General features: G+C 40.3%; 2 protein-coding genes across 4 annotated transcripts; one reads left to right on the top strand and one right to left on the bottom strand.

Moving 5' to 3' along the window:
• Positions 1 to 25,060: 25,060 nt before the first annotated feature.
• Positions 25,061 to 67,522, top strand: SUZ12 (SUZ12 polycomb repressive complex 2 subunit). Of its 3 annotated transcripts, XM_048224028.2 has the most exons (17): positions 25,061 to 25,217; positions 25,478 to 25,564; positions 27,823 to 27,869; positions 27,957 to 28,021; positions 32,459 to 32,527; positions 41,830 to 41,879; positions 45,493 to 45,578; positions 47,427 to 47,658; positions 48,593 to 48,686; positions 53,976 to 54,081; positions 57,785 to 57,962; positions 60,161 to 60,252; positions 60,462 to 60,605; positions 61,251 to 61,408; positions 61,806 to 62,004; positions 62,267 to 62,346; positions 65,170 to 67,522. In XM_048224028.2, exons 2-17 carry the CDS (start codon positions 25,516 to 25,518, stop codon positions 65,513 to 65,515), a joined length of 1,995 nt encoding a protein of 664 aa, XP_048079985.1. In that variant the 5' UTR covers positions 25,061 to 25,217; positions 25,478 to 25,515; the 3' UTR covers positions 65,516 to 67,522. The 3 variants fall into 3 exon arrangements, with proteins under 3 accessions (XP_048079985.1, XP_026373442.1, XP_026373443.1); XM_026517657.4 differs by having other exon boundaries at positions 25,061 to 25,564; XM_026517658.4 differs by lacking the exon at positions 32,459 to 32,527 and having other exon boundaries at positions 25,061 to 25,564.
• Positions 67,523 to 78,614: 11,092 nt separating this feature from the next.
• Positions 78,615 to 111,224, bottom strand: CRLF3 (cytokine receptor like factor 3). Its single transcript, XM_026517656.4, has 8 exons — positions 111,018 to 111,224; positions 98,946 to 99,153; positions 96,128 to 96,215; positions 95,460 to 95,637; positions 92,523 to 92,745; positions 91,706 to 91,838; positions 81,158 to 81,270; positions 78,615 to 80,088 (listed from the first exon to the last, which is right to left on the bottom strand). Exons 1-8 carry the CDS (start codon positions 111,132 to 111,134, stop codon positions 79,832 to 79,834), a joined length of 1,317 nt encoding a protein of 438 aa, XP_026373441.1. The 5' UTR covers positions 111,135 to 111,224; the 3' UTR covers positions 78,615 to 79,831.
• Between the last annotated feature and the right edge of the window lie 7,983 nt (positions 111,225 to 119,207).

The raw sequence follows: 119,207 nt of genomic DNA, 5'->3' as shown, positions 1-119,207 counted from the left end.
GATCACAAATATTTTAAAATATCAACTCAAGGAGCTCTTGAAGAGGTAAAACACACACACACACACACACACACACACACACACACACACACCCCTGCTAGAGAAAGCCCCATAAAGCAGAAGATTGTATTTGAGTAATGCCCACTGAGTCTCAGGATCCTTAGATGAGCACACCTAGTTAAGGAACTGTAGGGCCAGAGAAAAAGTGCTCTTGAGTCTGGAGCTCTAAGATGCACCTAAGAAAACTTGATATTTCTTTTAGTCTTTTTTTTTTTAAGATTTTATTTATTTATTTGACAGTGAGAGACAGTGAGAGAAGAAACACAAGCAGGGGGAGTTGGAGAGGGAGAAGCAGGCTCCCTGCCGAGCAGGAAGCCCAATGCGGCTCGATCCCAGGACCCTGGGATCAGGCCCTGAGCCGAAGGCAGATGCTTTACGACTGAGCCACCCAGGCGCCCCTTCTTTTAGTCTTTTATTTGATCTTCAAAACTCGCCATGGATGTCAGATTGGTAAACAGGTGCTACCTGGGAGGGGGTACCAGGGAGCCCTCTAGATGTTGGAAATGTTCTATACCTAGTTGATCTGGGTGGTCATTATATGTATGTATGGGTGTATGCATATATAGAAACCCATCCATTGAGGTAGGCACTTAAGATTTGTGCACTTTATGGGGGCACCTGGGTGGCTCAGTAGGTTAAGCGGTTAAGCATCTGCCTTTGGCTCAGGTCATTATCCCAGAGTTCTGGGATCGAGTCCCACGTTGGGCTCCCTGCTCAGCAGGGAGTCTGCATATCTCCCTCTCTCTCTCTCCCTCTGCCTTTCCCCCAGTTTGTGCTCTTTCTTTCTAGTAGATAAAATCTTTTTAAAAAAAAGAAAAGATTTGTGCACTTTATGAAAATTATACTTTCAAAGAAAACATTAATGACCAGACCCTCTTATTGAGAATATCATTCTCTTCAAGAGCTCCAGCTATCATTTTTATATGTGGCAGTGACAAAATATTGAAACACAAATGACCAAAGCTCTCTCCCTCCGCAAAAGATTTCATATGAATTTTACATTCTAGCCCATAATATATTAGATTTCATTTTAATTTTTTTAATTTTTTTGTTTACAATTTCTTTTTTTCAAGATATTATTTTTTTAAGTAATCTCCATACCCAATGTGGGGCTCGAACAACGCTGAGATCAATAGTCCTATGCTCTACTGACTGAGCCAGCCAGGTGCCCCTTGTATTCATTTTAATATACATTTTTGTAATTTTTTTCCAGATTGTCAATTAAGAGTAATCCCAGAAAGGTGTGTGCTGCTCACTCTATGTTGGAGAAACACTTGGTGCTGTTACAGTGCTTACGAGCCAGTTTGAAAAACAGAAAAGAGGGGGGTCTCAGGGTTCCAAGACAATCTCTTAAGGACTCTGACAGACGAACAGTAGTCAGATATTTGCAAATCAAGTTAAAACATCTATTCTTGTCCCCAAAGTACTTACATGTAAACTTCATAATAAACTTGAACATTTCTTTAGGACATTCATTGTCACATCTAAAGATTAAGTTCACGGATAGCTCAGTGTTTAAAAACAACAAAGAAACACTCTCTTTTTTCTATTATTATTGTTGTTGTTCTTGTTGTTGTTGTTATTAGGTAAAGAGAAGTACCTAATTTCAGTGATAATGAGAGGTGAGACACCTGGAATCCCCTCCCCCTACCTTGTTCCAAGTCCCCTGCCCGCTTCTCCCACACAGAGCTCGGGGAGACTTCAAAGTCAAACAGAAGTGATAGACCCAGACTGCTCTTTGATGCCTAAGAACATCGGAGCCCGCAGTTTGATGTGAATGCAAAGCATCTGTACTTTTCAAACCTTTCATGGTATCTCACATTGCTAACAACAAAAGCTGAAAAGTTTGAGGTGACACAGATTACACACATTAAAATATTTGGAACCAGGAACTTTTCATTTCTTTTTCTATTATATATAGCTTCTTTTACTTTGCAAACCACACTGGATAGTAAATTACTTCTGGCACGCAGCCTTGTCAGCTTGCCAAATTTCAACTGGAGCAAGTTTTTACAGCCGGGCTAATAAGCCCTGAAAATTAGGAGGTAAGTATAATGGAGATAACGACATAGTCTTTAGCTGCAGGAGCATAGAATGACAACGTGAGATTCTAATAGATTCTACTTTTAAAAGTTTTTTTATTCTAATGAAGTCTTTTAAAAAAATTTTAGGTTATTCTAGTTCAAAACACATGTAAATGGAAAGAGTTTCTTTTAATTGGTGAAAAGCATTTTTGTGGGTTTTTTCTTGTGGCTTAAGTTATTGCTTTTTGCAAACTTGAAGAAAGGAAAAACAAAAAGAAAAACCAAGAATATGGTAGTTTGGGGATAGCAACCTACTATTAAAACAAACTGACATCCTGAAAAAACATGTTCTGCAATGATTGGCTTCCAGGATGGGGCTTGGCAATTGTGTGTGAATACGTTTCATCAAAGCTGGTTAGGTACATCAACTTTGTTGCAGTTTGCCCCTAATCCGGATAGAAACCCAGTCCCTGCTGAAGTAACTTTCAGGTCTTTATCAAACAAAGCTTCAAAAAATTGGAAGTGAATATCACGTTTAATTTTTATCACTGACAGAAACAGGAGGTATCTGCTATGTGGTAAATATCCATTTCCCTAAATTTCATTCTTGCATCCATTTGTATTCACAATTTTCAAGCTGATGAGGAAAATTTTTTCCCCTTCTCATTTTGTCCTCCAATTAGACCTGGACTGATTAGCCTCCACACCACATGCTTGCTCAGTCCCAAATTATTTAAGCAAAGAAGAGGTTCAGAGTTTGTGTGTGTGTGTGTATGTGTGTGTGTGTGTGTGTGTAACTATACTAAAATAAAATGGCCTTGCTCCAGAAATGCCAACTTTCTTATAGTTCCCCACTATGTTATTTTATACTTCTATTAACACACGCTATTCCCTTAAGCCTAGAATGTCTCGTGTCCTCGTATCCATTTAGTTCATGAAAAAAAATTTTTTTAAAAAGGAAGCCTGCCTTAACACCCCACCAACCCAACATCAACACCAATTTGTGTACGTATATACATTTATATAAAGGGCTCAGTCTTTGTATCTTTTTCCCCCCTCTCACTAATGCTTCGGTGATCTTATCCAGGCCCATAATATTAAATGTCATCTTCAGTGCTGTCCAAGAGAACTTCCTGTAATGATGGAAATATTCTATATCTTCACTGTCCAACAAAGTAGCAATGAGACCCATGTAGTTATTGAGTACTTGAAATGTGGCTAGAGCAACTGAAAAACTGAATTTTTTATTTCATTTAATTAATATAAATTTAAATTGCCGCATGTAGCTAGTGGCTGCCACATTGGACAGCCAATTTTTTTTTTTAAGATTTTATTTATTTGAGAGAGAGAGAGAGAGAGCACAAGCAGGGGGAGCAGCAGAGGGAGAGGGAGAAGCAGGCTCTCCGCTGAACAGGGAGCCCAACGTGGAGCTCGATCCCAGAACCCTGGGATCATGACCTGAGCCCAAGGCAGATGCTTAACTGACTGAGCCACCCAGGCGCCCCTGGACAGCCAATTTTTTTTTTTTTAAGATTTTATTGATTTATTTGTCAGAGAGAGAGAGAGTACAAGCAGGGGGAGTAGCAGGCAGAGGGAGAAGCAGGCTTCCCACTGAGCAGGGAACTGGACGTGGACTCGATCCCAGGACCCTGGGATCACGACCTGAGCTGAAGGCAGACGCTTAAGGACTGAGCCACCCAGGTGTCCCTGGATAGCCAACTTTATAGCACCAATCTATAAATCTTTTTTAAATAAATAAATAAATAAATAGGGGGCACCTGGGTGGCTCAATTGGTTAACATCTGCCTTCAGCTCAGGTCATGATCCCAGGGTCCTGGGATCGAGCCCCGAATCAGGCTGTCTGCTCAGTGGGGAGTCTGCTTCTCCATCTCCCTCTGCCCCTACCCCCCCTCGTGTTTGCTCGTGCTCTCTCTCTCTCTCTCAAATAAATGAATAAAATCCTAAATAAATAAATAAATAAATAAATAAATAACTGTCCCCTGAACTCCAGACTCACGTCAGTATATCCAGCTGCCTACTCAGCATCTCCACTTGGAGATCTTACAGGCATTTCAAAATTAGTATGTCCAAAACCAAGCTGCTGATGCTCTCCCCCCAAACCTGCTCTTACTACTATCTTCTCCATCTTGGCAAATCCATTACTCTGGTTTCTCAGGCCAAAGCCTGGGAGTTGTCCTTGACTCCACATCTAATTTGTCAACGATCCTCTCTGTTGTAGAAAATATAGCCAGATTCTGACTTCTCCCCATCATTGCTACCGCTGTCATCCTAGTGCAAGCCACCATTACTTTTCACCTGGATTATTGCTATAGCCTTCAACTGGCCTCCCTGCATCCACCCTGGCCCTCTTGAGCTTATTCTTAACAGGAATTCATTCTTTTTTTTTTTTTAAGATTTTATTTATTTATTTGACAGAGAGAGAGAGACAGCCAGCGAGAGAGGTAACACAAGCAGGGGGAGTGGGAGAGGAAGAAGCAGGCTCCCAGCGGAGGAGCCTGATGCTGGGCTCGATCCCATAACACTGGGATTATGCCCTGAGCCAAAGGCAGTCGCCTAATCACTGAGCCCCCCAGGCACCCCCAGGAATCCATTCTTAACAGCAGCCAACTTAAAATATAAGTTAGACCATTTCACTGATCTGCTCAAAGCCCTTCAGCGGCTTCTTGACTCAGAGTAAAAACTAAAATCCTTGCACTGCCTACAAAGTGCCATATGGTCTGGTGCCCTGCCCTTCCCTTTCCTCTCTGACCTATTTTCCACTCCTCTCTAGTTTCCTCCACTCCAGGTATATTAGCCTTCTTGGTATCCCTTCAACGTGGCAATGCAGAGCCTTTACGCTGGCTGGAATTCTCTCGGCCTGGAACCCTCTTCCCCAGATAAATTAAATTCATGGCCCATTCCCTCACCTCCTTCAGATCTTTCTCAAAGGTCACTCTCTCCAGGACACCATTCATATTTTTAAACTGCTCTTCATGGGGCAGCTGGATGGCTCAGTCAGTTGAGCCTTGTCGGACTCTTGATTTTGGCTCAGGTCATGATCCCGGGATCCTGGAATCGAGCCCTTTACTGGGCTTCACGATGAGTGCAGAGTCTGCTGGAGGTTCTTTCTCTCCCTCTCCTTCTGGCCCCCCCATTCTCTCTAAGTAAATAAATATTTTTTTTTAAATTGCACTTCCTACCCTCAACAACTCTTATTCCACATGCTTTTTTTCTCCCTCTGTATCACTGATCACCATCTTAAATATAGTAGTGTTTATTATTTATCTCTCCTCACACATACACTGAAACACAAACTCCATGCAGCTGAAATTGTTTACTCCAGCTCCAGTTAGGCATGTAGTAAGGGCTCATTACATATTTGTTGAAAAAATGAATGAATATTTGTATAGTGGCCCTACTTAGTTTGTGTTGTACCTCATGTCTTTATATGCCTATGCTTCATGACACTGTGACTTCCATGGGAGGGAGGACTAGTATTTTATTTATGTTTGAAGGCCCTAGAATCTGGCAATGGAAAACATTAGATACTCAATAAACATTCACTGAAAAGAAACAACTCTCCATTACGCATAACACCTGTTATAAAAGTCACTCACAGTGTTTAATACGCCCAAAACCCTTCCTAAAGGAAACTGATCTACCCACAGCTCCTTTTTTTTTTTTTTACCACCTTATCCCGGGCAATTTGCCACTACTGAGCAGACCACAAGGAAGGTCCTGATTCGAGGATAACCGATCAATTGACTGGTCAAAAACCTGGCAGGAAAAGATGAACTGGGCTAACTTAAATCTCCCCCTCTTTGGACTCTGGATAAGAAGAAAAAGAAAAGTAAGTGATGCGAACATTGGAGTTAAAAACAAAGATAATCCATGAGTCAGAGATAGAATCTTGAGGAGCTTGGTAAGGCAAAGTAAGGAAGCAGAAACTATGAGTAAGTGGCAACTAGGAAATATGGGAAAGGTACATGGAGTGAAAAGGGGGTGGGACGAGGAGGAACACAGCACCTAAAAGAAAATGGAGAGTCACCAAATTGTATTAATAAAAGCATCCTGGAGGGACGAACTCATGCAATTGAGGTCCCATTTTGAAAAATTTTTTTTTAAACATCTTATTTATTTATTCGAGAGAGACAGAGACAGCCAGCGAGAGAGGGAACAGAAGCAGGGGGAGTGGGAGAGGAAGAAGTAGGCTTATGGCAGAAGAGCCTGATGTGGGGCTTGATCCCATAACGCCGGGATCACGCCCTGAGCTGAAGGCAGACACTTAACCGCTGTGCCACCCAGGCACCCCCCATTTTGAAATGTCTTGATTACAGTTGTCTCAAAGCTCCTTCCTGCTCTCTGTGTCAACTTAGCAATAAAACCCCATCCGTCGAGGTGCCTTAAGGGATTGTCTCTGTTCTTCACAACCCTTGTCCCTACTAGAACCCATACGGGGTTCAGACAGTTGCTGTCACGGGTAGAAGTGCGAGGGGATTGTGTTTTCATATTTTCTACCAAATGATAGATTTGAGATGTTCTTCAAAGCCTTTGGCAATTGGCCCTCGAAGCTTTGAGCATTTATTAAGAAACACGGGGGGGGGGGGGATGTTCTCTTTGGAGCCATTTGGTTTCCCTTAAAGTCACACTCTATTGGCAAGCTAGAATCCACTTAGAGTGTGACTGTACCTTGCTTTAAACGAATTTGAAACTCTGGATTTACACCAATAGATTATTACTTGGTCACTTTTAACAGTCTTTTATTTATCAGTTTTTATTACAAAAGTAATATACTGTTAGAAATTCAAATGCCAGATTCTTTTAAATGGTGAGAATTTATGAACCAAAAGAGAGCCACAAATCTGAAGCCCCCCCCCCCCCCGCCGCCCCCGCTAAGTTTCACACACAAAGCACCTGAGGAAAAGGGCTTTCTGCTTCAAAGACTTGGTCACAATCTTTCTCTCTTTCCGTCTCCATTAGTAGCCCTCCCCTATGGGTCCACACAGCTGCCACTCCCACAGAGAGAGCCAGCTATTTCAAAATGCACTCGCTGCTTTTCCTCGAGGGGCAGTGGGGCATAACAGTTAAGACCATCACCTTTATTTTGAGTACATTTTGGCAAGTTCTAGCAACATTTTAAGCATACATGTCTTACGGCTCAGCATTTCTGACATCTACAAATCTATCCTACAGAAATACTAACAAAAGCACACAAACATACGTATAAGGAAGGTAACTGAAGCAATATTTGTAACAGCAAAACATTGGAAAAATCCTAAACTGTCTATCAGGCACGTGGTTAAATAAATTATAGTACATCCATACGCAGGTATACTATGGAATTATTAAAGCAAATGAGGAGTGTGTGCATGAAAAAAGATGAATTATACATTGTTAAATCTAAAATGGCAAGTGGCAGGACAGTAGTTATTGTATAATCCATTTTATATGTGTCTGTATGCGTGTTAGGAGCAAAAAAAAGTTTGGAGCATTGCCCATCAAACCGTTCACACACTGGTTACCTTTGAGAAGTGGAATGGGGAATTTATACCTTGGGATATTATTGGGTAATATAATAAAGGAATGTTATTTTTGTAATTTCTATTTAAATAAAATAGTTTAACAGAAAAGAAAAATGAAAGAGGCTTCAGAATCAAATTCTGGTTCAAATCCCAGTTCCACCATCTTTTTAGAATTACTTGGGATATTAAAATGAAAATTTGCTTTATCTTAATTTCAGATTCACAGTTCGCAGCAATTGCTTAAAATATCTCAGCTTTTGTTCATACATTATTGTTTTTAAATACCAGAGAAGATTCTGCCTTAAAGGACTTGTGATCTGTTTTACATGTAAGGAACATATTTTCTAAGGTGAGTAATTTCACTCCCTCACTTATCTGTTTGCTAATAAGATACTCGTAATAAATAGGGCATATTCTGTCTCTTTCGCAAATCCTGCTCCCTTTTCTCCCCAACTCACCCCGAGCCTCCACAACCTGGGAGCTGTCCAGGTACAAATTAACATTTAAAAAGACCTCAAGTTGTTCACACAAGCAGCTCTATTATTGCTCTCTCTTTTACAGCCTTGGTCTGCTCAAAAACCCACATTCAAATTGGATCACATCCACTCCAGCCCTTCAGCACCCAGGTATTGTGGGCGAGAGGCCGCTTTTGGCTACAAACTCCTTTATTCATTCTAAAATAACTTCATTCATAAGGTTCATTGAACAACTAGTTCTTGCCCATCACAGGCTCTGACAAAGCACTTTTGCCTACCTTGTCACTAATCCTCAGGGCAACTCTGTGGGTGGGTGGTTTCATTTAACAGATAAGCAAACTTCGAAAGGTAAAGTGACTTGCCCAAGATCACACAGCTAGTAGAAGGGGGAGCCTGCTGGGAAAGCTAGGTTTGGGGGTTACTAAAGGTCACCAACGGTTCTTTTTTTCTCTTTTTGATTAACTAGTTTTAAAAGAAAAAATAGTGCTCTTAACTTGTGAAGAAAAACAGCGTTCTCCCACCCCGCTGGTCCTCTCCCTCCTACTACAACTCTCCTGTGCAACGACGTGGAACGTTTTAAGCTATGTCTCCTGGTCCACCGCCCTGTATTTCTAATCAGACGACCCGTGTGTTGCATGGTATCACCCAAACTTAACCATGATATCACCAAAACACCACTCCACCATCAACTCCCTCCGTCCCTTTATACTTCATTCACCCTCCCTGCTCAGATTGCAAACTCGGTCGGTTCCCCTGGCTTCGCTCACTCTGGGTCTCCAGCATGAGCGCCGCTGGAACTCGCCTGGCGGGGCCTGAGAAGCCACCCTCCCCCGGCTCAGCCGGGCCTCGGTTCCCGGCCCTGGCCCAGACCCTTCTCGGGCTGCGGGTCGGGGGCCGGGCGGCAGTGAGGGTCTGAGAGCGAGGATAGGGCGATGGCGACACTGGGGGTCAGGAGGCAAGGGCCGCAGTCCAGAGGCGAGGGCTGGGATCGCGGGGTGAGGGCCGTGGCGCACGCAAGAATCGGAGTCCAGCGGCTGACAGCCGGGTTTGGGGGGACAAGGGTCGGGGTTCGGGTTCGAGGGAGGGTCTGAGGCGAGGGCCCTTATTGCAGGCAAGGGCTTGGGTCGGAGGGCGAGGGTCAGGGTCTGGGTTGGAGGGTCAGGGGTCAGATCGGTGGCAAGGACCGGGAAGGAGGGGACGAAGGTCAAAGTTGGGGGCCAGTGGGGGTCGGGGCGAGGGGGCGAGGGCCGAGGCGGGGTCTGAGATGAGGGGCGGGGGGCGAGGTCTGGGATCAGGAGGGCGAAGGTCAGACTTGGGAGAGAGGGCCAGGGCCCCGGGCAGGGTTCGCAGTGGTGGGGCGAGGGACTAGGGGCGAGCGTCCGCGCGCCAGGGGCGGGGTCCCCGGGAGGAGCGGGGGTCGTGAGGCGAGAAGTGGGGTCCCGGCGATAGCGCGGGTGCCGGTCGGGGCTCGCGGATCGAGGGCCGGGGTCGCGGCGGCAGTTGGGGCGGGTCGGGGGTTGGGGGTGTCAGGCCGTCCGGGTTTGGCGGAGCGTGGGGGGCGCTTCGCAGCCGTGGCCGCCGGGGCCCTTTGCTGCGGGCCCTCGACAGGGCGGCCGCACTCGCGGGCAGAGGGCGCCCACCTCCGCTCCGGCCTCGTCGCCGCGGCCCCTCGGCGCCGGCAGCCCCCGCCGAACTCGACAGCCTCTGCCCCAGGCAAGCGGTGGGCCTCTCCCGGCGACCGGTGCCCTGCGGGGGGCGGGCCAGGTCGCAGGCGCCTCGGGCCTTCGGCGCGGGGCCGGCACCGCGGCTCGGTCCGGGAGCCCCTCCTGCCCCTTCCTCCAGGGTCGGGGGCCGGGTCCGCAGTACCGCAGCCTCGCTCCAAAGAAACCGCCCCACCAGTCCCCTCCAACTTTCCCTCTCACCCCCTTTTTAAGTCCTTTATCGGGCCGAGGGCGGGGGCGGGGGTCCAAGACTTGAGCAGTTTTGGAGGAAGATTTCCTTTGTTTCTGGCGGGGGTGGGGTAATGTCTGTTTGGACCCAGTGTGGTATCCTTTATTGGTCTTTCGTGAACTGTGCCCTCTCCTGCACACACACTCATCTTCCTTCGTCCTCCCCAAACCGTCATCACGAATGTGGGTTCAATAATTTTTAAATTTACGTTAGTATGAATTTGAAAATATTTTTCACAGTGGATCTGAGTAAGATACTACGATTATATCTCTTTCCCTCCTCAGGCTTTTTTTCTTTTCCGTGCAGTTAATCGTTGTCTCCATTCTTTGTTTTCTATGTATGTATCATTAATTTTTTCCCAGTGGTCTACCGAAACTGTAAATTTCCATTCATTCAATCTCACCAGGTAATACGTCTGTGATTTTTTTTTTCTCGGAACTATTCCTCCCATTCCAATCTTAAGTGTTGCTCACGAGGCCGACTGCACAGCTGTTGTTCTAGGATTTCCCTTCATCATGGTCCTGGGAATTTTCCTTGCTTCATTTTGGGACTCCCTGTGTCCTTGGATTCCGTGTTTTGTTGTCTGTCATTTCAGTACAGCATATCTACCAGTAGCTTCCTGAGAAAGGGTGTAAAGGAGGTAATTTTATTCTGAGACCTTGCAAATCTGAAAATATCTTTTTTTTAAGTTAATTTTTTAAAGTAATCTCTATGCCCAACATGGGGCTCGGACTCACAACCTGGAGATCAAGAGGCACTTGCTCTTCTTCCTGAGCCAGCCAGGTGCCCCTGAATATATCTTTATTAGACCTCCTCCCTTGACTGATGTGATAATTTGTTTGGGTATATTATTCTTGGTTGGAATTCATTTCTTTTTCTTAGAACTGTGAATGTTCTATTCTATCTTCCAATCTTGCTGCTGAGAATTCTAATGAAATTCTTACATTTGTACTTGACCCATATACCTATGTGTATTCCCTATTGTTGTTACTGTTTTTGGAAGCTTTGATCATCTTCTATCTTTGATGTTTTGAAAATGCACAATGATATGCCTTGATATGCATATTGTCATTCATTGTGCTAGATACTCAAGGGCCCTTTTAATTCAGAAACTCTTGCCCTTCAGTTCTGGAAAATTTCTTACATCACTTTATTTTTCCTTTGCATTGCTCATTAGATCTCTCCCCTCTACAAGCCTATACTCTGCCCCATTCTATCCCCACCCATCTTCTCTGTTCTTACTTTCTCAAATTCCTATTATTTGCATATTGGAATCTGCAGTTAATTCTAATCCTCTCACCTTTTTTCTTCCATTTCTCTTTCCTTTTTTTCTTGTTGTCGGCAAATTTCCTCAACTGTATTTTTCAAACTTTTCATTTTCCATTTTCCGCTTTGCCTTCTACATAACGGTGTGCTAGTAAATGTCTAACAACCAGCTCTTCAAAGCGGGGGGGAGCCTTGATTGGTACTGTTTACCCATTTCTATAGTGTAAATGTTTCTACCATGGCTGATTTCAAGCTACCAAATGACATCACTGAATGCAGAGTTGGAAGAGATGCACAGTAGTGTATTATTATCTTAATGTTTCTACCATATAGACACAATAGATAAATAATCTCAAGAACACAGATAATATATGTAGGGGGGCGCCTGGGTGGCGTAGTTGTTAAGCATCTGCCTTCGGCTCATAGCGTGATCCCAGCATTATGGGATCGAGCCCCACATCAGGCTCCTCCGCTGGGAGCCTGCTTCTTCCTCTCCCACTCCCCCTGCTTGTGTTCCCTCTCTTGCTGGCTGTCTCTGTCTGTCAAATGAATAAATAAAATCTTTAAAAATAATAATAATAATATATGTAGGAAAGTAATTTGGAAGTGATGAATTTTGAGTATTTATTACTTTTGTTTTTAATATATTTAATTGTAGTTTTATATAATCTGATTTTTATTTATTTTTTTTCAAATATTTTTTTAATTTATTTATTCAACAGAGATAGAGACAGCCAGTGAGAGAGGGAACACAAGCAGGGGAAGTGGGAGAGGAAGAAGCAGGCTCACAGCAGAGGAGCCTGATGTGGGGCTCGATCCCAGAACCCTGGGATCACGCCCTGAGCCGAAGGCAGATGCTCAACCGCTGTGCCACCCAGGCGCCCCAATATATAATCTGATTTTTAATAATGACTGTTTAACAAATGGCTTGCAAGATTCCTGAAAATTCAACACTTGGTTCTTGTAAGCTGGTATGAGCCAGTTCCTACAAACGATTGCTTCAAAAGAAAAAATCACAGTCTCTAACATAATAAAATTAAATCAGAGTGATCTAAACACAGTTCTGATCACATTACTCCCCTGAGTGAAACTTTTTATTGCTTCTCAGCTTACTGAAACCCTCAACAGTCAAGCTGCAATTCACATTCCACCTTTCTTGTCCATTGAACAAATATTTTTTTAAAGATTTTATTTATTTGTTTATTTGAGAGAGAGAGAGACAAAGATAGGGAAAGAGAGCACGAGAGGAGAGGAGAAGGAGAAGCAGCCTCCTTGCTGAGCAGGGAACCCAATGTGGGGCTCAATCCCAGGACCCTGGGACCATAACCTGAGCAGAAGGCAGACATTTAACTGACTGAGCCACTCAGGGATCCCCCATTGAACAAATATTGATCAGGCATCTGCTATAAGCAAGGTCTTAAGCAAGAGACTGAGGATACAAAGATGAATAAGATACATTTCCTTTCTTTGAGATATTCCCAGGGTAAGAGAAGAAAAACTTAAATACTATTGAAAGTGATAAGTACCGTAAGAAACAGTATGCACAGGTACTGCTATGGGAATGCCTAGCAAATGACTAATTCAGCCTGGGGGATATGCCAAGGAAAAACTCAGCTTGTCTTTCCTTGTCTTTTAGGTCTACTAGTGGGTTGAAATTTTTGTTTCATTAAGCATTATAGGCTTTCTCATCACAAGCCCTAAAGGGAAAGTGTAGTTTTCATTTTGAAGACTGCTAATCTCTCTCTCTCTCTCTCTCTTTTTTTAAAGTGACAGATGCCCTCAGAATAAACTGCTTATTCAGTTAAGCTCAAAAATTTTAGACTGAACTAACAAAGGATTTCTTTAAGTTATCAATGTATGGGAAAGTTAGGAATATTAAAGTATGTACTGCTAAGTTTCTGGAGTATTGACAAGTATGAATAGAAGTGTCATAGAAATCATGTAAAAAATAAATGGAAGTGGGGCACCTGGGTGGCTCTGTCGGTTGAGAATCTGCCTTCGGCTCAGGTTATGATCCCAGGGTCCTGGGATCTAGCCCTGTGTCAGTCTCCCTGCTCAGCGGGGAACCTGATTCTCCCTCTCCTCCCCACTCTTGATCTCTCTTGCTATGTCTGTTTCTCTCTCTCAAATAAATAAAATCTTAATAAATAAATAAATAGAAGTATTAGGGTATATGGCAGTGGAAAAATATAATTGAAGGATGTAACTGAGAGGTGTCAGGGTAGCTTGGTCAGTTGAGCATCTGCCTTTGGCTTAGGTCATGATCCCAGGATCCTGGCATCGAGCCCTGCATTGGGCTCCCTGCTCAGTGGGGAGCCTGCTTCTCCCTCTCCCTCTGTCCCTCCCCCTGCTCGTGAGCGCGGGCGCGCTCTCTCTGTGTCTCTCTCTCAAATAAAATCTTAAAAAAAAAAAAGATGTAACTGAACTCTAAGCTTCCCAAAAATCATATATATAGGATATCATAGGATTGGTAATCATCAGACGATCACAAAGAGTTTTCTGACCCAAAATATTTTAGGCTATGATCCCATTCCAGAGTGAGAAGAAAGGATCTAGTAGGATCTTTGAGCTGTGTAGAGAAGTAGGCCCAAAAAGTTGAATTGACTCTTCTAAGGCTGCATAAATGTTGGCTGAGCTAGGATTAAAGGACCTAGGTGTCCTGGCTCGCAGGTCAGTATGTCTTTTCCTCAAAATACTTCAAGTATTTACCTAGGGGCAAGCTCTGTTGTCAGCCAAGCAGTAGAGATACAACTTCATGTCCATGTGTTCATTCTTTTGTTGACTAGTTCAACAAATATTTATTGGGTGCCTGTCCTATAATAGGCCATAGAGATGCACAGATGAATTGGATATTAGCTCATAGAGTAGACAAGCACATATGTGGTGTGGGTAATTTATTCTATCACGGAATATTGGGGGATATTTTCATGCCAGAAATGACATCTGAGTTAAAGTGATGAATGTATAGAATTTTGGCGAGGGAATGGAGGAAGGCATTCCAAGCATATTAAGAAGGTGTAGAAATAAACGTTCATGGAATAATGCTGAACCCAGTCTGACAGTGTGGCCAGGAAGAGAGAGAAATGAGGTAAGAGGGTAGGAAGGACTCTGATTTGCAAGGCCTTTACCTGAGAAATTAAGGGTATTGATTAACTTTGCAAAAGGCTCTATCATGGTATTATTTGAGATAGGAATCAGTAGCTTAGGTATTCAAAAAAGTCTTTAAGACTCATGGCTTTCTAAACTACTTGTTATATGCTATACTTCCCTCTGAAATACTTCCGAATTCACAGTGTCAGGAAACATTTAGCCCAGAATAAAACAAGTTCCCCAACTCTGGGAGTTTCATGGTGAACTCATTCACTCTGTTCATGTTATATTCTGTTATTCCTTCTTCTGCTCAGACACTTCAGTAAAATTTTAAGATTTCTAAGCAATGGAAAGTAGCTTCGAAGGAGAAAAAAAAGGAACTCTGCTTTAATCGCGTATATAAGCAACATAATTACAATCATAAAAATATAGTTAATAATACAGTTTTCCAGGGGCCTTAAAGTGAGAAACCTGAAATTGCCCCTTACAGTGGGGACTCATGTTTAAGTAAAAAGGAAGTTCCCAGTCTAGAAAGTGAACTCTGCCAGTGAGGAGGAGGCATCACTTTTAAGTAGACCTTCCACTCATTTTTTACCCCCATTTCCTCTCCCTCACCAGCGATTGCTGGGAAGGGCCAGGAGCAGTGCTGTGTATGCTTTAACTCAAGAATCCGGTTGTCATATACCTCCTCCCTGACATTTCAAGGTTCCTGGGAAAATGAAATCAGTTCTTTCTCACTAAAATATGGTGATGCTTGTTAAACACATTGTAATTGTATTAACACCACCAACTGGGACCCCTCAGAGTAAGTGCTCAGGAAAGAGAGAGAAAAAACAATAGGACTCTTCTCATTGAAAACAAAAAAACAAAAAAGGATTAGAGTCAGAGACACCAGTATGAACTCATATTTAGCTTAAGATAGATATGGATAGAGAAATAATTATCGATTTGTATGCATATATGTGTTAATGTACATAGACACACATATTTCCTAGCTCTGTCCATTGAGAGGGCCTAGAAACAAGGACACCCCAGAGCCAATGAGCACACTTAGTACCCACATCTTGGTTTCTGTATCGTATTATCATAATAAAAGGAACCAGGGCTCCTTGGAGAAATGGCTGATCTAGAACTGGGGTAGGGAATATACAAGATGAGACTAGTACTTCTCATAGTACAAGAAAGTAAGGAATTGCTAAAAGAAAAAAAAAAACAACACAGTGATGGGGCCATGTCAAAGGGACAGAGGAACCAACTAAAAGATCTCCCAATGGCCAAAGAAGGAACAATTTGAACCACAAAATAAATAATGCAGTATTAGATATAGCCAAAAGTATCAAAAAAAATCCAAGAACTCATACTGATACAAATAAATGATTGAATAAATACAGAAATGAGGGGAAAAGAGAAAAATCTCCTGTACAAAAGAATTGGAAATAATTTACATTAAATACTCCCCGATTAAGAAGATGGAACTTCGGGGCGCCTGGGTGGCACAGCGGTTAAGTATCTGCCTTTGGCTCAGGGCGTGATCCCGGCGTTATGGGATCGAGCCCCACATCAGGCTCCTCTGTGTGAGCCTGCTTCTTCCTCTCCCACTCCCCCTACTTGTGTTCCCTCTCTCGCTGGCTGTCTCTATCTCTGTCGAATAAATAAATAAAATCTTTAAAATAAAAAAATTAAAAAAAGAAGAAGATGGAACTTAATTCACCACCACAATCATTAGCACCACACTTGAGTGTGGGCTACACCTGGACTTGCTTCCAGAATACAGTACAATAAGGAGAGGAAAAGTAACTTTACAGTGGAGGAAACTGTCAAATACTAAGTTGGTCTAGTGATAAGGTTAACATCATTAATGATAATCATGTTGGTAGGATATACCCTGGATACGATGTGAGGAGAACGGTACTTCACATCTGTGATCTTCCTCCCCAGAATCTAAAGCCCCACTCTAGCTATTAGAAAAAATGTCAGACAAACCCAAATTGAGGAACATTCTACAATATACCTGACCAGGACTCTTTAAACTGTCAAGGTCATAGGGGCACCTGGGTAGCTCAGGCAGTTAAGTGTCTGCCTTCAGCTCAGGTCATAATCCCAGGGTCCTGGGATCGAGCCCTACATCGGGCTCCCTGCTCTGCTGGGAGCCTGCTTTTTCCTCTCCCACTCCCCCTGCTTGTGTTCCCTCTCTCTCCGGCTGTCTCTCTCTGTCAAATAAATAAATACAATCTAAAAAAAAATCACTGATCTAAATAAATCATACCTTCATTTTATATTTGAGAAAACGGAGATCAGAGATGCTAAGTAACTTTCTCAAATTCACTGTGAATTAGTGATTAAGTCAACTCTTAATTTATAGTACAATATAATATTCTTTCTCCTAAGTTTGTGGCAAAGTGGAACTTAAGGAAAAAATAGATTTTAAAAATAGAAATAGAGCCAGAAGCATTTCTCTCCTATTAAGAGAACTCTCTTCAAAGAGAACTCTTTCTCTCTGAAGAAAGCCCAACCAAATAAAAATTCCTTGGCCTCTGTGTATGAATTTGATCCTGATCTGCTGAAAGTTACTTTAAAAACTTAATTTATCTTGATATAAAGTAGAAGTGCTACTCCTCCAATCGTTCTCTTTACAGTGCCTCTGTGATAGAAAATGGTTACAGAATTCTGAGTTCTATTGTTGAATGCTTTTGTAATCTCAAGGAATTTCTTCCAGGCACATAGAGTACAAACTATCCTAGTGACAACATATAAGCCCTTGTCCTTCTATCAAAAACAGCTGCTAAATCATTCTGTGGTCTCTTCAGGACACCTCTTATTCAGCTCAATCATGAAGGTGGCAACTTTCTAAAACTACTCACATGAACAAGTTGTCAGAATCTTCGGTGCTAAAAATTAAGTTTGAGTGCTTATAAGTTCAGGCAATATGGAATGACAATGCTTTTCAATGGATTCACAACAAATTTCAATTGCTACAGGGTCCAAGGAAAAATTTTCCTACAGATTAAAATTAAGAGATAGGAAGCCATGAGTATGAAGAAAAAACAGTTCCACCAGGAATAGCAGCGACATTTCCCCAGGAACTAGTTCCACTGAGTAGGGTGTAAGCAGAAATAAAATCCTGAGTAGAGTAAGGTGGGTGAAGGTATATTTCTGAATGAAGTACATGAAACATCTTAAAGAACACTGAATTTCTAAGCTAGGACACAACTCTTCCACAAACAGATTCTCTCTCAACATGTACTTAACCTCTGGTGTGATTTTGGCAAACTACTTTAAATTCTGGGATTCCGTTTCTTCAAGTGTATGAAGAGGCTTAAACTAGATATTATCTAAGTTTCCTCTAGCTATAAATGTGTCTCCATATATCACATTAATTTCTAAACAGTAATTGCTAAATATATCCTTCCAACAAAAATCACATCATGGAAATAAGAACTTTTTTTTAAAAAGATTTTATTTATTTATTTGAGAGAGAGAGAGCATAAGCTGGGGAGAGAGGGTTAGGGGGAGGGAGAAGCAGACTCCCCGCTGAGCAGCGAGCCTGATGCGGGACTTGATCTCAGGACCCTGGGATCATGACCTGAGCCGAAAGAAGACACCCAACTGACTGAGCCACTCAGGAGTCCCTAAGAACAGTATCTGTAATAATAACTAGCTAAAAATAAAGGTCCCTCTCATCTCTGAAGTTGTTCTGGTTAAGAGCAGTAATTAGTAATAGTGAAATGAAGATGAATTTATACTTTAAATGGAAATGTAGACTACAGTAGTATTACGGAAGTAGTTATAATATCTAGTTATACTGACATGATTTATGGAGTACATCTACATAGTAAGGCTCTTTTTTCCTCAGAAAATTTAAAAAACACATTTATTTTGGAAACAATAAGCTTACACACAGATTAGAGGCAACAACAGCAAGACTCAATTTTTTTCCCCCTGGGCAGAGCATGTATAAAATATACAGACTGATGTTTTTCATCTCTATTTCATTACCATGAAATGAAGTTATCTTCCTTATTCTTATCACAGGTTTGTTTTAATGCCATTAATTTTTGAGGTGAGTATAGCCCAGAATACATTAGTGTCACTTTAACTCATTCTTTCTCATGACCAGACTTGGAAAGGCAGCATTTTTTAAAAACAATGTGGTGTTTTTAAAAAGAAATTTTTTTTTAGCAACTATAACCACTATCTTCAAACAAATTATAAAACAGATAAAAGCAGAGTAGCAGACTGGGGGTGCAGAGCCCACCATATTGCAGGCTTGCCTTTTCCCCAGGGTAGCTTCTTGAAGCTCTGGGGCTTTTGAGATCACAGCCTGGATACCTTTGTTGTAACTGGAAAACACATGGGGTTTTGAGTCCCCTGTAACTGCGTTCAAATCTCAGCTGAGCCCCTTACAAGCTATGGGATGATAAGGTAATCTCTTTAAGATTCAGTTACACATATGTGTGGTCAGAGATAGCAACTAACATTACTGCTTATTGTTGTTGCATGGATAGGATGCCCAATAAATATCAGTTCGCTTCTGCTTTTGTTTGAAATTAAACCAAAAACAACTTATCCCACAGTTTAAAAAAAAATGGGCATAATATCTGTCTTCAGATGTAGGCCTCCCAAAATTCAGGTTTAGATATTCCAATTTGTCTCAGGTGGATTTTCCTCCCTCAGGTTATTAGTGTCAAGTTTCTTCTTGTCCCAGGGGTTCTAACTACGGCCTACGACCATCCTTATTATATCTAGTTAACTCCAGATAAACACACACATACAAATCAGCGGTTTGTTACAAAAACTTCATAGTACACAGTGAACGTCCCACGGTTCTCATGTTTTTCTTTTCTAGATAAAGGAAACAAAAACAAATTTACTTTTGACTTTAAATTTCAAATAGAACTGTTAAAATTATCCCTTTACACTAGCTTTTATTAGGAAGGCTTTTGCTCCATTTGAAAAAACATATATGGAACTAGCGTATGTTATGCTAAGCAAAATAAGTCAGAGAAAGACAGATACATGATTTCACTTACATGTGGAATTTAAGAAACAAAACAGATGAACATAGGGGAAAGGAAGGAAAAATAAAATAAGATAAAAATGGAGAGGGAGGCAAACCATTAAGAGACTCTCAAATATAGAGAACAAACTGAGAGTTGCTGGAGGGGAGGTCGGTGGGGGGGGATGGGCTAAATGGGTGGTGGGGATTGAGGACACTCTTTGGGAGGAGCACTGGGTGTTAATATATGTAAGTGATGAATCAGTAAATTCTACTTCTGAAACCAGGACTACACTATATGTTAACTAACTTGAATTTTAATTAAAAAAAAAATAGGGGCACCTGGGTGGCTCAGACAGTTAAGCATCTGCCTTCAGCTCAGGTCCTGATCTCAGGGGCCTGGGATCCAGCGCCCAGTCAGTCGGGCTCCCGGCTCAGCAGGGAGTCTGCTTCTCACTTCTCGCTTTCCCTCTGCCTCTCCCCCCACCTTCCACCCGCCCGCTTGTGCTCTCTCTCTTTCAAATGAATAAATAAAATATTTATAAATAAATAAATAAACAAATAAGTAAATAAAATTATTCTCAAAGAGTAAAAAAAAAAAAAAAGGAAGGCTATAGCTATTTTTACTGGGGAGACCATTCCTTTATTAAAGTCAAATTTGTAATATTTCTCTAAGAACTTTTTTAAAAAGATTTATTTATTCGAGAGAGCACAAGCAGGGGGAGCGGCAGATGGAGAAGCAAGCTCTGCACTGAGCAGGGAGCCATTGCCGGCCTCGATCCCAGGACCCTGGAATCACACCCTGAGGGGGAGGCAGACACTTAACCAACTGAGTCACCCAGGTGCCCCTTCCTCTAAGAACTTATCAGCAAATATAACTTTTTAGTTTCCTAGAGATTTATACATATTTGTTTTTCTGATATAGCATTTATCGCTTATTTTAATAGTCTCAGGACTCAATCTTAAAGTGTTGGGCGTGGATAGAGGATAGAAAGACACTGTACAATTTAAAAAGGAAAACTGACATCTAGGTTATTTTTCAGCAAATGCATTCAATACTGATGATTATCTCAGCAGATCAGAGGTAATATTTACTGATCTTTCTTGACCTAGAAATGACATGTGCAGTATCTTATATCTCTAAAACTCTAGTTTCGTGGCGTGATAGTCAAGCGTGAGGGCTCTGGAGACAGGCTGTCGAGGTTAGAATACTAGCTCCATTACTTATCTTGGGCAAGTTATTCAACAAATCTTGCCATTGTTTCCTCATCTATGAAATGGAGATAATAATTGCCTACCTCAGAGAGTTGGTGTGAGGATTGAATGTGTTAAAAATGTTAAAAACTTAAAATATTGGGATGCCTGGCTGATTCAGTTGGAAGAGCATGTGACTCTTAATCTTGGGGTTGTGAGTTCAAGCCCTACGTTGGGTATAGAGATTACTTAAAAATAAAATCTTTTTTTTTTAAGGCTTTTTATTTATTTGATAGAGAGAGAGAGAGAGAGCACGCACAAGCGGGGGGAGCTGCAGAGGGAAAGGGAGAAGCAGGCTCCCTTTCCGAGCAGGAAGCCACCCAGGCGGCGCAAAAATCTTAAAAAAAACACAAAAAACAAATTTAAAATACTTCCTGGCACATAGTAAACATGCATTCATTATTATTATTATTGTTATTTATATTGGTGCACAGTCTATATTTATGCATTTGTCTATCCTTATTCATCAAAACTCATTGGATGAGCCCCTATTCAATGCCAGGCACAGTGATAGACACCTCAGTTATTAAGACAAATTGCCCATCATTCCTGCACCTAAGAGCTTACAGCATAGTAGAAAAAGATTTGGTGCTAAAACACAGGGTTTGGGGGGCCTGGGTGGCTCAGTTGCTTAAGTGTCTGCCTTTGGCTCAGGTCATGATCCCAAGGTCCTGGGATCAAGCCCCAAGTTGGGGGGGGTGTCCCTGCTCAGCTGGGGAGTCTGCTTCTCCCTCTCCCTCTGCCCCCCCACCACTCGCATGCACTCTCTCTCTAATATAAATAAATCAAATATTTAAAACATGCATAAATATCTCTCAAGTTATAAAGAAAATCAATTACAAACAAACCAAAATAGTAAAAAAATCAAGTTGTGATGCAGGTGCTTCTTTTTTTTCTTTTAAGTAAGCATTATGGCCAATGTGGGGCTGCAACCCACAACCCTGAGATCAAGAATTGCATGCTCCGCTGACTTGAGCCAGCCAGGTCCCCCTGTAGGTGCTTCTTTTTGAAGGCACTAAATAGAATCTAGCAGCAGATCCAATCTAATAACTATCATTATTCAAAGTAATGATGAGAGCAAATAATATTTTGAGATACCTGCAAGAACTGTAATTTGATATGGAAATATCTGTAATTTCTCCTGGAAACAAAGCCGCAGGCACTGCTAACACTACTGTGATTTATCACTGACATTAGTAGTTGAAGGAAATACTAATTTCAGTTAGAGACTCCTTGAATCTGATTCAAGTTAACTCCGTGTTTTATTTTTTTTAAGATTTTATGTATTTATTTGAGAGAGAGCGAGTGAGCCATTCAGGCATCCCATATTTGTGCATTTTTAAAAGAAGGGGTCCATAGGCTTCATCAGACTGCCAAAGGGGTCCATGGCATTAGAAAGTTTAAAAATCCCATCACAGAAAGTCTGTGTAAGGAAAAGTGGGGGCACTAAAGAAAGAGTGCACAATAGGGAGGAGTACAAAAGGATTCTATTTTACAAGAGAAATTAGGTGGCCCTCATTTTAAAAACACACTTAAAAAAACAAAAACATAACAGTCAACTTTTGAGGTACCAAGAATAATTTTCTTCCCCTCCTCCTCCTCCTCCTCCTCCTTCTTCTTTTTTTTTTTTTAAGATTTTATTTATTTATTTGACAGAGAGGCCAGCGAGAGAGGGAACACAAGCAGGGGGAGTGGGAGAGGAAGAAGCAGGCTTCCAGCGGAGGAGCCTGATGTGGGGCTCGATCCCATAACGCCGGGATAACGCTGGGATCATGCCCTGAGCTGAAGGCAGATGCTTAAGGACTGAGCCACCCAGGCACCCCTAGAATAACTTTCTTCTGATTGCGAAGGTGCATAGGAATTGGGAGTTTAAAAATGTTCAAGTCACAGCTCTGCCACTAAATGAACGTGTAATGAGCCTATTTTCTCATCTGTAAAGTGAAAATAATGCTGGTTTCATTGGATCATTACGAAAAAGTGAGATAATATATATAAAAGCATACTGATAACTATAAAGGTTCAAACAGTTACTATTCTTCTTTCCTTGTGCATATATCTAATCCTGTGCTAGGAAATATATATATATATATCTCACATATATTAAAGGACAATGGCCTTTGCTTTTTTAGGAGTTTACAGTTCAATTCCAGGTATGGCATGAAGGCTAAAACAAAAGAAACTCTGGAAAGTGATTCAAACTCCATACGAAGTAGGGGACTAAACATATATATGTCATTGATGGTAAATTGGCATGAGAAGTTTAAAAAACAGTTGCCACCCCAAACTTAAGAAATAACAACACAAACTAAATTAGCTGGCCATGGAAACAACCAACTGTGTGATGACCTCTAAATCTTTTACCTATGGAACAAAAAGATAACTCACCAATTAACTCTACCTTGTAATCTACCAGGTAATATGATATTTTCAGCATTCTACATACATTCAAGACGAAGAATATAAACGTGAGAATTTGTTACTATGCCTCTTCCACAGCATGATTGGCTTGGATTCTCATGACCAGTACTGGTTAACTGCTGTACATCAAAACCAGGCCCAGGCCCAAGCCAAGAATGCTAACATGGAGTTCTTATAGGAAATACCGTTTAAGAACATCCCAACTCCCTTAGATCCATTTCTCTGTTCTTCAAAGACTGCTGATAACCTGGATTGTACCTGTAGCCCACACTCCCCCGCAAAGGGAAAACCCTGTATAAATGATGGATCATTCGCTGGTTATATTTACTGTTAATAAATAAGCATTCTAGTTTATAACTTGATATTTTGTGATTTGTCTAGTGTGATTTAATTCTCCAGAACCCGACCGAATGATGAAACCTCGTTTTCTAACCCTGCAAAGCTAACGGTGAGCAGTTTACCAAGATCTAAAACCTCGCAAACCTCTGTGGGGTGGCATTAATCAGAAAAGGCTTATTTCAGAAATCTAAAAAAGAAAAAAACCCTCTTTTTGGGGAAGTAGGAAGTACAGAATAGAACAAATGAGAGTATTCTGAACTTTTTATTTCACTGAAAATATAGGCTGTACTTAAAAATCAGCAACAGGTATACCTTATTTCAGATGTGTTTCTGAAATGCCAAATTTTATATTAAACGCATCATTTGCAGAGCTCATTTTCATAAGTAGCAAATGTTTGATTGAAAGCAGTACTTCAGATGTCTGAATAACTGTTCCAAAGACACTAGCTTTGGAAACAGCTTGAATAACCCTTCCAAAGATACTTGTTTTGTAAACAGTGTTTGCAGTTAACTTTATAAAGGTCCCAAAGCAGACATTTGAAAAATGTTACTGAAAGTATGAAATGGTTCTGTGTTTATAGATTGGGATTTTGGAAGATGTTTCATTTTGATGTCATATAAGATCACAGTATTTGATTGGCTAGACCATCTTGGAGATCACCTTGTCCATCCTGAATTTCAAATCTTTAAGAGTTATTAGCTCAACTCCAAACCTGTCTGTACGAGGAGACTAAGTTGGGCCTAAGCATCTATCTTTTTAAGCAGGACCGGCAAGACAACGGATTCCCTCTGAAGTTTTTGAGCGCAAAGTGAATAGGTTCTCAAGGTTATACGTACTTTTAGGAAATCTTTTCAGTTTACCCTCTGACCACTCCTATGCTGCCTGGCGGGCTGAGGGGGGAATCAAGTATCTAGGTTTTGCTTCCAGCATGTTGAGAAGCCACGACTTTCTCAGTGACGATCCTGAAGCTTCAAATCACCTACCAAAAATAGTTTTCGTCATTTTATAGGTGATTCCCGTTACATATAAACCGCCCCCTTTGGTGGAGCCCGGTCGCGTCCGACAGCGGCAGCCGCAAGCCCGGGCAATCCCCCATCCTCTCTAAGGCTTTGCGGGGTCGGATTCGGCCAGGGGTGGCTTGGGGCACGTGGTGGCGAGGGGACAGGGGACGCGATCCCCGCCCCGGGAGCCCCTCTACCAAGAAACGACCCACCCAACTCCCAGCCAGGCCCCTTTCTGCGAAGTTAGAGACTCGCTGATCCGTAATGGATCTCAGTTCATTTAACAGGCCCCGCGCCCCCAGTTCCTCAGAGGCCCGCTTCTCTTCAGGGGTCTTGTACCCCCCTGGGGGCGGTGACTGACGACGCTCAGAAGGCGAGAAACGGCTCCCTAAGCCGCTCGCCGGGTACCTCTCTCCCCACAATGCACCGGGGCCAGCAGGAAGGCCGCTCCGACCCCTAATTTTCCCGCGAATTCAGTTCAAAGAGGCGGCCGGGCCCGCGATCGGCAGCGCGCACGGGCCAACCAAGCCGCGCCTCCGCGAGAAGCGCCTCCGCGTGACTGACGGGAGAATCCGCGGGCCAACGGGCTGGGCGGCCGGGCGGCGCGCGCTCCCGCCGGCCAATCAGGACGCCGGGCGGGGGAAGTGGGCGGAGCGAGGCCAGGCTAGGGTGAGCGGCCTCCGGAGCGGAGCGGGGCTCTCAGGAGGAGACACTTTTTTTTTCCTCCCTCCTTCCCTCCTCTCCTCCTCCCTTCCCTTCCCCTCTCCTCCCCTCTCTCCTCCTTCCCCCCTCGGTCCGCCGGAGCCTGCTGGGGCGAGCGGTTGGTATTGCAGGCGCTTACTCTCCGGGGCCGCCCGGCGGGTAGCTGGCGGGGGGAGGAGGCAGGAACCGCGATGGCGCCTCAGAAGCACGGCGGTGGGGGAGGGGGCGGCTCGGGGCCCAGCGCGGGGTCCGGGGGAGGCGGCTTCGGGGGTTCGGCGGCGGTGGCGGCGGCGACGGCGTCGGGCGGCAAATCCGGCGGCGGGGGCTGTGGAGGCGGCGGCAGTTACTCGGCCTCCTCCTCCTCCTCCGCGGCGGCAGCGGCGGGGGCCGCGGTGTTACCGGTGAAGAAGCCGAAAATGGAGCACGTCCAGGCTGACCACGAGCTTTTCCTCCAGGCCTTTGAGAGTGAGTGTGTTTGAGGCTTTGAGGGCAGGAATACCCCCTCTTCCAGCATTAGGGGGCCGGGACACTCGTGCTGGGCCCCCCTTCCTCGCCGGGACTCGATTGGGGAGTGGAGGGAGAAATTGAGGGGGCTGTTCCCACTTAAGGGATTACGGTCAAGGGGGCCCTAAGACTAGGTAGGGCCTTGGAGGGGGTGGAACTGGGGGTGCAGGTGAGGTTCTTGAATCCCCGAAGATATACACGAGAGGTTGGGCAGGGGGCCCCACGTTAAGAGCAGGCTTTTAGATGAGGTTACAGTTGGACTGAGGATGCAGTCAGATCCCAAGACTAGTTCTTGCTTTCTTTCATGTCTTTTCTTACTCTAGAAGTACAAGGGTTTCGGTTGTAGGTTTTGAGGAGCAAAATTAATAAGTCCGTGAAGAGATGAGTGCAGTAAAATGGACCAAATTGTCATTTGTCTGAAATGCTTTCGCACTAACTTGGTGCTACATGGTAACATGGCACCTTCCGATGCTTTAAACCTTTCAAATCTATCCACCCATTCCTTGGGTACGTAAACTGAGGTAGTGCTTAAGCATCTTATCTTTAGACGAGCTGGGAATTTTTCCCGTTGTACTTGTCTTCATTCCAGAACATTTTCTTATGTCAGTTTCGGCTTTTAAGGTCTCATTTAAGGGGCAAAACTGTGACTTGATTTGGAAAGGAAGGCAAGGTGTCTGGAAACAAACAATAGAATTTATTAAAAACATCATGACTGTAAATAATCTCAACTGCCCTTTAATGAATATTATATCGCGATTGTTTTCCTTTTTGCTTTTGTGTACATTTTATAATTTGGATGATCGCTAATAGCTAAATAACAGACACTTGAATAAACGCGGCTTTACCGCCGAATGTCTTTATTTACAATTTTACCGTGGCATATGTTAAAGGCATGGTATCAGCTGTGCTTGAAAAGACGTATTACATTGTTTAATACCCTTCTTTCATTCTGATTAGTGCTTCGTGAAATTCTAATTGGAATTTAGTACAAGGAATTTCAGTTTTTATTGAAACGAATATTGAACCGGCTTGAGAGATTCACCGTCTTACTTTTGCTTAATCTACTTTGGAAAATCTGGAGTGCTTTTAATTGGAAAAATGGTGGAGAACTGAAGGGCAGTGATGACAATAAACATACGTGTTTGTAGCCCTTCTAAATTATCTTCTCTCCTTTTCGTTTATTTGACACTAAAACTAAACTGAAGATTAAGTGGAAATTTAAACATTTCTTTCTAAATGTTATGAGAAGACAAATCTGCTAAGAAAGTTTAATCTATTTTGCTTTCTAATGAGTTTACTTTGGAGGAGTAAACTGTCATTAAGTGCTAGATTTTGTCACAAAACAACTTGATTGTTCTTTAATATCGATCTTCTGAGAAGTTAAAATGCTTTGATGTATTTACTGATACAGTCATTTATCTTTAGTTCATTTTGATACTCCTTTATTTAAAGAAATGTGATACTACTAAATCGTTAAGGGAACTGGTATTGTTGTATTGGTATATAAAATATATTTTTTATCTATAGAGGCAAACGCATTTTAACTAAAGAGAATTAAAAAGACTAGGAATCTGTTGATTAAAATATGTGTTGAGGTAGTATTTACATATTGGGATAATATTTACATTGAACAAAGAAATAGATAAAAACTTCAATTATAACTAAATATTCATTGGAAATTTTAGCTATAGTTTGTGTCTCATTTCAGTATTGACTGACTTTCATCGTATCTGCATCAGGACATCTAGGAAACCGTTTTATTCTGTTTTGGCTTACTACAGATTTTTTAAAAGACCTGTTAAAAAGTGAAAATTTATTTTGTTATTTAGCATCTCTAAGTTCTTTTGCTGAATCCAGCTACCTCATTTCAGCTACTTTTCGGGAGGAGATGGGTTATAGTTTAAATTAGCTAAATTAAATCAGTGTAATTACTCTTCAGTTCTGCATACAGACTAGTTTTAAAAGTAGCTACCTTAGAAATGCAAGGCTTAAGCACAAGCTTGTAGAGAACCTTAAATTTAAAATAAATGTAGATGAGTTTTGTGGATATATGCCATAGATTGAATGTCTTTTGATCTTATTGTGCCTACTAATTTTCTTGATGTCAGTATGTAGTACATGGTTTTCGTGTAAGTGATTGGTTTACATTAGTTATAATATTGGCTGGGCTGGTTATTTTCTTGAGAATTTAAATAATCCTTTTGTTTCCTGTTACCTAGAACCAACGCAGATCTATAGATTTCTTCGAACTCGAAATCTTATAGCTGTAAGTAGTCAATAAAATTAATGAATATTATTTTTTTCTTAGAATTTTACCTATTTAATTTTAATATTTTTAAAACTTTTTTTATAGCCAATATTTTTGCACAGGACTCTTACTTACATGTCTCATCGAAACTCCAGAACAAACATCAAAAGGTACATTTTATGAATCTTATTTTGAGTTGATCAAAAATATTAAAGTTTTATTTTAAAGTACTATTTCTAATTAAAGATTAAATATGAAAACTGAGGTGAAAAAAGTGACCAGTTGAACTGGTTGCCTGGTGACTTTTTATTAGTATCATTTTTATAAATCCCAGTTTATTACCAGTTTTTTTTCTTGGTAGAAGTGATTTAGTAGTGGAGTGAAACAAGTGATTTTACTGAATAATATTTTTACTTTGTGCTGAGTTATTTTCAAGTTTAGTAGAAGCTGAGGATTTAAATATGAAAGCGCTCAGGGGAGCTATCTTCAATACATAAATTTAGGTTAATTTTTAAATCTTTCTTACATGTTCTAACAATAAAGAATTTGCTTCCATAATCATAGGTTCAGCAAGTTTCATTTTATATCTTTGGTGGTGGTCTTTCTAGAAGAGGAAATATTTTTGAAGTCCATAGATTGAATGTCCTTAAAAAACAAGAAGACTTAATTATCTAGTTCAAGTGGAGTCTGGAGGTGTCCATCAGAACTTATTTTTGTTTATAACATGTAATATTTAACCATATGTAATTATAGAATGCTAGTTCCTTATCCTACATGCAAGGTTATTGAGTACATCAAGTGAACAATTTTAAGTTTAAAGGAGAGGACTTGTATTAGGCATTTGGTATTGTTAATCTTGACTCACTAAAACCATTAAGCTATCCCAATAGACTTTGAAACCAAACTCCTTTGGAGGCTCCTACTGATTACTAAGTAAGCATCATGTTTCTATAGCAGGACTTGGTTCAGCTTTGTAGATACACGTAGGTGTACTTTGAAGGATTGAAATGTTAAAACTATCTTCTGGTAATCGTTCTGAACAGAGAGAGTATGCGAGCGATTGCGTGCTTGTGTGCATTACATTTAATAGGTGAAGCTTGCCAAGAGCCTAAATAACTAGGAAGAAGGTGATGGATTAGGCAACAGAATTAAATTTGTCAGCTCTTTGCCTGTCTGTGCCATTATTTGATCTATGCCAGGGTTCAGCAGACTTCTTCTGTGGAGGACCAGATAGTAAATATTTTAGGCTTTGTGGTCCAGGAGGCAGAATTAAGATTAGTAAGCATGTATGTAGATACTTACACAAAAAGAGAGAAAACAAATATCCACAAATTTTTTATTGATGAAGTTTAAAATATAATAATTGAGTATAGTGTTTTGTAAAATATGCCTACTGGTGAGAAGTGTGAGACTCTTATTTTTGTGGGGTGGGAGGAAATGACATTCACCTTAATTGGGGTTTAGAGTTAGTATTCTTTTTTTTTTTTTTAAGATTTTATTTATTTATTTGACAGAGAGAAACAGCCAGCCAGATAGGGAACACAAACAGGGGGAGTGGGAGAGGAAGAAGCAGGCTGGCAGCGGAGGAGCCTGATGTCGGGCTCTATCCCGTAATGCCGGGATCACGCCCTGAGCTGAAGGCAGATGCTTAACGACTGTGCTACCCAGGCGCCCCTAGAGTTAGTATTCTTTATCAAATCAATCGCAGATATTTATCCATAAAAATCATCCTTAGCTTGTGGTATGTGCACAGGCAGTAGGCTGGATTTGGCCTGTGGTTCTTAGTGTGCTGATTTATTCTATAAAACCTAGGAGATTTTGATTAAGTAGTAGTTAACTTTTTCCTCTAGTATTTTTAATACGGAGAATCAGTTGAGTTATCATTTAGGATTCTGCCTGATTTTAATTTAAAACTGATTAAGTTTTTGGGGGGAGTACCTGGCTGTCGGTAGAGGATGAGACTCTTGATCTTGGGGTTGTAAGTTTGAGCCCAATGTGGGTGTAGTCACTTAAACATTTTTTTAAAAAGTGATTAAGTTTTTTCAAAATAATGAGTTAATCCATAAATAGATAAAAAAATATGTTTAAATTCTAAGTTCATTATTTTCTTGTCATGTTTGTTTATTGGACTATTTGTCTCATTGTGGGATATGTTTCTGTTGTCTGCTAATAGGTGGAGACAGCTTTAAAAACTTGGTAGAAGAAATTACTTTTCTTAATTTATTGCTCTTTAGGCAAAAAATTGTCTTTTGGGGGAGTTTTGCAGCAGTTTACCAGGCAAGAAACCTATAAATCCCATAGTTTATTCCATGTAAAAATGCATTAGGATTCACTTAATGCTTTTGTTATATGCTTGGCTTATAAAAGACATTAAAACTAATTTTTAACACATCATACAACTTACATCCTCAAATGAGTGCTGTTCTTTTCAAAGTAGTTGGTGACTTTGGAAGGTGGTGAATTTAACCTAGTGATTGTGGTCTTTGTTAAACATGTTTTTGGGACTCCTTTTATAAAATTGCTTTTAAATGTTTTTGGAACGCCTTTTTTACTATCATAACAGCATAATATCCATTGTTAGAATAAATGTATCACTCCTTTTGAATTCATACGCTCAGTTGTGATATTAATTCTGGTATGTTTGTTAAACTCGCCCTGTACTTCGGTTTTACTTCATAGAGGTATTCAAATTCCATAGACTAACGCAACACTCATACAGTGGGAGTATTTGTGAGGAGAAGGGCATCTTTTATTGAACCCATTTTACTAGATTTCATGTAAGCTGTTTCTGAATCCTCCTAAGAAAATTTCCTGGAATTTCTTGAATTTTAAAAATATTCTCTTTTTGATGATCTTTTGATAACTATTTCCCTTGTTAAACCTGAGCTGTTGTAGCAGTACCTTTCTCAAGAACAGACTTACTTGGTGCTGGGAGTGAGGCTGCTTTTGTATAGTGGCTTATGTGGTTTGGTTTGTTTTTTTCCGAAAGAAGGCTGGCTTGCCTTTATGATCTTACCTATTTCACATGGTTGTTAATATTCAACTTTCCTATGCACTTCTATGCACACCTCCATAATGTTGGAAGAGATGAACCTTTTGACTTACAGTCTTAACTTTTCTTTCTACAGACAGGATTTCTTCTTAATCATTGCATAAAGATAAACTTACTATTCTTAAAAGTTTCCAGTAACTTTACAACCTTCCTCAGTAGTACATTTCAGTATTTGTACTGGAAAGTTCTTTGTAACTAGCCTAAAATAATCCTACATTTTTCTTCTTTCTTCTCTCTTATCTGTGGAGATTGAAAATGTATTGCCATCCTTCCTAAAGTACTTCCTTTTATGCTCTATTGGATGAAACATTAATATTGAAGTTTTCAGTAACTCTAAAGGTAAAGAGAGAAGCTTTTTTTTTTTTAAATCTTTTGTTAATGGAGGCTGTTTTTTCAACTGAACTATAGATTGCATCAATACTGCTCTTCCTTATTAGTATTTTACTGTAATATATTTGTGTTTATGTTAACATTTCTCTACTGATAATTTTTTATTATACTAGTTGAGTACAATAGCTGTTTTTGAGGAATGAGCATATTAGTAATTTCTAGTATCTGAATTCAAGCTTTACAAAGTAATATATGTGGAATACATTAAGTTTTTCATGTCTTAAGTTTGAAGAAAATATATGAGTATAAAAAATATTCATTTCCAGTTAACATATGTGGGTCTAGATTTTTAGCTTCTGTCTGTAGGACAAATATAATAGACCACCTTAAGAATTAAGATAAGGCTTGTTTTAGGAGTCCATTCTTAAATTGCTTGGGAATGTGTCGGGGTTATTCTTAATTTAGGTTTCTATTTTGTGGAAAAAAGTACTTTTTTCTCTTAAACCTCTAGAGTTAAAAGCTAATACTTTTATTATGATTTGATGGGTATGTCCCCTAAACTTCAAAATTTTTCCATGATGGTTGATAACCATTTCTTTAATATGACATGTCATTTTACTTTAGCCATTGCTAATAATCTTTGAGGATGTTTTGTTACCTTCAGATACTTTTTATAAAATATTTATTTTTATGTAATAGTGCAACCACATATTTGTCAGGTTACTTAATAGAAATAGATGAATGTTTCAAAATATATATGATTTGCATTTGTTTGGTTCAGTCCAACAGATGCTTGAATACCTTTCAAATATAAGGTACCATGATGTGGCTTTCCTTGAAGAAAAGCAGTCTCTGCCCTTCAGGAGCTTATAGTCTAGGAGAAGAAATAAAATATTTATGCAAGTTCACATTTATGAGACTAAATGTCAAAATAAATATAAGCCGAGTGTCATAGGTAAGAGGAAATCACTCTGGTTTGGGAATAATTACAAAATGTTTCATGGAAAAGATAGCATTTGAGATGCGACTTGAAGGGTTGTCTGCTGTATTATAACATACACTGTTTCAATGTAGTATTCCTTGTTACGGCTAACCATCCACAATTTATCTTATTAAAAATAATCAAAATCAGATTTCCAACTTGCCTATTATAGTGACAATAAAGTGTAATCTGTTTTTTTTTCCCAGTTGAGAAGTGATTATTTTGTTTATCTGTTTCTTTCAGGAAAACATTTAAAGTTGATGATATGTTATCAAAAGTAGAGAAAATGAAAGGAGAGCAAGAATCTCATAGGTAAGATAACCTATCAGTTTACATTAAGTGACATACTTGAGGAAAGAGGAAAGAATTATAGTGATCATTTCTGTAGTGATCACCCCAACATTGTAAGGAGTTAGAAGGAACTTTAGAGGTCAGTTGGTCCAAACTCATACATAAATCAGGAATTACTAATTCTATAGCATTTGTGGCAGAGAACCCTTAAGCCTCATCTTGAATACCTCCAATCTGGGGACTCACTGTTTTTGAAGGCAGTTGTGTTCACTATTGTTTATCGCTATTACCAGTTTCTTGCATTTTGACTCAAAGTTTCTATAACTTCTGCAGTTGGTATTAATCTTACTACCTCATGTAAGGAGGGTTGGAGACTCATGGCATACTTACTCTATACTAGATGGTATGCCAGGTGCTTCACAATATCACATTTCTTCTAAATAATTGTCTTCAAATCTTAAAGAGGCTCTTTTTCCATCTTGTCCTTCCCCCTATTTACACCTTTCAATCAAAGTATTCCTAACTTTATATTTGAAATATGTTTATCACATAAGAGTTTCAGAAACTTGACCCTTTAGTCAGAATCTATTTGTTGTATGTTTTCAAATGTAATACCTAGAACTAACCCCTAAAAGTTCTGACGAGCCTAATATTTGCCTAAGCTAGACAGTGTGCTTCCATTTTTTCTTGATAACGTAAACTAAAGAAAGTTGAGTATCATTCTAAAGAGACACAGGAACTTGGGTGGTAGTTGTTTATTCGTTGACTACTTTCAGGGAGAATACAAAACTAAAAATGTTAGATTTTTAAAAAATGAAACTGGTAAAATTGCCACAATAGATTGTTGTGTCTTGAAATTTTAAATCAGATCTTACCGGTTTAGTTAGGATTGTAGACGGGCTTCATGATACTTCACTTATGATTTCTCATTTTAGTAACTGGTATAAGATGTCATTTTTGCAGTTGCTTATATTTTAAGTTTGACCTTTGAATTAGGTTATTTTGTTACTTGAATTGTAAAATCACATTTTTAATTATATGTCTTGCACTTTCGTAGGACTGAACTATAATTTATATTTCCATATCTAGGCAATCTTGACTTAAATAAATTGTGACAGTCCATTCTAGAAGCTGAGATCCCAAATCTTTACCTAATCTGTTACTGTTCAGGGAGTACCTTATAACATAAGACTGAGAATATTCTCAGTACGTGTACACTCTTTTGCTTGAATTTCTATTCTAGATCGTTGTCTGGTCACCTACCCTAGACAGAGCTCTTAGGATCCTCAGGGCCTTTTTTACTTAAAGTATAAGTTGTAGTCAGAGCCTCATCTTTGAGCTTTCCTGGTTCTTTTCTCTTGAACATTTTAATAGTTTGCCCTCCAGGTCTTCCATGGTTTGTGTGGAAAGGAAGAATGAACCAAGAAGAAAATTTGACCCTTTTCTTTATCTTTCCCATCAAGGTTCTATCTTTATTGCTGCTGAACCTACTACTATCTCATTGTGACATTGGCTTTGATAAATACTACTGAGCTTCCCTTAGAATGTGTGTTGTGAGGAAGATAGGTAATACTAGTCGATTCTCTCTGAATAATCACCCAGTAATTTTGTTCCTTTTGACCCAGTGGTTTCAACAGCTAGGCCAGTACTGTAACAGAGGTGTTTTTACGTCACTCACAGAAGCATCAGAGGGTTGCAAGAATTCCTTCCTGTAATTTTGAAAAACAACTTTTTCAGGGGCGCCTGGGTGGCACAGCGGTTAAGCGCCTGCCTTCGGCTCAGGGCGTGATCCCGGCGTTATGGGATCGAGCCCCACATCAGGCTCCTCTGCTGGGAGCCTGCTTCTTCCTCTCCCACTCCCCCTGCTTGTGTTCCCTCTCTCGCTGGCTGTCTCTATCTCTGTCAAATAAATAAATAAAAATCTTTTAAAAAACAAAAAAAAACAACTTTTTCAGTCTTCAGGATGCAGATGGGACTAGTGAATTGGCCATTTCAACCCCCCAAGATCAAGCTCTCTCCCTTTCTGTCTCTGTCTCTCTCTCTCTCTCTCTCTCTTTTTTTTTTTTTTAAATAACAGACCTAGGGGCACCTGGGTGGCTCAGTTGGTTGGGCATCTGCCTTTGGCTCAGGTCTTGATCCCAGGGCCCTGGGACTGAGCCCCACGTCGGGCTCCCTGCTCAGCAGGGAGCCTGCTTTTCCCTCTCCCTCTGCTGCTCCCCCTCCTTGTATGCACACGGAGTCTCTCTCTCTGTCAAATAAATGAATAAATTAAAAAAAAAAACACAAAAAAAACAGAAACAAAAACAGACCTAACTATGTTGGAGCTTACTGCCCAACAACGCACTTTAGGCCCCAGATGTGTTGAGTTACTGTGCTAAGTGCTAGCATCCCCCCCCCCCCCCCGCCCAAGATCTTTATGAATGTCTGTATCACTGCCAGAGACACTAAAATAAATTGGGAGATTGCTTCGCTTTAAGTTTACCCCCAAGGCTCCATATTATTAAATTACTTCAATGTATTTCTCATCTCAAATTAGGCATGATCCTGTTGTTCCATTAAACTTATCACATAGCATTGTAGGAAGTTCCCTAGACACCAATATGTCATGCCAGCACTATAAAACTTTGTAAAATCTGTGGTCAAGTTCTCTTAGAACAAAATTAGTCTTTGTTTTTCCTTGACATTAATTAGTACAAGTTAAATCATATACAAAAACGTATCTGTCTTCCATTTCTATTTTTTATTCTGTACCATCTCAGACAGATCTTAGTTTAGTTGGATCCTGGATTTGTTCAACAGTGGTAGTCTGGGAGTCTTCCATTGGAACTCACGTTCTTACAGCACTTCCAAAGTTGTAATATCTCTACTCGCAAATCCCATGTATTTCATTCTCCAAAGTTTAGGGGAATATCAAGATACACAAATACTGTAGTACTACAGCTGCAAAGTTAGAACAATGAACTGCCTGACTTATTTATGTCATTTGTGGTAACTTAGAAACCAAACCAAATTCCCAGCATTATCTGTGCAAGATGAAGTTGGTGTTTGAGGATCTTTTATTATTTATATTCTAGATCTGCAGTTGTCTTTAGTAGTCACAGATACTGGCAGAACATAGGGGAAGCAGCTGATGGGGAGAAAAATCTTTAAGATGTCAGTCAATTCATGGCAATAGGCCATATTTGATATTTGTAACCCTCCCTCAGTAATAAATCCTTCTGTCCTTGAAGATTGTTTCTTTTCTTGGGATTCCTGGGTGGCTCAGTCTGTTAAGCATCTGCCTTCAGCTCAGGTCATGATCCCAGAGTCCCGGGATTGAGTCCCACATTGGGCTTCTTATCAGGGAGCCTGCTGCTCCCCCTGCTTGTGCTTGCACGCTCTCTCTCTCACTTTCTCTGACAAATAAATAAATCTTTAAAAAAAAATTGTTTTCATAAAGAATGGCTTCTGGGATTCTCCATACCTATTAGCGGATGTTAGAAATTCATAGTGGTTGTACCTTTAGTCTCAAGTTTTTCTTGCTGTTTCTCCTTGCTTTTTTGGTATGATGGAGTATATTTAAAATATCTTTATTTTCTTTTTAGAATGTCTGACATAATTCCTTATATTCTGTCCTCTTTAGTTCTTATTTCTGGCACTCCAATTTATTGTGGGTTTTGAATTTATTTTGGGTTTTGACCAAGTACTATGGCTTACTGGAATAAATCTCTGGTCTTTAGTTTTCTATAAGAGCAGGATCCCAGGCGTCTTTTGTGCTGTTAGTACTACCAGTTTTGGAATTCTGTAGTCCAAACTCCTTTGACTTCTAAGTGCACGTCCACTGGCTGAAAGGAGCATGAAGGGATTTCCAAATTGGAGTTGCTTGCAAAAGTATTTGGGTCAAATGAAAAGCAAAATGTTTCCTTTCTCTTCCCCTTAATCATCATCCATTCCTGGTCCTCTGTTAGCAGCTGGAGAAATCCCCTCAAAAGATACCAGAACTAGTACTTTACTAGGGACGTTTTCAAGCCAGTGTTTTAGTAGATTGATAACATAAATTGCTTTTCATCGCTTCTTATTGTTGTTACTACCTAAACTTTTTTTTTTTTAAGAGTTTTTATTTATTTGACAGAGATAGAGACAGCCAGCGAGAGAGGGGACACAGGCAGGGGGAGTGGGAGAGGAAGAAGCAGGCTTCCAGCAGAGGAGCCTGATGCGGGGCTCGATCCCAGAACGCCAGGATCACACCCCGAGCCGAAGGCAGACGCTTAACGACTGAGCCACCCAGGCACCCCGACCACCTAAGCTTTTGAATTAGTAATCTTTCTTTTCTAAGCATCTTTGTATAAAGAAATCCAGATCTATTTTTTTTTTCCTGAGGTTCCAGTTTTCTTAGTGTACCAGGTCTAAAACTATCCTCGTCCCAGGGGATATAATGGTAAGCAAAACAGATGAAGACCTTGCCTTTATGGAGGAAAAAGATATAAATGTATAGTATGTACAGTTGTAAAATAATTGCTAAGAAAGAAAAATATAGGGAAACTGAATGTATGAAGCAGGTGATCCAGCTCTTGTTTGAGATGTTGGATTTGGGAATAGTGGTGGATGGTCAGGTAGGGCTTCCTTAGAAAAATGAGCTGAGATATAAAAGATGGATATAGAAGTAAAATGGGGACTGAGAGGGTGAACAGATAGGTGATTCTAAGTAAAGGGAGTATCATAGATATGTCATTTGAGGCCAACAGAAAAAGTAAGGAGAGTGGCTAAGGCTAGAACAGATGACCATGGCTAGATAATGCAGAGCCTTATAGGCTGTTTAAGGATGTTGGTCTTTATCCCAAGAAAGCCATAAAATACTTTTTTTTTTTTAAGATTTTATTTAATTATTTGACAGAGAGAGACAGCGAGAGAGGGAACACAAGCAAGGGGAGTGGGAGAGGGGGAAGCAGGCTTCCCGCCGAGCAAGGAGCCTGATGCGGGGCTCGATCCCAGGACCCTGGGATCATGACCTGAGCCGAAGGCAAACGCTTAACGGCTGAGCCACCCAGGTGTCCCAGCCATAAAATACTTTAAATAGATATATTGAATTAATGGCATTTCCCTACCTTTCTCTTTTGTAGATTTAGCTGCATTTTTAAAACTTAAGTTGGCTTCTTAACTCAATTGTATGTCTTTTCCACCATTAATAAATCTGATGTGTTTCTCCCCTTTCTCTTAACAGTCTTGTATTGGCTACAGGTTTTGAAGTTATTTTCAAATCAGCATCTTTTCATGTTTGAGTTTTAGTTCCTCTTTCAGTACCTGGGCCATAGATTCTTTTCACATACTTAACTCCTGAAGGTGCCTTATCAGTTGCTACTGAGCATATCTGAGTCTTAAAATCTAAGTGTTTAAGAACAAATTTTTAAGATGTTTCTCCTTGTATACTCTTTGGGTTTACTTTATGTTTTGTCTGCTATACTTCTAGAAGGGAATTTATTTATTTTGTAAAGGACTCCCTCCCCTCATTCAACTTTATCTTCTCATTATAAAGTGTTCCCATCCTTGTGTCTGAACCTCAGAAGAGACCCTGGATTCCCAGAATAATGGGCTTGATGTAGTCACCAATTTCACAGTTTTATACATGATAGCATTAAATGTGTAAGAAAAGTTGGGTAACTAACTTCTAACAGTGTAGATGCCAAATAGCTTATCATTTTATTATGAGGCCATAACTCTAGAAATGAAGCCTTACATCTGCCACTATTAGATTAATGTGCACAAATTAGAGGCACTAATCTTAGTCTCTTTCCAGCATAAAATCTCTGTCCTTCAGTGAGATCTGGCTATTCTTAAAATTTGAGTTTCCTACATGAATGTCATCTCAATGTTAGTCCGTTATGAGTTTAAATTAACTTCATTCTGCGGACAGCTTTTGCATCGTTAGATGTTTATGCTTGAAATCTTACCTCAAAATTTCAAATTCCTCATCTAGTTTCCTCTTGCCCCATTGCTTGCTTCCTCAGGAGTTATGGATGGGGAGCATATCATAAAGATGAACCAAATCCTTATTCAGGTATCTGATCCTGATTAAGTTAGGTCACGTGCAGCCTCAAACCAAATAGACCTGACCCATCCTACATGTTTCTTTGCCTTCCATTCTGATTTAGCTTAACAATCAAGATGTGGATACAGCCACTAAGAGAGGGAAGAGGGTAAACCAGGGAGGGAAAGAAAATTGCCTTTTTTCTTGAATAAAGCCACCTATGGAAGAGAGAAACTGGGCGTCATTGTTATATTTTATTCTAGGTGCATATTAGAATGTTTACTTTTAGGAGGGGGAGTTAGAGGGGAAATTGTGCGTAGCAAATCACATTCACAAAGTTATTTTTTAAGTTGGTTAATTGAAATTTGGAATTCCTTTTCTTAAAGGAACGATGTTAGAATGATAGCTGAATGTGCTTCATATCTCATTTAACTTAAAATGTACCATTTAAAACTGCCTCAAACCACCTGTGGTGAAGAACCTTTTTGTATTTAATTTTCAATCTTTCATAGATCGATGTTTTTGTAAATATACTTACTGATCACAAGCTTGGAGGATATTATGGCAATGTTAAATTTCCGTAAGTGATTAAGTCTTACTCCCAGTTTCTTGCCTTGTTGTGGAATGGTAACAAGTTTCCCTGATGACCTCAGTTTGCAGACCACATGTTGAGTAACACTAATTTAAAATATTTTCTGGGGTAGATCAGTGCAAGATGCTTCTGGCATTTCAGAGTTGGAACTTAGAACCACATTTTCTATAAAAACAATGTAAATAATACCATAAGCACTACAGTGTAATGGGTCATGATCCCTGACCTTAAAAATCTGTTACTCTAGGGGAGCCTGGCTGCCTCAGTTGGTAGAGCATGTGACTCTGATCTCAGGGTCATGAGTTCGAGCCCCATGTTGGACATAGAGTTTAATATAAAAACAAAAAAATCTTACTCGGGGAGGACATTGCTCTTCTTCTGAAAAGTATTTGTTGAGTGCCTTTCTGTAAGACACTGATAGGTGCTAGGGACACTGATGTAATAAAAAGATTGTCTCAAAAGATAATGTATGTGTGACAAAAAAGTGGTAAATACAAATACTTGAGATTAAGCTGTGATCATTAAGCTCTGGGATGGTTGGGGATGGGGCCATTGTAGAAGAGGGAGAGAGTACTTTATGCAAGCCTCACAATCTTAAGAGAGGTCATTTCCTCATTTTATAGATACCACGTCACATCTACTAACTGGAGCCAGAATTTAAATGTAGATTTTTCTGTCTGTTTTACCATTCTGACCTGTTTTCCTGTGTGGGACTTTAGTGGAGATGAAAAAGAAATGGGAACCATATTACAGACAGCAATTAGACAAAAGATTTGGCATTTAGGGGCCCATTGGAAAATTTGGAGAGAGGAATGATACATTCAGAATGGGGTTTTAAGAAAATTAACCTGGCCTTGGTATGTAGGTTTAACTCAAGCAATTAAGAATTGGATAGATTGGTTGTGACTAATGGATTATCTTCTAACATGTGGAAGGAAATTATAGGATATTCCTCTTTGTGTTCGGCTATGTTTTGGAGTTTTGCTAATTCTGCTTTGTAAGGTGACATTTATGGAGCTATTTTTATAGGAGAACACTAGTTATCTTTTAGTAAAATGGCATGTAGATTTTGTAGATGGCAGATACACTTTTTAAAATCAGCTTTGGGTATAACTAACATTCAGTAAAATGCACACACCTTAAGTATATAGTTAAGAGTTTTGACGTATGTATACACTTACATAACCATAACTATGATCAAAATATAGAATGCTTCCATAATCTTGAAAAATTCCTTTGGGCTTCTACTCTGTCCCTTTAATGTACTTTTTTTTGAGGTATGAATTATATACCATTAGATTCAGTCTCTTTGGTGTATAGTTCTAAATTTGCACAACTGCACATAGGCAACAACCACCACAATCAAGATAAAGATTCCTAAAAATTTCCTCATGCCCCTTTTATGGTCAGCCCTCCTCTTCCCCACTCTTATGTGTTTTAAAAATATATCCGATACATGTCAGAAAGTACTATACATGAATTACCTGTTTTCAAGAATCCCATTGTGTACTGTTTTTATTTTGTTGCTGCTTAAGTTATAGTTGTTCTTCGTTTTCTCTCATATTTATGCTTTCGAAACTGCTTGGATCCTTCCATTTCTACTCTTCCATAGTCATTTTGTCCTCTACTGATACCCTAGCATAGTTTTCTTAGTACTGTTCTGGAAATGCCCTTTGAGATCCCCACCCTGTAGTTTTTTAGCATACAGTTTCATGGCTTACCTCAGTAAGAAGATAGAGGCATCCTCACATCTTCTGTTGAAGGATCACTGTCCTCTTCTCTAAGAAAGGGAGGAATCCTGGGCAGAGTTATAGAGCTAACTTCTTTATAATATGTCCTTGTTTTCAATCATTATTCGCTCCTTAAAACTCTCTTGCCTCACTCTTTCCGATTATAAGAATCACTAGATTGTCACCTTATTGCCTTTTACACTAGTACATTTTTTGAGTAAGGAATCAGTATTGCTTCCATTCCCCCAACATCCGTTCTGTCTAGCCCTCTATAATCTGGTGTCTGTCTGTATCACACGACAAAAACTGTGTTCTAGAAAGTTGTGAATGGTTTCTAATTAACTGATTGCTCTCTTTTGCAGTTTAAAGGTACTACAAAAGTCTATGAATGTTTCTGTTTATTCTATCTCCTCGTAATAGTTTTTCCGTTGTTGATAATTTTCAAAACAAAAGGATCAATATAATTTATGTTTCCTTTTCCACTGCTTCTAAAACTAAATGAAAATGACATGTTGAAACAATAAATTACCAATCTATAGCAGGTCTGTAATTGTATATTTCACCCCTAATGGAAGAAGAAAGTGATGGTTCCGTATCATTTGTTAGGAGATTGAATTTCCATAGCTTTAAAATAGTCAGACACTTTTGCATGAACTCAGTTATTCTTATCAAAATTTTCTTTTGACTAAATGTGTCCGCATTTTATAGGTAGAGTACTAAAGCACAGTAAATAATCTTGTCCCTCATTTGGTAATTTGGTTTTTTCTGACTTACTGCTTTGGTGTTTTTGTGTGTTGTGTTGTTCTGTTTTGTTTTTATGTATATAGACAATGTGTAGAGTCATGGGCTTGTACAGAGTTAAGAATAAGATCAGACATTATAAATTAGCTGAAGTAACTTTGATTTCATTGTTATTTTTTTTAAAGTTTAGGGCTATTTTTACTATAGAGCATTAAAGTGATACATTTTTTGTTTTTTTTGTGTGTGTTTTTTTTAGCTTGTCAGCCCATCTGCAGCTTACATTTACTGGTTTCTTCCACAAAAATGGTATGTACTTAAAAGTAAATATATTGGCCTTCTAACAACAAAATGCTTTGTAAATTTAAAAAAAAATTATTTTTGTGTGTGTGTATGTGCTAATTTATAAGATTATACTTAGTGGAAAAAATGTCAATTCTAATAATTCAATTTCTCTTTAGTTGACTTCTCCAGCTATTTCAGTTATTGCTTTATGTGGTCGATAATGGGATGTGGAAGATGTAACTTGTACCTGTTTAAACTTTAAAAGTAGTGGTTCTTAAATTTTGTGTATGTAGAAATGTTTTGGCAGTTTGTTTAAAATATATATATCTGGACAAAGAGTTGGATCTAGTAGGTTTTTGATACAGCTTAGGCATCTGCATTTTAATAAAGCACCAAGATAATTCAGAAATAGGTTGTTTGAGGAACAAATTTTGAGAAATTGGCTTAAATGCTTTTGTAGGTGGACTGTGTACATAAAACCTTACTGCTTTCCTGCTAGCCATTTAAATTTTTTTTTTTTAAAGATTTTATTTTTATTTATTCGACAGAGATAGAGACAGCCAGCAAGAGAGGGAACACAGCAGGGGGAGTGGGAGAGGAAGAAGCAGGCTCATAGCAGAAGAGCCTGATGTGGGGCTCGATCCCACAACGCAGGGATCACGCCCTGAGCCGAAGGCAGACGCTTAACCGCTGTGCCACCCAGGCGCCCCTAGCCATTTAAATTTTAAGTAGATTTTGAAATTGTTAAAATCATTCAGTGTCTTGAAGGTAAATGTTTGCTGCATGTGGCTTATATCTAAAATGAAATTCCAACTCTTACTCTAATAAACCATACTTTTTAGGACACTGTTGATATATAAAAAAAAAAAAAAAAGCTATATAACATTATCTTACTCAACTCAGAGCCATCATCTTTCCAGAGATTATAACTAGAAAATAATGAGAAAATCTTTTCAATACAATTAAATTTCTTAGATTTTGCTATTTTTTATTTCCAATATTTTTTGGACTTTAAATTGTCTTAGAACTGAAATAGGGGAAGAGTCCCCTGAGTAGAATTCTTTCTGCATGAACATTTTTGGTTGATGGTATTGCATCGTATTTTTCTTTTTAAATACGGTAATAAAACAATAGAAACAACCACTGCTACCAATGATATATATCAATATGTTAGATATTTTACAAAGAAAAGTATATAGTCTTAAATGTTACTTCATTAAAAGAGGTAAAAGCATGCTAGGTAAACTTTCAGTTGGTTTCAAAATGGATAAAATGCTCCTTGACTTCATCCATCTTTAATTATTGTGTAATGGAATGAAATCTTTTTAAGAAACTTGTCAAGATCACCATCCTTGGTATTGTTTAGTAAGAAACAAAGTTTATTAATAATATGGTTATATTAGAACAGTTTGATAACTAGTCAGGTTTTTTATGTAAGAAGTTTGAAATCTGGTCATATCTCTATTAGCTACTGTAACTTTACTTCTGGTTTTGCCTTAGATCTGATCCATTTTTATATAGAAGTAAACTGAGTAGCATTTTTATGTTTTTTTCCTAAATTAGTTTTACAATCATCTTATAGAGTCCTTATTTCTAATCATGCCTTATTCTTGGTTTTCTTTCGTACTTTTAAAAGAACAATGGACTCTAATACTTTAAAGCTTATAGTTTGAATTTTATAGGTTCGTTAGCCCTTTGTTCCCAGGGACTTACGTAAAACCCATGTAAGTTATCCATAACTGAAATTGATGATGGATATTAATTGACTATTGTTACTTGATTAATATTTAAGTTGGATTAATTTTACTTGAATTAGTTGAAATTAATTGGAGAGTAGTCTGATTAAACTTTTTTCCTGTCTACATGACAAAATACATAGAGTTCAGAATTGCTCAACTTCACTTGCAGTTTTTATTTTTTCTTGATGTTACTGAAGTATATGAGAAAGTAAACTCTGTTGATACTTCTGTTTCCAGAAAATAATTTCCCATTATAACTTTGAAAATTAGTGGAAGTTGGGAAGAAGCAGCTATATTGCCTCTCTTGTCTAATCAAGGTATATTTGTAGTTTTTTTTTTTTTTAAGAAATAATATTTTTAAGAAATCAAGATAGAAAACCAACATCAAGATCCCTAAAATCTGATTATTTTTTCCTTTTGTTTTTAAATGAAGACTTTTGTTTAGCTATTACTACTTGAAACTGCTTAGAATGAATACACAAAGATTATTAGGGTACTATTTTCATGGTGAGTATGGTTTGGAAAGCATTTTTGTTACTGCATTTTAAATACTGGATTTTTTTTCATGTATTACTTTTTTATCCTGAATACAGCATTCAAAGAGACTGACTGAAATGTATTTTATGTGCACACCCTACATAAGAATGTTTATGCTTTGTTTTGTTTTAAAGATTTTATTTATTTGACACAGAGAGAGCGAGCACAAGTAGGGGGATCGTCAGGCAGGAGAGGGAGAAGCAGTCTCCCCGCCCATTGGGGAGCCCAATGTGGGGCTTGATCCCAGGGTCCTGGGATCATGACCTGAGCCAAAGACAGCCGCTTAACGACTGAGCCACCCAGGCGCCCCAAGAAGAATGTTTTTAAGTAGAAAAAAAGCATTGTCCAAAATCTCAGAAGGAAAATTATTTTATTTTTGTTTACGTTTGTGGATGCATCTGTTGTAGTTTTATATATTATTGAAACCTAGTGATGATTGATTAAATAGTTTGAACTATTAATAATGCCTTTGGGATGAAAGACAAGTAAGTTACAGAGAAATACTCTAGAACCTTAATTTGCAAAAGCCTTTGTTAGGTAATTGATACAAAGAATGTAGACTATTATTTAAAATTAAAATCCCCAAACTTTGTAAACCAAGAGAGACTCCCCTGGGTGGGTAGTAAATAATATTCTAAATTTAGCTATCCTGTTCAGGCTTTAGAGAAATTCTAGGGAAAAGGTAAAAAACTAGCTGTCTTTCTTGTGAAATAATAATATAGTTGTATATGTAACTTTTATATCAGAAATCCATTATTTTAATCCCTTTGATCACAAATCCTAGTCAAAGAACTTTTTGGTTTGATAATGCCTTGCATTCAAAATAAAGCATATATAATAGTGACTAGTTCAATTTTAAGAGTATCATAAGCTAAGTAATTTTTCTAATAGATTTTGAGAGAAGGAAAAAAATTTTAAATGTTTATTTTGTGTGTGGTTGTCTGTCTTGAATATTTCATTTGTGCTTTCTGCCAAGAAGCTTTAACTGTATTTGTCAGAAATACTTTTGACTAGAAGTTTATTATATTCTCTAATTATCATAAATGTTAAATCTTTATAGCCATATAATAACTTAATGTTTTTAACATTAATTAAAATAATTGAACGTCTTATTTGAATCAAAAGAAAAATCACAGTATTGTAGGAAGGTAATTGTATTGTGAAAGGTTTATTTAAATGACTTTTTAAAAGGCTTTTAAAGAGTTTGCTGCAAATTGGAACTGGTTTGGGGGAAAAATGAGTAAACTTCTGAGAAGTCTTTATTATAGGAAGTCTTTTTGTTGGAAATTCCCAGACTTCTTAGGAAAATGAGTACGATATTTATATTAAAAAATTTTTTAAAGTATTGATTTTCTATTTAGATAAGCCATCACAAAACTCAGAAAATGAACAAAATTCTGTTACCTTGGAAGTCCTGCTTGTGAAAGTTTGCCATAAAAAAAGAAAGGTAACATATAAACACAATATTGGTAGATTATGTGGAATAATTTTTTAATTGAGTATGTTCATGTATATATATTGTGCTTTTAAACTTTGAAAGCTCGCTTGCTTTCTTTCAAGATTTATTTATTTGAGAGAGAGAGAGTGTGCGTGTGCGCATGTGGGGGAGAAGGGCAGAGGGGAGGGGGTGAGAGAGTCCCAAGCTGACTCTGCAGCAAGCATAGAGCATGGAGCCCAAGGCAGGGATCCATCCCACAGCCCCTAGATCACAACTTGAGCCGAAACCAAAAGTTGGATGCCCAACTGACTGTGCCACTGAGGTACCCCAAACCTTGAAAGCTTTTAGATATGTTGATGGCTGAATTATAAAATTGATAACCTATTTTGCCAACCTCCCAGATCTTCCTGTTTTTTTCGGGGCTGGCTGAGGTATCTGCATAAAACCTTCTGCTATTATAGGAGTTTGACGATGAAGGTTAGAAACTATCTTTTAGCATCTTAGCACATACATTCAGATGCTTCCCTACCACTCTGGTCTCTTAGCTTACTTTTTAGCGATTTGTACCAATTGAAATTTAAATAAGGGCTGTGAGAATTTTTCCCAGAAGGATTACCTTATGTAACACTACTCTCAGGCAAAGAAATTCTGTTGCCAGTGTTATTAGCCATTGACGTATTAATACATTGCCTCAAATTTTTATTTATAAGGTGAAATCATTTCACCACAGAAACACATGTTATGATAGTTAAATTTTCTCAGCAGCCCACTAAAGCCAATAGATATACTTTTAGTAGCCTCAGGACCTTGGGTATTTTAAGATTAGGAATGATCTGTATAGAGGTTCCTGTTGTTGATGTTCTTCCAAAATCATCGTAAGATGACACAGGGCTTAAGCGCTACTAAAGCACTCATACAGAGTGGACTAAGGTGATAGGAGACGACAATATAAGTTTATATTCAAAACTTCAAAGTTAAGAAATACCATTCCCCACTCCAGTGCAATCCTATCCATGATAAGTAGTGATGTGAACATTCTTGAAGATTCAAGCAAAAAAAAAAAAGTGAATACAATTAATAGTGTCCTTTTTGTGTTTCAAAAAAATAATAGGTGTAAACATTGGCTTAGAAGGATATACACAACCAGTTGCTAATATTAGTCATCTCTGTAGTATAGGACCAGGGGGGGATGGGGGAAACTTAAATATTTCTCATTTTATACTCTTTTGTAGAGTAGAATTTTTTTTTAATATAATAAGAATGTATTCTGTTTTCAAAGAGAAGCTAGTATCTTGTTACAAGGTCTTCCACATCTTCCAGTTTTTCAACTATTTAAGCATAACTCCAGTTATATAATTACAGAATATTATTCATAAGATGAACAATATTGCTCCTATTAAGCAGCGTTTAAATACATAGATTTACTATTTTATAACGTTGAGAGTGGTGTTTTTATTATCGTCTATTTTCATTTCTAATGGTCCTATCAATTATTTTGTTAAAATAGAAAATTTAAGGGAAAAGATTATTAATTTATATAAGCTTAACATTTTAAGCATGGTTTTAATCCCATATTTGTAATTTAAAACTATTTCAGATGATCATCGGCTAAATATTGGATATACTGTATCATTTTTTCCTTATATTGGAGAAATCCTTATATTGGAGAAATATTTGGGATATAGCTGTTCCATATTTCCTTTTTGTTTCATCACAATTTTCAGAAGTATGGTTAGAATTTTAGCATGCCATTTGGTAATCATGTTTCCTGTATCTGTGATTGTAAGTTGTATTATAATTCTTATCATAATTGCATATGCATAAATAAGTATAATTTCATAATCTTTGCCTTTGCAGGATGTAAGTTGTCCAATAAGGCAAGTTCCTACAGGTAAAAAGCAGGTGCCTTTGAATCCTGATCTCAATCAAACAAAACCTGGAAATTTCCCGTCCCTTGCAGTTTCCAGTAATGAATTTGAACCTAGTAACAGCCATATGGTGAAGTCTTACTCATTGCTATTTAGAGTGACTCGTCCGGGAAGAAGAGAGTTTAATGGAATGATTAATGGAGAAACCAATGAAAATATTGGTAATTTTTATTTTAATAGTTTTATTTTAAACTTTGCTTTTCCAAGGAAGAAAATGGTACAGAACTAGAAGTAAATTGCATGCATTCTGAAGGCATGAGATGACCTTTATTTGCAGATATTTTACAGTATGATGAGATAATTTTATGGTAGATTACCCTGGATCTTAAATGGTTGGCTGTTGTGCTGTACTAGGTATTTAATCTGTAAAGTTCTCATTTTTACATGAGGAAACGTATTTCATATGGTAAAAAAAATATATATTGAACACTGGATGGAGAAGACTGGTATTTCAGATTAGTCTCTTGGCAAACAAAACAATGAATTCATTCCTCCCCCCCCACACACAACATTTTATTGTGAAAAATTTCATATGTATATGACCGTCGAAAGACTTTTATATAGTAAACATCTGTCTACCCACTGCTTAGATTCTGTAAGATTTTATTATATTTGCTTATCACGTATCTATCCCTCTGTCTTCCCAAAAGTTCTGAATCTACCCTTGAGGTAATCATTCAGCCTACATATAAGTGCTGGGAATACAAAGATCATTAAAACGTTAGTCGTATCCACCAGAAGCTCACAAAAGCTGACCTGGAGTGCAGAGATAGATATAAATCATTGTAGCACCATGATGAACGGTATAGTAGAGGTGTACGTGAAGTTCAGTGGAGAGGCACCTTTGGGGAAATAATCTTTGAGTCTTTGAAGTACCTTTGAAGTTTTTGAAAAGTAACCATAAGTGAGGATTTTTTTCTCCTTTCCTAGTAAGGACATACACATATGGTAAAACACAAACTTGAGGAGCTTAAGTCTGGACATGATACCACAGCTTAATTATAATTTGTACCTAATTTGGGATAAGGGACCATATTGTAAAAAAGACCTTTGTGTTTGAATATTTGACTCATAAGAAATGTTTGTGAAATTCAGATGTCAATGAAGAACTTCCAGCTAGAAGAAAACGAAATCGTGAAGATGGGGAAAAGACATTTGTTGCACAAATGACAGTATTTGATAAAAACAGGTAATGTTGTTGGACAAGTGAGGTTCCCATAATGTTCTAGAAATGTTTTTATTCTGAAGTATAATATAGTGGTGATATTTCTTTGCCTTTGTTTCTCTTTATTCTTAAAAATGATAAAACAAGTTTGTAAATACTGAATTTTTCTCTTTGTCACATAGAAAGCAATAAACATGGACGAGTTGCTATTCAGATGGCTCAGTTAAGATTGTTTATTAGCCATGTCACTTCTGAGTGTCTGCTCTTTGTGAGACACTGTTCTAGGCAGTGAAAAGGCAACAAAATCCCTGCCTTTATGGGGCTTAACTTCTAGTGGAAGAAACAGACACCACCACCCAAAAAGTATATCAACTCACTATTGGTGAGTGCTGTGAAGAAAAAGAGAATAAATGCTTGTTTTGCAGAGAAAGGTCTAAGAGAAGGTAATATTTGAAAGAGACCTGAATGAAGTAGGCCCTGTGCAAATCTTGAGGTTATGTATTTACTTAAAAAATTAAGGAAGAAATCTGTGTGTCGTCATCATGTGGCTCTGTGCATTTGGCACAGGGTAGGGTAGCAGAGAACACCTGGATTTGTCATCATCTCTCTAGTCTTTTCACTGGGGAGTGAAGCATCTTTGTGCCAATAAAAGAACATCTAGGAGGCAAAGGCAGCATTCTTTTTTGACAGGATCGGAGAATGTGCCATGAGTTCTTATTTCTGGCTTCTTGCTGGCAGTTAACACAGTTCACTGTTAGGCATAGGAGGAAGAGGCAAGTAAAGCAATTAGTACTACTCTTTAAAAAGTAGTGTTGCTTATTAGCCACCAGGTAAAGAATGTTACAGGGCTTTTAATAGGAAAGCAAAGATGGTTAGGAATAATGCCGTAAATGCTGGCTACTGTATTGCTGTATTGTCTTAGGAGAAATCACTTAGTATTTCTATTAGACTGTATCAGTGTATATTAAACCAATATAGTGTCTTTTTGAAGTCGGAAATTTGTAGGTTAGAGATTTAAATGGGAAACAATAGAAATGTGTTTTAGGAGATGGTAGTTATGTATATGGGAGAAGCAACTAGGATGTGACACGGTGGGCTTCATTGATGTTGGTCAGTGTTCTGTTTTAGGCAGCATGGGGGTGGATATGTTCTTTTTAAAATTCTTTCTGCCTTATACATGTATTAACATATTCCTTACTGCTTTCTATTTAATGAATGAAAGTACCAAGTAGAAACCATGGGAGAATTTCCCCCTGATTATTTTGAAAAATTCTAAATTATAAAAAAAGTCAAACAATATAGATGGATCATTAATACCCACATATCCTTCACTTAGATTCATCAGTCATTAACATCTTATCACATTTGCTTATTTGTGAGTGTGTAGTTTATTCTTGTGCTTAACCATTTGAAAGTTAGATCGTGACACTCTACTTCATTCTTCACTCCTAAACATTTCAGTATGTATCTCCTAAAAACAAGGACAGTTTCCTTCATAACCACAATGCACCTGTCATACTCAGGACCTTCAACGTAACACAACACATACTATCCCCTGTCGACCACAATAACGCCCCTTGTAGCTGTCCCACCCCCACCCCAAGGGTTGTGATCTGTAGCAAATTGCCAGATCTATTCAGTCTCCTCCTGTTTGGGAAAGTTCTCCAACCCTTTGTTTTCTCTTTTTCTTTATGCCTTTTGTGACACTTTTTATTGTTGTTAATTATAATTTGTATATTGCTTTTTTTTTTTTTACATTGAAGTATAGTTGACACATGATATTCCTTTCAGGTGTACAACATAGTGACTCCAACAATTCCGTACATTTTGCAGTGCTCACCACAATAAGTGTAGTCACCATAGAAAGTTATCACGGTATTATTGACTGTATTCCGTACGTCGTACTTCTCATCCTGTGACTTCTTTATAACTGGAAGTTTTTTTGTTTTTTTTTTAAAGATTTTATTTATTTATTCGACAGAGATAAAGACAGCCAGCGAGAGAGGGAACACAAGCAGGGGGAGTGGGAGAGGAAGAAGCAGGCTCATAGTGGAGGAGCCTGATGTGGGGCTCGATCCCAGAACGCCGGGATCACGCCCTGAGCCGAAGGCAGACGCTTAACTGCTGTGCCACCCAGGCGCCCCTATAACTGGAAGTTTTTACCTCCTAATCCCCTTCACCCATTTTGTTTGTCCCCCATACTCCTCCCCTTTGGCAACCACTAGTTTGTTTTCCATATTTATGAGTCTGTGTCTTTCTCTTTTCATTGTTATTTGTGACACTTTTTAAAAGTACAGGCCTGTAGTTTTGCAAAATGTCTCTCAGTTTAGGATTAGATTCAGATTGAACATTTGGGGTGGGGTACACTGAATGGTAATGTGTTCTTTATGTATATCACACACGCAGGTAAAAGTAGGTTTGATCACTTGGTTAAAGTTGTGGTCACAGTATTTCTCCATTGTAACGGTATCTTTTCCCTTTAATTAATTAATATGTAATCTCTGTGGTAATTTCAGTTTCAGCTGGGTAAATGTCCGTTTTCTCCCCAACAACCTTTCACCCAGTAGTTTAGCATCCATCAATGATTCTTGCTTGAAAAAATTATTATTCCTATGGCAGTTGCCAAAATGTTAACATTCTATCATTTCTTCCATGTTTATAGGCATGTCTTCTATAAATAGAAGAGCATTCCTCTTCTCAACTTACTTTTAATCAGTATTTAAGAAGAAACCCATTTTTATTCATTCTGCTTTAATCTACTCATGTTGTTACTCATTTTAATGCTCAAGTTGTCCCAAATTTAGTCAGGGGGAGCCCCTCTAAACAGGGTCCTATATGGCTTTTTTACTTACTTTTATTTATTTTTTGTTTTTCCTTATTTTCTGAATAGTAAGATACCCCAGACTTATATTCTCCCTCTCCTACTTCTGCTCGGAATTGGCCATTTCTTCAGAGTCTTGATTCCTTTTTTTGTTTGTTTGTTTTAAAGATTTTATTTATTAGAGAGCAAGCATGTGCAAGTGTGAACTAGGGGAGTACCAGAGTGGGAGGGAGAAAATCTCAAGCGGGCTCTGCTCAGTGTGGAGCCCGACATGGGGGTTGGGCTCAATCTCATGACCCTGAGATCATGACCTGAGCTGAAACCAAGAGTTAGATGCTTAACTGACTGAGCCATCCAGGCGTCCCCCCACCCCTTGTCTTTTTTATTTTAAGTGGGCTCCACACTGTGGAACCCCATGAAAGATTTATTTTTTTAAGTAATCTCTACACCCAGCATGGGGCTTGAACTCACAACCTCAGGATCAAGAGTTGCATGTACTTCTGACTGAGCCAGACAGGCGCTTCTAGTCTTGATTCCTTTCAATGGAGGAAAAGTACTTACAAGCTGAGATCCGAGGAGTTAGATGTGTAAAGTTTTTTTTTTATAATCTCAGAGAAGTTAAAGTCTCCTTAAAGAATGACCACAATTCAAAAGTTGTATAGAAAAAGTATGAAATACCGAGCAAAATTAAAAATTTATTCTGATTGGGGGCGCCTGGGTGGCGCAGTCGTTAAGCATCTGCCTTCGGCTCAGGGCGTGATCCCAGCGTTCTGGGATCGAGCCCCACATCAGGCTCCTCTGCTAGGAGCCTGCTTCTTCCTCTCCCATTCCCCCTGCTTGTATTCTCTCTCTCGCTGGCTGTCTCTATCTCTGTCAAATAAAAAAATAAAATCTTTAAAAAAAAAATATTCTGAAAACGAAGTCCTCTTAAGCTAAATCAAAAAAATGACAAGGGAGAATTAATTTCAACTCCTATTAAAGATTGATGTCTCATTTTTTAAATATAAGATCATACCCATTAAGAAAAATCCCACAGCCCAATAGAAGCTTGAGCAAGAGATAAAATAAAAATGTTTACGAAAAAGGAAAATATATGTGTTTCTTAAACATTTAAAAGATAAGACATCTGAATATAAAAGTACACTGAGACGTCATTTTTTCACTTACCAGTTTGGCAGAGATCAAAAAACTGATAAAGCACTGTTGATGAGGCTGTGGGGAAAAAAGGGCCTCCTCATGCATTACAGGTAGGAGAGTAAATTGGGTTGTAGCTGTCAAACGTACAACTATAAAATAGAATATTATGTAGCCATATAAATGAATGAGGGAAGCTTCATTTCAGTTTAGAAGTATATGAATGTATTATTACCTATACACATACATAAAAATAGCTTTTTAAAATGTTAAGTTTGAATAGCTTTACTGCTATACTGTTGAAGTAGAATAAATTCAGGGCGCACAGCATAAAGATGAAAATTCTCAAGTCTCAAAATCATTTGGTATTAAGATCAGACTTAGAGATAGACTGCCCAGATTCAGTTGCTAGTGCTGGCTACTTACTGTGTCATCCTAAGGCAAGCTACTTAATCCCTCTGCCTCAGTTTCTTCTTCTGAAAAGTGGAGTAATCTTCATAGAGTTGGGAAGATTAAATGAAACATGTGAAGTCTTTCAAATAATGCCTGGCACATAGTAAGCACTCAATAAATGTTAGCTGTTACCACCTAACAGAACTATTCCAAGACTGAGGAAGAGAAGCCAGATTCTTGTGACATACAATTAATTATTGAGCATGGTTGAAGAATGGTGTTTAGGGTAGTAGTGTTACCAGTGTTTAAAGGTATGAAAAAAATAATACAAACTGTATGTACACACACATATATGTACACGTACATTAAAACTAAACTGTGAGTATGGGCATAATTCTTTCATTCAATTGGTATTTCATTCATTTATTCATCAATGAAATGTTTATTGAGCACCTATATGTGCCAGGTGCCCCCAGGATCTTATAGTTACCAGAGTCACAGTCATCAAGTTTACTGGTCATGAATGAAAGTCAAGAATTCTAGTTCAAATTTCTTCAGTAGTCAGAAATAACAGGCATAATTCTTAGTGGTTACCTAAGGCAAGTATTGTAACACTGTTGTTATCCCATTTTCTTAAAGTATAAAGCTTACACTCATGCTTTATACTTAATGTTTAAAATTTACCAAGTTTTGAGAATTTAGGCATATATTAAACGTTAGTATAAGAAGTTATGTCTGAGTAGCTACAGTAATGAAATAATTCTCTAGTAGTAATAGCTATTAGTGCAGATCATTAAAATTGCTTTTGTCAGGAATGGAGAGTAGGTATATTTCAAAATTTTGTTGGGTATGTAAGCTAGTTTATAAATTTAATAAATGCTTTTTAGTGTAAATCTGAAGATATAGAATTTGTGTACTTACAATAATACACAGGTTACTTTAAAGTGTATGTGTTTGTCTAACAGGCGCTTACAGCTTTTAGATGGGGAATATGAAGTAGCCATGCAGGAAATGGAAGAATGTCCAATAAGCAAGAAAAGAGCAACATGGGAGACTATTCTTGATGGGAAGGTATGGACTGCTTAGAAGGTGGAGCACGTTATAGTCATGAACTCCCATTTTTGATTGATGTTTTCTTTCCCAGATGCAAATTCATGTTGGAAGTAAAGAGTCCTTTGTTTTTATACTTTGAAATATACAAGTAAAGATTACCTAGTCAGAGTATTCAATGGAAAGCACCGCCCTTGGAGCCAGACTGCCAGGTTCAGATCTCCACTCCTAGCTGTGTGGCATGCTGGCAAGTTATTTAAGCTTTTGTGTCTCAGTTTGCTTATCTAGAAAACGAGGCATAGAATTGATGTATTAAATGAAATAAATATGCTTAGCACCGTGCCTGGCATAAAATAAGTGCTCAATAAATGTTAACTACAATTGTACCTGAAACCAGTAGTACACTATGTGTTAGCTAATTTGAATTAAGGACAACAACAACAGATTGTTGTAAATCCTGCTCATAGTTACAGCAGGCAACATACGATGACCAATAATACATTTGTCAAGAAATCTGCAGAACTTATATGAATCATACTTAAAGTAACTTTTCTAAGAGACTTAAAAGAATAAATACATTTCTTGGGTAGGCAGATGCAACAGAATAATGACGTCATTTATTTCCAAATACGTTAGGTCAGTGTGCCATCACAAGCAAAATCTTGGGATTTTTTTTTTTTAAGCCTTAAAATTAGTCTCAAGTTAACCTAAGACAGTGTGTAATAATAGTAAGGAGTATTGTGAAAGTTTTCTAAGAACATTTACTTAACGGATAGTAGAACATACTATACAAGTAAAAAAAAAAAACAAAACCTTAAATTGTATGGTAAACATAGGAATTGTATTCCTAAACATAGGAATACATGAGTGGATCACTGAAGCATTGTTTTAAAATAGTTTCATGTACATTTGGACGTTAGTCTGTGATAAAATTGGTATTAGATCTGTGTGGGGAAGACCATTCATTGTGAAGAACTGGTGGCTAGCCATCTGGAAATAAACTTAGACCTCATAAATTCCAGAAGACTCATAAATGTAAAAATTAACATTACATATAACTTCAGAAAAAACTGTAGGTGAATATTAATATCTTAATATGAAGAAAACTCTTGTAAGTATGATGCAAAAGTTAGCATAAAATAACTGATGAAAGTGAATCATTTCTCCACTGTAAAAATCTAAAGTTAAAAACATGATAGGCCAGGGAAAAAAGTAACATACAAAAAGCTAAAGTGAATGTGTTATTTTATAAATCAACAAGAAAAATAAGCAATCTAATTAGAAAAATGGTTAAAGGACAATCAAGCAATTCTTAAGGCAACAAGTATAGATGAACCAGTAAGCTTTTAAAAAGACGTTCAGCCTTATTAGTATTCAAAGACATGTAAATAAAATCAGAGATAGTACTTTACTAATTTGACAAAAAGATTGACCGTTTCTGGTTGGAGATGTGAGGACACATATTCTCACATAATGCTTCAATGTGAGAATAACTGGGGACAGCCTTACTGGAGGGCAGGCTGGCAACATGGATGGCATTTTAAATTGTGTTTATAGGCATTAGCAATTGAGCCCAGTTCCTCAATTTTGTCACAAGGTGTTACTGGTTAACTGAAAAGATGTAGGTAACAGATCCTGTCAAAAATTTTTAAGTAGTGAGAAATGGAAATATCTCAAATCTAAAAAGATAGTCATTAAAAAGAACAGTACGTTGACAAGATTTCCATGGTATTTAGTTTTTACTTACTAGTATACACATTCCTACTTTTTCTAAAATTAATGGTTACCTCTAGGTGATGTGATTTAAAATTTGTTTTCTTATGCTTATCTGTAGTGTTTGAATTTCATGCAGGTGTTCATTATGTTTTAAATTTCTTATTTAAGTTTTTATTCACAAGAAAATAAGAATTATATGAGCTGTTGGTTTTTCCCAAGAAATTGAAACAATATGATATGGGCATCCCTTTAAAGTCAGAGCATTTAGATATGGTTCTTTTTAAAAGCTTTGTGGTATTCTTTTAAAAATAAATGTTCCGTAATTTACTAAACCAATGCTATTTTAATGGATAATACAGTTATATTAAATTTTTTTACCTTTTCACAAATGTGAATATACTAGTACATGTATCTTTATGCATTGCAGTTATTTTTATGCAGTAAATACCTAGATATGGAGAGACTTACTTTTTCAAAACTGGTTTATAAAAGCACACTTTTACTTCACTTCTGTCCAGAATCATAGTTTTAAGAGGATTATTTGTAATAAAGATGTAGGAGTTTAGGCTTGTATGGCAGTAAAATACAGGTTTCTTTTTTTTTTTCCCCTAAGATTTTGTCAGAGAGAGAGAGAAAGAGAGAGCACCAGCAGAGGGAGCTGCAGGCAGAGGGAGAAGCAGGCTCACTGAGCAAGGAGCCTGATATGGGACTCGATCCCAGGACCCTGGGATCATGACCTGAGCTGAAGGCAGGAGCTTAACTGACTGAGGCATCCAGGCGTCCCTCTTTTTTTTTTAAGATTTTATTTATGTGAATGCGCACGAGTGGGGGTTGGGGAGGGGCAGAGGGAGAAGCAGACTCCCCGCTGAGCAGGGAGCCTGACTCAGGACTCGATCCCAGGACCCTGGGATCATGACCTGAGCCGAAGGCAGGCGCTTAACTGACTGAGCCACCCAGGTGCCCCAATAAACAGGTTTCTATGGAATAGCATGAAAGCAGTCTTTCAGAAGATTATTTGGTCTTCTATATATGAATTGAGAAGTAAAAATTAGAAGGAGGAGAGCAGCTGAGATACTGTAATAAGAAGGTAGTAGGGATCTATACTTGGTGATTATATAAGAGAAAAGAAAACTAGGAGTCAGATGTAATTCTGAAGTTTTTAGTTTAGGGTCACTAGTAGAATGATAATGCTAGGAACAAAACTAATTATACCTGGGAAGGAAAGAAAATAGATTCATGTCTAAACATATTTTTGTTTAGGGTGACATTGATGTCATCCAAGTGGCAATGTCCAAGAGGCAGTTCAGATTACACAGTTTCGGAGCGCAAGTATGAAGACTGGACAATCAATTTGGGATCATCAGCCTAATAAGTAAATCCTTAAGGATAGGTGAGAGATTAGGGCAGATGGCTAAATGTTAGCTAGGAATTAAGGAGACCCCGAGAAGAGTCATCTTATTAGTGATTAGAGGTGGAGGAGGAAAGTTAAGAGAGTTCAGAGTCCCAAAACCCAAACAGGAGAAACAAGGACAACTGTCGTTGAAGCTGAAGAAGTCAGGGAGAATTACTAATTGCTCTAAGTGTTCAATTTACAAAAAGAAAGTACTTGGTCATCTAACAGGTTGCAAACTGGCAGGCTTTGGTTACCACAGTTTCTTTGTTGTTTTTTTTAAAACCATTTTTCATTGATTACCAACATGTAAGAATAGAAAGATTTCCCATGAGAACTTGGGTTTCTGACTTCTTTTGAAAAAATCTGAAAATCTGGCTGTGCTGGGGCTCTCTGCACATGGCAACAATTCATCCATTTAGGCAACCTGAGCTCTCTGGTACTTCAGTCTGTACTGCCTTTATATGTGCTTTACTTCCCTGGCCATCTTTGTAGGCATTTTAGGTTTTCAAATCTACGTTAATTTTATCATAATAGAGATCAGGAGGGATTGTTCCTATGATTTCTTTCAGTTCATTTTGTGGAACCTTCACTCTTTTCATACGTTTTCTGTTTTAGAGGCTGCCTCCATTTGAAACATTTTCTCAGGGACCTACATTGCAGTTCACTCTTCGTTGGACAGGAGAGACCAATGATAAATCGACCGCTCCTATTGCCAAGCCTCTTGCCACTAGAAATTCAGAGAGTCTTCATCAAGAAAACAAGCCTGGTTCAGTTAAACCTACTCAGACCATAGGTAAGAAACCATCGCTGTCAAAATAGTGCTTTGCAGGGGCGCTTGGCTGGCTCAGTTGGAAGAACAAGAGACTATTGGTCGCGGGATTGTGAGTTTGAGCCCCCACATTGGGTATAGAGGTTACCAGAAATAAATAAATAAACTTAAAATAATAATTAATAATGTTCTGCAGAGTTAGGACTTGGCTTCAGATTAATTTGTTTGCCGTTTGCTCTAATAATTGTTCTTTGGGAAATGTCAGCAGTTCTTTATGTTTTGTGACAGATGTATCTGGGAATTTTTAAAAAAAAACTTTAAAAGCATGATGAAACATATAGTATATATATAGCATATATGTATATATGTGCCATATGTTACATAATACCTTCAAATGAGGTCTATAGATAGCCTCATGTCAATTTAGGACAAGTTTTTCCACCAAATAAATTTCTCTGAAGCTCATGAGAAAAACAGTTGGTTTTCATACCTTTTTAGATTTTGCAACTGCAACTATATAAAGGGTTTTGGAACTGTATGCTTTTTATAATTCATGTAAAGATTTGTATATCTTGTAGGACTGAATTCAGTATTTCAGAGTGTTCTTACAGTTTTCGGGCTGGAAGAGGATCACCATAACTTGAATTTTACCAGGTTAAAATTTGCAGGAAATTTTTAGAGGAAAAACCCTTACAAATGGAGTTAACTCTGCTGGGTTAAGGCCCAGGTGCAGTGTAGTGTTCTTTCATCTTGTATCTGCCTGATGGGAACACTGCCCTCAATTGAGAGCATCTATGTGTTTTTATCTTTTTAAAGAAGACAGAAGGCTTAAGACAGCTGTCTTTGACATTGACCACTCATTGTGTGTAAGTTACCGTAACAGTCAAAGAGATGTAAGAAATGGCCTGTGTCAGGGCAAAGATTTCCCAAGTAAATTGTGGTCTGGGCACTTCTTAAAATACTCTGTGGCCAGTCTAATAGGTAAGTGTTTCAAAGAAACTGAGAAAGAAAGTTTTATATAAAATTGTCCATATGAAATGGTTAGTTATGTCAGGGAAAATAAAAACATTTTATTTTTAAGTCTGTAAAGAAATATACCAAATTATTAATGGCCATTATCTTTTAGATTTGGAGTGATACTAATACAATCATTTTTAATTTAATTTTTGTTAAACCAACACTTAGTGGATGTCTGCTCACTGTTGTGTACTGAAAATACAAAGACCAGTCAAAACCACCTCTGACCTCAAAGTGCTTAAAATATTATAGTGACTACATACAATTATTTGGGGTTACTTTCATAATGGTTTAGAATATAAGAGATGGGGCTTTTTTTAATTACTTTTTTTTTTTTTTTTTTTTGGAGGCTGGAGGAGAGAGAGATGGATTTTTTTTTTTTTAAGATTTTATTTATTCAACAGAGATAGAGACAGCCAGCGAGAGAGGGAACACAAGCACGGGGAGTGGGAGAGGAAGAAGCAGGCTCACAGCGGAGGAGCCTGATGTGGGGCTTGATCCCATAATGCTGGGATCACGCCCTGAGCCGAAGGCAGACGCTTAACCGCTGTGCCACCCAGGCGCCCCGAGAGATGGATTTTTAAAAGGGAAAAAAAATGGCTCCTGCCAGTGTAGACCTTAATAACTTGAGAATGAGAACAAAAATTGTTTTAAGTGGGGCACCTAGGTGGCTCATTTCATTAAGTGTCCAACTCCTGGTTTCGGCTTCCGGTCATGACCTCAGGGTAGTGAGATCAAGCCCCACATAGGGCTACGCACTCAACGTGGAGTCTGCTTTGGATTCTCTCTCCGTCTCCTTCTGCCACTCCTGCTTGCGTGCTCGTGTGCGCGCACGCTCTCAATAAATAAATCTTTTTTTTTTTTAAGATTTTATTTATTTGACAGAGAGACAGCCAGTGAGAGAGGGAACACAAGCAGGGGGAGTGGGAGAGGAGGAAGCAGGCTCCCAGCGGAAGAGCCTGATGTGGGGCTCCATCCCAGATCGCCGGGATCACGCCCTGAGCCGAAGGCAGACGCTTAAGGACTGCGCTACCTAGGCGCCCCTCAATAAATAAATCTTTAAAAAATAAAATTAAAAAAAATTGTGTTAAGTACCATAGGTAGAAGTCTTTGATAACTTTAATGTTTAATTAGTTTTGCAAGATACATTATTTCACTTTTTATAAGCACATATTTGCATTAAATATAAAAGTATATATTTTCAGCTGTTAAAGAATCATTGAATACAGACCTACAAACAAGAAAAGAAAAAGATACTTCAAATGAAAACCGACAAAAATTAAGAATATTTTATCAGGTAAACATAGCTGGCCCTTCTTTTTTAAGTTATCATGAAATGCCTTTGTTTTGCATGTTACATCCGGAATATTTTGGCATATTTAAATGAAAAGAATGTCTCTAAATTGGTTTTCTTTTTTGTTTTAACTATTTCTAAAGGTGATGTTGAAACAAAATATCTTGAGATGTTTAAGTTAGTGATTTTCTTTTTTGTTTTTTATTTTAAAGTTCCTTTATAACAATAATACAAGACAACAAACTGAAGCAAGAGATGACCTCCATTGCCCGTGGTGTACCCTGAACTGCCGCAAACTTTATAGCTTACTCAAGCATCTTAAACTCTGCCACAGCAGGTTTATCTTCAATTATGTTGTAAGTAACTTTTCTTGTTTCTCTTACCAATAAGATAAAAGACAATCTGACTTTGAAAAACTGTGCTTCTTGGGGCGCCTGGGTGGCTCAGTTTAGTGTCTGCCTTCAGCTCAGGTCATGAGCCCCATGGTGGGCTCTCTGCTCAGCAGGAAGCCTGCTTCTCCCCTCTCCCTTTGCAGCTCCCCCTGCTTGTGCTCTCTGTCAAATAAATAAAATCTTTAAAAACAATAAAAATAATAAATTGTGCTTCTGCACAAAATGCCAAAATCTTTGCATTTGATGGATTGCCGTACGTATGAATTACAGTGATTCAGTTTACATATATTTGCATAGCGCACCTATGCTGACTTACTAGTCCTCACATCAGCTCTTTGAATTAAGTGGTGATTTCTTTGTTCTTACTCAAACAAGAAGTAATTTGTACAAAGTTACCAAGCCAGTAAATGTCACAGCCAGGACTTCAACACAAATCTTGTTGACTCCAGGTCTTCTGACTCCCTGTCCCCATTCAAGGATTCGTGGCTCATTTTAGTGCTCAAAACATTAAGAGCCGCAAGTACTTCTTAATTAATTAGAGTGGTAGTTATTTAGGGTAGGGATAACTAATATTCCCTTATTCTAAGCATCTTGCCATTCTTGTTACAGTATCATCCAAAAGGTGCTAGGATAGATGTTTCTATCAACGAGTGTTATGACGGCTCCTATGCAGGAAATCCTCAGGATATTCATCGCCAACCTGGATTTGCTTTTAGTCGCAATGGACCAGTAAAGAGAACACCTATCACACATATTCTTGTGTGCAGGTAGGTAAAAAGGTCATGCAAGAAAACTTATTCTCTGGCTTTTATTGGTGATGATGGAGGCACAGAAGAGAGCCAGACAGAGCTACTGTTTAGGGTGGGAATCATTATTTCAGATTATTAGCTAAGTGTCTGGTGTTACGGTATACTGTTTTATAACCCTCCTCAGCTCCTGTAGTGATTTTCTCACTTCCTCCTTAGAACTTTTCCTATGTCTTACATGTTAATGTCACTACCTCTACAGTGGTTAGAGGGATTAAAGAATTCTCCCAGTGGAAGTTACTGCGTGCATGCCTAGGAAGGAACCTGTACCAGAGGAATGTACTCTATTTGAGAGGTGCGAAATAGAAAGAATCCTATCCCTGTCACTTAACATTACATCAACATTTCTTTTCATCAGACCAAAACGAACAAAAGCAAGCATGTCTGAATTTCTTGAATCTGAAGATGGAGAAGTAGAACAGCAGCGAACGTATAGTAGTGGACACAACCGGCTGTATTTCCATAGTGATACTTGTTTACCTCTCCGTCCCCAAGAAATGGAAGTAGATAGTGAAGATGAAAAAGATCCTGAATGGCTAAGAGAAAAAACCATTACAGTGAGTATTACTGTTATCACCACTGATCGTGATTTTAGAATCTTAGATGAAGTGATTCATGTTTAAAGACTATTAGTTGTTTAATATGAATTAAACTCTTAACTTAGTGTAAAGGACCTCTTTCTAAATGAAGGAATTAATTACAAAAATTGTTTTTGATATTCTCATAATTTTTTCTTAGAAATACCAATTTTGTTTTTTCTGTATTTAATAGGTATTTTTTCTTTTTCTTTCTTTCTTTCTTTCTTTTTTTTTTTTTTAGCAAATCGAGGAATTTTCTGATGTTAACGAAGGAGAGAAAGAAGTGATGAAACTGTGGAATCTCCATGTCATGAAGCATGGGTAGGGTATTTCTAAATTTAAACATTCCATTTCCTTTATGCTCTTCTTGCTGCTTCACATTCTGTAAATCTGTGTTTGAATCTTACTTAAAGTTCCGTTGGCTTAGGGTTGCCTGGGTGGCTCAGTTGGTTAAGTGTCCAACTCTTGATTTTGGCTAAGGTCATGATCTCAGGGTTGTGCAGTCAAGCCCTGTACAGTCAAGCTCTGCACTCAGTGCGAAGCCTGCTTAAGATTCTCCGTTTCCCCTCTCCCCCAAAAAATAATAAAATTCCATTAGCTTAGATACAGTGTGCCCTAAATCTTACCCTAATCCAAAGTATTATAACTGCAGAAAGAAAAATGGTTTTATGTAAGAAAGGTGTTAGCTCTAACAGCAGTTTTCACTTCCAATATGTCCCTTTTTTTTAATAACCCAGTTTTCATTTATTTTTTTGCCAAGGATTAAATATTATGTCCCTTGCTACACACCTGGAAATCCTAAAAATTGCTTATCACACTATTATTATAGTTTTTTTAAATTGCTTAATTCTTGAGAATAAAATATAAGTAGATTTTCTGATTTCTTACTACCATGACATAGAGGTCAGGGTAGAACAGTACGTATTTCTTGTGCTACTGTGGCTCGAAGTATCTTCCAAAGTGTTTTTCATGCAGATCTGCCTCCTCCTCTGTGTGTGAACTATTTGCCTGTCAATAACATATATTTTTCTTCTATACCTTCATTATTATTGGGTCCTCATTTAAGGTTTTCTTCTATAGCACAAGCAGCCAAAGTTTTTTCATTTATAATGAAATAAATGGTAAGGGGCACTTTTATTTCTTTACTCTTAGGAAGTAAAGAGGAATTGGTGCATAAGTTCCAGCCCAGATGTCTGGCGTTGCATGGGCCATAGCCTTTTTTTATACACTGCCTTAAGCTAAGAATAGTCTCCACATTTTTGGTGGGTTGGAAAAAAAAAAAAAGAGGAAGACAACAGATCACATATGGCTTGCAAAGCCTATAATGTTTACTTATCTAGCCTTTTACAGAAAATGTTTGGTCCCTGGTGTAGTCATTAAAACTCAGGAGTAATTTCTGTATTTCAAAACTTAGGTTAAGTCTGTTTTTTCTTTTGTCTTACTGGGTCAGTTTCAAGATGTAATTTTAGTCCTACCATTACTTTACTGGGTTCTGTTTTCATTCCTTAATCTAACTCGGTTAGCATAACAACTGTTGGGGTTCATACTATGCTAGCATTATAAAGTGGCAGGTAGTTGGGTAAACTTTGGATTTCAGAATATCTGCAGGCAGGCCTTACAGACTTTGTTGGGACTCTCAGTTTCAGTGGGTAATGAGCAGCCATTCTCCTGTTTGGTTTAATTTGATTTTTTCAAATTTAATCATTGTGGGTGCACCCTACTTGCTTTCTATCAACACAGCCATGCTGTACCACATTTGTTGTGACATCTTCAGTTTTTTTTTAATGTGGCTTTTTTCCCGTTTAATTGAAAAATAATTGGCATACATCGCTGTGTAAGTAAGTTTAAGACATACTGTATGATGGTTTGATTTACATTTATTGTGAAATGATTACAATAGATTCAGCTAACATCCTCTTATATAGATACAGTAAAGTAACTGCAGAAAGAAAAATGGTTTTATGGGGCGCCTGGGTGGCACAGCGGTTAAGCGTCTGCCTTCGGCTCAGGGCGTGATCCCGGCGTTATGGGATCGAGCCCCACATCAGGCTCTTCTGCTATGAGCCTGCTTCTTCCTCTCCCACTCCCCCTGCTTGTGTTCCCTCTCTCGCTGGCTGTCTCTCTCTCTGTTAAATAAATAAATAAAATCTTAAAAAAAAAATGGTTTTATGTAAGAAAGGGTTAGCTCTAACAGCAGTTTCCACTTGAAATATGTCCCTTTTTTAAAATGGCCCGATTTTCACTTATTGCCAAGGATTAAAAAAATAGTATGTACCTTGCTACAATACCTCGAAATCCTGTTGTGATTTCTCCTTGTGTTGAGAACTCTTACTATTTATTTACTCTTCTAACAACTTTGCTGTATACCGTACAGCAGTGTTAGCTGTTGTCATGATGTTGTACATTATACCCCAGTACTTTATCTGATAACTGGAAGTTTGTACCTTTTGGACACCTTCCTCCAGTCTTTCCTCCTCCCACTTCCTGCCTCTGGTACCCCACAAGTTTGATCTATGAGTTTTGTTACTGTTTTTCAAATTTATTTTTTTAAGTAATCTCTGCACCCATCATGGGGCTCAAACTCACGACCCAGAGATCAAGAGTCTCACGCTTGACCAACCGAGCCAGCCAGGCACCTCTGTTTTTTTAGATTCCACATATAAGTGAGATCATATGGTTTTTGTCCTTCTGTCTGGCTTAGGGTAATGCTTTCAAGATCCATCCATATTGTCACAATGTGGCATATTCGTTTCTTTAAACATTCTCCATGAAGTGAAAATGCAGAGAAACACTGCTTCTGAAATAGGAAAGTATGTCAAGGTCAAGAGAGAGACTAAAGGAGGGGAGTGTATATGTAGAAAGTTCATGAAAGTGCTGTTGGCAAGCGAAAATGGTCTACACTTTTAATACTGCTGTATGCCATTTCATTAGGACAAACAGAAATGACATCTATTTAAGTCCTGGTTAAATTAAATCTCTTTAAATTTTTTAAATGCTAAGTCCATTCAGGTCATTGAATCTCAGAGTCACGGTAGTTTTACTAATTGTTAAATCATCATTTACTGGTCTATCATAGTTACCATGTTGCATTGACAAAACATGCTTTCTATCACTATTGATGTTTGTGTTATTTTTATTAAATAGGTTTATTGCTGACAATCAAATGAATCATGCGTGTATGCTGTTTGTAGAAAACTATGGACAGAAAATAATTAAGAAGAATTTATGTCGAAACTTCATGCTTCATCTAGTCAGCATGCATGACTTTAATCTTATTAGCATAATGTCAATAGATAAAGCTGTTACCAAGCTCCGTGAAATGCAGCAAAAATTAGAAAAAGGAGAATCTGCTTCCCCTGCAAATGAAGAAATCACTGAAGAACAAAATGGGACAGCGAATGGATTTAGTGAAATTAACTCAAAAGAGAAAGCTTTGGAAGCAGATGGTGTCTCAGGGGTTTCAAAACAGAGCAAAAAACAAAAACTCTGAAAAGAAAAAACCTTAACCCCATGTTATGGACAAACACTGAAATTGCATTCTAGGGAATTCAGCCTCTAGGAAGAGTTTGTTTTCGTTTGTAATCATAGGTTTCAAACAGGCACTGTTAGATGAAGTAAATGGTTTCAACAAGGGTATTTGTGTCCGGGCTCGACTTCAGTTCGTCATGCAGCATTACATGTGTGTCCGTTTCATTGATGTTATCACAACACTCTCTGGTTTGAGCATGAAAAGCAATAGTTCAAAGAAAGTATTTTTAACTTCAGCAATTGTCTTATGAAATATATTGAATTGATAATCTAGAAATTATTTCATATTTAAATTATAATGTTTTTTGCATTTATGACTGGCCATTTTTCTACTTTGTAATTGTGAAACCTTTTTTGGGGAGGGAAAATTGGAGTGAGATTCCTTTCAGAAATTGCAGATTTTTGGAAATTATGTTGCATTATTATTTGCAATCAAACCTTGATCCTTGATTTTGAAATCATTTATCAATTTGGAATGAAAAATTACAACGTAAGATTCTTTATAGAAGTTCATTTTACAATTTCAAAATAGCACTTCTTCATCTTATGCCTGTTTGAGAAAATGTCAGTTTTTCACATTGTTGACCGTGAAATGTCATGTTGCTCACAAGGTTACTGACCGTTTTGTTTTTATGTGGATACTTTTACTGCATTGCTCACCCGGTATATTTTTTTAAACTTGAACATTTGCTGTTTTGGGTTTGTTTTTTGTTTTTCAATATGGTAGTCACATTGAAAATTCAGCTGTCCACATCTTTTCATTACAAACCAAGGGAAGAATGAGTTTGGGATTTTTAAGATGCCACTTTCGAGGAAGGAAATGTTCTATAAAAATGAACCAGAAAATGTTATAACTTGTTTTTTTCTTTGCAAGGATGTCTTTGTAATGTATTTCATGATTAGAATATCCCATACAGATAAGCTGACTTGAATTGTTGTGAGCAGTTTTGCCCTGTGATATATGTGTTTCAGTGCACATATTTGCAGTTGGATTTTCTCCAACAGAAAGTGGTTTCACTACTGGCACATTAACAAGCACCAATAGATTTTTATTCCAACTCCAAGCACTGTGGTTGAGTAACATCACCTCAATTTTTTATTATCCTTAAAGATAATTGCATTTTCATATTCTTTATTTATAAAGGATCAATGCTGCTGTAAATACAGGTATTTTTAATTTTTTAATTTCATTCCACCACCATCAGATGCAGTTCCCTATTTTGTTTAATGAAGGGATATATAAGCTTTCTAATGGTGTCTTCAGAAATTTATAAAATGTAAATACTGATTTGATTGGTCTTTTAAGATGTGTTTAACTGTGAGGCTATTTAACTAATAGTGTGGATGTGATTTGTCATCCAGTATTAAGTTCTTAGTCATTGATTTTTGTGTTAAGAAAAATAGGAAAGAGGGAAACTGCAGCTTTCATTACAGACTCCTTGATTGGTAAGCTCTCTAAATATGAGTTATGGTAAACTCTGATCATGCCTCGGATAGTGAATCTCGAGCATTTCTCTCGGGCTTTAATTTGCTAAAGCTGTGCACATATGTAAAAAAAAATAGATTATTTTAGGGGAGATGTAGGTGTAGAATTATTGCTTATGTCATTTCTTAAGCAGTTATGCTCTTAATGCTTAAAAGAAGGCTAGCATTGTTTGCACAAAAAGTTGGTGATTCCCTCCCCCAAATAGTAATGAAATTACTTCTGTTGAGTAAACTTTTTATGTCATCTTATAATAAAAGCTGAAAAAATCCCTTTGTTTCTATTTATAAAAAAAATGCTTTTCTATATGTACCCTTGATAAGAGATTTTGAAGAAATCATGTAAGATGATAAAGCATTTGAATGGTACAGTAGATGTAAAAAAAAAAAAATTCAGTTTAAAAGAACGTTTGTTTTTACATTAAATGTTTATTTGAAATCAAATGATTTTGTACATAAAGTTCAATAATATAAAAGCTGTATTCTGTTTTGGTTTTGGTTTTTATTATTATGCATTGTTAACATGTGTACTAAAATTTTCGTTTGGCTAGGGTAGTAAGGATCCAGAAAAATTACACCCATCGGTCGGCGTTAATAAGAAATTAAAAAAAAAAAAATCCACACAATCCTACTTCCAGTTCTAGTAACATCAGGTGCACTGGCATGTTATTTATGGTAATACTTAAAAAACATTTTTATAGTTCAGAGTAATGTCAATGTTAGTTAACCTAACAGCTATTCATCTTTGGTTGTGGATTTTTTTTCTTTTTAATGAAAAAGAATTTATCTTGGCCTTCAGAAAGCTCATAGAGTGGGATACAAATGAGAATTTTAAAGTAAAATGATATATTGTGTAATAAAGTTCTATACAACATTCTGTGAGGTTAGTAGTTGTCGAAGTCAACTTTGGAAGAATTAGGGGAAACTTTACGGAGGAGTTGACAGTTCAGCTCTTGCTTTATTTCCTAGTAATAGCGTGTCGCCTGTACACATGCTTCTGTGGATTCTTGGAGCTGAGTGCCCCTCTGCGCTTCCAGCGCTCACTCTAGGTCTCTTCTAAGCACATTGCAAGGTCCATCTCACTGACCTTAGTACTGCCTGATGGTTTTAGTTGGTGCTCAGATATTCGGTGACATGAACTGAGTGTTTTACAAGCTGTGCCGAGAGTTTGGATTCCAGGCAATAGGAAGTATTTGGAGATTTACAGCACACAGGACACCACCCTGTGTTTTTGGTGAACCATGGCTCTAAGAATTGGGGAGGGGAGAAGCTCTGCAAAGGAAGGATCCACCACCAGGATGCTACCGTAGTAGTAGCCCAGGTGAAATATCCAGCTAGGAGAACACTACCTCTCCGGAAGTAAATGCCCGGGAAGTCCTCGGGCGGTGCTGTTGCAGGACGGAGGGGCGGCGGAGCCAGGAACAAGGTTTCAGAAAGGAAGCAGCAGTTCTGCAGCACAGAAAATGAGTAAGATGGCAACTTCAGGGTAGTGAAGTGATAGGAAACAGGTTTAAAGTGTCTGGTACGTGGGAAATGAGTTGGAGAGGTTTCACACATGAAGAGAGTGTGAAAATGGGGCCACACCAAGACAGAGACAGGCAAAGTTAAGAATTCTGGGGAGAATGGATGGGAGGGTTGAGCATGATTGCAGACTAATACAGAAGCCAAAGATAGAAGTTACCAGAAAAAGGAAGGGATGAGAGCAAGAACACAGATGGATTCAGCTTGCTGTTGATATAAAGTCGTTTCACTACTGGCATATTAACAAGCACTCAAGACCCTTCTGGTGGCAAAATAAATTGGTACAATGTCGAAAGCAATCTGGTACTTTCTATTAAAATCGCAATGTGGGACACCTGGGTGGCTCAGTCGGTTAAGTGTCTGTCTTCAGCTCAGGTCATGATTTCAGGGTCCTGGGATTGAGCCCCCACATCGGGCTCCCTGTTCACTGGGAGTGTTTCTCTGGCTCTCACTCTCAAATAAATAAAAATATATTTTTAAAAATCACAACGCATTCAGCCTTTGCTCTAACAATTCCATCTTTAGGTAGTTATCCTACAGGTAAACTAGAACACATGTAAAATGACAAATTGTTACCGCTGTTGAAAACTGATTAGACAAGTCATCAGTAGGGAACTGGCTACATTACACAAGTCACGTAAGTGGAATACTACACAGCGATAAAAAAGGACCAAGAAGGGTTTTGGCTTTTTGTGTGTGAGCCAATGTGGAATAAATGCCAAGATAAAACGTACAGAATGGTTTCTAGTGGTCCAAATTTTTTAATTGAACAGTTAGTATGGGCCCATATTTGCTTGGGTTCTAGCATATGTCTAAAGGATACATAAAAACAGCTGCTTTTAGGGAAGATAATCTGGAGAAAACAGATGAGAGGCAGGCTTTTCACTCTGCCATTTTTGAGACCTCTCAATTTACTACCTATTTTTTTAAAAATTGTATAGTTCTTACATTTAAAAATTAAATCTAAAAAAAAAAAAATCCAGAAAATAGAAAAGGGAGTTCAAGAAGGATGATGTTCTCACTGGGAAAAAGGCAGAAGGGATACGTGTCTAGCACAGAGCTTGGAATGCAGTAAATTTCTAATAAGTAAAACAGGAAGTTCATTGTCAAAAATAGTTCCTAAAAATTCAATTTATATTTTGTTTGTTAAAGCAACATAAATAGTATGGCACTCCGAGAAAAGTGGAAATACGTAAGGTTCTGTTAATAATGCCAAGTACCATATTAAAGCATAGATCTTACCATTAATGGTTCCTGGGTTGTCAGAATAAAAATCATACTCTTCCTGACCTGACTTCATTTATCTTTCCAGTCTTATCTCAGGTTTGCAGTCCCCCCGTCAACCAAGTGGGAGTCCCAGGGCACAGCAGAACTTAAGTACATACATGCACCCCGGTGTTCTCAGTATGGAGTCTATGATCCAATTCCTGGCCGTCTTCTGTTCCCAGGTACTAGTTCCTATGAGGGTATGGTCGATTTTTATATAGGAATAAAAATTTACTCAAGTACATTCTGAGACAAATGTAAGATCGTTACTTCAATGTCACATGGGATCACTCTACAAAGCTGGTTCTAGATAGCAGGGTTGGTACCTCCTGGACTACTGCATGTTATCTGTTTTCCCATTTTTGACTACCATCCTGTCCACATGGCAAAGCTTCAATCAGAGCCATCCTTTCTCAGAACCCAGAGCTCCTACCTGCCCTTCTAGAGGGCAGCCGCTAGCAGCCATGCTTTCATCCATTAAATGCATGCCAGCGCTTGTCCCAAGCAGGGAATGAGATGCTGAATAAGACTCAGAACCTGTTTCAGGGGTTCTCCCGGGGCCTCATGGGTCAATACCAGAGTCACTTTACTTCTTCCCTCCATCCCTGAATAAGCATCTATTGCTTCAGTAAATTCATTGCTTGTAACTGCAGAGAAGGGGCAAGGTTCTAAAGGTATCCGACGAAAAGCTCTTTATATTCTGACACTTAAATTTATGAGTCACCCAAACCATAGCGGGGAGCCAATAAACCTTAGCTCCTTTCTTCTTCACTAATCCAACTAAGATTTTCTTTTGGGTGGATTCTGTCTCTAGTATCCCTAGTTCTCTTAAGGGGGGTGGGGGCGGCGCCGGTTCTTCTTTGAGGCTTTGTAGCAGGACCAGGGTTACCATGTGAGTCATTAGGCTCGTGGAGACTTACTTATTCATGAAACACTTACTACGACCTTCGCCTTCGCCAGGCGGGATTGTACCAAGAGGACTGAGCCAGACCTTGGGACTGCGGTCCTCCTGAGTCCTACATTCCGGAGAGGCAAACCCTCACCGATCTGTTAATAAGCCACGTTCCAAAGTCCCTCATACCAAAGCAGGTGTCGCGGGGGACACAGGCTGGTGTGGACGCGAGTCGCGCGCGGCGGGAGAGCGGGGAGTTGCTAGGCTGGGACCTGCCACCGGTGGCGCTCTTGCCGCTTCGAGACGCGGAACGTGAAACACGCGGCCTCCGTCTCCTCCCCGGTAAGACGAGACTACAAGGCCTCCTTCGGAGAGACCCCGCGCAAGCAGCCTGCTCTTGGGGAGCATCCCCGTCGCCCTTGCTACAGCCCTGCGGTTGCGCCGACTCCAAGCCTCCGTTCTCACCTCCGAGGAGAACCGCACGCGGCGCCATAGAAGCTGCCGCTTCCGCAGCTGTTTCCAGAACGTGGCGAAGTCTCCCGATGGTACCGACACGGTCCGATTCTCCCACGAAACCACAGAAGCGGCAGAGAGAGGTCAATTTTGTTTTAATCAATATTAAATTTCATGAGATTAAAAGCTTTGATGAGAGATGAGGCTTATTTCACTGAACACAGTTTTCGTCTTTTAAAAAGAAAAGGACGCATCTTCATTTGAAAGTATTTATGGGGGGGGCGCCTGGGTGGCTCCGTGGGTGGAGCGTCCGACGCTTGATTTTGGCTCGGGGCGCGATCGAGCCCCATGCTGGGCTCCGAGCTGGAGATCTCTGGTCCCTCTCGCTCTGCTGCCCCCCTCCCCCCGCACACCCGCTCTCTCTCAAATACATAGAAATCAAAAAAAAGAATTTCTTAATTTTTAAAAAGGTAATTTTCGGATGGCCACGGATGAGGCAATGCAGGGTGCTGAGCAGGTCCCAGAGTCGCGCGCGTCACACACCGGTGACCCAGTCTCCACATTTCCGACTTTCGGTTTTGTCTGGTAAGAAGCTTTGCAAACAAAACAATCAAACCTGACTGACATCTACTGGCACTTTCATTTTATAAAAGTCCAAAGAGAGCAAGAAAGATGATTTCAGAATAAAGGACAGTCTCCTGCAGAACACAGTGAGATCTGCAAACACGCAGGTGGGGGACCGACCTTTACCTACTTCGCAGCAGCTGCTCCCGAATCTGCCTTCATAATAAAATCATTTTGTTTCTTAAAAGACACACACACACGCGCGCACACACACACACCAAAAAAAGCCCGAGCTCCACTGATACCAATTACATCAGAATTTTTGCTATCTTTAAAAGCTCTCCAGGAAATGGAGAGAGCACGAGCAGGGGGAGAGGCAGAGGGAGCAGTCCCCGAGATGACTCGAGCCCAGGACCCTGGGATCATGACCTGAGCCGAAGGCAGATGCTTAACGACTGAGCCACCCAGGCGGCCTGTTTCACTTCTTGATCTTGGCCTGATCCTTCACATAGAACAGAGGCCCTCAGATGCTGACTTTCTACCTCTCTACGGGGAAATCCCTCATAAAGGCTGTGTTTACGGTTTGTCTCTACTTTTCCATTTTTATGTCTTGATATTAAAGTCTATTATACAGCTTCAGAATTTAGGCTTCTCTGGGAAAACGGAGCGCCTGGGTGGCTCAGTTGGTTGAGCATGTGACTCTTGGTTTCAGCTCAGGTCATGATCTCCGTCAGGGTCCTGGGTTCGAGCCCCGCATCGGGCTCCATGCCAGCTCTCTCTTGCCAAAGGACCACAAAACGGGCAGCCCTAGTAAGACAGAAAACTTGTCCCCCATCACAGCTCTTTCAACCAAACACCACTGTACAGGGTTGAATGGTGCCCCCCAAAAGACACGTCCACATCTTGGAACCTGTGATGGTGGCCTCATTTGGCAGGAGTCTTTGCAGATATAAGTTAAGGATCTTGAGAGAGGATCACTGTGGATTACCTGGGCAGGTTCTAGAGCCAGACAGGTGTCCTTGTAAGACACGGAGGTAGCCATGAGAAGTTAGAGGCAGAGACCGCAGTTAGGTGGTGGCAAGTGCAGGAGGCCCTGAAGCCGCCAGAAGGCGCCAGAAGCCAGCAGAGGCCGGGAAGGCTTCTCCCTAGATCCCTGGGAGGGAGCACGGTCTGGCCAACAGCAGGAATTCAGACTCCTGGCCTCCGGCACTGTGAGAATCAGTGTGTCTGTCTAAGGCACCCAGACTATGGAAATCGATGATGGAAGCCCGAGGAAACTACAACTACGGACAAGACTGTGTCTTTACCCTGGCCCGTGCTGGCAAAGGCCAGGTGGGGAGCCCGGACTTCCACATTCATGGGCTGTCACGAGATACCCCAACACCTCTGCCAAATGGCGTCAGAGAGGACCAATTAGGCAAAACCGTCTCACCCCCTGGGCAGCGATGTAGACACCCATCTCCCACAGAGAGGAGCCTGGACCTCCGCCCCCACCAGCAGTAACAGGATCGGACTCTCTCTCTGATTGAAGGCTCAGAAGAACGTAGTGGAGACTCCAGACTTCACCACTGCCTACAGTAATGAGGCCACCCCCACCGCAGCGTCCCCGGAGATCACCCAAGGAACTGGAACTCCCACGCCCACGCAGCCACAAGCAAGGGTTCTCCCCTGGCTGTCCATGGAGGCCAAGGGGAGGCTACCCTTCCATCTCCACACGGCGGTAATGAGGCAGTGCCCCTCCCCTCAATCTTTTCCTGTTGGACTGGTGTCAAAAAGCCAGCTGAGAGAGAAGCTTTAAATAAGATCCCAAGTCTCAGAACATAACACAAAATGCCCACGTTTCAGTAGGAAATCACTTGTCGGCCCAAGAACCAGAAAGATCTCAAACTGAATAAAGACAACAGATGCCGACACCAGGCTGACAAAGATATTTGAATTATCTGACAAAGATTTAAAAGCACTGTATTAGAATTCTCTAGAAAAAACAAACCAGTACACGAGTATAGAAGCTGGGAAGTCCCAAGACCAGCTGTCTGCACACTGGGAGCTCCAGAGAACAGGTGATGTAGTCGAAAGGCCTGAGAGCCAAGGGTGTAGATTCCAGTCCAGATATGAAGGCCCCAGAACCAGGAGCACTGAGGGCAGGAGATCCATGTTCCAGCTCAGTAAGCAGAGAGCAGGAGCGCCTGCGCGGCTCAGTCGTTAAGCAGCTGCCTTCAGCTCAGGGCGTGATCCCAGGGTCCTGGGATCGAGCCCCGCATCGGGCTCCCTGCTCTGCTGGGAGCCTGCTTCTTCCTCTCCCACTCCCCCTGCTTGTGTTCCCTCTCTCGCTGGCTGTCTCTCTGTCAAATAAATAAATAAAATCTTAAAAAAAAAAATAAGCAGAGAGCGAATTCAACCTGCCTCCGCCTTTTTGTTCTGTTGAAGCCATCAACAGATCGGAGGAGGCCCAACACACTGGGGAGAGCCACCTGCTCTCCTCAGTCCGTCAATTCAGATGCTAATCTCTTCCAGAAACACCCTCGCGGAACCACCAGAATAATGTTTTAATTAGCTATCTGAACATCCCTTGGCCCAGTGGAACGGACACGTAAGACTCCCCAACGCCAAAGCCATGATTGAAACGTTTCAACAAGCACTTATGAACACACTTGACACAGATGAAAAATCAACAGCCTCAGCAAAGAATATAAAAAGCCTGGCACAGAAATAGAAGGTACGAAGACGATCCAAGTGGATGTTTTAGAACTGAAAAATACAATCACCAAAACAAGTAACAAAAGCTCAGTGAATGGGCCCAAGAGGAGAAGGGACGGGACAGAGGCCAGACACGGCGGACTGGAAGTAGAAGGACAGCAATGACCTAATCTGAACGACAGAGAGAAAACCAACGGCAAACAAACAAACAAAACCTCAGGAATCAGTGAGAACAGACAAAAGATGTAAAATTTGTGTCACTGTGGTCCTGGAAGGAAAGGAAAAAGAGGACAGGGCTGAAGACAGTGCTTAAATGGCTGCAAACTTTCCAGACGTGGCAAATTACGTAAACCTAACAATTCAAGGAGCTGAGGAACCCAAAGAGGACAACCCCAAAGAAAGCCACGCAAGGACACACGGTAATTAAACTTCTAAAAACTAAAGACGAACATATACTTATTGAAAGCAACTACAGAAAAATGACACCTTACCTACAAGGAAAAACAAATGAAGATGACAGCTGATTTTTCATCAGAGGCCATGGAGAGGGTGGCGTAACATTTTCCAAGCATTGAAAGAAAAGCACTGTTGGGGCGCCTGGGTGGCTCCGTCCGTTAAGCATCCCACTGCTGGGTATCAGCTCAGGTCTGGATCTCAGGGTCATGAGTTCAAGCTTCCCCCCATCTCCCAGAAAGAATTTTCAACCTTGACTCCTATACTCAGTGAAATATCCTCCAGGAATAAAGGGAAAATCAAAACATTCTCATACAGAAGAAACCGAGGAGAAGTTTTCACCAGCAGACTTACCACAGAAGAATGGCTAAAGGAAGTTCTTGAAACGGAAAGGAAATGGTGACAGAAGGAAACTTGGAACATCATGAAGGGCAAAAGGACACGGTAAGCAGAAATATAGATAATACGACAGGCACCTCTTCTCTTCAGTTTTCCGAAATATGTTTTTATAGTTAAGGCAACATTGTCTGATATGGTTCTAGATGTATATAGAGAAAATATTTACGAAAGAAAATTATGCTGTAAATGGAAAAGGATAAAGAGATAAGGATTATTTCACTTGAACTGGTAACATGATGACCAATCAACCGGTCAGTTTTATAGCCCCTGCTATCGAAAGTGGAGGGCTCCTGTGAACCTTCTCCTGAGCTGAAGTGGCGTAAAGTGAACAATACTCCTGCTTTCCGAAAGTTCACATTACACTTCACTTCACGAAATACCTACATTAGTACCTATTTCCGCTAATGCAAAGAAATCCAAAGAGGACTTTGGCGATTATTAAAAATCCCATTATCGTACTAATGTAGGCATAGGTATACCTACATATATATCTGTATAAATACATGTACACAACATACATATGTAATATACATTATACAATATATTAATGCATATATATATATATACACGAATGAATATGCACTCAACATGGTAAGGATGTCAGCTCTTCCCAAATTGATAGGTTTAACACAATTCCTATTGAAATCCCAGCAAGACTTTTTATAGATAGAAACAACATTATTCTAAAATCTACATGAGAAAGTGAAGAAACTGGAATAGCTAAAACAACTTTTTTTTTTACTATGCATTTATGTATCTACGTATGTATGTATATTTTTTAAGTAATCTCTACACCCGTCATGAGACTCGAACTCACGACCCCAAGATCAAGAGTTGGATGCTCGGCCGAGTCAGCCAGGCTGTCCACTAAAACAAGTTCTTAAAGGATGAATAAGAGACAAATGAGTCTATCAGATTTTATTTTTATTTATTATTTTTTTAAAGATTTTTTTTTTTTAAGATTTTATTTATTTATTCGACAGAGATAGAGACAGCCAGCGAGAGAGGGAACACAAGCAGGGGGAGTGGGAGAGGAAGAAGCATGCTCCCAGCGGAGGAGCCTGATGTGGGGCTCGATCCCAGGACTCCAAGATCACGCCCTGAGCCAAAGGCAGACGCTTAACGACTGAGCCACCCAGGCGCCCCCAGATTTTAAAACCTTATATAGCAACAGTAATCTGTGGTACTGCCAGACGGACAGACCATAGATCAAAGGAACAAACAGAGAACGTAAAAATAGACTCACACAAACATGTCCAACTAATTTTTGACTAAGGTGTGACAGCAGTTCAATGGAGGAAAGATAGCCTTTGTTACAAAATGACACTGGAGTGACTTAACATCTGTATGAACAGATACGTTCCCAAATGAAACTTAACCTTATAAAAAATAAAATCAAAATGGATCACAGGGGCGCCTGGGTGGCTCAGATGGTCAAGCGTCTGCCCTCGGCTCAGGTCATGATCCCAGGGTCCTGGGATCGAGCCCCACGTGGGGCTCCTTGCTCAGTGGGTAGCCAGCTTCTCCCTCTCCCTCTGCTGTTCCCCCTGCTTGTGCTCTCTCACTTTCTCTGTCAAATAAATAAATAAAATCTTTAAAGAAAAAAATGGATCACAGACTTAAATGTAATATGTGAAGCTATAAAACTTGAGGAAAAAACACAGGAGAAACTCTGTGGGATTTAGGGCGAGGCAAAGAGTCCTTAGACTTGACACCAGAAGCACAATCCATAACAGGAAAAATTAATAAACTTGATTTCATCAACATTAGAAACTTCTACTCTGGAAAAGACCCTGGTCCAAGGATGAGAAGATAAGCTAGAGACAAGGTATTTGCAGACCAGACGTCCAACAAGGCACCAGCAGCTAGACGTACAAAGAACTATTAAAACTTAACAGTAAATAAACAATCCAATTAGAAAAATGGGTAAAAGAGAATTTACAGATGGCAAATAAGCACGAGAGGAGATGCTCAACATCATTAGCCATTCGGGGAATGCAGACGGAAACCATGGTGAGAGGTCACCACGCATTCATCAGAACGGCTAAGCCCCTCTGGAAATCGGTCTGTGAGTTTCAAAACAAACACACCGCATGCGACTCCTCTGCCCCCGTCAGCCCTTCCCCGCGGCCTCACATACCGGTCCCACCGCCGTGACACACGCGTGCTCACCTCCACCAGGACTACAAGTGCTTTCCCTTCTGCTTCGGAGGCCAGTTCTGGGCTTCGCAAATTTCCACTCGCCTTTTAAGGTTGACTTTGCTCCCTGAGATCTTGAGGCAGAGCCAGTCAGCCCGTCCTTTCTCAGCGCCACTCCGGCAACTGCTACCCTTGCTCCCGTCGTTGATTCTTATCTCCCCCTAAGCCTTTCCCCCCAGTGTCCACTCTTCCCGGGAGCACAACGGTTGTGAGCGGGGGCTCCAGAGAGCATCAGGTCTGGGCTAGGATCCTGACGAGATTAGTTTCTAGTCATCACCTTGGACAAATTAGGTCACATCTTGAGCCTAAGTTTTATTGTCTGTAAAGCAGAATAACAGTATAGTAAGTAGCATATGTGGATTAAATAAGATAATAAATGTATTTTGAAAATTTAGCATTGGGGCGTCTGGGTGGCTCAGAGGGTTAAGCGTCTGCCTTTGGCTCAGGTCATGATCTCCAGGTCCTGGGATCGAGCCCCACGTTGGGCTCCCAGCTCAGCGGGGAGTCTGCTTCTCCCTCTCCCCTGCTTGTGCTCTGTCTCTCTCTTTCTCAAATGTTAAATAAAATCTTTAAAAAAAAGAAAAAAAGGGAAAATTCAGCATTGTGCCGGGCACATAGTAGGTGTTCAATAAATATCAATTTTTATAGTTGTTATAATTATCATCACCCAAACTGGAGAAAATAATCCATCCACATTCACTGAATGTGCCAACGTTTCTTGTACCCATGTTATGTGTCAGGCACTATGCTCGGTATCAGATACACAGAATGTAAGAAAGTGTAAGTGAACTGTCACAAGTTACAATAACATCTGTATTAAAATGACCGGAGACAAGGGGCACCTGGGTGGCTCAGCTGGTGAAGCATCCAACTTAAGGTCGTGATCTCAGGGTTCTGGGATCGAGCCCTGTGTCAGGTTCTGTGCTCAGTGGGGAGTCTGCTTCTCCCCCTCCCTCTGCTCCTCCCCCAGTTTGTGCTCTCTCTCTCTCAAATAAATGAATAAAATCTTAAAAAAAAAAAACACACACAACAAAAACAACAAAAACAAACCAGAGACACACGAAATCCTTTTCTCCCTCGACTTAGAAGATTAAAATTGGGTTCATCAAATCTCACAGAAGAAAAAATACACACATTTAACTTTAAGTTTTTTATTTTGTTTCAGACAGCTGGACGAGGCATCTACATTCTAGCAAATCTTCTTAACAATCACTACACAAATGAAAGACGGCTTACTTACATATACAAAGGCAAGGGTAAAGGGTCATGATTGTCTAACAGGGAATCTGAATCCCCCAATAAATTATCTTACAAAAATATCAAACTTGCTTTTCCACATTTCTATTGTTAAAAATGAAGGAAAAAAATTCACATTAAAAAAACCTCTGTAGCTGGTATAGCAAGGTAAGACAGTCATCTTTACACACTAAGTAAGTCCTTCAAATAAATATCTTAAACAAATTGAAGTTTTTCAAAAAAGAGGTCAAGTATTTACCTTAGATTTGTTTGGCCCACTAACAGACCGTTTGTAAAACTGACATTGAACTGGACTGCAGCTCACCCCCTCTGAGGAGGAACGACACACATCGCTGAGGCGGGTACGCACGTGTGCATATGACATGTATGTGAGTGGCTACTGCTGCCCGTGCTACGGTCATGAGTAGTTTTACCCTGTAAGAGTCCTCTGGCCTACCATGAATCGAACTGCACGGAAAGAAAAAAGAAAATACTTTGCCTACTGCAGACATTTGCTCAGGCATTTATAACGACGCAAAAATTATCACGCTTTTGGGACTTTAAAGATTACTGAACATGAGATAAAATTCAATACTGCTTACAAATACCTGAATACGGAGAGTGTGTTCACCACTCGTGTGGACAGCACACAAGTGAGTGTGTGTTACAGCACTCCGGCTGCTGGCTGGTCTATTCCTACTGTTTGATCCTAAAGTTTTACATGGCCTTGGATCCTTAAAAGATAGAAACTTAATAAGATAATGTTACATTACGTTTTTCTGTTCTAATAGTCAACTTTCCAAAAGTACACAGTGGAAGGGCATAGGGCTTTCTGTATCTCCTCATACTTTAAAAGCCAATTTCATTTTTATCGTGATGCTGATATTTCAATTAATATCATTACAAGTAAGACTGACTGCACTACAGTTTTGTCCACAGCAGTCAAATCTCTTATTGCTCAAACATTCCGAAGTAAATCCAGTCAACAATTTCCATTTCCCATGGTTTAACTGAGAGATGAATCTAACAATTTCTTTTTTAACCAATGACAACTAAACTGAGCTGAAGACAGCTACGGCTAAAACCTTGCAACACCAAAGCCGATCAGCCGAAAATCTAGAACACCAACACTTTCCATCCAGGATAGAAAAACGAGCATCCAAAATAAAGAGAGCCGCAAGACTGCTCAAGTAACCAATCAAACACCACTTCTCTGTTATTCGAGCTAATAGTCACTCGAAGCTTGAAGTTTCCTCCTTCGTTATTATTGGTGGATCCTAGAGTCACAGCTTCAACGTCAAATGTGACAGTGGACCCAGAAGTAACTGCTGGCAACTGATTAGTCATTTCTTTCCCATTTACAAAAACTGCACCTAAAACGTTAAGGTGAAGAGTCATTTACATGTGAGCAGCAATGAAGGACTAAAACGGATTCTGGATGACTCATAACCCAGGTAATTTCCCAGCTCAGATCAAGAACACATTTTGGGATGCCAACCAGTCAAAGAGGATGCATCTCAATATGTTAATTAACCCCCCTCCCCAGGGCAGGAGAAGTTTACGTTTTAATCCCATTTTAGAGTTCTGGTCCAGGGTTCTACTCTTTTAGAATGGAGACTAAGTTTCCCCACATGGATGGCTCAAAAGAAACTTGACTCCATTACAAGATTATATGCTGTGGAATAGCAACATTGTTGCACATGAAATAAACAAGAATCTCCTCCTACCTACTGCCTTCCCATACACAACGTAGTAACACATCTTGAGAGGGGATTTTAGAAGTGTGATTACTGTGAGGGGCGCCGGGGCACAGTCAGTTAAGCGTCTGCCTTCGGCTCAGGTCATGATGTCAGGGTCCTGGGATCAAGCCCCTAGTCGGGCTCCTGCTCAGCAGGGAGTCTGCTTCTCCCTCTCCCTCTGCCTCTCCTCACTCCCTTCTCGTTCTCTCTCTCAAATAAATAAATAAAGTTTTTGAAAAAATAAAATAAAAAATGAAATTAAAATGTGTGATTACTGTAGAGTAAGGGGCCAAAGAACCCTTGGGAGATACCACAAATTAAGTAAACTCTCTCCTCGGTTCACCAATGGATGTTGAATTTAGATGACCCACGCACACAGAATCCAGAGATAGGCTGCCTGGTGCAAACCCCAACTGAATCACCTCTAAGCCAGGTCACTCAACCTCTCTGTGGCTCAGTGTTCATCATCCATAAAATGGGTATAATACTACTCTCCCACCTCAACAAGTTGTTCAAAGTATTAAATGATTTATTATTTGTAAAGGTAACAGAATAATGCCTGGTACGTAATAGCCATACAGATACGTCATAAAGACTTAAACTTTCTCATCTCTCGCTACAAATGTGTGATGTTGGGACAGATTCCTATCTCACTACGGTCATCCCCAGATTTCGAAGAGGCCGGCAGTTACGTGTCTCTTACCGTTTGTACTAATGCACACCGCCTGGTCACGCTGCAGAGAGTCGCAGCCGTTCTGTTTTTCTGCACACACTCCTATACTGTCTCTTCTGTCTGGCTGGCCCACGGTTTCAACTCTGTAAACGAAGTAGAAAGGTCATTAATCTTTTTTTTTAAACATGATTTTTAACAGTTACTAAGGTTAAAGAGAGCAATCTCATCACAATTGCTCTTGATATAGCTAACAGTGATACAGCACTTCCTAAATTCCAGGCACTGATCTAAAACGTTTACATCTATCTGTATCAATCACCTCACTGAATTCACCTAATAACCCATGAAGTGGGTGCTGTCATTACCCTACCCATTATACATGAGAAAAAACAAGATTAAAAAGAGGCTAACTAGCCTGACCCTGATCGCCTGGCGGAGTGCTGGACGCAAGACAGGAACCCAGGCATTCTGACGGTACACGCTATGCTAACTATTTACAGCTATGACGGCACATTCCCATTTTATGCTCTGGCTCTAGTCACGTGGAAAACTTGTCATACTTGCCATTATAAGAAAAGTCACTGCCATCACCTAAACCTTCAAAGTGAGAGTCTATGCAATGGTTTGACTACTGTTTATCAAGTATTTAAAGCCTTTATGGGGCGCCTGGGTGGCGCAGTCGTTAAAGCGTCTGCCTTCGGCTCAGGGCGTGATCCTGGCGATCCGGGATCGAGTCCCACATCAGGCTCTTCCGCTGTGAGCCTGCTTCTTCCTCTCCCACTCCCCCTGCTGTGTTCCCTCTCTCGCTGGCTGTCTCTCTGTCACATAAATAAATAAAATCTTAAAAAAAAAAAAAAAAATAAAGCCTTTATAAATAGACTTTATAATCTTTAAAAGTTGGGTAATATAGTCATTAACATAGTTTGCATGGAGAACTTCTTATGTGGAAGGTTTAAGCACTTCCCTTTGTGTTTTAGTCTCAAAGTACATCAACATGCACTCTAGAAAAAGGAAACATACACATAAAGTCAACCTGTATCTCTACTACCAGATGCATCTTCCCCTCCGTTCCAGAAAGCCAGACTTTCCAAGGACAGAAAAAGAAAAATTAGCAAGGAACAGAATGTAGCTGTACCAAGGGAAGAGGTGATTAGTTATACTTGGTATGGCCTCAAAATGTCTTTTGTTACAAAGTGGCAAACACGCAGCATCAAAATAAATACATGGGTGGGTTTTTGAAGTCATGTCACTCCTAAACCAGCAGTCTTAAGAAGTACGGGGAAGAGGAGAGTGGTGTGAGCCATTGAGCCATATGGCAGAATCGTAAGTCCCAGTCCTCTTTCTAGCACAGAAACACTGCTTTAACAATGAGATACAGACCAAAATACCTTTATGAGGTTTCCAGAATCCCGATACGAAGCTGCAGTACCCCAAGGGAGCACAAGCTGAAAACAGCTGCACTGAAATTGGTAAGAAGAGAAATTTCACTTTCCCAAGTCAGTCCCTCTCCCAAGCTACACAGCTCAGTGGCTGGCAAGAACACCGCGGCTTCTGACTTTTTCCTTGGGGACAGGGAGAAAGAGAGGAGTGGAGCGTGCATCCGACATTCCAACTCTTTGGAAGGCTGCCTGAAGGCTTGACTGCTGTTGTGCTTCCTTTAAAGCACTGACAGAACAAGCATAGTATGGCTGCCTGACCGCTGCTAGGACCAAAGAAATGGGAGGGGTGGCATCCCACAGCCAGTACGACTCGGTGTGACTGGGAGCAGGGGCATAAGTTCAGGCTTCTCTCCCTCAGAGGAAGAGAGAGGAACTGAATGTGCTTCTGTGCCAGCTTTTCACAGGGCTGCTCAAGAGAATGGTATCTGTCTCACTTGATGTGGGCACTGATGGGGAGCTGGCAAACTCGGGATGCCTGGGGGCCACTGAGTACGAGAGAGAAGAAGGCGGCTTGCTGCCGTCACATCAGAGAACAGGCAGTGCCACAAACAGGCACCAGAGGGAGCAAGAGATTATGAGCTCCTGAAAGACCCACATAGTTCTCCGGTTGAGAAACTGCACGCGCAAGCCCAGCGAAGTCACATCCTCCCAAAAAAGGTTTCAGAGGTTCTCAGCATCTCTAGCTGAGATCATTTGTGAGGGTCAGTTCCTATACAAAACCAGGTATAATGGCTGAAAACTTCCCAAATATGGAGCAGGAAATGGACATCTAGATTCAAGAAGCCTAATGGACACCAACCAGGATAAACCCAAGAAATCACATTGACACACATTATAATCAAATTGTCCAAACTCAAAGACTGAGAATTTTTAAAGCAGCAAAAGAAAAGTGACTCATCATGCACAAGGAAGCTCACATAGGGGCGCCTGGGTGGCACAGCGGTTAAGCGTCTGCCTTCGGCTCAGGGCGTGATCCCGGCGTTATGGGATCGAGCCCCACATCAGGCTCCTCCGCTGTGAGCCTGCTTCTTCCTCTCCCACTCCCCCTGCTTGTGTTCCCTCTCTCGCTGGCTGTCTCTATCTCTGTCTAATAAATAAATAAAATCTTTAAAAAAAAAAAAAAAGGAAGCTCACATAAGACTATCAGTGGGGGTACCTGGGCGGTTCAGTCGGTTGAGTGTCAGACTCTTGATTGATTTCAGCTCAGGTCATGATCTCAGGGTTGTGAAATCAAGCCCTGTGTTGGGCTCTGCACTCAGCGGGGAGTCTGCTTGTCCCTCTTCCTTCCCCTTTGTCCCTTCCCCTGCTCTCTCTCAAATAAATAAATAGCAGTAAAACAGAAAAGGCCCTCAATGCAGTGAGAGAAAAAAAAAATCCTGGAAAGAAGAAAACAACTCCTAATCTGAAAAAATGACAAAGTAATTCCTAAAAGCATCTTTCACCAAAACGGCAGGTAATAAAGACAAGCATGACATAAAAAGTTTACAAAAGTTGCTCTGAACATGGAATGAACCAGAAAGTAAACAGCTAATATATCTGAGACACAGAATTATTTCCATATTTCACTAAGAAATAGAATGGAGGTTTAAAATCACTGAATTTTTAAGCTGTAAGACAAGTAGTCAGGACAGTGTATGCTCAGACACTACGGTAGTTGTTCTCTCACATAAAACTAGTTTTTAAGAAACTATATAAAAAAGAAAAATGCTGTACAAAATAATTTATGGCAGGGTACAGTGACCTCCTCTAATGCATGTACAACTGAAATACAATTAATAAAAAATTAATTTATGGACAAGATACTAGAAATACATCCACTGCATAGAGTAAAGGAGTAGAACATCCTGGGTAATAATTTGTCTCAAAGGTAAAATATTCTGAGAGAGAACATGGCCCAAAACAGGAGCGATTTTGATGGTAACAAGAGGGCTAATCTATTATCCCTATTACTCTGCACTTTGGCTAACTTTGATTGAATTTAAGTGACACATCCTCTTTCTTACACAATCTCAAATTTTTTTCTTCACAGTGAATACTTGGAGCAAAATCCAGGAATTCAGTTGCTTAGCTAATAAATATGAAAAATATCCAACTTTATGATAAATATAAGACATAAAATGAAATTTTTCTTTGAGCCTAGCAGCTACAGATTGATTAAAACAGCAATACTTAATACTGACAAGGATGCAGTGACATCACGACCCTCACACACTACTGGGAAGACTGCAAAGTGCTTCCAGGAACACAGCCAGTTAGTCTGTGTCACTAACAGGAAAACTAGCCCAAGGAATAGAGAATGAGCCATATATGAACAAAGAGGGTCATGGCACAGCTTCACACGTCAGGAATGAGAGAAAGAAGGGGTGCCTTGTCAAGTCATTGAAAAGGAGGATTTCTGAAATATATCTGAGATAGAAATATACTGCTTACTGTACAAAACCTCAAACAGCTTTTATCCTCTCTCAAAAGAAACCTGATAACTTGAATGTCCTGTATCTACTACAGAAATTGGAAATCTTCCAATAAAGAAAATTCTCGGATGGCAAATTGATTGGTTAATTCTGCCAAACATTTAAGGAAGAAATAATACTAATTTTACACCAACAGTTCTGGAAACAGAAGAGGAAGAAACACTTCCCACCTCACTTTGTAAGGCTAGTCAAAACCAAAACCAAAAGCATCATAAGAAAAAAGACAAATGTCTCTCTCATGAAGAGATATAAAAATCCCCAACAAAATATTAAAAGCCAAATTTAGCAATATATATAAAGATAATATACGACAAAGGGGATGTTCTCTGGGGAATGCAAAGCTGGTTCAATGTTCAAAAATCTATCACTGTAGGGGCGCCTGGGTGGCTCAGTCGCTAAGCGTCTGCCTTCGGCTCAGAGCGTGATCCCAGAGTACTGGGATCGAGCCCCACATCAGGCTCCTCTGCTGGGAGCCTGCTTTTTCCTCTCCCACTCCCTCTGCCTGTGTTCCCTCTCTTGCTGGCTATCTCTCTCTGTCAAACAAATAAATAAAATCTTTAAAAAAAAAATCTATCACTGTAATTCACTCTATTAGCAGAAGAAAAAATGGTATGATTATGTTAACAAATGTATAAAAATAATTATACAAAATTAAACATTCACTTATGGATAAAACTCTCAGCACAGCACAATTAGAAGGGAATTTCCTTTCTTTTTTAAAAATTCTATTTATTTGAGAGAGAGAGTGAGAGAGAGTACATGAGTTGGGGGAGGAGCAGAGGGAGAGGAAGAAGCAGACTCCCCACTGAGCAGGGAGCCAGGGACTCCTGGATCATGACCTGAGCCAATTGCAGACGCCCAACCAACTGAGCCACCTAGGCGCCCCTAGAAGGGAGCTTTCTTAACCTGATAGAAGGTATCTACAAAAAACCTACAGTTGGGGCACCTGGTTAGCTCAGTCAATAGAGAATGTGATGCTTGAGCTTCGGGTTGTAAGTTCGAGCCCCACACTGGGTGCAGAGATTACTTAAAAATAAAATCCTTGAGGGGTGCCTGGGTGGCACAGCGGTTAAGCGTCTGCCTTCGGCTCAGGGCGTGATCCCGGCGTTATGGGATCGAGCCCCATGTCAGGCTCCTCCGCTATGAGCCTGCTTCTTCCTCTCCCACTCCCCCTGCTTGTGTTCCCTCTCTCGCTGGCTGTCTCTATGTCTGTCGAATAAATAAAAAATCTTTAAAAAAAAAAAAATAAAATAAAAATAAAATCCTTGAGAAAACAAAACAAAACAAACCCTACAGCTAGCATCATACTTAATGTGAAGGACTGAATGCTTTCCTGCTAAGATGTACAATCAGCATGTCAGCATTCAACACTGCTATTCGGAATCCAACTTTGTAGTCAGTGTAATGAGACAAGAAAAAGAGAAATGACAAAACAATGATGAAAGATATTTTTCTAGAAACTAAGAAATACACCATATCCACAGATTGGAACAATCAAAATATTAAAATACTAATTATTCCCAAACTGATCTACAGATTCAAGTCAATTTCAATCAAAATCCCAGTAAAAAAATTTTTTTCTTAGAAACGGACAAGCTGAATCTAGAGTTAAACAGAAAGAAGGAGGCACTAGAATAACTAAAACAAAAAGAATAAAGTTGGAAGAATCCTACTACCTGATATCAAGCCTTACGATAAAGCCACAGTAAGCAAGGTTATAGTTCTGGGAAGGGAGAAACACACAGACCAATGAAACAGAGGCCAGAAGCGGACGCCCACACGTACGGTCAATTGCTTTTTGAGAAAGGTGAAAAGGCAATTCAGCAGAGAGAAGAGAGTCTTTTCAACAAACAATGCAGGAACTATTGGACCAGATCCTAAACAAAACCCAATTCAACCCGTATTTCACATATTATACTAAAAGTAACTCAAAATGGCTCATAGATCTGAACGTAAAACTTAAAAACATAAAGCGTCCACAAGAAAACTTAGGAAAACATCTTGTGACCCTGCATTAGGGCAAAGATTTCTTAGACACGACACCAAAAGCACTGGATGAACAGGTAAATTGTATTTCGTCAAAATCAGCAAACTTATACTCCACAAAGGACAGTGTCAAAAAACGAAAAGACAAGCCTCAAACTGGTAAAAAAACATAAGACGTATACTCAACAAATTTCAATAATTTAAAAAAATTGTTTTAAATAGGCAAGAGATCTGAAAAGACACTTCACACCAACAAAGATATACAAAGGCCAAGAAGCGAGCACAGGAAAAGAGAACTATCTTTGGCTATCAGGAAGAAAATTAAAACCACAATAAGGTACAACTACCTGTATATAAAATAGCTGAAGTTAAAAGCGCAAACAAAGGGGGCCTGGCTGGCTCCGTTGGTGGAGCGTGTGACTCATCTTGGTGTCGTGAGTTCAAGCCCCACGTTGGGTGTAAAGATTACTTAAAAAAATAAAATATTTTTAAAAAGGGAACAACTGAACAACTGACAGTACCAAATGCAAGCAGGGATGCAGAACAACTGAAAATCTCACCCGTGCTGGTGGGAATGTAAAATGGCGCCCGTCCTTACGTTTTAAAAAAGTAGTTTAAGACAGAGAGAGTATGGGTGGGAAAAAGGCCTAAGAAACATTCCTTAGATTACTTGGAAGAACTATTATATGTGAATACTTTAAAGCAGATACACCTTCATGATATCACAAAACACTCCTTCGAGAGACAAACTAAAAGCCAGGGTATATAACCTTAAAGGAGATCTACTTAGGAAACCAGCTGTCTTACCTCACCCAAGTCTATCTAATCAAGAGTTTGTGTGGAAAACTCTTCTGTCTCGCATTCCCCACATCTGTCATAAGAGCCAAACTCTAACCTCAAAGGGCTACATATCATATTTCTAGAGGAGACCACTTTGGCAAAATGCAAAACCCAGCAAAGCTGTATTCTCCACAGGACAATGCGTTCTCTCTCAATATAAGGAGAAACCAACAAGATTTCAAAGACCCTAAATTAACTTTTTTTAAAAGTTTATTTATTTAAGTAATCTCTGTACCCAATGTGGGGCTCGAACGCATGACCCCAAGATCAAGAGTCACATGCTCCTTTGACTGACCCAGACAGGCGCCCCAAAACAAATTAACTTCCTATTCCTAGTAGGGACTATGCCCTATTCCTAATCTTCCCAGGAAAGATCAAATTAGTAAGATTTTTTTTTTTTAATATGAGGAGCTAACAGAACTGAAGATATACCTGGTAATGACAGAGACCAGCCTTATACAGAAAAAGAAAGATCTCCTTAAGCTTACATTTATTCAGAAAAGGGCATGCTAACACTTAACCAAAGGTAAGCATTTAACCAAGCGACCCCTAGTTTCTAACAGCTATCAACCATAGCATTTCTAAAACAAAGCCCCCAAATCCTTTGACACTTCTGCCATCAAGAAGTGGGGTCTATGTCCCTTCTCTGGGATCCAGACTCTGAATGAACGGTACAATGTGGTAGAAGTGATATTATGTCCACTTCTAGGCCCGGGCCTTAAAAACTGGTGGCTGCTGCAGCTTCCACTTCCTATCTCTTGGGATGCTCAATCTTGGAACCCAGCCACCATCCTGTGAGGAAGCCCAAGCAGCCCGCAGAGAGGCCTACACCCAGAGACACCCAGAACCGGGATCCATTCGCCAGCCATGCGACTGAGCCATCGTGAAAGCAGATCCACCGTCTCTCATCGTTACTCCAGCTACTAACACAGAAGCAGAGATGAGCTGCCCTTGCCAAGCTCTGCACACTGCAGTTTCCTGAGCCAAATAATGACTACTGTTTTAAGCTTCTAAGTTTTGGGGTGGTTTGTTACAGAGCAATCAATAACTGTAACCGTAACATTAAATTTTGTTTGTTCTTTTAAAGAAAAAGTGTGTAACCAAAAACAGCTAGCCTGTTGGCCTCTGATTTACCAGCTCATGTGACCTGTGGGGAGGCAGGCAGCACAGCGGTTAAGAGCACAGCCTTTCAGGGCTAGACTGTCAGGATGCAAATACTAGCAAGTCCCACGGTCCCTGTGCCTCTGTTTCGTCATCTGTGAAAGGAAGACAGTACCCTCCTAGGTTATTAGGATTAAAGAAGGCTGTTTGAAAGGACGCTGTTTTAAAGAAAGGAGGTGGTAGAGAAAAGAAGGTAAAAACATGGTTTAAAAAAACCGGTTAGATCAGAAAATGTTGGAAGCAAGGAAAGCAGGAATGTTCAGACAGAAAATCAAGGAGAGGCCTAGCAGGAGGGGGTTGCTCAGCAGACCTGGCCACCAAATGAGACTGGGCTCTGGAGACAGAGAGAGCCCGCCAGTAACAGGTTTCTTGGCTCCCACAGCTCTACGCATTCCAGCAACTGCGGTAGGGATAGACTGGGCTGAGCAACAGGGCACTGCCTACAGGAGTATGATCTTCCTTCTAACTGTGAGGCCTTCGAACACCCTCAAAGAACTGAATAAAGTGTACCTCTACTCAAGCAGACCCATCCGCTCCTCCCCCACACAGGCCCCCCTCCCCCACTCCTCTGACTTTATTGCGGATGGCTGCAATCACTTCCAACAGGGACAGAAGACATTTCCATTCCACATTCAAAAGAAAAATGACAAAAATGCAAAGGTCTGGCTATGATACTAGTGAGCTGAGCGAAGTTTCAGTTAATCGCCCTGCCAAGTGGGGCCCGGTCAGACATCTTTGGAAGAGGAGGAAGAACTAACAGTTTATTGAGGCCTTATACTAAATGTCAGGCCACGGTCCACAGATAGTAAGGGGATTTACATCAATTTGGGTAATTTCCAATGTCTTAAATACTTATTGAATGACAGAATTGAATCTAGTGAACTGGTTGAATCTATCAGACCTTCCCGTGTTCATAGAAGAAGCATTTAAAAGCAGGAGAGCATCAGGTCACCATCACTGGGGGGCGGGGGGGGGGGGTTCATAGAAGAGGGAAAAGGAAAAGAGCTAAGGATACTGACATAGAGAAACCGCAGATTCCAACACTAACCAGAATCGCATTTACTCTCCCTCGAAGGAGACGAAAAGAAACGATATAGACCAGCTTTGCCATTTACCAGTTATGTGACTTTGCGTTAGTGACTTAACCTCTGTGTGCCTCAGTATCCTCATCCCTAAAATGGGGAATTACACCTATTTCATCTGGTTACTGTAAGAATCAAATGAGTTAATGTAAGTAAAGTGCTTAAAACAGTACCTCATGTGTAGTAAATGCTATTTCATTATTAACTGCAATTATTATTACTATGATTACTATTCTTTTTTTTTTTTTTTTTGAGATTTATTCATTTGAGAGAGAGAGAGAGAGAGCACGAGCAGGGAGGAGAGGCAGAGGGAGAAGCAGACTCCCTGGTGAGGCAGGAGCTGGATGCGGGGCTTGATCCCAGGACCCGGAGATCATGACCCAAGCTGAAGGCAGACGCTTAACCATCTGAGCCACCCAGGCGCCCCCATGATTACTATTCTTATTGTCTGCGACACCTGCCCTGAATATATCAGCTCAGGAAGCCCTATCATTACACGGGAACACACTGTTCTCAGGAGATTCACTAATGGTAGTATTTCTATAAACAAAGGACATAAGCAGAAAAATGGTTTGGCTGGTGGGGAACAAGGCCAATTAGCTTACATAAAGCTTTAGTTACCCTCCACGCTTCGTATGACAAGGGACTGAGATTAACAGGAACTTGGAGCACGCATTCACCATAAAACCTCATGATCTCAAGACCTAAAAATTAGAGGAGAGTTTGCTACCCTGATTTTCCAAATCAAAACTGGGCTTTGTGGGTGCCTGGGTAGCTCAGTAGGGTAATAAGCATCTGCCCTCGGCTCAGGTCATGATCTTGGGGTCCTGGGATCGAGCCCCATGTCGGGCTCCTTGCTCAGCAGGGAGGTCTGCTTCTCCCTCTCACTCTCCCTCTCTCTCTAATAAATAAAATCTTTAAAACAAACAAACAAAAAACTGGGCTTTGCTTTCTAGGAAGCGCTATTAAAAAAACAGGACCACAGAGAATATATCTCAGGACATGAAAACGAGGAAATTATTCTAATACAGGAAGACATGGATAAAGAAATAGAAAATTGATTGCTGGTAGGAGAGCTTGCTTTCAGTTTTATTTTACAGAGAATTATATACATATATATGTATGTACACATATATTTTATAGAGAATTATATACATTATGTATGTGATTCTCACTGCGTTTACACTAACAGGTTGTCTCTCAGAGACCCGCTCATACTGACTCACAAAGGAGAATAATTCTTGGCCTCTGATTTTTTACGATTGATTTTTTGTTTACAATTGACTTTTGAGAGGTAGTCTACTTACCTCTATCTCCCAAGAACAAAAGAGACACAAACATACTAAGTGCGTGCTGTGTATCAGGTATAAACAAGGCACATTACATATTTTATCTCAGTTCATCTTCGTAAAAGCTCTATGAACACAGATGAGAAAACCAAAGCAAAGAGGAATGAGGAAGTCTCCCCAAAGTAGCTAGCACTGCCTATAAATGATGAAATCAATTCAGGTCTACTTTGCATCCAAAGCTCGTCTGTGTTCCATGCATGTCACTTTACTGCCCGAGGCACGACAAACAGATACTGCAAGGTCTACTTGCCTGAATGTTAACGTCTGCCCACAGAAATAAGTTGGAGCGCTGGAGTAGAGCACACCTGAGGACTCAGAATCATTCCGGAGGGCTATATTTCTTCGACTACTCAGGCTGTACCCCTCAAAGCCAGCTGTCCACTCTTTGTAGAAAGCAAAGATATCAAAAATTATTAAAACCTTTGAGGAGTATCTTCAACACAGACACATTAAACAAAACTTGGAAGTGGAAGAGGCTACACTTAGGGGTCATGGGCACTTAGGGTCAGATTCAGTGACAGGGTATCCTGGTTAATCCTAAAACATCACAAAAAATGTGTGAAGTCTGCACAGTTCTGGCAGGAACAGATGGAAGATCAAGTGAGCGTTATCTCCCATCTAACGAAATCAGGGGAAGCATAATTGTTTGAGCTTATCCCAACCTGATTAACAACCAGTTAACAAATGAGTCTGAATATTTTAAAATAGTAATACAGGACAGACCAATTTCAAATCATAAGACCTCCATACGGATAGTCATTGGAGGTTTGGAAAATCGGTTTTTTTGTTTTTTTTTTTTAATCAGTATCCTGTCGCAACACTTAAAATCTTTGGATTCAGGGGACGCTAACAATCCCGCCGGCACTATTTTTGGACTCTGGAGACAAGAACCGATGAAAACGTGCCAAAATTCCCATGCAGTAATTTGAATAGTACGTGTTGCACGCTGTGGTCAGCCATGCAGGTTGTACTGCCGGCAAACGTGGCTGTCAGCGTGCCGCCTTGCGCACGGGTACCCGCGACCTGAGACACGGTCACGCGTCGGGAGCGAGAAGGCAACGGCATACCGTGAGGCACCAACGTGGAGTGACCCATTTGGGGGACGCTCCAAGGACTCCACTCCTGTCGGCCATCTCCTCGGGCGCAGACTCTGAACTGATAATCGACGTTGGGGTCTATGTGCAACACTATGAACTCCGTTTCAGAGCCTACGTAGACGTCCTCAAAATGATTTGAAGTGCACTTGCGGAACTGGAGCCTGTAATCCTGGGCTGTAAAGTCGTCATCCACCTAAGGAGAAAGGCTCTGTGTTAGGGAAAAATCAGGGAACGGTTTCTCTCGGCAGCCCGGCCCAAGAATTCCGGGGCCGAGCACAGAAGCCCACGTGCTGAATACGGGCTACTCTCAGGAAGGTCACGGCAAATGTGCCATCATTACCGCCCTTCTTTTCTTTACTTCCCAGTGTTCTATACTTCCCAGTCTGATTCGCAGAACTCTGCTTCCTTTGAAGAAATGGCATGTTTTCTGTTCCCTTTCTTTCTTTCTTTTTTTTTTTTTTTTAAAGAATTTATTTATTTATTTGACAGAGAGAGAGACAGGCAGTGAGAGAGGGAACACAAGCAGGGGGAGTGGGAGAGGAAGAAGCAGGCTCATAGCGGAGGAGCCTGATGTGGGGCTCGATCCCATAATGCCGGGATCACGCCCTGAGCCGAAGGCAGACGCTTAACCGCTGTGCCACCCAGGCGCCCCTCTTTCTTTTTTTAAACAGATTTATTTATTCATTCTAAAAGAGAGAGGAGAGAGCACGAGCAGGGAGGCACGGAGGGAGAGGGACAGAGAGAGAATCTCCAATCCAAGCAGAGTCCCCGCTGAGTGCGGAACCTGATGCGGGGCTCAATCTCAGGACCCTGAGATCACGACCTAAGCCAAAATCAAGAGCTGGCCACTCAACCGACTAAGCCACCCAGGCAATCTGAAATGGCATGTTTTCCATACAATAAGGCCAAAGATAAAATATTGGAAATTCAAAGATAAGAATCCCACAACTACATCATTCACAAAACCAAGATAATTACTATCCAGAATAAAGGACTCCTTTAAAACTTAATAGAAGAGAAACCACCCAATAAGAGAATGAACAAAAGGCACAAATAAGGGTTCTACGGAATTAGAAATAACCGCAAGCAAAAATATATAAAAGCATTTCACCGAATTTGTAATATGGACAATGGAATCTGAAACCAAAATGAGATAGCAGACTGGCAAAAATGTGAAGTCTGACAATACCAAGTACTGGTCAGGATGCAGAGTACCAGGAACTCATACCCTGCTGACAGAAGGAAACACTGGTATGATCACGCTGAAAATAATCTGGTATTTCTAGTAGAGTACAGATCCAATACTCGAGGACCTCATAATTTCACTGGGTATGTACTTGAGGAAAAATTCTTACACATGGACAAAAGGGAACATGAATACTAATGTTTATAGCAAAAAAACCTGGAAACTCTAGATCCACTGACAGAGAACAGAAGAAAAATCGAGTAAGGGTCTTTGTTTTGAACCAACAAAAACATCTCTACTTCTTTCTTCTAAAAATCCATTTAACGGGCGCCTGGGTGGCTCAGTCGGGTTAAGCTTCCCACTCTCAGTTTCAGCTCAGGTCTGATCTCAGGGTGCTGAGATCTAGCCCCATGTTGGGCTCCACACTTGGCAGGGAGTCTGCTTGAGTTTCTCTCTCCCTTTGCCGTTCTCCCCTATTCTCTCTCTCTCTCTCTCAAATAAATAAATCTTTGGGCGCCTGGGTGGCTCAGTCGGTTGAGCATCTGCCTTAGGCTCAGGTCATGATCCCAGAGTCCTGGGATCAAGTCCCGTTGGGCTCCCTGCTCTGCTTCTCCTTCTGCCTCTCCCCTCACTCATTCTCTTCATCTCTCTCGCTCTCGTGCTCTCTCTCTCAAATAGATAAAATCTTAAAAATAAAATAAATAAATAAATCTTAAAAAAAGAAATCCATTTAGGGGCACCTGGGTGGTTAAATGTCTGCCTTCGGCTCAGGTCATGATCCCAGGGTCCTGGGATCGAGTCCTGTGTTGGGCTCAGTGGGGAGTGTTTGTCCTTTTCCCTCTGCCCCTTCCCCTGCTCATGCTCTCTCTCTCTGTTGGGTGCACGCTTTCCCTCAAATAAATATATAAAATCTTTTTTTAAAAATCCACAAATAAATAAATAAAATCTTTTTTAAAAATCCACTTAAGAAAAATCAATCATTTCCAGAAGCTGAGCACCCACTCTGAATGATGTATCTGTCAACAGCCAAGACACTTATGACTCATTTGGACATGGTTTCTATCTACAATATGGTAACTCATATACATAACACGATTTAATACAGAAAATTCTCAGCAATGCTGAGAATATGAAGAAACCACATTTTAGGATTTTTTTAAAATATTTTATTTATTTACTTGATAGAGACAGAGCACAAGCAGGTGGAGCAGCAGAGGCAGAGGGAGAAGCAGACCCCCGGCTAAGCAGGGAGCCCGATGCAGGGCTCGATCCCACGGCCCCGGGATCACGACCTGAGCTGAAGGCAGATGCTCAACTGACTGAGCCACCCAGGTGCCCCTAGGATTTTATTTCAGAAGTATTACTTCCGTTTGGAACAGAAAACGTCAGACACCTAATATTCGCTCTCATCTTTTGGCTTTTGTAATAAACAGAAATGGGAGAGATCTTCAACTTACTAAGGGTTAAGTCTGGGAAATCTGTGACAGGAAATACTGTTTGATACAGAGATTGTTAAAGGTACCTTCAAAACTATTTACCTCACGCTGGAAGAGCTACCTGCGTTTAGGTTCCCTGTGACTTTAATTGTAAAGCAAAAGGGACTTCTGTTTGTGAAGAGAAGAAAATGTTCAAAGGTCGTTAATACAAAAAAAAATCTAAAAGGCCCTCAGCTCTCAACTCCATTGCTGTTGAAGCCACTTCTATGATTCTTAACTACGCACCTTACACCATCGAACAATGATGCCTCCCGGTTTCTCTATGAGCTCTTCGATCTGTACTGGCGGGCGAGATGCTACCGTTCCATGCTTGAAAATGTGATCTTTCACTCTGTTCAGAATCGAGTCATCCAGCTGAGCAGACAAACAAGGCACATCGACCAGTAACGGCACTTCCGGTAAGCTGGGGAGACAAGGCTGAGGTGTTTATGAGGCTTTTAACTGAGGGTTAAAAAGCGTAGTTTAGATTGGTCACCTACTCCATAACGAGGCTGAAGTCCTCAGGAAACAATGCTAATGGCAGTAGGGGCTTTGGAGGACATTACATAAAGATTCTCTTCCCAAATAAATATAAACAAGAAAAGAGAAAATTGGTAGGATCACCACTGTCAAGTTTATACCAAAAGATCTGGTGGACTCACTTTCAGTATGTTCAGAATTTCTAAAACTTAATAATTCGCTTACACGTTAGAATTGAAGAAAATCTACAGTAATACTATACCAAAAATTACAATCGCAACTATTTCATACCACGAATACTGGTATTGGGCAGTGAACCTTGAAATATATATTCTCTATCTCATTTATTCAGAATCTTTAATAAGGGGGGGGGGCACGCGAAGCAGGCAGTTTAAATGCTTAAAACTAAGCCTGAATGGCACTAACTCCTTTACCTGTCCAACTGAATGTGTGAGGCCTTTTTGGTAAAGTTCCACAGTTTTTCATTCTGTTCTCCTACGCCACCAAGAATGGCAATCTCCCCTACAATCAGGAATGAGAGAATAAATACAGCAAAAAACGGTCACATTATAAAGTAATCACTACAGCCCGTGTCTAGGTGGGTCTCCGGCTTTCTTGCAAACAACTCTTAAGTGATTCCACAGTCAAGTTTCCAAAAAGTAAAAGTAGAAACTATTTTAGAAGTGACCCTAAGGTGAAGCTCCCAAAGAAAGGGGTACATAAGGGTAACATTTTACCAGAGGTGAAAGATTCTGCTCCGTACAAAGAAATTTGGTTTGTCAACCAATTTTACACAAAGGAGAAGGTCTAGGTCCTTTTTTCCATCTCTCCTACAGAACCTTTATTTACAGAACTCTAACAGGAGCCAGTACAAATATTTCCCTGATAGAAAAATAGGGCATGGGGTCTTTTTTTTTCTTTTTCTTTCTTTCTTTTAAACTTTATTTATTTCTTTGAGAGAGAGAGAAAATGGGGTGGGGGGGGAGAGGGAGAAACAGGCTCCCCACTGGGCAGGGGGCCCGATGCGGGACTCGATTCCAGGACCTGAGATCATGACCTGAGCCGCAGGCAGATGCTTAACCGACTGAGCCACCCAGACGCCCCATGGGCAAGAGGTCTTCTAAAGTCAAATGATACAGGTGTTTTCCTAAAAGAATATCACATATTAGAAATTATTCCACAGAAAAATAAAAAGGAAAAGCTATCTAAAGGCATTAAAAAAAATGACCAACTTCTATGTCCTTCCACAGCCACAAGGAAACACTACCAGAACTCTTTTTCCCTCTGAATGTGCCCTGGAGTGACCCAAGTTTTTTGGGACCACATAACATGACATTCTCCCTTACCAAAAGGAAAGCAGCACATGTTGAACACCGCCTCAAGTCCTCAAAATTCCATAAATAAGACTTTATCCCTTGGGAGGGAGGAAAAGAGATTGAAATTCAAAATATTTCTGAAGTATAAAAACGCTTAAGCATCAGATGCTGTAACAAATAAGTTTGTGCCTCAAAGGATTTATTTTCTAAAATAAAAACATATCTCAGTCCTCAGAGTGATGGGTGTACGCCCCTGACCTGTGAACTGCTTCTGCGTTTGTTTCCAAATGCAAAGCCTCCAGGGAAAGACACTTTAAAAAGAATTCTCTCAAAGGCTCTGTTATGGTCAGTGGCAAATAAGCAGTTCTCACTGAAGACGGGACAAAATGTCATCAGCATGCAAGGATAACAGCAGTGCCACATTCTAAATGGGACGAAAAGGGGATGAATTTCCAGTTAGAGGGACAGCCTTCTGAGCCAAGCACCCTTTTCATCCCACGCCACTCACAGCACTCAGTGCGGGATGCGTGGTTTCCAGTCTCTGGCTCTGGCACCTTTTTCCTCGATTGTCCTTTCAATGCCGGCACCCTCTGCCACCCTCTCTTCTCGTATCACACACCGGCTTTGGAAGACTTACTTACTCCCATGGACTCAGACTCGATGTACACCCCTTCGACTGCCACCTTGCCATACTGATCTCTCTCCTACGCCACACGCCACCTGCCTGACCACCTTCTGGGCATCTGGAGCACCTCAAACTCAACATCCCCAAACGACCCGCCGAAGCCCCGCCTTCTCCTTTGTTTCCTATGTCAGTAAACAGCACAATTCGACCTGGTCATCCAAAATCCGCCTGGTTTGGGTCATCCTAAAGCCTTCCCTTTATTCTCCAACCGATCTCCAGGCAATCACCAATAATCAACACTCACTGATCGGTAAAAATCATCAATCATTTTATCTCCGAAAAGTCTTAAAATCAGCTCCACTTCACCTCCACCATGATGAAGCTCGCTGCCTTCCTCATCTCCTGTCTGGATTAGTGCTGCATCTTCCTAATTGGCCTCTTTGACCTCCAGTCTTAGGACCTCTGATGCAGTCTCCAAACTGCAGACAGCGTCATTTTTTAAAAACGCAAACCTGATTGTGTAACTCTGCTGCCTAAAATACTTCAATGGACCCCTGATACGCCATTCACTTCACTCGTGATGTTACTTCTGCTTCACATCGCGCTGTTACCTCCTTTTCTTCCTTTGTCCGCTTAATGAATTCCTTCCAGCGTCTGTGGAACTCCTCCCACAGAAAGCTAGGCTCCGCTCCCCCATAGTCGGGTGCCTTCCCTTCTGTGCTCCTGTAGGTCTTAGATCTCTCTCAGCACGTATGCCTCTTACTGTGCTGTGAACCCCAAAGGGCAGAACCATTACCTGTTTATTTAATGTACTTTGCCAAGATGTATGTGAAGGGAGGAAGTGGACGTGAAGACAGGAAGATGGCAAGGCAAGGTCTGAGCATGCTTTAGGCACGATAACTGGCTGCAGATGGGTAGAGAATCACATTTCAGGAGTAAACACCAGTCATAATTTTTAACCTTCTGAAACTAGCAATGGAATTAGATTCTATGAACACTGAAAAACATCTGAACAGACTCAAAAGGACCTTAAAATCACAGTGGTAACAGTGAATAAGATACTAACATAAAACCGTTTGAGAAAAACCATTTACGCCTTGTTTTGTGAACGATTATAATGAACACTTCAACCGCACTCCCCCTGACGTACCTCACTGGGTATCTGTCGTCCTATATTACAAACTATCCCGAGGTAGGAACATTCTAAGCGCCCCACGGATGGCAAGAAGCCTGCCGGCACCCTGAGAAATCAGCAAAGGGTCACTCTGAATGTGCCCCCCCCCCCACTTCATGGGCTCCCTGGACTCCCACCTTCTTGGACTAAGTCCTCTGCAGTATTAACTCCATGCTCTATGAGCTTCTGGCAGTCATCCAGAGGTTTAATGGTTTCCTGTTCAATCGTGTCCACCTCTTGCAAAAGGGTTACCAATCGCTCATCCAGGAGCTTCCCAAGAGTTCCCTTTAAATCATTAAAATGCTGTTTGAGGACATCTCTTGTCTGTGATGCACTCTCTTTGATCTGAAAAGAAAGAACATAAAAACTAAGAATCAGAATCTCTAGAAAAGGCTCACCCACAGGCGTCAGCCACAATCCCAGAGCACTACACAACGATCATCTTCCATTTGTTGACAAACTGAATGTGATTCATTTGCACAAACTTGCAGAAATGCACAGTACTGTCCTTCAGGTAGGACAGAATGGGCTCAAACCCTGGTTCCATCATTTACAAACTACGACAATTTGGTCATGTTAATTAAGTACTCCACACCCAATTTCCTTGTTTGTCAGATGAATATAATGCTTACTTCATGGAGTTGCTGTTAATAGGATTAAATAATCTATGTATTATACGTGGTAAAATAACTGGCACACTGTTGTTCCCAATAAAAAAATATCAGAAAGTATTATTATCTGCACAAAGTAGTTCTTGGCAACAGTCTGTCTCAGTACAAAAATATTTTAAATTAGTAGGGTATTAAAATTCATTTTACTGAAAAGTAGTAAATAAATGGTAAATGAGAAAACCATAATATAGGGGCATCTAGGTGGCTCAGTCAGTTGAGCGTATGACTCCGGGTTTCAGCTCAGGTCATGATCTCAGGGTCATGAGATGGAGCCCCGAGTCGGACTCACGCTCAGCGTGGAGTCCGTGTGAGAGTCTATCTCTCCTTCTCCCTCTCCCTCTGCCCCTCCTCCCTCCGCTCCTCCACACCTCTCTCTAAAATAAATAAATAATAAATAAATAAAAGAAAGCCATAAAAAAATCACCTAACAGATAAAACGCCCTCATTATACTAAGAGAAAACTAAAAATTTATTTAAAATTCAAAGAGGCTCATAGAAGGCAAAGAGTATTCATGAAAACACACGTCTGGGACAATACTTTAATCTTTTTTGAGTCATGTTCCTCTTTGCAAATCTCAGTGAGAGGTTTACAGACCTTCTCTTCCCAGTAAAATGAATAATCCATACCCTAAAGAAATGAATTCAATTTCAGAACTTATGAATTCCCTCAAATCGCAACCATGGCTTGCCTGCAGCAGTAATTCTGAAACTTGGTTTGCAGAAGAATCATGTAGGCTGCCTGATATAATTTAGATTGCAAGGTTCCATCCCAGACCTACTGATCCAGAACCTTCGAGGAGAGCTGTAGTGTATGGATGGAGTTCTCACCTTTCACAAGCACACTTGTGATTTAACAGCCCACAACTTTGAGAAACACTGCCCTCAGGTCCAGAGAGCTCAGACTAAGAGCTGCTGTTCTGGGAGACAGGACAGGGAAATCTTTACAGCTCACCCATATTTTGAAAACAAACGAGTTGTCTACGCAAATACAACACTTTTTTTTTTTTTTTAAGTTACAGACAACACACAATTCACTCTCACTTAACAGGAAAATTCTAAAAGCCAAATAGTTGAATCAAAGCAAACACATACTTTACTTTGCATATATTATCATATTAGTTTCATAAGGACATTATTACATTTACTACTCTAACACTTTTGCTAACTTTATCTTTCCAAGAGTGTCTGAAGTCCAAGAAAATCCACAAAGCACAGGATTTCAACAGTTAATAGAGAAAGTGAAAAAGTTTTCTATTTATTCTGTAATATTAAATTTAAAAAGCAGAATACATAACTGTTTTCCAAAACTGTTCATGACCATGTTAAAACAGGATGTCAATGCTCAAGGAGTACAAAAAAATACGGGGGGGAAAAAAAAGGAACAGTTTGATTGGCTGAAGAGGATCATGAAAATAATAGTGTGTGTGCAGTAAGTGGAGGAATTCCTTAAACCATAAAGAAAAAGAGAGACCCTAACATAAGGTTAATTAACTAGTCTCTGTGCAGTTACTAGGGAGCTTCTGTGAAATAAACCCAAGCCAAATTGTAAAAAGAAAAGGGAGGGGGCTGTACTCAAAATGTTGACGTTCGTTACTCACCTGTGGGGTCCTTAAGACTCAGATCCTAACATACACAGCACCTGGCAAATAAATGCTGTTAAATAAAAATGAAGTTGATCGTGTCCATGTTTAAGGCCTTTTTTAAAGAACCAAGAAGAGCATGCCTTATGATTCTGAAACATCACCTGGAATATTGCTAGAAATGCGGACTGTTAGGCCCCACCCAGAGCTACTGAATCAGAACCTGCATTTTAGACAAGATCCCCAGGTGAGTCACGACAGACCGTACAGATACCAGAATGAACGAAGACCACATGTCGAAGCACTGTCATACACTTCATACCCCCACCACCAAGAGGAAATTCTGCAGCTGGGAAGTCTACCAACGAGGTCGGGTCTCACTCGTAACGGATACGGCACACACAGGAAGCGCGCTGGTTAGGTAAAGTCAATTTCCTCTTTAGAAAGAATTCAAAAGCTCCAACAGTTTCAGAGCTCAGCTATGTTTTGTTTTTGTTTCAGAACCCCAGAGGAAAGAAAAAGAGGAAGTACATGAACATAAAGCAGTGCGAGGACAGGGCAGGGAGACTCCATTTCCAAATCCACCTCCTAGACTTCCATTAGGGACATAGTCCCTTTTTGTTCCTACGATACCAACCATTGCTGTTTCATTTGCTTGGGTTAATGAAACTAAACCACGTGGACTTCACTGCTAGGTGGGTTTCTTCTTACTTGATGTGGTACCCTGGTCCATGTGTGCACCGTCAGCTCTTTAACTCCACAATGACTCTGAGAGGTGGGACTCTACTGTCTACATTGAAGAGGGTGAAGCTTGAAGAAGTCAAATAACTTTCCCCAGGCTTCACAGTGCCAGAAACGGTCTGGCTCCAAGGACCACGGCCTTTCCACTTTTCCCATTTTCAGGAGTTCCCAGGCAAACCTGTAAATTATGTACTGACTGCAAACACTTCCTGCTGTAACTTGTGTTTCTTATCCTTGCATCAAGAATCATGTGGTAGACAACCACATAGCCCCAAATGCCACCTAGCCATTCTAGGGCAAAACAACTGCGACAGTTAGTAGCAAAGTGGATTTAAGTAGATTACAAATGATAACTCAAGGTCTTAAAGAGGAAACTGTCATATACACTGTTTATGCTGATTAATAATACTGAAACCAATTTTCCACTAAAGCCTCTACTATAATGGACCATGAAAACACTTACTGGGGCACCTAGGTGGCACAGTGAGTTGGGTGTCCGACTCTTATTTAGGCTCAGGTCATGATCTCAGGGTCATGGGATCAAGTCCTGCATCAGGCTCTGTACTTTGTACAGTCTGCTTGGGGCTCTCTCTCTCTCTCTGCCCCTCCCCCTGAGCTCACACATGCACGCACACTCGCACACGCACACTCTCTCTCTCTCAAATAAATAAATCTTAAAAAAAAAAAAAAAACTTACCTTTACTGCAGTTTAACCTAATCCCTAAGCAACTGTATTTTAAAGTTTTAATGAGGATCAGTTCACAAAATGCCAAAAAGTCATCAAGTTTACACATCGATACTAAGGCTTGCAAAAGCCTAGTAAATATATACTTCAGAGTCCTCCAAGACAAAGTGACTGACATATTTTCCTCCAGAGTTTAGCTACTAAAAAAGTCATAAAAACCTATGCGGAATTTGACCACATCTGTGGTCTTCAGTGGCAATATACAGGTGCTGTATCAATATAATACAATAAATATAATAGCGTATTTTAGAAAATTACATAACCAGAATCTCCTCTATCTCCTCTAAAACATGCATTTTTATGACTTCATAGAAGAAAATAATTTTTATCCTCCAAGCTTCATTTAAGAATTTATTTTCCCAATTGGTACTAGGAAACTAAAAGTATTTTATTTCTAAGATTTTATTTTTAAGGAATCTCTACACCCAACATGGGGGTCAAATTCACAATCCTGAGATCAAGAGTCACACGCTCCACCCACGGAGCCAGCCAGGTGCCCCAAAACTATTTTAAAATTAGATATGGGCTTTAAACACTTAGCTAACAAGAACATAATAACCAAAAATAAAAGACAAAGTAAATATATAAAATAGTCAACCGAAATTGAAAAAGCTAACCAAACCGTTTCTTAAGCGAACCAAAATGTTTCTTCTCAGTTCATGTGCAACATACCGCATTAGCTCTGTCTCTCCACACTGACACCAAGACATGAGTCACTAAAAACAATGCTTGCTGATGGTGACGGCAATAATAATACAGCAGCGGCTATCATCTACTGAACACCTACTGTGTGCCAGCTACTTACACCCATGGCCTCATTGAAATGCTACCACAGCCCTATGAAGAAAGCATCTGTAGATGAGTAACAGACTGGAGTCAGAGAGATAAACATGCCCACATCAGAAAGCTAGTAAAGGGACAGAGAATTTGAAGTGTATGACTCACTTATGGACTCGTAAGTGCTGCTACATTTCCTTCTTGCTTTTCTTACAGTTAGGCCTTTTTTTTTTTTTTTTAAGGCCTATTTGAAAACATTCAGAAAGAAAATCTTTATTATATGATTTGGTAGTCTGTTTCGTTAGTGGCCCCCGTGAACCACGAACCACGGGTCCTGATACTCTATCATTGTACAGTCCTCTCCCCGAGACCACAGCGGGGCTGTGACGAGCCCATGCAGGCCTAAGTGCACAGCTGCAGAGTGGAACGGAGGCTGCGCCGGTTCCAGCCCTCGGCCTTCAGAAGGCCTAGCAACCGCTGCTTTTTACACTTTTGAGGGTCCTGACTCATCATGTGAGACGTCCGGCTACCCTTCTGGAGAGTGGAAGGGGGAAACGAGTGGGAAGGGTGGGAGGAAGGGAAGAAGTCTGGCATCCAGGCCCAGCCATGCCAGCATCCCAACAGAGTCCTGCGGCCACTAAGTCTCCACACAGGTAAGTGAACGTCCTTTCTTGAACATTCCAGGCTTACATGCCATGTGACTGCGATTACATGAGTGTTGCCAGCAATATCAGAAGCACTGCCCGACCAAGCCCCGGTCGATCCCCAGAATAGTAAGCAAGTAAGATTGCTTTTTAAGCCCGTGAGCCTTGGTATAGTTTATTCTGAGCAAAAAATAACCAAACCACATGGTAAAACAAAAGTTTAATTCTTGATTATCTGCATTAAAGAACAGGGTGCATTTAATCAAGACCACGAACCATCTAAAAAGAATGTCTGCAAAATTACACCCACAACATTCATAAAGGCACTTATTCAATATTTACTGAGGTCTAGCATGTGCCAGGAGCCGGCGTTATAAAGATGAATAAAGCATGGGCCTGACCTCAAGAAAACTGTCATTCTGGTAAAGGAGCTAGTTGCATGAACACGTAACTACAATAAAATGTATTAAGTTCTTACATAAGAGGGACAGCCACAAACTGCCATCTGAGCTCAAAAAGGGCATTCTGCTGGGAAAGACAGGAGACATTTAAAGAATAAGTTACCATGTGGAGAAGTAGGGGGGGATGTCACCTTGAATAACAATAATATTTATTGGTATTATTATTATGGCTAATATTTACTCAGCACTTTCTATGTCCCAGGCATGATGCTAAGCATTTTAAATATATTCCTCATCTGAATTCCAACACTGGCCAAGCAAAGTTGGTACTATGCTTATCCTCACTGTACAGCTACGACAAGTGAGGATCAAAAAAAGATATGTTTCTGGGACGCCTGGGTGGCACAGCGGTTAAGCGTCTGCCTTCGGCTCAGGGCATGATCCCGGCATTATGGGATCGAGCCCCACATCAGGCTCCTCCGCTATGAGCCTGCTTCTTCCTCTCCCACTCCCCCTACTTGTGTTCCCTCTCTCGCTGGCTGTCTCTGTCTCTGTCGAATAAATAAATAAAATCTTTAAAAAAAAAAAAAAGATATGTTTCTCAAGCTACCATGGCTAATAGGAGCAAATGCTCACAAAGAAACATACCTGAATACATAAGTGGTCCTTTTGGCTTTTTAGATCATAAATTAGCCGTATTAATTTACCAGATTTATAGTGATAACAGTTTTCCTCCATAAAAACAAATTTTAAGGATTTTATTTATTATTTGAGATAGAGCAAGAGTGAGAGAGAGAGAAAACGAGCAGGGGGAGTGGCAGGCAAACGGAGATGCAGGCTCTCCACTGAGCAGGGAGCCCACCATGAGGCTTGATCCCAGGACCCCAGGATCATGACCTGAGCTGAAGGTGGATGCTTAACCGACTGAGCCACTCAGGTGCCACTCTCCATCAAAAATTTTTTAAAGATTTTATTTATTTTTATTTGAGAGAGAGACAGGAGGAGGAGGAAGAGGAGTAAGGGGGAGGGAGAGAGAGAGAATCTCTACCAGACTCTGTGCTGAGCACAGAGCCCAAGATGGGGCTCGATCTCACAGTCCTGAGACCATGACCTGAGGCAAACCAAGAGTTGGAGGCTTAACTGACTGAGCAACCCAGGTGCCCCTTTCTCTATGAAAATCATACCTATACTACAATGACATTGAAAACAACATCTACACAGAGAAAACCTGGGCACCTCTGTGACGTTCACACACTTTTTAGTTAACATCACCGATTTTAACATTATTGATTCGGAATACATGTTTTAATTCTCATCTCTATCCTCTATTTCAAGTGAGTTTTGGACTCAATAAGCTTTCAGGGTGCCATGTTTAAAGGCATTTGTGAAAAGACTTATTTGAGAAAAGACGACTGAAAAGCCCATGTAAACATGTGGTCTTCTGCACACGAATATGTGTTCAGCTTCTCCTCCCCACCCTTGCCTAGTGATTATTCAGTTTCGCTTCTAGAGCATTGCTTGCAGTATTTCGGCATACCTAAGTCAATACATGTCAGCCTACCACCAACAAATGCTCCGTAACTTGCTAAATGCACCATATAATACTAACCGAAAGAGAAAAAAATGGGTAGGAAGTTGCATATAGAGTAGTCCCTCCATTTTGCAAAATAATATGTCTAGAAGGATACACCAAAATGTTAACAGTGGTTGTCAGTAAGTAGTAGAATTATAGGTTATTTTAAAATTATTTCATCTGTTCTTGGTTTTCCCCAGCTCTAGATTTAACCTTTCCTTAGGACACTATGATAAGTACTGCTACAGTAACATCATTTTTAGACAGATTTTTGGACTGTTTTGAAAAAGGGTAACAGAAGGGGAAGTGGGAGATAAAAGAAGCAATAATAGTGTTCTTTTCTTTGCTGAGCTACTAAGACTTCCTGTCCTGGTTTTCTGAAATAACTTTTTTTCCCCTGCTGACTTCTAGATCTGTCCCAGTCTTTAACTAGTATGCTATGTGTTTTCAAACCCCATGGGAATAACGATTTATAGAAGACATGGTATTGTATATTAAGACTATCAAGACTGCTAATTAAATCTTCAAAAAAATTGTCTGAAATCAACTATTAAAAAATTGAAAACAAAATACTATAAAGACAAATGGTCGCATTACAGATATTAAGACATGATAGGACAAGCCCTAGCTTATTGTCAATTATTCACTTGTGTATCATTGTATAATCATCTAACAAACCTATGATATTTCAAATGACGTTTTGTTTTGTTTAAAGGAGGCTCTATGCCCCCACGGAGGGCTTAAACTCATGACCCCAACATTAGGATCGCATGCTCTACCAACTGAGCCAGCCAGGTTTTAATCTTGAGGATAAACAACAACAATTTATAAAAACACACTTATGGTTAGATTAAACCACAGGAATCAGTAGAAAGCTGACCATTGGTAATGGTGCACTCTAAGGCAGTGTGCCTCAATTTTTAACGTGCGTACATACCACACCTGACAATCTTGTTCAAGTACAGATTATGATTGAGTAGGTCTGGCCTGATTCTTGCATTCTTTGCAAGCTCTCAGGTCATGGACCACATTTGTGGTAGCAAGGATCAAAAGGACACCACAGGCCCGAGCTAGAAAGTAATCCAAGGGTCTAGGCAGGCTCCTCACCAAATAGTATCTTAATTAGGTAACAGATCTGGCCCTTTACTCTGAAAGAGCAGAGACTTGCTTGCTCTCATCAATGCCCCGAGAGACACTGAATCACGCTAAAAGCACATGAAGGGACACTTTCATTTTCTAGCATGAATTATAACTATACAGACTAGAGCACTGGTACTTCTCACTGTAAGCACCTCCAGTGCCTCAAACTAATCCCCCTTCGATAATGTACGGAGATGGAGTTTCTGGACCTGCAAAGCTTAAGGATTAGGCCCCAGACAATGGCAATGTCATCCAGGTAGTATCACTCTGTGAGGCACATCTGACTGGCCAGCTGACATCACCATGTGACATCTTGATCAGCTATCTCTACCTACAATGAGCAGGAAAGCCAACCCCATACAAATAAACAAGTAACGAAAACATAATGGAGGTGAAATCTAAAAATGAAGACGTAAGAATTTAGGTTTTTCCTATTTGTTTTGTTTTTAGGAGTAATAGTCCAATGACCCACCAACAAAGGAAAGAGTAAATCCATGAGAGCACTAGTCTATTTCCCTCACCATGGTATTTCTAAGACCGAGAAGTATCTCTGACCCACCCGATAAATATTTACTGGATGAATGAACTAATGAGTATTTAAGGAGAGTGGGTGTTAATTTCTTTGGTATTTACATCTTAGTACCAAGGATTCCAGGGAACTATAGAGAACTATTCCTAATGATTTCAACATCATTTAGGCCAGGCTGGCTGTAAACATTATCTGATTTCCTGAAGACAGCGAACCTATCTCTCTAGCCTTTAACTTATTTAAGCAGTAAGAGTTACAGACTTCTCCTGCATTCCTACACAGAACTTCCTTTTCTCTAAAGAAAGAGGGTAGGGCCTAAACTTAACCACAAGAAGAGAAGCTGCCACATGCTGGCAGTTGGTTTTGACAGAACAACAAAGTATTTTTACCCTTCACCCTTCTAGATTTTCATAGACATGGTTTCTTAACATGAAACAAATTTCATGAGAGATTTTTAAAGGGTAAGAAACAAAAGCAAAGACAAAAGTATGCCGAGTGCTCGAAAAAGTTAAACAGAGTTACCGTACAACCCAGCAATTCCTAAGTATGTACTAAAAGAACTGACAACATAGCCACGTAAAAACTTGTACGTGAATGTTCACAGCAACATTCAGAATGGCCAAAAAGTGAAGGTAATCCAAGTGTCTATCAATTGGTGAATGTATAAATTAAATGTGGTATATCCATGCAATGAGTATTATTCAGCTACAAGCTACCACACGGATGAACCTTGGAAACATGCTAAGTCGAAGAAGTCAGTCACACGGGGCCACATATTGTATGATTCTATTTATACAAAACGTCCAGGATTGGCAAAGCCAGATAGAGAAAGTAGTTTAGGGGTTGTCAGGGGCAGAGGGAATGACAGCTAACGGGTATGGGATTTCTTTCTGGGGTGATGAAAATGTTCTGGAATTCGTAGTGATGGTTGCACAACTTTGTGAAGATACTAAAAAATGCTGAATTGCACATTTTAAGGCATGAATTTTATGGTATGTAGATTATATATCAATAAAAAAATCATATGCCGAAAGGAAAGAAAATCAGCAAGTAAAAACTATACAAAAAGGAGAGCATCTCTCCTCTCTGCTCATCCTGCCCCCGTGCAAAATCTTTGACTAAAAAGCCAAATTTTAGGTAGTTATTCTGAAAATGACTGGAACCCTAAAAATATCCTAACCACCAAACAAAAGCAGCTGCTTATTTTGATAACATTCTTGTAACACGGACCTGCCTTAGAATCCAAGCTGACAGAGGACTTATTCTACAAACTCAAACATATACAATCCACCAGAAAGAGCTTTGAGGAGAGACGCCTTGTAACTGGCACAAAACACAATCCCGTTCACGAAAGAGAACGACACTCTTAGTCTAGTCAGAAGGCAATGTCATCAGGGACTTAACTGTGATGGATGTTCTGTTGGTGTTTTCTCTCAAGCCTGAGACAATGGGGCTCAAAAGCAAAACAAAAACCCATACTGAACTACATGAGTTTATAGGAAAGTACGTCCTGTATTTACATTATTGGATATAAAATGTAAAAGAATACAGGTCTGGAAACCGAATTCTGAGCCATTCAGAATGCAATCATACTAAATTTGTTAAGTGAATTCAAAATTACACAAGAAATTAATGAGTATTACTCTCAGGTGCTAAACTCATTCATTTAGTGTCTACTGTTTCTTAGTTGCAGATGGAGTTACATAAAAGTCCTGCTCGTATAGAAGGTATCTTAACTGGCTGAAACATTAGTCATATAATCAGAGATACTTTAATCTCTTCCAAAACAATGCCCTAGATTTAGAACCTCTATTTCAAAACAGCAGAAGGAATGATGCGGAGGTTTTCAGATGGAAATCAAGATGAATGCACTGGAAAGCCATGAAAAGCATTCACCAAACTGGATAACCGTATCTAGATTTTGCTCGCAGTTTTGCTACCAGACTAGGAATAATGCCTGGCCTATAGGAGCTCTACAAAGTTTTCAAAATATATAAAACCTGGAGCATGCCAAGTATTCTTTTTTTTTTTTTTTTTAAAGATATTATTTATTTATTTGACAGAGATAGAGACAGCCAGCGAGAGAGGGAACACAAGCAGGGGCAGTGGGAGAGGAAGAAGCAGGCTCATAGTGGAGGAGCCTGATGCGGGGCTCGATCCCATAATGCCGGGATCACGCCCTGAGCCGACGCTTAACCGCTGTGCCACCCAGGCGCCCCCATGCCAAGTATTCTTAATGATGAAAATACCCAGGGGTACTGTTTTCACAGCCCTCTTCTACCAGCTGTACATGCTCAGATCCTGTGCAGCATGGGAGTTACTAGAATGACAATACAGATTACTATCAAGTGTGGGTGCCTGGCTGGCTCAGTTGGAAGAGCATGCAACGCTCGAGTCTCAGGGTCGTGAGTTCTAGCCCTACACTGGGTGTAGAGATTAAATAAAAATAAAATCTAAAAGAAAAAAAAGATTAATATTAAGTGTGATATAGAAAAATCTCACTCAAATGATGCCACTCAGATGGAACCCAACTCACTCGAAAAGCATTTATGAAGGTTCTCTGTTAATAGTTACTTGAGGATTATCCGTCTTATTACACATTGGCAGTGGGTTATATCTTTTTTCTGTATGTTTCAGGGTGTTCCTGTATCTTTGATAACCATGTCCCCATAGAACAGATAATGCTGTCACTTGAAAGTATAGTTAGCTTTTCCTTTAGCACTCCTTTCTTTAAATCTTTTCCCATTTCCTTACATTTTTGTATTCTATCCCTCAAATACTTCAATTTCCTTCTTTTGCCTTCCCAACACAGCTCCACCTTAAATTCTAAACCATCTAGAGTAGGAATTTTTTTTAATGCATTCAAGATTATATGAGATATTAAGTACTACCCTCGCATTAATCCCATTCATTTAGTGTTAATTCTACTGCTTCTCAATTACCCTGTCACTGTCTCTTTAGTCTTCCCCTTCCAATATCCCATTCAGGCTCTCTAAAATCAGTCTCCATTCCCAAGGCAGGTTTTCCCAAAGAATCCCCCCCCCAACTCCCCCCAGTCCTCAGTGCCCTCCGTGACGCCCTCGGTTTTTGCTCTGCTCTCTCGCTTTCCCCAACCTCCACCTCTACCCCCCTCACCGCCCCACACAGTTTAGGGAACGCCCCTCACACTCTCCCTCGATCCCCCAAACTTGCCCCTTCCCCTTAAGACTCCCCACCCCCACCCCCCCACCCCCAGCCAGCACCCACCACCCTAGTTCCCAGACTGTGCTGGGTCTCCCTGCACCTTCAGAGCCTCCTCCCTTCTCCCTTCTTCCGCTCCTCGGAGCCCTCCTAGCCCTCCACCCACCCGCACGGCACCCCGCGCCCTCCCCGGGGCCCTCAGCGCCCCTTCGGGCGCGGCCCTCCGACCTGCCTCCGCGCCTCCCGCAGCCCCTGCAGCCTCTGGCCCAGCTCCCGCCGGTAGCTCTGCGCCGCCTCCACGTTCTCCCGGGCCTCCTGCAGCAGGAGCTCGGGCTCCAGCTCCATCGCCCCCTCGTCCGGCCGCGCGGCCGGCGGCTGCGGGCGCGGTTTCCCCACTGTCCCGGGCGCCGGCGAGCTGCCCGGCTAGACCACGCGCAGGCGGAAGCACCGCCCCGCCCCGCCCCACGGCCGCCTTGATTGACAGCCACGCCGGCGCCCGGCACGACCCGCCTCCGGGTCCCAGCGCCGCCCGCCCGTGCTCACGCTGCGGTGGCCGGTTTCCCGCGCAGCGCCTGACCGCAGTGCTTCTTCCAGAGACTCGTGGGGTGAGGGAAAGATTGGTAACTGCACCTCGCGGACTGCTTCCCCCATCTTCTCTCACTCCGGTCTCACTACCAGCCCCCCTTGCGACTCCTTCCTCACGGAGGAGGAAACAGGCGGAGAGGGGAATCAACTGTCTCAAGCCGTCGCTATTTCAACCCAGATGGCTCTAAAATCGTCACTGTCCCACCTCCTCAGCAAAGGAGCGTCCCCGCAGCGTCAGGCGTTTTAGAAGGTTACTGTGAACCAGGCCCCACGCTCAGAGGGTCAGATGAGAGCACACCTCCCAGAAGCTCGCAGTCTATTGAGGGAGCCAGGACGATGACCAGCGGTAGGTAGGCAATCTGGGCAGAAATCCAAGATGGACAAGCTTTTTCTGTAAGGGGCAAGCAGGAAAATTTGGGACCTTGGTGGGCCATCATGTCTCAGTTGCAACGTCGGAAGTAAATGGGCGTGCCCGTGTGCAAATAAAACCTTATGGATACAGATTTGAACTTAACATAATTTTCACCTGTCACAAAATATTCTTTGCATCTTTTTAAAGCTATTTTTTAAAAAAATCTGGGTGCCTGGGTGGCTCAGTCACTTAAGGGGTTGACTCTTGGTTTCACTCAGGCCATGAGCTCAGCGTGGTGAGATCCAGTCCCGTGTCTGGCTTGGGCTGAGCGTGGAGCCCTCTTAAGGCTCTCTCTCGCCCTCTGCCCCTTGCCCCTTTCTCTCTCTCTTCCTGCCCCTCTCTAAAAGAAATAAAGAAATAAATGAAAATAAGAACCATTCTTCCCTGAGGGGTCATACAAAAATAGGTCGTGAGTCTGGAGCGCCTGCGTGGCTCAGTCTGTTCATCAAGGGCCAGACTCTTGATTTCAGCTCAAGTAATGATCTCAGGATCACGAGATCGAGCCCTGCAAGAGGGGATCAGTGGGAGTCTGCTTGAGATTCCCTCTCTCTCTCCCTCTGTCCCCCCCCCCCCCCGACTTGTGCTGTCTCGCTTGCTCTCTCATTCTCTAATAAATAAAATCTTAAAAAAAAAAAAAAAAGGTGGTGGGTCAGATTTGGCTGGGGTGGTAGTTTTCTGACTGTTGGCCAAGGATGTTAGAGCTGAAAGTTGCCTCATCGGGGAAACAGAGACAGAACATGTTTTGCTAAAGGTTACACAATGAATCTGTAATAAAAGCTAGATTGCAATTTTCTTGGGCCGGAATAAAGCTCTTTCTACCACCCTGTTTTGTGCTAAGTAAATGACACGTGGACCTGGAGAAATTTAGAAAAAAGGGAAGCCCTACTGGAGAAAATGGGAAATTAGCTTTATCTTAAAGGTAAGATAGCTGGGTACTTACTAAATACTTAACAGATACCTGTAGAATAAATCTAGGTATTAGGTAAACAAAAGGGCTGTGAAAACGTACCCTAGGTAGGACAAAACTAAGGAAAGGTATAGGTCTTGGAAATAGGAATATAAGTAGTTCTTTAAGAAAAAAGGGACAGACCACTTTGGAGAGGTGGGACTGAGTGATATTCTGGGAGATGCAGTTGAGGAAGAATAAGGGCCATGGAGTTCAGGTTAAGAAGTTTTGACATTAATGAGTAGACATTAAAGGTTTTTGCAAGTGCAGTGACATTTGCAAAGCAATGTTTTAGGAAGATAAATAGGCATGGCACTTGGGTGTGTCTAAAGATAAAGTAGGGGAACGGGCACCTAGGTGGTCAGTCGGTTAAGCATCCGGCTCTTGGTTTCAACTCAGGTCATGATCTCAGGGTCTTGAGATCAAGCTCCATGTGGGCTCCATGCTCAGCATGGAATCCGCTTGTCCCTCTCCCTCTGCTCCTCCCCCCACCCCCACACACACACTCGCTCTCTCTCAAATAAATGAATAAATAAAATCTTAAAAATAAATTAGGGGTTGGCAATAGTAAATTCTCAATAAATATTTGTTCAGTGAAATGAAAATACATAGGATAGATGGATGGGGTGGTAAATAAGGAAAGACCATAGGCATTAGTCCAGCTATGATATGATAGAGGCTTGAATTAGGATGTTGACCTTTACAGAGGTTTTGACCTTAAAGCAGGGGAAAAGATAGTCCAATGGTTCAAGGAAACAGGAGTATTTAGGCACAGATTGAGTCAGTAAAAAACAGGATTTATTAAATGTTCTCCACCACAGTATGTTCTGTGTGCTTTCTAAAGCTAGTTGAATAGAATTGGATGCCACCTCAGAAGACTTTACTATGTGAAATTTTAAAAAGAGAGAGAAAAATTGAGGGTGCCTGGCTGGCTCAGTCAGAGGAGCCTGCGATACTTGATCTCAGGGTCATGAGTTGGAGCCCCATGTTGGGTGTAGAGATTACTTACATAAACAAACAAACAAACAAAGGGGGTGCCTGGGTGGCTCAGTCTCTTAAGCTTCTGGCTCTTGATTTTGTCTCAGTTCACTATCTCAGGATCCTGGGATTGAGCCCTGCATCAGGCTTCTTGCTCAGTAGGTAGTCTTGAGGATTCTCTCCTGTTGCCCCTTTCCTCTCCAACCCCCTTCCCCACTCAGGCTCACACTCTCTCTAAAAATAAATAAATCTTTTTAAAAATAAATGAACTTAAATGAGCTTAAAAAGAGAAAGAAATGAACTTAAATGAACTTAAAAAGAGAGAGAAGGAAAGAAAGAAAGAAAGACAAATGTCCACAAGGCCAAGATGCTGATTTTGGTCTCATTCAATTTTATTTCCTTGTCCTGATGGGAGGCAGGAAATATGTGTTTAATATAGCCACATCATACAGAAAAATAATGCAAAGAAAACTGAAGAGAATCTTGTGAAACCACTTCTCCCAGGCTTAAAATTTTGGGATTTTTTTTTTTTACTTTTTTTGGGGAAGTTTTGTTTTTAACTTTACAACAAAGTAACGGGAGGACGGTAACAAGAGGACTGATCTAGAGGTGGCAATGATAGAAGCCAGCACGCCAGCAGGCAGGGTTTTACACATTTTTATCTCCTTTGCAACACACTGGCCTAGAATTGACTTTTTAAGTTTACCCAGAGGTGAGCAGATCCAGGGTCACAGACTTCTCCTGCTAATAAGACCCACAAGAAACAAAGCAACTTGCTAAGTTATTTATTTACAATAAGGATATAATTGCTCTGAAGATTACAACAGCTGGAAAATCAAGTCGTAACCAGAGTTGTTTGGTAAACATGGATTCGGTCCAGAATACTTTGGTTATCTGGTCAGCCAAGGCTTCCTCTCCCCTCTCTCCAGCCTTTTCTCTGAAAGCTTCTAACTGTATTGGGCACATACTGACAATTTTTTTCGTAGTCTCATCACTCCCCTGTTTGCACACTTAAAGCTACTAACACATTCTTTAGAATCAACTGGACACAACTAAGTAAATCTTAGTACCTCATTTTTGAATAGGGCTTCAAAGAAATACCACTGTCCAATCAAAAATAATTAAGAGATAATTCTAATATACATTTTTAAAAAAGATTTTATTTATTTGTCAGAGAGAGAGAGTGAGCACAAGCAGGGGGAACAGCAGGCAGAGGGAGAAGCAGCCTCCCCACTGAGCAAGGAGCCCAATGCAGGGCTCCATCCCAAGACCCTGGGATCGTGACCTGAGCCAAAGGCAGATGCTTAACCGACTGAGCTATCCAGGTGTCCCAATTAAGAGATAATTCTAATCTTAACTGTAACTTGTAACATTTTAATTAGTGCCATATATTTTTAATTTTGAGAACTTAAATTTACAGAAATCTCAGACGTCAACAGAAAAATCCCAAATACAATGCAAAATTTTTATTCCCTCAATAAACCATTTGAGAGTAAGTTGCCAGATTCCTTTAGTACATTCTTCTCTGAACCCACAATGCTCCATCAAAAACAGGAATTTAGGGAAGCCTGGGTGGCTCAGTCAGTGAAGCATCTGCCTTCAGCTCAGGTGATGATCCCAGGGCCTGTAATCGAGTCCCACATCGGGCTCCCTCCTCCACAGGGAGTCTGCTTTTCCCTCTGCCCCTTCCCTCTGCTTGTGCTCTCACATGGTCACTCTCTCTTTCTCTCTCTCTCAAATAAATAAATAAGGAAAGCTTAAAAAGAGAAAGAAAATGCCAGCTCATCTGATCATCTCTATAGTAGGGACAGCACCCCATTAATGAGCCTTACCCATGCTGAAAACCTCCAGTTAGCTTTAACAATTTTTAAAAACAGCTTTATTGAGTATAACTGATTTGCAATAAACTGCCAAGTATACAGTTTGATGAACTTTTTTCTGAGTAGACACCTGTGGAACCATCACCAGGATAAACATTTCCCTCACTCCCCAGAGTTTCTGTATAATTCATCCCTCCTTCAACCCCTGAACTCAAGTAAGGACTGATTTGCTTTCTGTCATTAGAGATTAATTTGCATTTTCTCAAATTTTAAATAAATGGAATCATACCGTATGTATTCTTTTTTTCATCTGGCTTCTTTTACTCAGTATAAAGATTTTGAAATTTATCTGTGTTTAATGTATTAATAGTTCATTTATTTTGTATTGCTGAGTAGTATTCCATAATATGGATGTATCACAATGTGTCTATTCATGTACCTTTTGAGGGGCTGTTTCCAGTTTTTTGCTATTACAAATAAAGCTGCTATGAACATTTGTGTACAGGTATATAATTCTTTATAATATAACTATATTGGGAAGGTGGGAAGAAAGAAAGTGTGGAGGTTGGTGTTATAAAAGAATTAAGTCCTTAACCAACATAAAAGGACATTAACAAATACTGTTTAAAATTGTTAAATCAAGGGATGCCTGGGTGGCTCAGTTGGTTAAGGAGCTGCCTTTGGCTCAGGTCATGATCCCAGGGTCCTGGGATGGAGCCCCGCATCAAGCTCCTGGCTCAGCAGAGAGTCTGCTTCTCCCTCTACCTGCAGGGTAGGTTGTGCTCTGTCTCTTGAACAAATAAATAAAAATCTTAAAAATAAATAAAATTGTTAAATCAAGAAATAGCTGTATAAGCATATTGCTCCATTTAAAAATAAGGAGAGGGCGCCTGAGAGGGTGCCTGGGTGGCTCAGTTGATTAAGTGGCAGGCTCTTGATTTCAGCTCTGGTCATGATCTCAGGGTCCTGGGATCAAGCCCTGCATCAGGCTCTGCTCTCAGTGTGGAGTCTGCTCGGGTTTCTCTCTCCCTTTCCCTCTGCCTCTCCCCCTGCTAGTGCACAAGCTCTCTCTGTCTCTCTCTCTAAAATAAATAAAAATCCTTTAGGGGCGCTTGGGTGGCACAGTTGTTAAGCGTCTGCCTTCAGCTCAGGGCGTGATTCCGGTGTTCTGGGATCGAGCCCCACATCAGGTTCCTCCACTAGGAGCCTGCTTCTTCCTCTCCCACTCCCCCTGCTTGTGTTCCCTCTCTCCCTGGCTGTCTCTCTCTGTCAAATAAATAAAATCTTAAAAAAAAAAAAAAAAAGGAGATATGTGCCAGAAGAGTTTTGAAAGTGGCTGCCTCTGGGAAATTATACTAGGGTATGACATAGAAATCAGCTCTTTTTTGGGGCACATGACTGGCTCAGTCAGTAGATCATGTGACTCTTTTTTCTCTTTTTTAAAGATTTTATTTATTTGTTTGAGAGAGAGAGAGAGAGAGAGAGAGTACAAGCAGGGGGAGCAGCAGGTTGAGGGAGAGGGAGAAAAAGGCTCCTTGCTGGGAGCCTGATGTGGGACTTGATCCCAGGACTCTGGGATGCTTAACTGACCGAGCCACCCAGGCATCCCAAGATCATGTAACTCTTGACCTCAGGATGGTGAGTTCAAGCACCACACTAAGCATAGAGCCTACTTTAAAAAGAAAAGAGAGAGAGAGAGAAAGGAATCAGCTCTTTTTTTTTTTTTTTTAAGATTTATTGATTTATTTCAGGGAGAGAGAGAGCAAGCATGAACAGGGGGAAGGGCAGAGGGAGAAGGAGGGGGTGAGGATCACAAGCAGACTCCCCACTGAGTGTGGAGCTTGACATGGGGCTCAATCTCACAACCCTGAGATCATGACATGAGCTGAGATCATGTCGGACACTTCACTGACTGAGCCACCCAGGTGCCCCAGCTCTTTTCTGGCAGTAAGTTCTGTAATGCTCTTTGACATTTAATAACCAAATACAGGCATTACTTTGATGAATATAAAAATTAATAACTTTTAAAAGTAAGTGTGGGGCTTCTGGGTGGCTCAGTCTCTTAAGCCTTGGATTCTTGATTTCAGCTCAGATCATGATCTCAGAGTCGTGGGATCCAGCCCTGTGATGGGCTCTGCACTCAGTATGGAGTCTGCTTGTCCCTCTTCCTCTGCTCCTCCCCCTCCCACCCCCCAGCTCTCTCTCAAATAAAGCAATAAATCTTTGAAAGTAGGGGTTAGTCAGATGGGGAAGATAATAAAAACCCCATGGATACATCGTAAATGCTAAATTACTATACAAATGTGAGAGCTCATTTAATTTAAAACTTACAAATGCCATGAACTCCAAGAAGAGTTGTGTAAAATACTAACTACATATTTAAACATAAACTCAATGCAAATTCTTAACAAACCAGTGCAGTTTAAATGCTTAGTAACTGAGAAGAATAAAAAGCACTAGAGATATATACCCTGATAATCCAGCGATTCGTTCCACTTCTAGGTGTGTCTTCTGGAGAAATATTACACATGTTCAAGGAGACATAGACAGGAGTGTTCACTGATTCACTGAAACAGAAAATTGGACACAAAACATAAATGTTGATCATTAAGGAAATGGATAAAATGTGTCTAGTTGGATGGAATGCTGAAGAATGAAAGGGAGTGAATCTACATGTATCATAGATAGCTCTTGAAAAAAATGATGAAAAGTGTTATTTACAGTGTTACCTTTTCTGTAAATAAAAACAACACTAAAGATTTTTCTGTGGATACATATATGTATCTACATAAAAGTATAAATGTTTGCAGTGCTACCCTCCAAATAGGTAATAATGGCCACCACTGGGGCCAAGAGGAAGACACTGAGTTTGGGAATGGAAGTCAAGGAGACTTTCAGTTTTCTCTGTAATTTTCTCATATTTTTCGCCTCCTTGTCCTCTTCCTCACCCATCTCCTTGGGCAATGTTCTTATTCTACCGTGAGTAATTAAAAAAAACCAAACCAAAACAACAAAACAATATATAAACAGTGGAGGTAGTGCAGTCTCCCTTCCCGAAAAACCTTATCCTGGGCTAATAATTTTAAAAGAAAAAATAATTACCTCCAGGTTTATTGGAGAAATTTGTACCCTTTATGCTGTCAAAACAAGAGCAAAACCATCTTTATACCATAAAGATGGACACAATTACGTCAATAGTTCAAATCAGTATGCATAACCCGACGTAACGAGGTGGCTTCCCTTACTCTTTAATATATCCGTTTACTTGCCTTACTTTGCACTTAATACCATGCAGTTAAAACTATGCACTCAAAGTAAACACACTCTATAGTCACTGCAACTAATGTAAAAAAAAAAAAAGTCAAAGCTAAACCAATCCACGAAAACAATGCAAATGATTTATGAGATTATCATCACTACACACCAGCAAAGTACCGGTACCCTGAGACAGCTGAGCACTCCAACCAAGTGAGACCATGATGGACTCCTAGCAGCCCGCGAGGACAAAGTCCATGGGAAGAAATGCCTCGTTAGCTCGACTAAGGGTTAAAAGTCGCAAGCTCGGATCCCGAATGAGTGTATTTCGAGGTAGGACGCTTGCCAAAATAACATTCCGTCTGGGAGAAATGTAATCAAATTACTTCCTTTCCTGTATTTTTCACATTTCCATTTTTGAA

The sequence above is a fragment of the Ursus arctos genome, unplaced genomic scaffold (assembly GCF_023065955.2).
Source record: "Ursus arctos isolate Adak ecotype North America unplaced genomic scaffold, UrsArc2.0 scaffold_24, whole genome shotgun sequence".
Classification (NCBI taxonomy): domain Eukaryota; kingdom Metazoa; phylum Chordata; class Mammalia; order Carnivora; family Ursidae; genus Ursus; species Ursus arctos.
This window is presented reverse-complemented; position numbering and strand designations above follow the sequence as displayed.

Excerpts from the sequence above, each read along its gene's own strand:
- SUZ12 (XM_026517657.4), top strand. The coding sequence starts at position 25,291 with ATGGCGCCTCAGAAGCACGGCGGTGGGGGAGGGGGCGGCTCGGGGCCC. Across the intron at positions 25,565-27,822 it reads TTTCCTCCAGGCCTTTGAGA|AACCAACGCAGATCTATAGA; the intron begins GTGAGTGTGTTT and ends CCTGTTACCTAG. Across the intron at positions 41,880-45,492 it reads TGGTTTCTTCCACAAAAATG|ATAAGCCATCACAAAACTCA; the intron begins GTATGTACTTAA and ends TTTTCTATTTAG.
- CRLF3 (XM_026517656.4), bottom strand. The coding sequence starts at position 111,134 with ATGGAGCTGGAGCCCGAGCTCCTGCTGCAGGAGGCCCGGGAGAACGTG. Across the intron at positions 81,271-91,705 it reads GGGCAGACGTTAACATTCAG|AGTTGAAACCGTGGGCCAGC; the intron begins GCAAGTAGACCT and ends CTTCGTTTACAG. Across the intron at positions 80,089-81,157 it reads GGTGTGCATTAGTACAAACG|GTGCAGTTTTTGTAAATGGG; the intron begins GTAAGAGACACG and ends TTAACGTTTTAG.